This window comes from Artemia sp. Qi Xiang Cuo, chromosome 19 (genome assembly GCF_049724085.1).
Source record: "Artemia sp. Qi Xiang Cuo chromosome 19, ASM4972408v1, whole genome shotgun sequence".
NCBI classification, from domain to species: Eukaryota; Metazoa; Arthropoda; class Branchiopoda; order Anostraca; family Artemiidae; genus Artemia; species Artemia sp. Qi Xiang Cuo.
The window spans coordinates 44260135-44404313 of NC_142812.1; the positions used below are offsets into that span (position 1 = coordinate 44260135).

At 36.5% G+C, this 144179-nt stretch overlaps 1 protein-coding gene and 1 pseudogene across 2 annotated transcripts; both read right to left on the reverse strand.

Moving 5' to 3' along the window:
- Window positions 1-30028: 30028 nt before the first annotated feature.
- LOC148940894 (sodium-dependent phosphate transport protein 2B-like) lies at window positions 30029-98351 on the reverse strand. Of its 2 annotated transcripts, XM_089104802.1 has the most exons (10): window positions 98232-98351; window positions 63542-63666; window positions 59670-59808; window positions 56980-57120; window positions 53688-53819; window positions 48786-48977; window positions 45406-45542; window positions 42162-42261; window positions 33127-33264; window positions 30029-30864 (listed from the first exon to the last, which is right to left on the reverse strand). In XM_089104802.1, the coding sequence occupies exons 2-10, from the start codon at window positions 63644-63646 to the stop codon at window positions 30107-30109; spliced, it is 1842 nt and encodes a 613-aa protein (XP_088960928.1). In that variant the 5' UTR covers window positions 63647-63666; window positions 98232-98351; the 3' UTR covers window positions 30029-30106. The 2 variants fall into 2 exon arrangements, with proteins under 2 accessions (XP_088960928.1, XP_088960927.1); XM_089104801.1 differs by lacking the exon at window positions 98232-98351 and having other exon boundaries at window positions 63542-63690.
- Window positions 65905-66295, reverse strand: LOC148940895 (histone H2B-like; annotated as a pseudogene).
- Window positions 98352-144179: the final 45828 nt, after the last annotated feature.

Below are 144179 nucleotides of genomic sequence, written 5' to 3' on the forward strand. Positions count from 1 at the left end.
GTCGCAGTTACATTCTCTTGATTTTTCAAGGTTCATTTTGGATTTTTATATTCTCTTGAATTTTCAAAGTTCATTTTGAATTTCTTTCGTTGAAATGCAAGAGTTGGAATATTTCAGTAGTGTTTTGTCGTGGTTTACCATGTCACAGTTACATTCTCTTGATTTTTCAAAGTTTTTTTTGAATTTCTTTCGTTGAAATGCAAGAGTTGGAATATTTCAGTGATATTTTGTCGTGGTTTACCTTGTCACAGTTACATTCTCTTGATTTTTCAAAGTTCATCTTGAATTTATTTCGTTGAAATCCAAGAGTTGGAATATTTCAGTAGTGTTTTGTTGTGGTTTACCGTTTCACAGTGACATTCTCTTGATTTTTCAAAGTTCATTATGGATTTATTTCATTGAATTGTGTTTTGTTGTGCTTTACCTTGTCACAGTTACATTCTCTTGATTTTTCAAAGTTCATTTTGGATTTTTTTCGTTGAAATACAAGAGTTGTAATATTTCAGTAGTGTTTTGTTGTGCTTTACCTTGTCAAAGTTACATTTTCTTGATTTTTCAAAGTTCATTTTGGATTTCTTTCGTAAAATGCAAGAGTTGGAATATTTCTTTAGTCTTTTGTCGTGGTTTACCATTTCACAGTTACATTCTCTTGATTTTTCAAATTTCATTCTGAATTTCTTTCGTGAAATGCAAGAGTTGGAATATTTTAGTAGTGTTTTGTCGTGGTTTTGTTTTCAGTAGTGTTTTGATTAAGTTAGGTTAAGTTAGGTTAGGTTAGCCTACCTACGCGATCGTTCGTAGGCTAACCTAACCTAACTTAACCTAACCTAATGAATCCAATGAAGGAAATCCACAATGAACTTTGAAAAATCAAGAAAATGTAACTGTGAGACGGTAAACCACGACAAAATACTACTGAAATATTCCAACTCTTGAATTTCAACGAAAGAAATTCAAGATGAACTTTTAAAACTCAAGAGAATGTCACTGTAACAAGGTAAACCACGACAAAACACTACTAAAATATTCCAACTCTTGCATTTCACGAAAGTCATTCAAAATGAACTTTGAAAAATCAAGAGAATGTAACTGTGACTAGATAAACCACGACAAAAACACTACTGAAATATTCCAACTCTTGCATTTCCACGAAAGAAATCCAAAATGAACTTTGAAAAATCAAGAGAATGTAACTGTGACAAGGTAAATCAAGACAAGACACTACTCAAATATTCCAACTCTTGCATTTCAATGAAAGAAATTCAAAATGAACTTTGAAAAATCAAGAGAATGTAACTGTGACAAGGTAAAGCATAACAAAACACTACTGAAATATTTTAACTCTTGCATTTCAACGACAGAAATTCAAAGTGAACTTTGAAAAATTAAGAGAATATAACTGTGACAAGGTAAACCACGACAAGACACTACTGAAATATTCCAACTCTTGCATTTCAACGAAAGAAATTCAAAATGAACTTTGAAAAATCAAGAGAATTTAACTGTGGCAAGGTAAAGCACAACAAAACACTACTGAAATATTACAACTCTTTCATTTCAACTAAAAAAATCCAAAATGAACTTTTAAAAATTAAGAGAATGTAACTGTGACAAGGTAAAACATTACAAAACACTACTGAAATATTCCAACTCTTGCATTTCAACGAAAGAAATGCAAAATGAACTTTGAAAAATCAAGAGAATTGAAGTGTGACAAGGTGAACCACAATAAAACACTACTTAAATAATCCAACTCTTGCATTTCAATGAAAGAAATTCAAAATGAACTTTGAAAAATCATGAGAATGTAACTGCTACAAGGTAAAACACGACAAAACACTACTGAAATATTCCAACTCTTGCGTTTCAACGAAAGAAATTCAAACTGAGCCTTGAAAAATTAAGAGAATGTAACTGTGACAAGGTAAACCACGACAAAACACTACTGAGATTATCCAACTCTTGCATTTCAATGAAAGAAATCTAAAATGAACTTTGAAATATCAAAAGAATGTAACTGTGACAAAGTAAACCATGACAAAAAAGCGCTAAAATAGTACAACTCTTTCCTTTTTACACAAAATATCCAAAATGAATTTTTAAAAATCAAGAGAATGTCACAGTAACAATATGATCCACGACGCAAGACTTCTTAAATTATCCAATTTTTGCGATTGAATGACAGACCTCCAAAAATAAATTTAAAAAATAAAGAAAAGGTAACTGTGGTACAGGTAAACATTGACAAAATACTACTGAAATATTCCAACTATTGCATATCAACGAAAGAAATTCAAAATGAACTTTGAAAAATCAAGAGAATGTAACTCTGACAAGGTAAACCATAATAAAACACTACTGAAATATTCCAACTCTTGCATTTCAACGATAGAAATCCAAAAATGAACTTTGAAAAATCAGGAGAATGTAACTGTGACAAGGTAAACCACGACAAAACGCTACTGAAATATTCCAACTCTTGCATTTCAAGGAAAGAAATCCAAAATGAACTTTGGAAAATCAAGAGAATGTAACTGTGACAAGGTAAACCACGACAAAACACTACTGAAATATTCCAACTCTTGCATTTCAAGGAAAGAAATCCAAAATGAACTCTGAAAGATCAAGAGAATGTAACTGTGAAAAGGTAAACCACAATAAAACACTACTGAAATATTCCAACTCTTGGATTTCACGAAAGAAATTCAAAATGAACTTTGAAAAATCAAGAGCTTGTAACAGTGATATGGTAAACCACGACAAAACACTACTGAAATATTCCAACTCTTGCATTTCACGAAAGAAATTCAAAATTAACTTTGAAAAATCCAGAGAATGCAACTGTGACAAGGTAAAGCACAACAAAACACTACTGAAATATTCCAACTCTTCCATTTCAACGAAAGAAATCCAAAATGAACTTTGAAAAATCAAGAGAATCTAACTGTGACAAGGTAAAGCACAACAAGACACTACTGAAATATCCAAACTCTTGCATTTCAACGAAAGAAAGTCAAAATGAACTTTGAAAAATCAAAAGAATGTAAAAATCCAAAATAAACATTGAAAAATCAAGAGAATGTTACTGTGACAAGGTAAACCAAGACAAAACACTACTGAGATATTCCAACTCTTGCATATCGATGAAATAAATTCAAAATGAACTTCGAAAAATCAAGAGAATGTAACTGTGACAAGGTAAACCATAACAAAACACTACTGAAATATTCCAACTCTTGCATTTCAACGAAAGAGATCCAAAAATGAACTTTGAAAAATCAAGAGAATGTAACTGTGACAAGGTAAACTATGACAGAACACTACTGAAATATTCCAACTCTTGCATTTCAAGGAAAGAAATCCAAAATGAACTTTGAAAAATAAAGAGAATGTAACTGTGACAAGGTAAACCACGACAAAACACTACTGAAATAATCCAACTCTTGCATTTCAATGAAAGAAATTCACAATGAACTTTGAAAAATCAAGAAAATATAACTGTGACATGGTAAACCATGACAAAACACTACTGAAATATTCCAACTCTTGCATTTCACGAAAGAAATTCAAAATGAACTTTGAAAAATCAAGAGAATGTAACTGTGACATGGAAAACCACGACAACACACTACTGAAATGTTCCAACTCTTGCATTTCACGAAAGAAATCCAAAATTAACTTTGAAAAATCAAGAGAATGTAAAAATCAAAAATGAACTTTGAAAAATCAAGAAAATGTAATTGTGACAAAGTAAACCACGACAAAACACCACTGAAATATTCAAACTCTTGCATTTCAATGAAAGAAATCCAAAATGAACTTTGAAAAATCAAGAGAATGTAACTATGACAGGGTAAACCATAACAAAACACTACTGAAATATTCAAACTCTTGCATTTCAACGAAAGAAATCCAGAGTATGGGTATGCACAAGAATATATATTAAAATTTAAATCAAAAGGGTAATTCTATTTTTCTGATGATTTGGAGATGTAAAAAAAAAATTGAAAAAATATATCATGTTAAAAAAAAATAATAAAAAAAAGTTATAAGAAAAAACTAAAAAAAAAATTCAAAAAAATGGGGGGGGGGGAGGGGGCAAAAAGTTGGAGGGGAGGGGGGCACCCTTCGAGTTTGGGGATAGGGGAACTTTGGGGGTTGATGTCTCTGCTGGTTAGGGTCGTTGGTGCTTATGATTCTTGATGGTTCGTAATCACATACACTTTACTACTTGATTTGCAAGGATTTCTAAGGTTTGTTCTGAATTTCATTATTAAAATTCTTTTTTTGCCATCTACATCTCTCTTAGTATCAAATTTTAGTATACTATATCGTTAGACTCTATTTTAAACTGACAACACTGTTCAAACATCACTTGTGTATTATACAGAACACATCGGAGAGGTAGAGCTAGGTCAACTCGCAATGCCATTCTTTCATCATTAACCATTTTCATAGATTTATGTTGTCTCGAATTTATAATAAATAAGGTATGAATTAACATGCTCTTCAGGGTTACCTTAACTGCTAATCACTTTAACCCTTTTTCTCCACCTTTATACAATTCAATTCGGAATTACTATCTAGCTCTGTTTTTTTGTCTCTATTATTCAATTAATATCGTTTGTATAGTCCAATTCGCGAATCCCTTATCTCTTTTTGCAAATGTCAATCAAACAGTTCTAGACATGTTACATTCTTAATCAAACTACTCTCGAGTTAAGGCAATTGTCCAAAAAAAAATATATCACTTTTTGCAAGGGGAATCCCCGCTCGCTACTCACTCTCTTTTTTTTTGCAATGTGTAGGAACCAGTGGGGGAATCCCCGCTCGTTTGGAAAGGTACCAAGGGGACATAAGCAAATAACATGTGGGTTCAAAACGTGTTTAATCACGTGTAGAGGTCCCATAGAATAACATTGGAAGGAACATAACGCTATAGAATAGCATAGGAAGGAACATAAACCCTTAGAATAGCAGAGGAAGGAACATAATCCACCCAAATCCATAAGTACATGCTCTGGAAAGACGCCAAGGAACATAAGGCAAGCAAATCCATAAGTACATTTGTAGAAATGGGGGTACCAGCCCCACGAGAACACCCTGCTGCCACCTACAACTTTTTTTAACACCATATATTGGCGTAGAACCACGTGGTTTATGGTTTTTGTCAATGAGAATGAAAAAACAGGAATTTTGTCACATTTATGAATGTTTTCTTGTATGGTTATGTGTTTTGGTCGATTTATTTGATGTTTTTCATGGATGTTTAATGGTTTTTGTCAGTGAGAATTTTAAAAACAGGAACTTTGTCACATTTATGGATGTCAACAGCAATTCATGTCTGTTTTATGGTCTTTGTCAGTGAGAATGAAAAAACAGGAATTTTGTCACATTTATGTATGTTTTCTTGGATGGTTATGTGTGTTGGTCGATTTATTTGATGTTTCTATGTGTAATAACTCCGGAACGAAGGTTGCACATGCGCATTGAATTCTAACGGGAACAATGTTATTGATCTAGGACTCGAGGGGGAAGTGAATTTCCGAGAACTTGATTGCGTAATCGATCGTGAATGTCATGGTGTCCAGAAATAGTATTTGTTGTTGTTGCTCTAGGCAATGTTATGAGTTTCCCGGAAACAGTTAGATCACGTGTTTCCTTCTCAGCCAATCAGCGAGTCGGTTACATCCTCCTTCCCAGCCAATCAGAGGGCTGGTTACATATGATTTTCCCCGTTACATAACAATTCGTCCTTGAGATTTCGTATATAACGGACATGCAATGTGATTAAATTATCAGAAAGTATTGACACAATGGATAGAACACATGAAATTATTGATGAACTTGAAGCCTTGCCAACTTCAATTTACCATGTAAGTTCTGTTTTCATTATTTTTATTTTCAAAATAAAATTGTTTTCCGTGGTCACCCTTTACTATATTCGAGTAAACCCCCCCCCCACATACAATACAAACATCACTTTACAAACTTTATACTCACTAGGAAAACATAAAAAATATTCTTTTAACGTCAAAACCTAACCCCATCCCCCATTCTTTTACAACCAAAATTCTAGCAAAAAGAAATAATTTTCTTTCGAAAAATTATAGCCTTTCTCTATTGTGATTTAAAGTGTCTACTGACTTCCGTCAATGTTGTTATTAACCCGCTCTGGTTTGACACAAGGCTCTCCGGTGCGAGGCATATAATTAGCTCTGACCCTTTTTCCTATGTGTTTACGAGCGCGGCAGCCAAATTAAAAAGTAAATGTTTCTCCTAAAAAATTAAATACACAAAATATTTTATTTTACCCTAAAAACCTAAAACCCCCCCCCACCATTTTTTTATATTCAAAATCTCACAAAAAGATATACCATTTCGTTAAATTCCTTCCTTCTATATTTCCAGCTAAATCCCCCCCCCACCAATTTTTTACAATCAAATTATAACAAAAATAAATACCATATCGATAAATTCCTTCCTTCTATATTTCCAGCTAAAGCGATCACTGACTTCTGTCAATTTTTAATGAAAATACCGCTCTGGTTTTGACACAAGACTCTCCGGCGCGAGGCCTATAATTAGCTGTCACCCTTTCCCTCTGTGTTTACGAACGCAGCAGCCAAAGTCAAAAGGAACTGTTTCTCCTGTCAAATTAAAACACTTTGAGGCAATTGTAATAATTAGGCGCAGACGCAATGCGCTATTTGGAGAAGAGAAACAGATTATTTTCAAGCTTTCTTTCGATAAAGTTTCTTTTATATTCCCGGGAGGGGGGCGTGAATCCAGGATTTTTTTCTGGGGAGGGGGTTAGCACTTTTAATAGAAATAGAAAAGATTATTGCTTCTTCATCATTTAGTGATTTTAGCTATAACATTTGAATAAAAGGTAGTAAGATATGCCTTTCGCTTGAATAAAACGCATGATTAACTCAATGAGAGGGTAGACTTAGGGTGGGTTAATTTTCCTAAATTTAGGGGAGAGAATATGGATTTTTTGCTTTACTAAAATGCAATACTTTTCTAAACAAAATTGTAGTTAATAACTTTCTTTCTGTAAAAAAGGGGCAAATTATTTCAATGCTAACTCTTTTCCTTCTTTTAAAGGCAAATTGTGAAGAATACCCATCGCCTCCACCAAATAAGAAAGCGAGGGTTAATAATGCGGGCCATGCGAAGGCTACTGTCCGGCACTATGGTAGCTGGCTGAAGCCTCCAAAACAAGAGCAATCATCTGTACAAGAATGTAACGCCGCCGGCCCGTCCACCTTCAATCATACGTTGCCTGGGCATTCAAGAGCTGCCCCACTTATGCAAGGTCAGGAAGTGACCCTCCAGCATGCACTACCTGGTCCTTCGGATGCCCACGTGCAGCCGGGATATCCAAATGTAAGCATTTTTACCATACCTTTCATATAGAAATATTCATCAATTTCTTCCAGCTTTTATAGGCCATTTCTAAATGCAACATTTTCAAACACTGCGTAAAAGTATATCTCAGCGGGAATATTGAAAGATTTTTTCTCCTCAAAGGAAATATAATGTTCTCCCTTTTGAATCACGTCAAGTGCATGCATTCACCCTTTTGCAAAATTAGATTAGTGAAGCCAAAAAAGGCACTATATTCTTGTCATAGTAAGGTTAGGTAAATTCTCTTGCGATATAAACGAATGGTTCGCCTTGCCTCTACAAATATTATAAAAAAAAACTTTATATCTGAATGAGTTGTGTATCATGACAGGAGATGTCTATCCATTTCAAATCATGTTTTTTTTTCCAAAGCAGATAAAGAGTATTAATATGAAATTTTATTTGGAGGAATTGTTTGAACCAAACAAAAAACTACTTTTTATGTTTTTTTTTTTTAATTTTCGTTTATTTATGGGGGGATAGCGCGGGGGCAAGGAAGGGTCCTTGAAGACCGTGGTGAAGCGCCACGGGGACGTACCGCGTGGCCCAGCTCTGGGGGGGGGTTTACTAGTTGAACGTGGGAAGGGGTGGAGTTGTTTTAAAAAAAACAAATTGTAAATTATATTTAAAGCGGCGTTTTAGATTGTAAATATCATATATTAATTTTGAAATTGGAAATTTCAGAATATCGATAGTTGAGGGGAACATTGAATTAAACAAATGCTACTATGTTCATACTGCTACTACTACTACTACTACTAAGTACGTTTTAAAAAATATGTCAATAATAATCGAAATTTTAAACAGTAGGGGTTGATTGGAACACTGAAAATAAGCTATTTTTTCATTTATAGATTGTCCTGGTCCCATGCTCGCCATCTCCCCCCTGCTCGTCAATTGGAGACGGAGAGGACGCGCCTCTGGGGATTTACAACAATGAAGCATCTACTATCAGTGAATGGCATGGTAATTCCCTAGAAATACCCTTTAACATTGATGACCTTTTAAGTGATTTTTTTTGAAATGTTGATAATAGCACAGCTGAGCAGGGTAATGTAGATAATTCAGATTCAGACTTAGCATTGCTAGGTCCGAATACTATGCAGCTTTTGGACGATTTTGTCGGTGAATTGAGGGGAAACCCTTCCCCCTCAGATTACATGAACATTTCCCCAATTCAATCGACTGACGCGGCTTCCCATAACCCTATTATTGAACAACTTGGGGGAGGGGGTAATATACCCGAGGGGGGGGGGGATACAACTCTCCCAGACTTTCAGCTGTCCAACAGAATTTTAAATAATATAGTTGTTTTCACTGCAACGTTAGGGGATCCCTTTAATACACTTATGGGGGGAAAATTTGTTTATGACCCTGTAGAGATTGTGCATGCATATGTAGACAAAATTCGTGCACTTCTGGAGAATCAAATTCAGTTGTGGGGAGGTAGGGATTCAATTAAGGTGTCTATTGTTTTAAAAGTGTTTTATTTAAATGAGGGAAAAAGTGAGGTTTATTATCATTATGTACATTCCGAGATGCGTTTGGTTTATCCAAATTTAGAAAATCTTGAGGGGACTTTCATAGATTGGGTCGATCAAATTATAACGCATCTCGAGAACTTTAATGAAAATGGAAGTGGCTCTCTAGTTCTTTTTGATGAAAATTTAAGTGTTACTATATTAAAAATTAATAACGATATTATCGACCGAGGCAGCCCCGGGTCGGCGGGGTCAATAGTTTTAAATTAAAATCCAGATCTAGTAGGCTGTCGCGTTGTCCAGAAGATCTATTTTGAAACAGGTCAAAAATATTTCAGATATGCTGTCCTCATATCCGTATTTCATACTCTAGCAAATGACGCTACTAAGAAGAATTTGCATCACTGGGATGTACACGGGAAGGAGGGGTCCGCTTTTCCAGTTGTAGATTTTTCTTGCTTAGAGGGAAAATATCCAGTAAGGCTTCGAGCTATTGATATTTTTGAAAGGGCTAATGCCCACTTAAATATCGGCGTTACTGTGGTACAATATGAAACAGAATTTGAAGATGGAACTCGCTCTAAAAAGAATGGGGTGGTTTTCACCGTAAGGGGTCCCTCAGTTGATTTGGTTAAACACTGGGTTTGGTTGCTTTACACACCACCTAGTCAACCGAACACAATCTGTCATTTTAACCGTATCACTGACTTTAGTAGATTTCTGGGGGGTGGTAGAGATCTAGGAGTCGGTTTCTAATGTCCAACATGCCTCTCACAAGTCTGTGGTGATACGAAACTACGGAGTCATATGAAGCATTGTAGACGGCATGGCTACCAGACAGTGGAAACGGTTTCAGGGGATAGGGCCATTCTACGTTTCAAAAATTTCCAAAATACCCTTCTCCAGTGCAACAAAATATCTTTGGATTGTGAAGCTAAGTTGGTGGAGGTGAACGATCCCCAATTTCCAAACCGAGTCAAAGAACATCAGGCTATTGCAGTGTCCTACGCCCAAGCGCAAAGAGACAATTCTAACACCATGCGTTTGTTAGAAATAGTTGAAACATTGAATGAGGGACCCGAGTGCATGGTCAAGGCACTGACTAAACTGATTGGCACGGCTAATGGTGCTATTTCTCGTTTGAGAAATACCCATTATCAAATGGTGCTGTCTGCAGAGGATCGTCTCGCGATTAAAAAAAAAAAAAGCTGTGTGTAATTTACGGGGGTGGTTGCAGAGGTGGATAAGGTAGCTAAAGGGACACTAGGGGGGAGGGGGAAAGTCAGATACCATGACCATTTGTGGCAGGAAATATCCTCGGGAGGTAATAGTTTTAGAGGGGTTGCGCATCAATCGTGTAATTTAAATGTTAGCCAACAGTTTTTTATCCCTGTTTTTATTCATAATTCCAATTATGACTTAAAATTTATTTTAACTGCACTGGCACGTCTGCATAGGGAGGGAGGGGGAGTAGAGTGTCCTTGTGTAAATAATTCGTTGATCTATAAGATTAGTCCCAAAATCGGCCGATATGTTGGGTCGACTTTCGCTTAAAGGTTAGGCTGGTGCTAAGGGGCATACCGGCTTGAATAAATTTTTTTTGGTATAGTACTTACGTTTTTTTCCCACGATATGTTATCACGTAAGACACGTGCAAAAAAAGCGACACGGTTCATAGCTTTCACTTGCTTTAACATCACTATCCGGACGGTGAAATGTATGACCTGTTGACCTGCACAGGTCTATACACATACGACTATTACTGTTCTGGCGCACGCTTAAGTGAGGAGAAACTACCTCCAATTGAAGCTTTTTACAATTCACTGACCAACAGTGAATGCACAGCCGCGGAGTATGAGTTTGCCAAGAAGGTGTGGTCCAAGGGGGGTTGTAAAAATGGGTGGGATTATTGTAGACTGTACTTGGCCAGTGACGTTCTAACTCTGTTGGATATAATCTGTAAGAACACAGACCAGATCTATTCAGAGTTCGGGTTAGATATAGGCTATTATTTTTCTACACCCCATTCAGTGATGGATTTAATTTTAAAAATTAGCAGGGAGGAAATAGGCCTAATCACCGATGTAGATCAGCACCTTTTTATAGAGCGTTCAATGAGGGGAGGGTATGTTTTTCATGGGGACCGCGTCTTATCAACCGATCCGAGCGGACCAAGCACCGGTGCAAAGTCAAATGCAGTGTTCTTGGACATGAACTCATTGTATCCCTCGGCAATGTCACACTACTCTTTGCCGTGTGGGAACTATCAATGGCTTGAGAATCCTTGTGAGTTCCCCGACATTACCAGCGTCGAGGACAATGGGCCACAAGGATGTTTCTTTGAAGTTGATGGTCACATTCCGCTGGCGCTTTACGACTCAGTCAAAGATTTTGTCTTTCCCTGTATCAATCGGCCGGTGAGCAGGGACTCGCTAAGCTCCTACAATCGTTCATTGGTTGAGGATATGGGGATGCATTCGACCCCCTCTAAACAAAAACTGATTGCTGATCTGGGCCCTAAAGAGACTATCGTTGTTCACCATGTGCTTTTGCACTGGATGGTGAGCAACGGTTTCAAGATCACCAAAATACACAGGGTCCTACAGTTCAATCAGCGACCCTACTTGAAAACGTTTATCGACACCTTTGTCAATAAACGCTCTAAAGCAAATTCAAAGGTGGAGAAGGAAATTTAAAAGCTCATTCTAAATTCAGCGTTTGGCAAAATGTGTGAAAGCGTTCGTAATGGATCTCACTGTGACGTCGTGACTGACCCTCTAGAGTGTGCACAAATTATTGCCGACCCCAATTTTACATCGTTCACGAGCATAGAGGCCGGCATGGTTCTTCTATACAGGTGAAAGCGAAATGTGGTACTGAACAAGAATATCGCAGGCGGCAGTTCAGTACTGGAAATTTCCAAAAAGCTCATGTTGTCGTTTTTTTAAAATTTGTGCAAGGTGCAATGGCAACAGGAGGGGGGGGTACAAGCATATTATGGGGACACAAATTCTCTGTTGTTAAAGGTAAATGGGGGTGAATTGGATTTATTGGGGGATTTGCAAAATGGGGTGCACATCAGCTCGTGGATGGAATTCACCAACTGGAATCCATCACTCTACCCCGAGCTGGTAAAACGTCAAGCCCCCAACCAACTATTAATGTTAAAATCAGAGACGGGGAGTGATTTGATATCCAGGGGGGTGTTCCCGGGTCCTAAAGTTTAGTGCGTTGAAACTCATAGTGGGGACAAAAAGCAGGCGTGTAAAGTGGTGCCTACACATTTTGTAAAGTGCAATTTTAACATGAGTGTGTACAGAGACTGTGTAGAAAGTAGCCTAGTGCCAAGAGCACAAGTGCTTGCAATTAACTCTCTACAGTATAGAAATTATACTGTTAGAGTGGAAAAGAATGCAATGTCGTGTATATCCGACAAGGTCTATGTGCTCGGGAATGGTGTGACTGTCCTACCCCACGGCCACTACCGTATTTCAGATCGAGTTGAATGAATTGACTATCACAATCAACTTGGTCTGGATAAATTAACCTAATCTGAACTAACCATCATCACCACTCACCCTTTCATAAATTAATCTAACTCAACCTCATCTAACCCAAGCACTAACCATCACCACTAACCCATCAACTAACCTGTAGCAGCCGTCGCAGTGACAACAACTATTGTTTTTCGCCCCGCGGCCACCCCGGGGGGGGGGGGGGGTCCCGTCCCGCGGCCGCCCAGGGGGGGGGTCCCGCCCGCGGCCGGCCAGCCTTCGGCCCCCGCGGTCCCCGGGGGGGGGGGGAACCCACACCTTTAAATTCACCGTAATCAAGTTCAACTGTGCTACTAGCAATTTCCAAGTGTGTGTATTTTCTGTTGTACAAAAAGTGTTGTATATAAAAGTGTTGTTTTTTGTTTTTTTTTGTACAGAAATGTGTTTAATTTGACAATAAGTGCTTTAAAAGATGTTGTACAGAAAAGTGTTGTACAGAAAAGTGTTTTTTTAAATACAATAAGTGCTGCTGATGGACAAAAAGTTTTTTATATTGTAAATAAAGTGTTATCGTTGTTCATGTTGAACAAATAGAGTTTTCATGTTGACCACCGGAGAAATTTTGTCAATTGTTCTTGTTGAACAAGTGTTATTATTTTTATCGTTGTGCAGTTCATGTTGACTGCGAATATTTGTTTTCATACAGTGTCGAAATAAATGCTGCCATGAAATATTGTTTTTTTGTTGTTCTTGAATAGATAGATCCACGGGGAAAATTACTACTTATTGATTGAGCACATATGATTTACAGTTAGTTGTAGTCCGACTGTTGTCCCCAACAGCATGTATCAATTTAAAACACCCTTCAGATCGTTTCTGTATGGACCCTCAATGTCGGGGAAAACAACACTTTTAGCAGGAATAATTCAAAATTGCGATAAAATGTTTTTGAAGAAGCCGAAAAAAATCTACTATTGCTATAGTATTTGGCAGGAGTCCTATGATAAAATAAAAGCTATTGCCACAACCATACCAATACAATTCATACGGGGACTTGATGTTTTCAATAGTATTGAATCGAACTCGTGGCTGATTATTGATGATTTGGCTGACTACATTTAACAGGACTCGTTTGTAATGTTACAATGAGTCACTGGTCGCCTCCACCGTTATCATATTTTCACTCCCATAGTTCTACACAATCAGTTTCATAAAAGCACCTGTTTGCGACCCCAGGATGAGACTATTACTAGTTCTTGTATCTGTCGAGTCGTTCGCGGTTTGAGCTCGCTAGTAACTCTCAATAAGCAGATATACACCAGCGCTTCAAAATTTCTGGTGTCAGCGTACACTCAGGCGACTAGCAAGCCCTACGGTTACATTTTGCTGCATCTTAATCAGAGCACGCCCGAGGATCTACGTGTAGTCACCGACATTTTCAAAAATTAAATTACAGTATATCTTCCGTTGAACAGTAGAAAAGACTATTAGTCACCATTATGACACTGAAGAAACTACACGAACAACGACATCTGTTTTCCGTTTTAAGCACTTCAAAACCATTGCTTAGGAAGGCTATACTCAAACATGGTGTTGACAATGATTTCATTAATCTAATATCTGAACTTTTTTTAAATTTAACTGAGGGAAATGTTCAACTGCCATAAGGTTTTACACAACAGACAACCAACCAACGTTCCACTGTACGCGCCTTGGCTTTTAAAAAAAAGGGGAAAAAATTTAAAAGAAAACGGCTCCTTCAAGCGGGCGGTAGCTTTTTCACACTTTTACTACCGATAATTGCAGGACTTGTAAACAGTTTTCTCTAGAGAGAGAATGGCAAAACCATATAAATTGACACCATTTGAACTTGTCCTCTCGCCCGTCGAACATTTTGAAGACAATCTAAGCAAATTCATTAAAGACGAGAATATTGCCGATGACAAAAAACTGCTTTTACTTCAAGATGCATTGCGACGTGTGGACAAACATAAACCATATCATGAGAGACCCACTGTGATCACTGATCCCCCTAAACAGGAAACATCTCCTCATGATTCTGCAGCACTGCAATCAAAGGAGAAGGAATTGAATTCGATTGTATTGAAAATTGGAAACCTATTGCCACTCACCTATCGAGAACAGAGTAAAAGAGTATTATCCTATCTCATGTTGGAAACTGGCAATCAATTTCAAGTCAATAGCACAGGGAAACGAGTTGTAATTCAGGGAAAAAGCTATAATCTAGTCGATTTAATTTGTGACATGGTGACCAATCGTAAAAGACTTTTATCCTATGACAATAGTCTATACACCTTTCTGTTTGTATCAAACTTTCACAAAAGTCTCATTGGCAATAGGCAAATTCTAAAGAAACTAAGAGAATATAGTCCTCCTCCTCCAACACCATTTAAAAAAGAAGAAGATTCAATATTTGAAGATACTAGCAACGTCACTGATTTTACAACACCTGTGGCTGCTAGTCAAAAGCGAAGACGAATTGATTCACCCTCCAGTGTGCAAAAGGGGAGTGGACATTACACTACGTGTTTACGCTCAAAATGGATGAAGTTTTGAAAGGTGTCTATGAAAATATTGGCGAGGTGGGAAGTTTAAGTTCTCCCAAAACGCTTTCCAAAGCTGTCTCCGGCACCACATTGGAAAAAGCAAAAGAGTATCTAGAGAATGAACCGAGTTACACACTACATCTAAATCACAGGCTTCGCAGTAAACAATATCGACAAACTAAAGCCTTTTTCCCTCTGCATATAATGCTAATGGATCTTTTAACTTTAGACACAATTCAACAGCGTGACAATGTGCCATACAAATATATTCTGGTGGCAATCGGCATCTTTAGACGCTATGCCTATGCCATTCCACTGCAGTCAAAGAGAGGTGTTGAATTTGCTAAGGCCATTGAAAGTATTCTAGAACAGGATTCATATAGAAAAATTCAATCAGATCGTGGCAGTTAATTCGTTAATCCCCATGTGCAAAAGGTTCTTTTGAAATATAATACAACACTTTATCATAGTCACAGCCCGATAAAGGCTGCATTGGCTGAACGATTAATAAGAACGATTCGTCTATTAATTTCAAGATATTGCACATTGAAAAATACATCGGCTTTTATTCATGATTTAGATAAAATCATGCAGATGTACAACCATCGACCCCATCGATCTCTGTCCAACTCTACACCAACGGATGTTCACTACAATGAAAATAAATTTGATGCTTTTCTAAGGCAATACTCCAATGGTGAAAAAGAGAAAAAAAATGTGAAGAAGAAATTCAATGTTGGTTATACTGTTCGAATTAATAGAACCAGCAATATTTTTGAAAAAGGGAATTATTTATGGAGCACTGAACTTTTTAAAGTGTCCGAAATCCTGGACACCGAGCCCACGACATATCGACTGCGAGACACCAAAGATGATGAGATTCTTGCCGGTTTTTATGAATATGAACTGCAAAAAGTTAGAAACACTAGTAAAATTTATCAAATTGAAAAGATATTAAAGAGTCGTACACGCCATGGCAAGAGACAGTTGCTTGTTCGCCGGCTAGGATACAACTCAGATTTTGATTCTTGGGTCAGTGCTGAAGATATTAACAATGCCCAATGATTTCTATATGACTTTCATGTCCAATGTTTCTGATCCTCTCTACAATGATCTGAATATAACAAGTGATTTTTGGACGAAACTCTCCCCCACCATCAAATTCGACGACGGAAAGTATGAAGTGGCTCTTGTCAACTGTATTCTCAAAAATACCTAAGACATCCTGAGAAAGGATCGTAAATATGAAATAAAAATTAGACCCTATTATTGGCCGCCACCACCATGTGATCAAGAACAAATTCAAAAAATCAATTGGTTGGATTATCCATATATTGAATTACCCTATGAGGAACTCACCTGTATGAATGATTTATGTCGTACTATCAATAAAAGAATTTCCGCTCGTAAAAAGGAGCTTTTCATTTCAACTATTCAAAGGAGGAGGGCAAGATCTACATTAGTTCACCTATTGCCAGTGAAAAGGTTATTCTCAATGATAACCTAAAGGATATTCTTGGCTTTAAGCTCAATATAATCAACGGTAAAAGTGCCGGAAACACTAATTTCATTTTCGCTGACTATCCACCTGTCTTCTCGACGGACACTTGTATATTTCTCTACGCTTCATTTGTGGAAACATCTTGGGTTTGTAATTCAAATATTCCCCTCCTACGAGTTCTTTAACGAAAAACCAATCAAGAACATAATCATCATTACAATATAAAGCATCTTCAGTATATTCCCGTAAACACTTCCTATTTGGAACTCTGTCAGTTAACACTAAGAACCAAATTGGGTGATCCAATAGCAATTTCAAAAGGTTTGGCTGTGATTACATGCCATTTTCGACCCATCGTTCAACAGCAAGATGTCTAATAGAAAAGTGGTATTCACTTGTCCTGATATTGACTGCTATGTTAATACTCTTGGCCCAAGACAACAGGGAAATTGAATGGACTATTAAACGGGTCGCTCGTCAGTGTCTTGATATGGTCTTGGCAGCTGGTTTGCTAAGCTGTTTCGCTCTTCGCTACCCTTGTCTAGACAATATCGTGTACCGGCTATAACATACTATGCATTTTCAAGGCTATACGATTGGGTCTCTGGCAAGGATTTTAAATAAAGTGCTTCGGAAAATCTTAGGTCCAGTGCGCGAACCCTTGGCGAGAAATTAAAACTGAATGGTAAAGGCTTAAAAAGGTCAAGAAACAACGCATCACTCATCAGTCTCTACTCAGGACGGAAACGTAAGACATCCCTTTTGTCAAAGAAAAGAAGGAAAAAGCCGACACGTGCTGTAAACAGAAGCCCCAGGAAGAAAAGAATTGTCAGATCAAAGCTAGATTTCTTCTCCTAAAATGTCCTACCTACCGCATAAGGATTCTCAACCTTCAATCACCGCCTCATTGAATCTATTCAATGCTGAAAATGTTGATGTGAGTGTCAAGCATGGATACTAAGAGCCATTTTACAAGCAAAACCACCTCTCCAATAAGCCGTACTGTCAAATTTAGTCTAATGAAGAAGACTTTATGGAAATGTGGTAAGCAGTTCTCGATTTGAAAATGAACGTTTGAAAAACCGCTAATACACTGCCGTTTTGGGGCAATGAGCCGTCCTACGAAAATTGTATATTACATAATTTATTTCGTCAAATTAGTGTGTACATCAATGGCACGCTGGTGAGCACAAACAACAAACTCTCAAATTATACAAGCTATATGCAATTCATGCTGATGACACCCAAGTCATACAAGTAATTGAGAGGCACCTCCAATGGTTATGAATATATTACTAATACTGATAGTACAGATGCACTTAAAAATGCTACAACTACTGAATTACATCTAGCCGGAAAAATATATCTTAAAATATATAAAAGACCCCACGGGATGCCGCCCAATATTAAAGTGGATATAAGATTGACTCTTTCAACATCCAATTCCGTATTGAAAAAAGAACTTGCTGGTACTCCCGATGTAAGTCTCTCCCTCACCTCGGCACTACTACATGAACGTACACAGCAGTTTACGAGTTCTGTTGCATTGGCTGTGGAAAAACTGAGAGTAAATGGTAACAATATTAAACTACTTGTTCCTCATACAATCACCAATCAGTGTCATATTGCAATGGGCTCACGCACCTTCACCGATTCATCCTTTATCAATGGCGAAATCCCCTCGAAATTGGCTTTGGCATTTGTAAAAAGTGGCAGTGCAATTGGATCATGAACTGAATGTCCACATAAATTCGAGATGTTTGGACTTTCATCTCTTGTGTGCAAAGTAAACGGCATCCCACTCTACAATCTATCTTTTGATAAATCCTATAGAATATTGTATGAGTTGACCATGCAAACCCTAGATCACGACTCTCAACTATTTGAAAATTGTATAACCGAAGAAATGGTTGCTAAAACACATGGTATCATTGATCTGGATTTTTCTGGTACGCAGGATATGAGTATAGTACGGACGGGGAGTGTGCGTTTAGAGTGTACATTTACCGACCCATTGGGTGAGAGTATTGCACTAATCTCACTAAATCAATATGAAACCTATTGGGAAATCACTCCCGAAGACAGTGTTCTACTAGACTTGGCGCCATGAACACCAGTCAAATAATTAATGTATTTAATATGGACCCCTAAATGTCCCAGTACACATCCTATTGTCTGCCCTCGGACTATCTTGGAAAAATTCAATGTGTCAATAATACCTTGATTATTGTTAATAGCAGTCCGTCGACTGTGCTGACGGGTCATTGGCTGTGCATCTTTCAAACAATGAAGAAATTTACTCTTGACCTACCCTATACATTTTACATGCCTCAAATCGGCAACTATATTGAGAGAAGTGGGAAAAATACTATTCAAAATTGAAAGAGGGCTCAGGATATAACGACTAAAAGCATTGGCTTCCCCCAGCTACTGTATTTTGTGTTCCTATGTCGCGGTTATACTTACAAGCAGTTTCTCCACATTTATGTTGACAATCCACGTCTGAATGACTTTCTAGTGGAAAATATCCTCTCAGACCTATATAGTATTTATTTCAGTGCCCTAAGAGTAAAGTGCTTTAAAAATATTTGTGAATTTGTTTATTAATAAAATGCATATATATATATATACAACAATGTCTTTAAATCTTCACTTTAGATTTCTTCATCTTCGATGTATAGGCAACTGTCGTGAACCACTAATGCCGATAAATCATTTGGATTCACTGTATATTGATCTTGATTCACTGCAAAGTCAGGGTCACATTTTATACAGTACAATGTAACTTCACTCTTGTCATATATCTTTGTTTAGTCAATGATACTATTTGCATTCAAATTATGAAATTGACGAGTTTCAATATGTATGTTTGAATCAATATCACATACAATGTTTTCAAATGGTGAATCACATTCGGTAACTGCCATATAAAAATCACTTGGTTTATAGTCATAGTAGGTGGTGTCATCACAACGATGACGTAGAAACCAAATTGTCTTGTTACCCCAACAGTTGAATCGTAGGCCAAATTCCTCTTCCCAGACTAATTTAAATCCACGACGATACCAATCTCGTAGCAATAAACTAAAATCACGTTTGAGATTCTTTCCAATCATTGCGGGGTAAGTATTCTCCCACTGATCACATTTATCATAGTGACAATTGGAGCACAGGTGCCCTCTAGGTTGAGAGTCACACACCTCCTCAAGACATGAATTACATCCTTTAATTTGTACTGCATAGCCTCTATGTAATTTACAAGGATTACATAATTTACACTTTTCACTATAGTCATCAATAATTGTACAATTCTCACATTGATTCCAACTGCCAAGAGTGTAGATGCACAATGGACATATATAGAACATTTTTCGGTTTCCGATGTCAACTCACTCACTGCTAAAATGAAACTGATCGTCCTCGCTAGATACATTCAATGAGAGGGACACGATGGGAGAGGGGAGTAGCTCTATGACATTACTTTTACTGATTGATAGGGGGGGCCATCTAAATTGAATCCAATGGCAATGTTTTCAAAAGTATATCCACACTGTGATTCTGCTTTGTTTCAATTATTATATCAATAAATTGAGTATAAGCATTTGAATCACATTTTAAAAGTTTCATACAATAGTCCAATGGGGGGGGAATCACTCCTCATTATATTGTCAATTGTTCCCCGACAAGAGAATATCCTGCGTTTAAGAGATAACTCGAGAGAATCATCATCCAAAATCAAATGTTTTTCCATAAACACTAGATTTGATCTAATTCTCTCTTTATCAAATTTAGTCTTTTTTCAATTCTATTACATCAACTTCTGACTCTATACTGACCATGGTTCGTTAGCTCTAACTAGGAAAGAAACAAAACATTTTAGATTTCTATACAATTTTATTGAATAATTATAACAACAACAACAACATCAATAATACAGAGCATGTACAATCAGCGATACTCTTTATTGTCATCAATATGTTTCACTAATGCACTTAAAGCACATTGAAGTCTATTCACATGTGCTATATCAACTTTAGCTGTGAAACATAATTGATCCTCCATTATAAATTTGATCAAGGATATCACATATCTTGCATATACTGAATCCCATTCCAGACAAAGCCGTGATCATTTCGTGATTTCCACCGCAATGTTTGGTGCTCTTGTACTATTATCATCAATTCCACTATCAACTTCTAATAGGGTAAACATTCCACTCATCGCCATCAACACAAATATATATCCAAATGAGTAAAGTCAAACTGTTCTTCTTCTTCTCACTCCTTGAATTCTATTCACAGACTAATAAAACTCTAGCAAAAATCCTTTCTTTATATTCCCTCTACTGCTAATATGTAAACAAGCCCTCTGATTGGCTGAGAAGGAAACATGTGATCTAACTGTTTCCGGGAAACTCATAACATTTGGCTTGAACAACAATATCAAATACTATTTCTGAATCATCCATAAAACAGACATGAAAAACATCAAATAAATTGAACAACACACATAACCACCCATGAAAACAGACATAAATGTGAGAAAGTTCCTATTTTTAAAATTCTCACTGACAAAAACCATAAAACATCCATAATTTGATGTTGACATCCGAGAAAAACATCAAATAAATCGAACAAAACACATAACCATCCATGAAAACAACCATAAATGTGAGAAAATTCATGTTTTTCCATGTGAGAAAATTCCTGTTTTTTCATTCTCACTGAGAAAACCATAAAACAGAAATGAATTGCTGTTGACATCCATAAATGTGACAAAGTTCCTGTTTTTCAAATTCTCACTGACAAAAACCATTAAACATCCATGAAAAACATCAAATAAATCGACCAACACACATAACCATCCAAGAAAACATCCATAAATGTGACAAAATTCCTGTTTTTCAAATTCTCATTGACAAAAACCATAAGCCATGTGGTTCTACGCCCATATATGGTGTTAAAAAAAAGTTGTAGGTGGCAGCAGGGTGTTCTCGTGGGGCTGGTACCCCCATTTCTACTTACATGCTCTGGAAATGTTTTTCCTATATGTGTAAGCAAATAGCATGGTAATTGTTATATGTGTAAGCAAAGTATAAGTTAGCATTCTACTGCCCTATGTTGTATAACTTAAAAACCGTCTTCCGGAACTTTTTTTGAAATTCCGGGATTTTTTTTTTGAAGAAAAATTGGAATTTATTTTTGACCGGGTGGCAACGCTGCATGTGTAATAGGAAAAAGTGACACCATCAGTGCCATCGTAGGGTTACCTAGTTTTTGCATGGATATCAACAACTTGCAGTCCTCCGTTCTTCTTTTTTAGGTACATATCAGTTGTTTCCAGTCTTGGGGTTTCTTTTCCTTGCCAAATAAACCCGTAAATGATTTTTTCCAAATTTTAAAAGATCGCTTTTGAAGGTGCTGAAATATTCGACAGATAGCGAATAACAGGCAAGCTGTATATATTTACATATTTCGCCCTTTGGAATATGCCTCCGGCGTGCCTCTGGAGGCATGCCTCCGTGCCTCATGCATCCAGGTGTCCCTCAAAATGCCCAGTTGTTAACCCCTCGGTTCTTCCCCACATTCTCTACACTGCACCCTTCTGGAAACTCCTAACTAAAACAGACAACAGTAAAATCAGATCCATGTTATTTCGTTTTGCCAAGATTCTGCTTCATCTGCCTCTGTGGTATAGAAATTCGCTAATTATTGTCAAATTCAAGGTTGCTGACCCGGAGGTTGCCGTCGCTAGATGGATAGCGAAACATAATCGAAAAACTGATGGGAATTTAAATTATTGATCCCACATTCTTAAGCAGTGATGTATTGTCTTTTTTTTCCTATGCTCCGTCATGTTGCCGTTTTAATTGTGATTGATTTTTCAATAGTTTTTAATAATAAAAATAATTTAATTCTTGTATGATAGTTTGACGTTACTGTTCTGCAGCATATATAGTAGGTCGCACCATTTTGATTTTTTTTTTTTCGCACACATATTATGTAAATTAGATGGTGAGATTATCGTTTCTTAAATAATCGCCTTCGGCTCCCACCTTGGACCCGAAAATCGTTATGTACTGCCGTTGTAACAAGTATTGTGAATTTTAACGATTATTTGTCACACGACTGGAGCCATTTCTTGCAGTGGTAAGATAAAGGGCACATTAAATAGTAAATGTTTTGTGTTTACACTCATTTGCTTGGAAGTCTTTTTTTATGCTGTTTTTTTGTTGTTGGTATATTTGCTTGTCTTGTATTTTGCGAAGTGCCTAATTGTTGTTTTTATTGTTTTGTTATTTTGTTTTCTCTTACTGCTCCGTCTTCTTGCTTTTGTGTGATGGGTTTTTAAATAAATAAGGGGGAGGTGCCCATTATTATAGTCAAAAGGACCCATTTTCTATTCCCCACATTCAATCCTTGCTAAAAATTCAATCAATTCAGCCTTCGTCCCTTAATTTTAGCGACAATAAATATCCTTTTTCCCCCTTTTAATGTTCGCCCCTTTTATCGTAATTGGAATTTAGCAGGCAATAAGCACCCTTTTTTCATGATTAACTAGGGAGTAATAACTTATGTTGACTACTTAAAATGGAATCAGGAAAATGTTTCTAAACTAATACGAGAGCATTCAAATTTAGCAGACAAAGGGATGCTCCCCCTATGTAATTAACGCAAGACCGCCTGTTTCGTAGAAACCAAACAACACGATGGAAGGTGTCATTAAGGGTTTAACCCAGCGTACCTACTTATGTCTTTTTTTACCAACCTGCTAGGATATGCTTGAAAGCAGTTTAATAGGGTGACGTGAATTTCGTGACAAAAAAAGAGATAAATTTAACGGCGATAAAACTTTTTAAGGGGGGATGGGGTTTTAGCTGGTAACTCATTATACAGTTAAATTAGCTCAAATATGACTATAATGTCCCCTTTTTTCGGGGGGGGGGGAATGAGTATATAGATATAGGCTTACCTGTTGGTATCTTTGAGACATATCTGTTTTAGAAAATCAAGTAATATCTACAAAATCTAATACAAGACTAATGGGAATTCCATTCTAATACCTGCTTTTACATCCCCCCCCCCTGGGACAAAGGAAATTACCCGGTTCCCGTTAGAAGAATACCGGATCATGTGACCTTTTTGTCTCCAGGAAATAGCGGGATATCTTATGTTTACTAACAAGCCTTTGTTCCCAGGAAAATCAATAAATGTCTAGACTCTATAACGGTTTTGGTCATAGAAAATGGCGGAGAATTTCACTGTTTGCTGACACAAAATGGCCGTGTGTGGTGAAGCATGGAAATATTGGATGAGGAACAATTGGGACTATGTCCTTACTCGAGGGGTCCCTCAAGTTTTTTTCCTGGCCCTCATAGGTTTTTTAAACATAACAAATACATGCTTCTCTTAGACAGCTTTCCCTTTGGCGTAGGTGTACTATACCGTTACAGGGGCACTATTACGTAAGACCCAGGTAAACGTAATAACGGCTTGATGGTATAGTAGCTCCACCCCGCCCCCTCTGGGTGTAGTGGAATCCAAAAAATGGGATACTACTGAGAGTCAAGGTTGGGTTTCACTTGCGATCTAACAAATGTAACTTTATTAGATTCATTCGTAGAGGCGTAACTCCAGCATTTTTACTGGGGAGGACAAGAGGGGTCCATGTCCGGATAGTCAAGGGGCATGCGCTATATGATAATTTTGGTCTCCAAATTATTGGCGGGGGCAACTGCCACCTTGCCACCACTTCAGGCATCTTGCTTTCTATATATGCAAAACATGATCTGTTCTTATGTAGATCCTGTGTAAACTGATTCATTAGACCCAGCTTTATATGGAGTGGAGGGAGAATGATTTTCTCCCGTGCAACTATAAGCTCATTAATTTTTTTTTTCTAGGTACCATATTTTTTTTTTCTGATGCCACTACTTTTGCTGGCCCAGAGACTAAAGACGCAACGAAATGTCATGAGCACAAATTACCCATTAGTCCTCAGAATATGTTTTTTCATCTTTGTGGAGTAAGCAACTGGTGCAGATCCAAATTTGTTACCCTTATGTAAAAGAACACAGTTCGGACTTTGCTTGGAACTATCAATATAAAAAGTGCCAGTCATTCACAGAATATTTTAGAATGTTTAACTTCTAGAAGGCCTTTAATACAGTCAAAAATACAAGATTTTATCTTGATTGAAAAGGGCTAAGAAATCTTTTTCTGTTTTACGGAGAAGTGTCAATTTGGTTCTTTGCTCCAGTAGATTTTTTTCGTATAATCTGGAGGCAGGTAATTCTAAACTATTATTTTTTTACAGACTGAGGTCTCTAACGACGTCGAGAAAGTAAAGAGATTCCCTCAAAATCATTCACAATCATAGCTGTTGTCAGAAGGATTATCGAAGGAGTGGTATTCATCCGCTCTAAGCTTTGGTAGCTGATAAAATGTTGGTATTGGTACCTCGTCATGTTGAGCAGCTTGGTCGTCTTGCAGAGGATGAAGTTAAGAGATTATCACTTACTGCAGCTGTATCCATCATTATTTCAGACACAGAAATTGCAGTCATCAATATAGTTTGTCGATCCTTTCCTAACTATCGGCACACCAAACTTAAGACTTCTGTTTTTCCAGGAGTAGGAAAGCCTAACAAGGCCGTAGGCAAAGTTTTAAGAGAAGAGCAGTGCGGTTTTAGAAAAGGTAGAGGATGTGTCGACCAAATTTTCACTCTTAGGCTAATAATTGAGAAGTGCCTGAGTTGTCAAAACCCTTTGGGCCTCTGTTTTATAGATTTTATCCTTGTATGGTATACCAGACAAATACATTAAAGTTCTTAGTGCTATGTACGAGAATAACACTGCTGCGGTTAAGGTAGGAAATGAAGTTAGCAGCTGGTTTTGTATTAAATCAGGAGTTAAGCAGGGCTGTGGTCTATCCCCCTTTATATGGATTATTTTGATGGACTTTGTTTTAAGGAGCACAGAAAAGGCAATGGGAGACCACGGAATCAAAGGGGGAGGAAAAACTCTCCTGGACTTAGATCATGCTTATGATTTTAGCATCCCAAATAAAAGTGTTACCAAAATAAATGTAGTTTTAGAAGTTCTGTTAGTTCAAGATCTTTGAACTAGGCAGAAATTAGATGTTAAAACGACTAATTCACTAAGGCTAGGAGATAGTAAAATTTAGAAGGTGAGATTGGGTAACGAAAAGATTGATCAAGTGGGCAACTTCACTTAACTTGGTAGTATTATCAGTAAAGACGGTGGGAGCAGTGCAGATGTTAAAAATAGAATAGCCAAGGCTCAGGGTGTTTTTTCACAGTTAAAAAAAATCTGGAAGAATAGGAAGATAAGTCTGGAAACCAAGATTAGGATTTTAGAAGCTACGGTGATGACAGTGGTCAAATATGGCTCTGAAGCATGGACGCTCCGAAAAGCGGATGAAAATTTGCTAGATCTTTTCCAGAGAAATTGCTTAAGGATTGTTCTGGGTACCCGGCTGACTGACCGTATTTCAAACAATAGGCTATACGAAAAATGTGGTTCAATACCGCTCTCTAGGTCTATAATGAAAGAAAGCTTGAGGTGGTTAGGACACGTTGTGCGGATGAAGGATGACGGATTGCCGAAGATTGTTCTTTTCGGCCAACCATCTAGGGCTAAACGGAAAGCAGGTCGTCCCCGTCTGGGGTGGGAGGATGTCACAAAGAAAGATTTAAAGGAAATGGGAACTTCGTGGGCCGGTTTAAAAAGGGAGGCTTTGAATAGATTGGGGTGGAGGAGGATCGTGCGTAGCTGTGTTGGCCTCAGGCAGGTTGGTGCTGTGGTGAGTTGTTAGTAGTAGTAGTAGTATAACAATGATAAACCAGTTAGACTTAAAAATTTCCAAAAAGCACTCCGGTGAATAACGATTCAAACATTGATAAACAAAAATAGGTACTTGATATTCTCTTAACTTATAAACATTTAGAGTTTTCATTTTATTGAAGTAACTCAAAGCACAATTTTCAAATCTAACATAAGCTCCTAAGACACGATCAACTTTATTCTGTAAAATTTGAACTTTTTTAAGACTTGACACATAGGTAATAATAGACAAATGTCTATCATTATGCCGACAACATAATCCTAATTTCTGAGCCCCTCCGCGGTCTTCAATCCTAGACCAACGTCGTTCACATAACCACCAACCTCTTTGGGATGACCATCACCACCTCAAAAACAAAAGCCATGCGCTTCTCGCGTAAACCTGATTCTCAAGTAAACTCCAGCCTCCAGCTTGAAGATGATAGTATAGAGTGGGTACCTACCTTGGCAGCATCCTTAGTTCTGACAATAACCATTCCAAGGATATCGAGAGACGCCTGGCACTTGCGAATTCCAACTTTAAAGTCTGATGCCCATCTGGAGGAACAAAAACGTATCAACAACGCTTAAAGTGAGGCTATTCAACTCGCTTATCACCCCTATCGTCATTTATGACGGTAAATGACTATTATGACCATAAATGATTTATGTGAATCTTGGACTTTAAGAAAAGATGATCAATATCGTCTTGCTACCTTTGAAACAGAATTAATACGAGATATTGCCGGTATCACTTATCATTATAGAATTTCCAACATCAAGCCCTCACCGTAATCTCAAGCTCAAACTAACCATCCTCGACAGAATTAAACTGCAGCAGGATAGATGGCTAGGGCACATAGAACGCATGGAAAGCACTCGTGTCTCAATGCCAGCATTTGATGGCAGGGTACATGGTTCTCAACCTAGAGGCCCCCCCCAAAGACATGGAAGGACAGCTTCTCATCGCTCACCTTACCGCACCTTCTCCACCTGGCAGAAGATAGTAGTACATACGGGAGCTACATCAACAGACTGGTGAAAGAAGAGTTCGCAAGCCGACTTTCAAGTGCGGATGGGACTTAATTCAAGGATATCAGCACTAGTTAGGAACAGGTATTGTTATTAGGTTTATGCGGTAACTGCACTGTTGAGATACGGAAATTTCATATTATATTTATAGCATCTGCAGCGCTATTGGGCGGTTTGTGCTGTTATTTTTAAGTATACTTGTTTTATTGGAATTAGTTTATAATTTGTTGTAAAACACATTACAAATATATAAATTACAAGAACTATTATTATTACATCATTTTATATCACTGATATATAGACTAACTTAACAGTAATCTTTATTGCGGACAATTGTGCTATATTTCAAAAAGCATAGTTTATTCAGAAAAACTTATTTCACATTTGGGTTCAGCAAACCACAAATAACATGAATCAGCTTAAAAAGAACCTTTGCACCGAAAATAAAATTATTCACTTAATGATATAGGCTCTTTAAGTTTAATCTAGTTCTTACAGATTTTTTACAAGGATATTGAAATCACAATTTTTATCTTTGGTTAGGTTATCATAGTTCAAACACCAATTGAAATACCCCCAAAAAGAAAAAAAAAAATCAAAATACGCCATAAAATCCTTTTCAAACACATAGAATTGAGTTTTGAATACTAGACGTCCAAGAGAAGCCGACTCAAACAAAACGAAGGAGATTCTTTACCCTAAGTTAAAATAGAGCTGTCGGCTATAGAATGTTCACCTGAATAAAATTTGGGTCGAACAGTAATACCATATAAAAATCTCTTAAATAGACATTATTAATACACTAAATGAGTGTAATAAACTAAAAATTTTGTCATTATAGTATTGCAATCTCGGTTTGGCCTAACTTTAGCCTATTTTGTGATCATAAAATTAAATTCATTAATCGACCCTATTCTTGCTTAAAACAAATACAGCCTTCATTACCGACTTCTTAGGAGAATGAATGGCATATAGCACTATGTTTGAAACGGAATTATACAAAGATTTTTAATTCATATAGTTCCAGAATCAAAAATGGGCAAGAGGCCTTTTATTGCCATCACAGCCCTCCACTGCCAACCTTTTGCACAAAGGTGGGTATGTTGAACCCTGTTCAAACGGAGTCATAGATGATTTCAGTCTGCCAGAATGGAGGACCGAAGTCCCCCCCCCCCAAAAAAAAGACCCAAGCTACCTAAACTAAAATGTGATTTCCTTCAATTTTCAATACGGACTGCTGAACGCCTCCATTTAACGTCTTGTGTAATTAATAAAGCGGTATACTTTTTGTTTCGAAAGACCATAGTTTTGAGGTTAACTAACTTCTTATTTGGAATTTTTATAATTTTTTTTTTCATTTATTTTATGTTTAAGCTTAGCATGCATAATGGCTACTATTTCTGATTATTGTCAAACGGCAACTCTTTTACATTCAAAAATCTACTTGAAAATTTAATCTTTCGATTACTAGGTGCTGTAATTTGCTCTTTACAATGTGCCAGCAGTACTGCCACTATGAAGCACTATTTCGGTTATCACCAAAGCTTCTGACGCTTTACTGCATAAGTTAAACCAAAGAAAAAAAAAGAGGACTTACTTGCCTATATTTTCATGGTAAGACGTGTCCACTAAATCCATGGTTTTAACCAACGACGTATTTTCGAAAGCCAATCACAGTATTCCTTATTTCTTGAGAGACGAGTAGCCCCACCTTTAAAAGTTGATTGATTTTAAAGGCTCCTGTGTGAAATTTTGAGCCAATGGAAAGACTAAAAGTTAAATCCTACTTGGTTGGTTGTTCTTGTGTAAAAAGTCGAAGCGAGTAAACAAGCCGAAAACAATCAGCGTTGCATTATTTCCTTTCGAAGAAGTTACTCTGTTTCTCTGCGGTTACGCCCTTATCAAAAGCTAGAACTAACATGAGACGCAAGGCCGTATTCAGAGAAGGGATTAGGAGTTTGAATCCCCCCTTCCCGAAATGTGTGTCTGACTCTTAAAAACGTAATAAAAATACCTATAATCAAATTTTGATAGTTTTTTAAAAGTTTTATTGTACCCCCCCCCCCTCCCCGAACAAATATCATGGATATGGCCCTGCCTAAAGTATATATCGAAATATTGACGTTAATATATGAAATTGAAAGCATTCGACATGGTTCTTCTTTTTTTCCGATCTTACGTGCTCATTTGAAACTTACGTGCTCATTTGAAACTTTTACTCATTTGAAACTTACGTGCTCATTTGAAACTTTTACTCATTTGAAACTTACGCCCTCATTTGAAACTTTTACTCATTTGAAACCTTTTGAAACAATTGAAACTTTTTACGTGCTCATTTGAAACTTTTTTGAAACTTACGTGCTCATTCGTTCATATGGCAAGTCGCTTATTAAGAGCAGGATTAAATCATAGAAAATGAAATTAAGTAAGCATTGAAAGGGACATTTTCATATCTTCTATTTCAAATAAAGTATGGTATATTTAAAAGTTAACCTAGCCATGTAATGTATTTGAAAATATACTTACGTAACGGAAAGGTTTCATTTTGCCAGAGAACAATATATCCAAAACAATATAAAAAATTTAACTCGTCAGTTATTGGCCCGGCTGTTTTAATTGAAATTTCACTTAATAGCTACTTTACCAATAGATTATGTAACCCTTAGCAAATAGAAGATATAAACACAAAATAAAGAAATAACTATTGTAATGAGCCATAGGAATTACAAAAGTCAAACGTTAATAAATATAAAACTTCTATAACGAAGCATAACTTATTCAATATTTACAAAGGCGTCGTTCTCTTGTCCCTTGACAACTGTCCGCACTTCACTCACACTTTCTAGTTCATCATCATCATCATCATTAGCCGACATGCACTTATTGCAGCATGCACACTTTCTAAAGAGGTCATCATAAAATTGAAGGGTCATAAATGCCGGCCATTTTCTTAAAAACTTAGGCAAATATTTTGGACATTTGGATTGCATTATTGAAATAATAACTAAACATATAACAATGACCAAGATAGGAATTCCAACACCTAAGAACACCTCTATACCAGCAAGGGATAGGGATAGTACAATTCCTGGGATCACAAAGAACATAAATGCTAAATATAAAATGGCAAACCAACGGTAGTCTGCAGTAGTGTTTCCCAAATATTTTGCCATTGGTATTGGCCAGCGCATAAACCAAAGTGTGTAAAAGAGAAATGTGCCGGTAAAATTAAAAAATAAGTGACATAAAGATATCTGTAGGCTTTCTGCCAAGGTGGAAGAATCTGCAGCAAGGGCGGCAAGAAGACTAGTCGTCGTAGTCCCAATATTTGAACCAATAGTTAAAGGGTATACACGTTCAATTGTGATTAACCCAACCCCAACAAGGGGTGTTAAAGCTGATGTGAAGACCGATGATGACTGAACCAAGAATGTCATTACCGCTCCAATGAAGATGGCAACGTACCCAGTGAGCCAGGGAACATATGGTATATCAGCGTTGATAAATCGTTTCACCATGTTGGCCACTGTGCCTATAAAATAATAAAGAATAATTAATAGATAATTATTAGTAAACAAATAAATAAAATAGTTATTAAAATTAATTATATTAATTATATATTCTATTAATTGATTTTATATTAATTATATTATTATATTACATTAAATGTATAATTATATTAATTTTATTAAAAATTAAATATTGAAATGAAGTAAATAATCAATTGATTAAAATTATTAATTAATGAACATAATAAAGAATAATAAAGAAATATTTAGAATAAAAAAAGCTTAAATATCAGTATGATAGCATCAAAATAATTGACCTCCCCGGTACTTATCAAGTTCATCTAATTTTATCTAATTATCATTATTAAGTATTAGATAATTTTATCTAATTATCTAATTATCATATTAAGTTCATCTAATTATCACTCATCTTTAAAATGTTATTTATGTGGACATGCCTTTGCAATATATACTTTAAGGAGAACAATTAAGGGTGATAGGCGTAAATCTTCGTTTTTCAAAAAGTATTACATGAGGCTCTATGCATTAAAACAACTATATTTTGGTCAATAAGTGGTTTGGACCATTTTCCTCTAATTTTGCATACGTTAATTCAATTAAATTTCGAGGTAAAATAACAGCGTCATTCACTTGCGCCAAAACTAATGGCAGTGACAAATTCGATTTCATATCTTGACAAAAAAAAACACAAGCTCGCATACATAAAGTTCTTCCTGAACCAAAACAAATTTAGCAAAAAATAAAGTTCTACGAAATAACATTTTTTTTTAATTGGACTTTAATTTAATTTGACATAACTTTTAATTAAAATTTTGATTTTTATTTCAATTAAAGTTTGAAAGACCGCAATTACTCCAAATTTCAACTTTACACTAAATTTGTTTTAATTCAGAAAGGACGTTACGAGTGTGTGTTTAGTTTTAGTTGGATTTAACTTAATTTAATTTGAAGAAATTGGATTTTCTCCAAACTATTAAGATACATATTTATCGTTCTTATTATCATGCATTATATATCTTAATTGTAGTAATCTTATGAAAAATGCATTTGCATAAACTCTACCCATCTACATCACTTCCCTCCCTCAACACTTCCTCCGACAAACAGTAACGATTATTTGTCTATGTAACGAGATACCTCTACAACGGGTTATCCCTATGGTGAGCTTTCTCTGTAATAAGCAACCCATAGCTAAGTGTATCGGTAACCTTCTTCCTAATCAAGGCAGTATCCAAGGGGGGGGTTTGAACCCCCTCAAAATGTTGGTCCAATTCATAAAAAACGTAACAAAAATTAATATAAACCAATTCTTGATGCCTTTTTTTGAAGTTAGTTTGTACCCCCCCCCACCCCGGTATTTATGTTGGCTAAATGTATCTTTACATTATAGCTGTCCTAGCCGAGTGGTTAGCACACTAGACTTGAAATTCCTTGTCCGTGAGGTTTGAAAAAAAAAATCCTTTTTGCCTAGCTGTTAGAACTGACAGGGGTAGTTGAGGTGAAAGAGAGAAACAAGCATAGATCTGATAGTCCTTTTTGTCCAATGAAAACTTGACTTTTTCCTCCGAGTGGCACATTGAGGACAGGGTTTCGAGTCCTGGTGTCGCTGGTTATTTGGTTTGGAACCGGGTTTCAGTGGCATGACTCTGTAAGCATAGTCAGAGTAGACCCAGCCCTGAATAGGTACCTGGAGAAATCTGAGGAAGTTAAACAGGACGGGTGAGCAAAATTACGGGATGGCTGACCCCCAACACCCCATTGCAATTCCTGGCAGAAGGACCATGAAACGGAGATCAGCACCACCAGTAGGGACTTTAAAGTCCAGTGCCCTATTATTTACCTTTATTATGTGTATCTTTAAGTTTTGGAAAATCAAAAATAGCTAAGCTATTAAACTTTTGGTCAAAATTATTCTATTCATAGTTTCAATAAATGTAAATTCAAGGACAAAATCCTTTAAACTACTATATTTTTGAACTTTGACGGCAATAGCCCATTCTAATACTGGGTTGTTCTAAGGCATAGGAGCCAATGTGAAAATCACATACAAATTTTTACAAATGTTTTTTTTTTATTTAATGGTTGAAGGATTTTCGACTACTTCAGCCAATATGCCTCGAACAAAACTGCTTACAATACTAAAAAGGTTTAGCTGACTTTTTTCACTTTCCGAGAAAAGCGCAAGATTTCAATGAGCTACGCATTAAAGCTTTAATGAAGTTAGCCATCCAGTCATAGAAAAACTTCAAAATTTGGGTACATACCTTTAAGAATGGAATTCAGAATTTTAACGAGTACAACCAAGCATGTGCAAAGAATGACCAAAGAAATGACCAGTAAGATGGAGCCAACTGCTGCATCACTCATCCCAGTATCAGCAAATAGGTAATCCGCAATTGTGCCTTAAAATAAAATTTAGAATTAAAATATGTAAAATTGATAATTATTATAAAACTCATACAATAGCATAAGAAAGTGACAAGATAGGAATCTTTGGAACATGAAATATATTAAAAAGGCAGTAAAGGGCTCGGCACACGTAGCTGATTTCGGGAACCGATTTCAGCATCAGTGGACAAACGATAGCGGTAAGAAAAATTTGTTGAAAGAAAAATTTATTGCGCGAGATTTATCTCAGCTTGGTTCTCAGTGTAGTTCTCAGCTCAATAGCAGGGTCTTTCACCACAGACATCTCTGGCTGACTATTTATTTGTATATTTTTTTTTTGTGATGATGAAATCAGCGCTGATTTTGTAAATCGGCGCCGAAAACTAGAAAATTTTTCAAGCTCAAATCGACGCCGATTTCTTTTAAAATCGGCGCTGATTTGGAAATCAGTTCCCGAAATCAGCTACCTGTGCCCAGCCTTTAAAGGCTACTAGCCTCACTGACGCTGCATATCAGTCAGAAGAATTGGAAAATTCAAAAGAAGCTTAATTGTGTTTAAATCAATATTTAAGTCTCGACTTTAGGTCAGACTTCGCTTCGATTGAACTTGGAATTTTCTGAAACAAAGCAAATTGTTTTGCTTAAAACTGGGATTATAAAATTTTAAAGGCTGGATTAGTATGTTGAACAGGGGCCAGTAGAAAAAATTTACATTTTTGTTCCTATTGTAGTATTTTGACAAGAGCGGTTCTTTATCTTTGGCCTAATGTGAAGCAAAATGAGAATATATGTTGTGCATATATATACCAATATGTATATATATATATATATATATATATATATATATATATATATATATATATATATATATATATATATATATATATATATATATATATATATATATATATATATATATATATATATATATATATATATATATATATATATATATATATATTATTTATTTATTTATTACCCGTCAAAAAAAGGTACAAAAGACGGAGTATTACTAAAAAAGAAAAAACACACACAAAAAACAAATTACAACACATAATCGAACAAATTACAAAGACGAGAAACAAAATCTCAATTATACACTGCACTGTAGGTACGTAAGAAATTTTACTTTTTAAACTCCCAAGTACTGAAGAAACATAAGCAATATGATTGATAACTTCAATTCAACTAACCTAACCTACAGCAAAATACTTGATAACTTCAAGTCAAAATCAACAGACTCAATCAACTAGTCTAAATATGACAAGAGATGGTAAAAACACTAAATATGACAAGATATTTGCAAATAAAATTAAATGGACAGCGATTTACTGCCTTAGCAAACGGTATCAAGGGTGGGAAGAAACTTTCTCGTTGTACCGTTTAGTTTGTTCAATTATAGCTGCCGTTGGGTCCGTAATTTTAAAATTTTTAACAAGGTGCAAATTTCTTGTCCACGGCGGGAGCCGCAACAAGAACTTCGCATACTTAAAAAACGCGGATCTGAGCTTTCTTTTCTCTGGCTCGGGAAACATTCTCCGAAAAGGGATTAAATGCAGGAAATGGGGAAGGGATACTGCGTCATAAAGTTGAGCCAAACTTAAACGGTTGAAACAGATTTTAGATGTGACCACTCTACTGTAAGCAAAAGCCAGGCGTTTACACAGATGATCAATAAGAAGGGAGCGAGTAGTTTTTAGATTCTTTCCAATTGGTAAACCAAGGTAAATAATTTTCGAGACAGGGGCTACAGAAAGTTCTCCCAGCCTTAGAGACGAGACCTCTTCTTGGCGCCAGTTGAACAGAAGAATATCCGACTTCTGCGGGTTAAATTCAAGGCCAATGTGACTGTAATTTGATTGTAGTGTGGAGAAGGTGGTCTCTGTACCTGCGACTGTGCGGCTGGGGTTCAGAATGTCATCGGCGTAGGCTATCATTGTAACGTCTATGCCACAAGCTATGCATTTTGTCTCAATAGTAGACTGTGGTTCAATAATACAATTATTAAAGGCACAAGGGGATGTGACTGATCCTTGTCGAGCACTCTTTTTTGCTGGGACTACAGGATTCCCTCGGTAGGACCGTCTCACGTCAGGTGAATATTCAGTGACGGCTTGACCATGGCCATGAAGTAGGAATTCAGCCTGTAGGTGGTCGTACATGTCGTGAATGGGTAGTAGGATGTCCTTCTGTACACCTCTCTTTCCCATATCCAGAATGAGTTGGCCACGGACAAGTGAGTCGTAGGCACGGTGGACGTCATGTAGACCTATAACAACGGACTGCTTTGATTCATCAGCGTCAATAAAGACTGAAGCCGAAGCAGAAATGGCGTGGCCGCAACCAAGACCCTTCTGGAGCCCAAACTGGGAAGGGGGAGTCCAGAATTTTTCCTGGTTTTCATCAATGACCGAAAGTTCGAAGATTTTGCAAAGCGTTTGTGCTACTGTGATCGGTCTGAACGAAGTACATTCCGAAGTACTTTTTCCTTTCTTCGGGACTGGCCTAAGCAACCCAGTACTGAATGCCGATGGTACAATTCCAGTGGTGAAGATCTTCTGAAAAAGAAGATTTAGGTGTTCAAAGAAAGTCGGGTTCCAATGGCTAAGGTGAAAAGCGGCTACACGGTCAATACCAGCCGACTTCTTCTTTTTCAACCATCAGATTGCGGACGTAACCTATAATTGGGGTAATTATGAAATCCGTATCTAGAATTGATGAGAGGAGGGATAAAAGCTTTTCTTGAACAGAAATGTTAAGATCCTGTTTTGGGGCTGAAAACTCATCAGGGTAATAGTTTATCCATGTTAAAGATGGGATATCTGACTCGGGACCCCCTGACTCCTTCTTATCAATCATTTTCCATGACTGATTTGGATTCTTAATTACTTTTTCAGAAAGCTCTGATTTCAACTGCACACGGTGACGAGCAACTTCCTTCCAAAACTTACGCTTAGATGCAACTCTAATCTCTTTAACTACTCCTGAGTGTGGTCTTCCACATTTTCTCCATATCCCGCACCAGATAGTAGCTTAGTCGCATGCTAATTGTAACAAAGGGTTAGAAGATCATCCCTTTTCTTGAGTTTTTTGTCTGGCACGAGACTTGGGTACTCCCTGAGATTCGGTAAACAGAAGAGCATGGGTCAGTTCGGCGTAATAAATATTAAGACGTAGCCGCGCATCTCTTTCATCACGATGAGAGAATTTCATAAGTAGGTCAAACGGTACGCGAATATTTGACAGAACAAGGTCAAAGAATCTTGCAACTTTTCTTTATGAATTTTACGCCAAACCGGAACCTTATGCCACCTCTAATTGAATATCGACGAATTATTCGCAGCGGAAAACGGGGAAGGCCTACTGATAATACACTGAACTGGGAAATGATCCGAAGTGAAACTATTCGGAAGGACAAGAACCTCAGGTACTGGCAACGAACTAGAGCTAACAATATGGTCTAGATTGGACGTAGAACCAGATTGGTGGATATACGAAAGGTTCTGGTTCTTTTGGTGAATAGTAAAACGGTTCTCAAGTATCCCTATTAGGATACAACAACGACTGTTTTCGGCACTAATATCAACATCTAAATTACAGTTAAAAGTCACCTACTATTATGCACTCAAGGGATTCGCGCTCGGCTTTTTTAAGGCAACGGGCTAGTTTGGCAGCACTTATAGCAAAAGCACTATCAGATTTGTCGTCACGGTAATCAGTTGGAAGGTACACATTTATAACTAGCAGGTTATCTAGTCTAGTTGCAAGAAAATTGTCACTGTTCTCGTATACTTCGCACGCGACGGCCCCGCGACGGACGGCCCCGCGGAGATGAACGTTTTGCAGGCACGGAGAACACAGAGTAGGACGGCCAGAGATTTAGTAGGCTTAGATCAGCTTCTGTGATGAAATGTTCTTGCAGGCATATCACATTGTGATTATTCACAAACTGGTCAACCACATGAGACCGCTTAAAAAAATTTCTGTTTATATTCCAAGAAATTTGTGAAATTTTAGAGATTTTGTTATTCCTCATATTAGTGAGTTGCTTTTTGCTTGTTTTATGGACACTTTACGCTATAGGAGGTAGGACCCGTTTTCTTGTAGGAAACGCAAGACATAGCGCGAGTATAGTATTCTGCATCGTTCTTTTTGAAGACGTGGTCAGACGCGCCACATCCGGAGCGGACAGGGCTATTAGAGCACTCGGCAGCTAGGTGAACTTGGTTTTGGCATGAGTAGCAACGATGGAGTAAGAAACGGAATTCTTCAGTGGGAAGTTTTCGTAATAGATCTTCACAGAGTCCTTGAGAAATTTATCCAAATCTGATCGACCGCTGAAAAATACTTTGAACGTACGGGAACTGCCAATCTGTTCAGACTTCGTAGCTCTGGGGATCAGTACAGTTAGCTCATCCGCCGATTCATCAGAGGGGACTCTTTTCACTATACCAATATAGTTAGGGCTCTTTATGGCAGCAGCCATCTGTGGCTGGTTGGTCTTGATTGACTCAACAATGGTTTCAGCTGTGTTTTTCGAGCGAACCACTAGTTTCCAGTCCGATTTGACTCTTCGTAATTCAGATATGTCACTAGTATCCGCACATACCGAATCTATGAATCTCTTCCTTGCACTCGGGGTATCAAGCGACTTGGGCAGATTTTTCAGTACGATTGCGTAGGAGGGCTTATCAGGCTGGTTTGAAGCACTTGACCATTCGATGGGTTTGTTGGCATTAATAGCAAAATGGTTCTTAATAACTCGAGACAATTCATTCACCTTAATAGCAACGGTTGCTGCAGTAGCTTCACTAGTAGTTGGGACTGAGCAGGGAGAATCAATAACAGAGGTCGGCAATTTGGTCTTCTTGGTGTGAGCTTGGTGAATACATCTGCAAATTTCCGTAAAATTCTCTTCATCTTTTGCATGAATTTTACAGCGTGTTGTAAACTGCATTAGTTTATGGAGCGATTCTTTGGCTTTCAGAATTTCTTCTGGTGTGAAAAAGCCGACGCCAGTATCAACTATTCATTCCAGTTTTTCTCCTCTTTCCATAGGACGGCTCATGAAGTTCAACACAGCATTCAGGAATAATTTGTCCTCTATTTCCGTTAACATCCCGAAAACAGAATGATGCTGTCGACGCACCTTAATAAAAAGTTGAATATTGGTTATATGTCTTGAGGAGTAATATCTTCTATTGGCAACTTCTAATTGGCAAAATTGACCTAAAATAATTGTTCCCATGGGAAATCACAGCGGTCAAAATAAGCAAACCATAGATAAGCCGATTATAAAAAGTCTTCAAATAAGCGTCCACTGGGAAATTACTCACAATGTAAAACAGGGTTTTATCCAAAAAAGAGTTCTTTACACCACAAGCTCTAGATCAAGACTGATGATCTAGTCTTATATCATAGATTGATCTAGTCTTATATATATATATATATATATATATATATATATATATATATATATATATATATATATATATATATATATATATATATATATATATATATATATATATATATATATATATATATATATATATATATATATATATATATATATATATATATATATATATATATATATATATATATATATAATATAATATAAAAAAGACATAGCTAATTTTTTTATTTCACTTTTGGGGATTGACTGATTCTTTTTTCTTTTTTTTTCAGTAAGGAACTTCAGTTTCCTGTCTTCATTTGCCTCTTTAGGCTCATCATTAAACTGTACGAAGTTCAGAAAAGCTCCTTAATCGTTTAAGTAAAGTTAAGTCAAATGACAAAGAGAAATCACTTAGTTTCGGTTACTTTTAATTTCTTAGGCCTGAACCCAAAATTGAAACGCTTTTATTTCAGGCCGTTTTTGCTTCTTTTTTTTTAGCTGAATGGAAAATTTAATTTGCTACCAGACACGCAAGAATTTGTCAGGGACTGTGGTTGTTGGCAAACTTAAGGTTATTTTTTAACTTAACAGAAAATCCATCAGCTTTTACAAGAGAAAAAATGTATATGAGCCCTGAGACATGATATTTTCTGAAAAATGAAAAAAAAACAGAAAACAGAAATAATTACCAGCAAAATCGTTACTTATGTCAATAACATTTTTAAATATGGAACAAAAAGCCACTTCACAGTAAATATGGGATTGGAGGAACGACACAAATTAATATGGCCTTTCCCTTAGAATTGTGGCATTATATCATGAAACTGTAAAACATGAATACAGACGGGGTAGTTTATACTTTCTACCAAAACCTATCCCAAAAAATGATTGGTTAACATCAAGGACACTCTGAATACCTTAGGGACTATACATACCATAATAGCATATCTGTTGTGGCAAAAAAATCGAGCTAAATACAGGTTGCCGTAAGACAACAATTTTGGCCTGAGTAGGACCAAAACGCTATCATGCTAAAATCCCAAATGGACAATCATTCAAATAATTATGTCCAGCATCCATGTTTATAAGGCCATCCTACCCATTGTTGACGCATGGCTACCCCTTGATGACCCAAGCTTGAATGCAGTCTGTTGGAAATGAAAGGTGTAATTTCAAAACTCCACGTGATTATGTTGCTTCATTTGAGGCTTGTACAAAGTTTCTCATAACTGCGCATTAAATTTTAAGCGGAAGTCTGTAGATTTTGATGAAAAGTAAGGAAGCTTTAATTCTGAGAAAGGGGAAATGTGGGGAACTACCCTCCCAAAAAATTCTTCAGGAGCCATCTTATCAAACCAATAGCGGTAGAAAAGGACTAGAATCCTCATTCAAGCGAAATATTCTGTATTTCATGTGTAATTTTTAATAGCGATAGACATCACACCTCAATAAACTGTGTTTTTAACTTTAATCCCAAGTAAGACAAAATTGTGAGACAGACATTCAGAAACCTATCCTTCAAAGATCAACTTATGGATGTTTGGATATCTACTGGCTTATGAGGGCACTCTTCCAAACGATGGTGTGCTGCTTCATACTTAAGCACTTTGACGCTTTTAACAGGGACGTAATTTCGTCAAAATACTGGGGGGGGTTCAAAGTTGGAGTCAAATCAAGTGAAAATGACAGTAAAAACTAAAAAAATAAGCCTTTTGGTACCATAAAGGTACTATTTAGCACTTTGAAAGTACTATCAAGGTAAATATGTACTAAAATTCTAATCTGTTTCTGTTGATGCTTGAATTATGCAGGTTTATCTTAGTTTTAACAAAATTTTGGAAAAAACTAAATTTCAGAAGGGGGGCAAACTGTGGTCTGGCAGGGGCAGTTGCCCCCCTTCCCCATAGAAAATTGCGCCCCTGGTTTTTAACCGGCTTGTTACCAAAACAAACCACAAATAATTTAGGTTCTTTTTACAAACGAGTTTTTCTGATGGAAGCAACTAGCTTAGGATAAAATGGAGATGAAACATATTATACTAATAACAAGTACGCTGTATGTGCAACCTCCATACTCCTTAGCTAAATATTCAATTCTGATCTACTGAATGCTTGTCAGATCACTAAACATATGTTTTATACAAGTGTTTAAATGTTTTACAAGTGTTTTATTAACCCTATTGTTCAATACTTTGAACTAAGTATAGAACGATATTCTACTACTACTATTGCTAACAACTCACCGCAGCACCAAGTCTCCAGAGACTAACACAGCTACGCACACTCCTCCTCCATCCCAATTTATTCAAAGCCTCCCTCTTTAGACTTTCCCAGGAACTTCCCATTTCCCTTATTTTTTCTTTAAGACATCCTTCCACCCCAGCCGCGGAAGTCCTGCTTTTCGTTTAGACCTAGACACTTGGTCGAAAAAGACCATCTTTGGCAATCTGTCATACTTCATCCACTGAGCGTGCCCCAGCCATCTCAACCTTTCTCTCATTATAGCCCTAGAAAGCAGGATTGAACCACAGTTTTCGTGGAGCCTACTATTTGAAATAGGGTCAGTCAGTCGGGTACCGAAAACAATCCATAGGCAATTTCTCTAAAAACATCTAGCAAATCTTCCTCAGTTTTTTTGGAGCGCCCATGCTTCAGAACCATATTTAACCTCTGTCATCACTGTTGCTTCCAACATTTTAATCTTGATTCACAGATTTATTTTCCTATTCAGACAATATTCAGTCTCACTAAACCCTATCTGTATCACTAAAGAGTTCTATTTGATCTTATTCTTTCTCGAAGCAGTGTCTTAAAAGGTGCACCCTTATTCACGATTGTTTTGACGAAAGCGCAAGTTAAATTTTACGGTAACGGGCAGGAACCAGTGTTACCACAAGTCTGGTTTTAAATTGCACCGCCAAAACAGTGGAGATGCGCCGAAAGTACCATTTATCTTGTGAAAATGAGCCGAATGAACGATTTTCCCCCTAAGAGAATGCGCCAAATTGAAAAATTCAATGCAAGACCACCTAAAAAGAGCGCCCAAATGGCGCAAATGCATCCCCTGGCAGGAACTGAGGCAATGAGAGTTTCATTTAAACCTAGAGTGGTTTACGCTTGTTTCAAGTTCTAACATCAGCCTGTACTTTCATCTGAAGCAATTTTTGTTTTATATGGATTGCCAGGGCAGAGCCAAAGTGCACTAGTTTCATCATTTGATTTCGATTTTTGTCATTGCTTTGATTTGTCATTGATTGGGGTTGACATTGTTTTGATTTGTCATCGGTGGTCATTGACATTAATTGTTGTATTTTGATTTCTCATTAGTTTTGTCGTAGACTTCTAACCACAAATTTCCCTTATTCCGGCTTCAGATTATCAGTGATCTTGATATCAGATATCCTGCTGCTTATCAGTGATATTTTGGGTCTATATTTTGAGCTATTTGAAAGAACAAACGACAAAAGTATAAACATGAATAAATATTGTAAAGGTTTAGTAAACAACTTACACTTATAGGTATTATTCTCCAGACCACATGCAGTCTTCAACTGGCTATTTACATCTTGCCACTCGCCAAGGGCCCATTTATCAAGAACCGTTTTGTTTAGCTATATAAAAATAATATTGAAAAGAAATTCAAAATGAATATAATTTGTCACCTACACATGTAATTACCTCCTAATGTTCAACAAAGAATAAAAAAGCAAATTTTTAGCAGAAAAAGTGTATCTTCAGTTGGAAGAAGCAAATCTTATCCCTTGGAAGAAGAACAAAGGCGTAATTTTCTAAGGGACAGCGGGGGCAACTGACCCTCCCAGACCTCGATCCCCCCCCAAGGACTCAATTTACCCACCCATCTGAAATTTAGTTTCTTCAAAAATCTTGTCAAAAGTAAGATAAGCCTTTATAATTCAAGCATCAACAGAAACGGAACAGTTTTCTTTAGTATATATTTACCTTTAAGTTACTATGAAGTATGTTTGTAGTACGTTTTTAGTACTAAACAGTGCCTTAAACGCAAATGGCTTATTTTTCAGTTTTTCCTGTCATGTTCACTTGATTTAGGAAAATTGGCTCCAACTTTGATCCCCCCCCCCAGGATTTTCATGAAATTACACCACTGAAGAAGAGCCTAAATTTGAACGAAAATTTGACGAAATTACGACGAAATTTGACAAAATTACGCACTCAGATGAGCCTAAATTTGAAAAACCTAGTGTGTTTAGACACGCCTATTATTTCTCAAAAAAGACAGAAGATGACAGAACGAATTGTGAGGAACATTTGGTTCTCTTCCTAACAAAAAAAAAAAAAAAAATACAAAAAAAAACACTGAGATAAATTAAGGACACAAAAATATAGGCCACACAAAATCAGTAGAAATGACCTACTTTGCACGTTGAAGCTTTAATGCTGAAATAAAAAACTAATAATTTTCAAAACTTACATCTAATAGTTTGACTCTTACAAAAAAGAAAAAAATGTAAGGAAAGTAATAAAATATCAAAAAAAATATTCTTAATCAAACTAAGGCGGAGACAGGGCACAGAGGACAGTTTTCTTCGTGCCCCTTCCCTCTACCTGTTTTTTCGTGTTTATTTCTTTTTTCGCATTGCCAAAATATTTAAAAGGGCCCTCCCTCCTAGATTTTGAAAATATTCTTCCCAGATATTTTCCATCTAAAAAAAAACTGAAGATGCCATTCCCCTAGATGCTGAAAAATAAAAATAAATCGAAAAAATCCTTCCCCCCTTCCCCGACAATTTTGTGCATGGGTACCCCTTGAAATAAGGCTGATATCTCTCTCTTCCGCATATTTTTGTGAGTATTTCCATTCAATTGTTTTTGTTATAGTTGCTAAGCCGTTTAGTCCTTTACAGACTATTGCCACTTAGCACCATCATCAATTTGTTTTATGAGTATACCCCATATTAGAAAAAAATTCTAGCAGCAACAAATGACATATACAGAAGCAAATTGTCATAAAAAGGTCTGTAGTAATCACCTATGCAACCTAATCTACCCATATTTCAATTTTCATAAGCAACTTCTTCACTTTAAATCTTCATTGAAGTTTTTCTTACCTGGCATAGGATAGCCTAGATTCAACCAATATAGAAAAGTCGTACAGGGATGATTGGTGTTATAGCCATTATTCCATATTTTACCCTGATTTCGCGGATCAAGTATTTGAGTTCAAAATAAATATTACTGTTAAACAAAATGAAAACTGAATGGATTATTTTTCTTTTCGTAAGACTGCTCCCTTTTGCAAAAGCTTTGTTAAATATAAGCATTCTCTTTTCATTAAAGTGTCCACACGTTTCAGGTGTTTAAGTCAGTTGACACAAGAAAAAACAGTTTTTTAATCTAAATTACCTAAACTGATTGATTCTACCCTTCATATAAGATACACGGTCAGGATTGCCAGAGAGATCACGTTTTTACTATTTGTACAAAATTTTCCCTAAAAAGTAGATTTTGCCTTTTTTGCCTTGAATTGCTTTTCTCACTCAAGGATAGTGTGATTCACCAAATGAAAAGACAACCTTGTGCGCGGTGACTCTTTTCCTGGTCTGATATTTCACCACGTTTTCTATACTATCTAATCTATTTTGGTAATAAATCTATAGCTAATCTGTATTTTTTACCCAGTATTCAGAAGTGCAAGTTGATATTTTTAACCAATGTAGTAAGATTTTGAAAAATTAAACAGAATTTTGAAAAAAGCAGACTTTTACGGAAAATTTCCAATTTTGTATCTTTATTAGTCGGCATTCTAGCACCACACGTACGAACAATTTCTGAAGATGGTAATTTTCACGTCATGAAGTAATTTCTTCCTTGTAAGATGTTGAGTTTCATAAAATATAAAGGCAACCCTGTGCGTACGTCTATTTAATTGCTCACAAATTTGAAAGCCTTTTTTATATTATTTGGTATCTGTGCTGCACATCTTATGCTGCACATTAGCATTAACGTCAGTCTTTCATTAAGGCAGCGTTTGTAAAAAGTTAAATTTGCTTTTCTGTTTGTGGATAACGAAACCTAAACTGAATAGATCTATGGCCCATCTATACATTTTCACACATTATTTCAGATGTGCAATTTAAAATTGTTTACCCGTACATTAAGAATTTTGAATATACAGCAGAATTTTGAGAAAAGAGACTTTTACACGAATTTGTGCAAGAACAATTTCTGAAGAGATTACTTTTTTTTCTAAAAGTACTTTTTCCCAGGAAGATAGCGAGTCTCACATAATGACGTAGCAACCCTCTGCATGATGGCTCTGTACCTAATCATGTGCTTCACCACTTTTTTTTACATTATCCTCTCTCTATTTAGGTTATAAATCTATGGTCCTCTCTCTTAATATTTGTCACCCATTACTTCAGAATTGTAAGTTAATATTTTTTACCTCTACAATAAGATTTTGAAACAAACAATAGTATTTTGTAAGAAAAAGACTCACAGAAAATATTAATTTTTCTTTATTTAGTCATCAGTAGGCCTATAACAGCGCACACAGCAACTGTTTTTGAATATGTTACTTTTTTGTCTTAGTGTTCCTCCTGATAAGATGGTGGGTTCCACAAATGAAGTGGCAACCCTGCAAGTGTTGGTTGCTTCCCTGATCAAGTATATCAATATTTTTTTCTATTTTAGTTGGTATCTATTTAAGTAAGAAATCTCATGGTACGTTTACCTATTTCCTCCCAATATTTCGAAGTACCATATAGTATTTTTACCTGCACAATAAGATCAACAGCAGGGGCTGTTATCACTTTAAGGATCTCAATGTCACCGCCAGCTCCAGAACTGTCGCTTAGTCCAGACGTAATTTCTCCACTGATAAATTCTAAGTATCCAATGCCAAAAATTCCACCTATAAATATAATAATAGTTATTACTAAATTGGATAAGAACAGTGGCGTAATTTTTCAAATCCTGGGGGGGGGGAGATTGGATCCGATTTCTCAAATCAAGTGAAAATCAAAATGAAAACTGAAAAATGAGTTATATTGTACCATTAAGGTAAACATCTACTAAAGAAAACTGACCTGTTGCTGTGGACAGTGGCGTCGTTTGGGGGTGGCAAGGAGGGGGGGGGGCATTTGTCCACAAAAAAAAATGGAAAAAAGCTGTTATATAGGCCATGCCCCTTGACTCTCTTGATGTGGAACTTTGTTGCCCCCTCAATAAAAATGCTGGAGCTACGCCCCTGGCTGTGGATGCTTAAATTATGCAGGCTTACCTTAGTTTTGATATGATTTTTGAAGAAAATAAATTTAATCTGGCAGGGGGTAAACTGGAGTCGAGGGGAGGGGGAAGCAAACCTAGGCTTGGGAAGGAAAGTTCCCTTTGTCCTGTAGCAAATTACGCCCCTATATAAAAACAATAATTAATACTTAAAGGGTGTTTTCATATAAACACTAAAAGGTTATGGAAAATACAATGAGCTAAAGAAGGAATCCATAAAAACAAAATATAATAATGTCGGTTCCTTTATTTGGCTTGTTTATCGAACTATTCCGAACGCGAAACACAGCAGACTTTTCAGTCTGTCCACGAAACTCGTTGCAGCAGGACAAAATAGAAAAAGAGTGATAATGAACTTGGGAACTATATACGTCAAAAGTGTCGACTTAGACCCAGATCAGGAGGATTTCCAGTGGGCGGAGATAGATAGGCAAAATATTAGGGCACTAGCAGATAGGAATGTTGAAAAAAAGAGAGAAAAAACAGACCAGATCACGCAGAAACCCCCTTCTACTTCAGGGTACGCATCATTTCTTGCTCTGTTCCCCTCCGACACTTAAGTGGAGGGTTGCGTGGTCCGAGTTCGGAATACAGAGCAATCCAAAACGATTTAACCCTCATTTTACGTTAGTAGGATCAATAATTCGTTTTTTGACGATTGTCAACTTCTCACTAAATTTTGTAGTTGGTTTCGACGATATTTCAAAAACACACTTAAGTCGGTTAATTTTAGCAGCAATGATAAATCGCAAATGCAAACAAAAGAAAAACTTAATGGAAAACAAAATTGAAAAAGAGCATTGAGAAATTAATTGATGGTGTTACAAAATAGCCAGTAATTTATTCAAAGGCAAAAAAATAGCACATAAGTGGATATAAAATCATGAAAGATTGGAAGAAAGTAACTAAAAAGTGTAGAGACGGTAGGTAAGACATAAAATAGGTCAGCCTTCCATATCAACAAGAACTATCTCGTGTATAATAAAACGAATCTTTAATTAAAAAGTATTTCAAATATTATTTGAAAATCGTAGTCATGTGAGCTCTCTGCTGCTATTCTTTCTACTTCCTGTTAAGTTATCTCGAAAGAAATTTCATTGCTTTCTAACTTAAATTTCCTTGAAAAAGTCCAATTGGACAATGGCAGAAAAACGATGAGACATTACAAGAAGTTTGGCAACCCTACAATTCTTAATTGGCAACACTGAATGCAATTTGGCTTAAACTGTACTTAAGGAATTGAAATATGGACTTTCCGATTTGATACAGTTTTCCAACAAGCTCTATGTTTATTCATTAATTTAGTACAAAGCAGTGGTCCTGATAAACGTAGGTATCGTGAATTATGCATTTTTTGGGAATGTGGGTTACATTTTTAGGCAACAGTTTGTCAAATTTTTGTGGGGAACTTTTGGAACAATTTTGCAGTTTGAACCAATCTGAGGGGACGGGGGTACACTCCATTTAATTTTATAAACAGGTGTTTTAATAGGACCTAAGAACCAGGTGCATCTCTTCCAGCTTTTCAACTCTCCTGTAAAACTTATGCTGTGAATCGGGATGCCATATAAGAGAAAAAGAAGGGTTACTGTTCTATGTTTTTTGTGTTAAAATATGTTCTTTAATTCTACTGGTTTATTTTCGTGACGTATTTGGTAAAACAAAGTATTATTCCTTAAGTTTAAATAATAAAGCTTTGGAAACCCAAGTAGTTGTGATGCAAGTGTGTTCATCAGGTTCTAATATCTGATTGGTTTGTTTCAGAAAAATTTAGACAAGAAATAAGAACGAAAAGTGTTTTGGTCACAATACTTTTGTACAGGTAAACTCTCTGTTTCTCTAAGATAACACTTGTGGAGTTACCATTACCTACCTAAAGACCTGTAAATATAAACTTAAATTTAGAAGTTGTCATTTCCATTGTGAATAAGACGGTGTAAGGACCAGTAAACATAAACTTACGAGTTGTCATTTCCACGGCGAATAAGACCATGTAAAGACCTGTGAATATAAGTTTCAACTTACGAGTTGTTATTTCCACGCTGAATAAGACGATGTAAAGACCCGTAAATATAAACTTAAACTTACGAGTTGTCATTTCCACGGCGAATAAGACCATCTAAAGACCGGTAAATATAAGCTTCAACTTACGAGTTGTTATTTCCACGCTGAATAAGACGATGTAAAGACCCGTAATTATAAACTTAAACTTGCGAGTTGTCATTTCCACAGTGAATAAGACGATGTAAAGACCCGTAAATATAAACTTAAACTTACAAGTTGTTATTTCCACGGTGAATAAGACGATGTAAAGACCCGTAAATATAAACTTAAACTAACAAGTTATTATTTCCACGGTGAATAAAATGGTGTAAAGACCCGTAAATATAAACTTAAACTTACAAGCTGTTATTTCCACGATGAATAAAACGGTGTAAAGACCCGTAAATATAAACTTAAACTTACGAGTTGTCATTTTCACGGTGAATAAGACCATGTAAAGACCTGTAAATATAAGCTTAAACTTTTAAGTTGTTATTTCCACGGTGAACAAAACGGTGTAAAAACCCGTCCACGGTGAATAAAACGGTGTAAAGACCCGTAAACATAAACTTAAACTTACGAGTTGTCATTTCTACGGTGAATAAGACGATGTAAAGACCCGTAATTATAAACTTAAACTTACGAGTTGTCATTTCCACGGTGAATAAGACGATGTAAAGACCCGTAAATATAAACTTACAGGTTGTTATTTCCACGGTGAATTAGACGATGTAAAGACCCGTAAACATAAACTTAAACTTACAAGTTATTATTTCCACGGTGAAGAAAACGGTGTAAAGACCCGTAAATATAAACTTCAACTTACGAGCTGTCATTTCCACGGTAAATAAGACGATGACTGTCAACCAATTGAACATGTCATGTACAGTAGCGCCAGCAAAAGCCCGTCGGAATTCATTCTTGTTACTGATCTGGGTGAAGGATACTATAGTGTTAGTGACTGAAGTTCCAATATTTGCTCCCATTATAATTGGTATAGCCACTTGAACAGTAAGTACTAGAAAGAAGTAGAGGGGGTTGAATTATCTAACGAGAAAACTGGAAAAGATAGCAGAATACACTGTAAATTGAAAACTGAACACTGAAAAGAAGCAGATAGGTTTAATTAACAGAACAAGAAATCTTGGGAAGACAGCAGGTACAGTGAAAACTGAACACTGAAAAGAAGCAGAGAGGTTCAATTAATATAACAAGAAATCTGGGGAAGACTGCAGGTACAGTGAAACTGAAAAACTGAACACTGAAAAGAAGCAGAGAGGTTTAATTAATGTAAGAAGAAATCTGGGGAAGACAGCAGGTACAGTGAAAACTGAAAAACTGAACACTAAAAAGAAGCAGAGAGGTTTAATTAATGTAAGAAGAAATCTGTGGAAGACAACAGGTACAGTGAAAATTGAAAAACTGAACACTGAAAAAATAGGGAGGTTAAACTAGTTTAACATGGAGGTTGAGGTTCAATTAATATAACAAGAAATATGGGGAGGACAGCAGATACAGTGAAAGTTGAAGAACTGAACGCTTAAAATACATAGGGAAGTTGAATTAGTTTAACATGAAAACTGGAAAAGACAGCAGGATATGATGATTGTTTAACGAATGCTGAAAAAAGTAGAAAATTTTTACTAATTGAATGTAAAACTGGGAAGATTGTAGGAAATGTGGAAAATTCAATGCTGTAACCTTATTGAATCAGACGTGAAAACTGGAGAAGAAGGCAAGAAATACTGAAGACTAAATACTGAACAGTAAGAAAAAATCTTATTGAATCAGACGTGAAAACTGGAGAAGAAGGCAAGAAATACTGAAGACTAAATACTGAACAGTAAGAAAAAATGGAAAGGTTAACCAATTTAACGTGAAAACTGGTTAAGACAGAAGGGAAGAAGAATATACATATTTCAACATCCAAATGATAAAGGAAATCAAGAATAGAAATTGTGCAAATCAATTAGCAAAGTTCATTTATCTGTGGTTGGTCAACCAAGTTCACAAACTTGTTGACAAATCTGGACTTTCTTAGGTACCATATAGGATATGTCTGACAGTTAACTTCTTCTGCCCTTTTTCATGTTCATTGACCTTTACCGTTATGTTTTAAAAAAGAATATGAAACAACTCTTTCATTTTTTGTTCTCCTGTAGAATTTTGAATCTTGTATCTCTCCCCTAATTGAAGAGATAGGGCCACATGCTTTCAAAAATATTTTGGACGGTGAAGGCCAAAATCTTTTTCCATGAGGCAATTAGCCAGCTTTCAGAGGGCGAAATTTACTTAAAAAAGTTTCAATTTTAATATGGGTTTTAATTTTTAAAAAAAACATAACACACTTAACACAATTCCTTGTGCATTGATGCACGTTTGGGCCCGTAATAATCACCCACTTTAAATACAGCGTGGCCTTCTCTCCTCTCCAATTTCCACCCCGAACCACCATCAATAACCTAAAAATTTACCACAACTTCTCCTCCGCTCACACCCCTTGAAGTATCAAACTAAGATATAATAAGTAATAATAATATCAAAAAATTATAAACATAAAAATTAAATAAATAAATATAATAAATAGTTTTTTAATCTTTTAGATATTTTTTTTAATTCTATTTAAAGGAGTCGGGAGACCTATATGACTTCAGCTCTTGCGAAAGTGCATTCCACTCCCTAGCACACGCAATTCTAGGAGAAAACCTAGTTCTGACCAAAGTATAAACACATTCAACAAGTACTGACAAAACCTATCCTCTCCACACAAAAAAGTGACCCTTTGTCCGCGTCTCCGGAGACGATTCCATACCTATGCGAACCTGGGGGATAAATGCACAAGTTCCGAAGGTGATTATACTTGTTCCGTATATGCTGTATTAAATTCAATTTATTGGCTCGGAGTGATTAAGTAGTACAGCATTTTTCCTCTAGAGGCGCTGAGGTACGAGGGGTCACTTTTGGAGAGTTTTGTCAGTACTTGTTGTATGTGTTTATACTTTGGTTCTGACCTAGCTGTCGGTGTTGGGGGTATGTAAATATCTGATGAAGATCATGCATTTAAAATATGGATTTTTGATGTTAGTGTGAATAAATCTTTAAATGGTGATGGGAGTGTTCCTGAGAAATATTTGAAACAAAAAACGGTGCAAGATAGTCTGTAAAGTGATGCCATTGATAGTCTGTTCGGTGCTGGGCCTAAAATTTGAAGTGCTTTGTTGTGAAGTGAGTTTAGTCTCTGTAAATGTGTCTTGAAAGTGGATTACCAAACTTTAGAAACGATATTGATGTAAGGCTTGATAAGTACATTGTAAATCAGGGTCAGTAGTCTTTTAGGGAACTGGTGACTGAGTTTTCTCAAGATTCCAAGGTTCCATGAAAGCTTCGTCTCGGCACTACAAAAAGAGACCAAAGTGGCATATTAGCCAATGGAAATCAATTAATGGAAACTGGTCGAAGGGAAAGACGCAATCTTTGACCAGAAATTACTATTTTCGTTAATGGTGCTTTTCACATGGTGCTTTGGTGCTCTGGTTAATGGTGCTTTCACAGCCTTCCTGCAAATTTTTGAGCCGCCCCAGAAAAAGGACCTGTATTTTAGTAGCAAATAACTACAACGTTTATATGTCATATTAGAGATAAAGTAATTAACATGGTATTTTTCATGAGGTCAAGAGAATACAAAAAGTGTCTTAGACCATATGATTTGTACCCCCCCCTCACAGCATTAAAAAAGTCTATTTTTAAATTTGTTTATGATGAGTTTCAGTCATTTTATGTGGTAAGGCTGTTATTGCCAAAACCAGCGGTCTACCTTTAAGTAACAGATTCCTGATCAGAAACTTATTACTCAAGTTTTTTCCTAAAATCCTGCTACAAATAGATATCACTATGGGCATGGTATTCCATAAGACATCTGTAAAACGTCATTGTGAATGTAGAGCAAAGGGACTAGGGGCATTTGTAATACTGGTTATTTTTCTGATGGAGGATGTATTATGTTCAATTTAGAATCAGCAATCTTTTGTCGATCTGGCAATCAATATTTAGGGGGAGTGGAGGGCTGAGAAGCTTCTTCTATCTATTTTTAAATCAACCTCTCCTAGTTAGATATTAGCATTCGATTAATAAAACCGCCTATATTCATTATTTTCTTAATTTATGGTATAGTTTAATTAGGCATATTTCTCTACTACTATTGCTGACAGCTCACCGCAGCACGAAGCCGTTTGAGGCCAACACAGCTACGCACGCTCCTCCTCCATCCAAATCTATTCAAAGCCTCTCTCCTTACGTTCTTCCAGGAAGGTTTCCATTTCCCTTAAGTCTTTCTTTGCGTCATCATCCCCCCCTCCCAACTGCGGACGACCTGCTTTCCCCTAGACCGTTATCCGAAAAGAATAATCTTCAGAAATTTGTTATCTTTCATCCTCGGAACGTGACCTATCCATCTCAACCTTTCTTTCATTATAGCCCTAGAAAGCGGTATTGAACCACACTTTTCGTACAGCCTACTGTTTAAAATGCGGCCAGTCAGCCCGTAGGCCCGTTCTTCCAGGAAGTTCCCATTTCCCTTAAGTCTTTCTTTGCGACATCATCCTCCCCCCTCCCAACCGCGGACGACCTGATTTCCCCTAGACAGATATCCGAAAAGAATAATCTTCAGAAATTTGTTATCTTTCATCCTCAAAACGTGCCCTATCCATCTCAACCTTTCTTTCATTATAGCCCTAGAAAGCGGGATTGAGCCACACTTTTCGTACAGCCTACTGTTTGAAATGCGGCCAGTCAGCCCAGTATCAAGAGCAATCCGTAGGCAATTTTTCTGGAAAACATCTAGCACATCTTCATCCGCTTTTCAGAGCGCCCATAGTTCAGAACCATATTTGGCCACTGTCACCACTGTAGCTTCCAATATTCTAATCTTGGATTGCACACTTGTCTTCCTATTCTTTCAATCTTTTTTCGACTGTCAAAAAAACACCCTTGGCTACTCTACTTTTATCATCATTACTACTCTCACCGCCTTTACTGATAATAACCGTCTTTACTATCAAGGTAAGTGAAGCTGTCCACCTGATCAATCCTTTCGTTACCAAACGTCACTTTTTCATCTTCACTTATTCCTAGCCTTAGTGACTTAACCTTCTTAACATTCATTTTCAAATATATTCTAGCACCCTGAACTCGCAAAAGTTCTGAAACTTCATTCATTTTGTTCACACTTTCATCTAGGATACTTAAATCATCAGCATAATCTAAGTACATAAAAGTTTTTCCTCCCCCTTTCATTCGGTGTTCTCCCTTTGCCTTTGCTGTTCTCCGCAAGACAAAATCAATCAAAATGATCCATGTAAAGGGTATACAACAAAACCCTCCTTTATTCCTGATTTAATACGAAATCAGCTGCTAACCTCATTTCCTACCTGAACCGCATTAGTGTTATTCTCGTACATAGCACTAATCACTCTAATGTATTTGTCTGGTATACGATACAAGGATAAGACCTTCGCTAAAGCTCTTCTATCTTCTATCAAATTTTTCTAGTAAGCTCAAGTTAATGTACGTTTTTCTACGTATAAATATAAGTGCATAAAGGTATACACTTATGCATATACACATACGTAAAAATGCTAAGGGTAAACGTTATACACATAAATTTTTTCTATGTGGTTTAAGAAGCTTGGACATAAAATACCACCATCACTACGACATAAAATAGACTTACTTCCAGCTGCTACCATGCTAACGACAATCGAGGTCGATGTTGATGACGATTGCACTAAAACTGTTGTGAGGATTCCCAACATGACACCCACGACTGGATTTCCAAGAAGAGACTCGGATGAGAAAATGGAACCTTAAAAAGAGATTAATTTAGTCAACCGGATATGAATTATTCAATCTCTGTTTTTATTGAACGTCATTTAAATGTAGCAATCCTTTCAACAAAGCTACAAAATGGTTTATTCTGTATACCATTTTGCTTACCAATAGCACATGGCTCACACAATATTAAATCTTTCGACTGCTCTGTGGATACTGGCATGTTTTTTTCAAGGCTGTACCCAGGATTTTTTCGGAGGGGGTTTTACTCAATTATTTTTGGCGGGGGGGGGGGGGGTACACAAAACTCAAAAAACGCATACAAAATTTGTTCATTCCCATTTTTGTTACATTTTTACGAGTCAGACAAACATTTCGGGTGGGGGGGGGGTTCAAACCCCCTAACCCCCCTGGATACGGCTTTGGGGTTTTTGGCTTTTTTTTGCTAGGGTCAAACAATCAAGTATGGAATTACCCTCATTCAAGGTCATGTCTAGTGGCATCAATAAAGAATACAGTTCTTTCCGTTTTGGATTCTCCTATGTAAAAAAGGTCTATTTTACTATTTAGCATGTGATTCCATTCATTAGGCTACTTTACGAAGTTTTTCTTCTTGAAATTCATTTTCTAATATGAGTTAAGACTTCGGACTCAGTCGGGTAAATTGACTTTTTAAGCAGAAATTACTTGGCATGTTCATTCAAAAATGGATTTATCATTTGAATTTACTCGAAGTTTAAAAAGCAAATATTCTAGAAATTTTTATACATACTTATTGTCTGACTTATCACTAAATGGGAAATAGTAGAGATAAATGTCTCCAAAAATTATAAAATGAATAATAATTACTATATCTCGAAAAACATAGAAATTTTGACAAAAATAATAAACTTTTAATGAATAATTAACATATCTGGTTCTTTTAACACTTCCAGGGATGTTTCTAAAAAATCAAAAGCAAATCCACTTTCAGATTTGCCTTTGCTAAGGATAAAAGCATAGGATGGCGCACTGAGCCGCTTAGCGTACGTCAGAGTCACGATGGTAGGTTTCTAAGAAAACACAAAAAAAGTTCGAATTTGACACATGCTCCGCGAAAGGACGCTCATGACCCACACGCTCCTGAAATTTCAAAATTTTAAGATTTTTGTATATATTCTAAACATATTGCTTATTCTTGATGTTTTTTTAAGTTGAACTTCTCCAAAATATCCCCCTCCCCCTCCCCCAAAAAATTGCATCGTATGTGCCTGGCTTGGGACCACGAGGTGATATATACCGATGACAGGAAATGGGTAACTCATCAGATAAAGGGCAAAGACCCAACAAAAAAAATTGTCTCTGTCGCTATAATTACTGCAAAACCCTGAAGGAAAGCACTTATAAAAATTTAAAATTCATAAGGTTGAATAAAACAAATTGACGCAATATACAGGTATACTACATATTTGTATATAAGCCAAAATGTTCGCAAACCTATAAAACCGGATAATGGAATTTTTATTTTATTCTACAATACATATACAATGAAACTGAATTTCGTTATTGCATCACATCCTGTTTTCCTGGAATTTAAAATTTGAAATATTCACTAAACTTTATCAAGCACGTATTTGGGAAATATAATGACCAAACTTATTCACTTATCAAAATGGCAACACTTTTGAAACTGAGCATTCTATGCCAAAGGTCTGTTCTTTGAATAATAAAAAATCCCAAGTTAGGAATTGGCAACATGGGCCCCAATTCACAAAAATTAAGGGGGGTAAAAACAAATATTCTAGGAATAAATGTCTCCACAAATTATAAAACGAATAGTAATTACTATGTCTCGAAAAAACATAGAAATTTTGACAAAATCATTAAACTTTTCATGAAGAATTAACATATCTGATTCTTTAAACACTTCCACAGATGTGTCTAAAAATGAAAATCAAATCTACTTTCAGATTTTCTTTTGCTAAGGACAAAAGCAAAGGAAAAATTATGGCGCACTAAGCCGCTTAGCGTATGTCAGAGTCACGATGGTAGATTTCTAAGGTTTTTAAGAAGACACCAAAAATATGCTCGAATTTGACACTTGCTCCGCGAGTGGTCGCTCATGGCCCGCTCCCTCCTGAAATCTCAAAAATTTAAGATTTTTTCTAATTTTGTATATATTCTACACAAACTGCTTATTCTTGGTGATTTTTTAAGTTGAACTCATCCAAAATATTGCCCTTCCTCCAAAAAAAAAAAAATTGCATCGTATATGTCTGGCTCGGGATCACGAGGTGATATACACTCATTTCTTCAGGTAAAGGGCAGCGACCCAAGGGGAAAAAAATATCTCTTGCTCTATAAAAACTGAAGGAAGGCAATTACGAAAATTTTAAATTCATAGAGCTGACTTAAACAAATCGACGCAATACAAAAGTATAGTACCTAAGCCAAAATGCAAGCAAACCTATAACACCGGATAGTGGAATTTTGATTTATTCTACAATACATCTACAATGAAACTGAATTTCATTATTGCATCACATCCTGTTTTCCTGGAAAATTAAAATTTAAAATATTCACTAAACTTTATCAAGCACGTATTTGTGAAATATAATAACTAAAGCTAAGTTATTCACTTATCAAAATGGCGATCCCCAGATACAAATTGGCCAATAGGGGCACCAATTCAAAAAAACTAAGGGGGGCAAGGGTTTTGTTTTGACTAACTTCCAAATGTAGGTACAAAAAAGGGTATTTTTCGAAATCAAATGCTTAAATATAAAAAATAAATAGCCTACATTTTTACCTTTACAAAGTGAAATGGTATTTCCCAAATAACTAAATTTCTTGGGGGAAGGGCCATAATTTCGGAAAAACACCAAAAATGTTATTTTTCATAGTGAAAGTCGTAAATATCTCAAGGCCTTGGAGGGGAATCATGGGATCGAGAATTTGAGCGAATCTTCCTTTTGGAATGATTCACAAGGCGACCAAGTATGCAGGAATAATTGAAAGCAGCAGTTGGTCGTGTATCTTTTCTCAATTTAGTCCAGTGAACAAAACAAAAATATCCGAGCTCTTCTGTATTGAGTTTTGAAAACAAAGGTAAATCTTACGAAGCGTAATATTTATTATAAAGTTTCTCATGATTAACAGTAACAACAATGAACCTAAATTTTGTTCTGATAACTGGTATGTTAGTCTAAACTTACCTGCCGATTTTCCGCCAAGAAGTTTGAAAGCAGCTTGTAGCAAGTCCAAAGAGACGACGAATAAGTAGAGGCAGGCCAGAGCGCTGAGGAATTTCAGTAGGTTAATGGTGACGCGCATAAATTTGCCTTTGCAGTCAAGTTCTGAAAAATAAAAAAATATATAATTGTTTGATTTTTTTTTGGGGGGGGGGGGGGGTAAAAAAAAAATTAAAAAACTTATTATGACCTCTTGGGTTAGGATTTTAATAGTAAAGTTTAATTTGTTTTGTTTTAAGGTTTGTGGTGCCGATTAAGAGGATGATTTGTATTAGTTGTTTTATTATTTATATAGCACTGTATTGTTTTTAGTGTACTTTTGCCACCACCTCGGATAAGTCTTTTACTTTCCAGGGTGGCTGTTAATGCTGATTTTGTTTTTTGGTTTATTAAATATCTTTCTCTCTCTCTCTCTCCCTCCCTCTCTCTCTCTCTCTCTCTCTCTCTCTCTCTAGAAGGGTCATTAATTTAGCTAGAATAGAAAATCAATCACAACAAGGATTTGGTTAGAATTACATTTGAACACAAATTCCTTCAACACTTTAATATCACCAATTTTTGAAAGTCTGTCAAAGCTGTCCAACCCAAGGCCAGTCCTCCAACATTGTACTTCCTGGCTGAAGGGCCGTGAAACGGAGATCAGCACCGCCTATAGGAACTGTAAAGTCCAATACCATATTCCTACCCATTTTACCAGACATAGCTGCAGTTCTCCCCCTCCCCTGCATAAATAGAAGGGGCGGAGAGTGATGTTGGGGAAGTCTAACTTGAGTAAAAAAAATCTCTTGTATTGGGCGTTTCGAATACGAAATGTAGGCTCAACGGCCGACATATGTTTTTTCATAGCGCAAACGTCTGAGAGTCTTAACTGTAGTAATATACTGTTTTCTTTTTTAATTGATTTATGTTTTTTTTTCAAACTCGGGGTTGCAAAACAAAAGAAAATAAGTCACTGTCATCAGAAAAAATTAAATGGACATTTGTAAAGAACCGTTTGTTTATCGTTTAATATTGTAATTAATATACATAATAAGGTACTGGTGCACTATGTGGGCACTTCTAAAAAGTCAAGTTTGGTTAATACTAATGAAATAAAATAGGATGAATATATAATAGTTTTTAAACAAATTCGGGCTATATATTTGCAAAATAAGGGGCGTGGAGGGGGGGATTAGGTTGCGGATTTAACATAGCATATATTAAATACGCGACCTAACCTAGGTACCTCCCCCCATAAACCACAAAAACAACAGTTTGAGTATCGTAAACACAATGAAAACCACGCTTTGCGTTGCATTTTTCTATAGCGGTCTCTTGCAATTAAGCCGTCTGGTGGGTTTTTCGTGACTGGTTTCCTTGTACACTGTATAAAAGTGACACATAACGCACCAGTACCCATAATAATGAAAAAAAGAATAAAAAAGTTAATACTCGCATCTCAATCATTCATACATTAATTAATTAGAGGCTGGCGATGAAACGAAACATGTAATTCGGCCCTTACCTAATAAAAAGAGATCTTGTGGTTGAGTGTATTTTTTTATTGACTTTATTTTATTTTTAAATTTATTTTTATCTATGGTTGAGTTGTTTTTTTTTTAGATCACAATGCGTTTTTGGATGTAAAAAATATTTCGTTACTTCCAGAATACTAATTCCAATATTTGCCTCACTTTAAAGAACCTTATTTACACTCTTCACATTGTTACTTTCTGTGTATTTGGCTGTTTACTTTTTTTGTTTTGATTTGTGTTGTCCGAGTTTTGGTTTACTTTAGATGTGAAATACCAGGTTTTCAGCTCAGTCATTGACAAAGTAAACATCTGAAGGACAGACTATTTGTAATTTAAATATCAACCAAATCAGTCAAGTTCATCAGGCCACCTAAATTATGAATACCAACCAAGTCACATTAAGAGAATTAGAAATTAGAAATCAAAATGATGGACAAGTAAATTTCAACTACACAAAAAGTATTTTATGCATATAGTATTAAAGATAAAAATATCGAAATGATTTTTGCTAATAAAATGTACGTATCAAGTAAATATAATTATAAATGTGTATTACTTTAAGTTTGAAAACAATTCAAATCTCTATATTGGTTACGCACATAGAAGTTCAAGGGAATAGCTGGCAGTGGCACCAATTCATTAAAATGGGGAGAGGGGCAAAATGTATTTTTTCTCAGATCTAGGGGCCAATTTAGTTGTTTTTTCCATTTTTTTCAATGAAAATCCCAAAAAAATATTTTTCAATGAAAATAAAAAAAAAAACATTTTTCAAATTTTAGGAGGGCAAATGTCCCACCCTTCAATTGACGCCAGTGATGCCTGTCCCCGTAAGTCTCGTAAAACCATGTGTCGGAACGAGGAGTTTCTTCAAGAATGGTAAATAAAAGATTTCACACAGCCTTGACCAAGCTTAGAAGTTCTGCCCAGCCCCCCTAGCAAGGCCATATTCAAGACAAGGAGGGGTTATCAGGTTTGACCCCCCTCCCCCTGAAATTTTTTCAACTCGCAAGAACGAAACGAAAATGAATATAAACAAATTTTGAATACACCCTTGCCCCAAATGAAATCTAAACCTTCATGCAGACAGACAAAAAACTGTAAAAATGTGCTTCAAAACGTAAAATATATTTATCAACACACCTCTCCATTTAGGTGAATCATCTGTCAAATCCACGATTGCCCAAGGATCTATGGCTGCTTGTTGTTTCTTTTCATTCTCTTCTGCCTTTGAGGGCACGTCGACAACATCATAGCCCTTTTCACCGGTAAATTCCGCTACCTGGAAAAGTTTACCTAAAAATCAACTTTTAAGATGGTGCTTGTGAAGAGAGGGGGGATACGATAGTGCACCCATTTTGAAACAGGGGCGGATCCAGGATTTTCTTTTCTTTGGGGGGGGGGCAAAATATGTTGATCCGAAAAAATATTTTTTAGGGGGGGGCAAACTAGGTTGATGCAATAAACTTGCATTATGAGCAAGTTTAATTAACGCAAACCTGAGTTAATTGAGTAAATTACACTACTTTGGACTACGCTAGGGGAGCGCGTCCCCTCGCCCCCCACCCTGGATCTGCCACTGTCCTGAAATGGTTCTCAATATACTTCGCGTAATTAGTATATCTCGTGCTTTTAGTTTGCCCCATCAAGATAGATTTCTGCAACCAAGGTTAAATCTAAATACTCCCCCATTTCACTTTATTATCTAATGAGCAAATCCAGAAGGGGAACTGGCAACCTCCTCAGTCTGAGTGAAGTTTCACCTAATTCATTCAGATATGTCAAGGAAACAAAAGTTTTCAAAATTTCAAAAGCCTTTCAAAAAACCTTGGATTTGCCTCTGGCTCTGTTTCTGCAGCGTTTGCTTTGCGTTACTTTTACAATTTTGTTGTTGCTTAACAGATTTAGTAGGGGAGGGGGTTTAAAACCCTTCAGCTTCAAAATAAACACGTGTAATTACCATGAATCATTTCGCGCAGTATAAATCATATAGTCTCATAAACGTTAGGATGAGTTCAACAACTTTCGTTCTTTTCCTTTCCCGTACAAACTACACTTTGTAACATATGGGGTTTTGAATTCAAGAAAGAACTTTTGGTAAATATTTCGATGTTCATATTATTGACTTATGAATAAAGTGAACATACCAATCACTGTCTTTTTTCATGCTATTTAAGAATATAATACTCGCTTCACTCGCAAATTTAAATTTAAGATCTTTTTGAACCATTAAAAATGACCGAAAAATTTCTAGTTTTGGTTATAAAAAAAAGATTTAAAATGTTGGTTTCAAACTTACTATGAGATTATAAATCCATTCGTATAAAGATAAATAAGGCACAAGCATTGTTTTATCCCAATTAAGTTGGATAAAAATTCAAAAGAATTTCTCCTTTTGTCCATCCACCACGTTTCTTCTGTCGGCTTTGATATTTTTTGCCATATAGGCGAAGCGGCAGTTTTTAAGACGCCTAACAGAATAAGAAGAGAACACGGCGGATATTTTTTTTAATTTTTTTAATGAACTGTTTCTTGACGAATTAATGTTACAATTTACAATCAATGGATTTACAATGAAATAGTAAGTTTGAAACAAATGTTATAACCCATTTTATATTCAAAAACATAGAATGATATTATTATTTTCAAGGATCTTTAAAGGGCTTGAAATTGAATGTCCGAGAAAAGCGATTATTTTACTTAGAAAGAGCATAAAAATGACATCTAGTGGTATGTTCACTTTGTTCATAAGTCAATAATATGAACACCGAAATATTTACCGGATTTTTGAAGTCCTACCTTCATAGCTCACTCAGGCGAATTTGATGAAGGATTACATTCTCTGTACACATTTTGATATGTTATTTTGCAGCTTAAATGCTTCAAAGTAAGACAACAATTTTTCTATCTCCCAATAGCTGATATTCAGGTTTATCTATCTAGCAAATTGAATTTTGAAAAATATATTGTATTTATTTTTTAGATAAAAAAATATGCTGAGAAGGTTTGTACAAGGTACGAAAGTTACTTGTCTAATATATAAAACACACTCGAGAAGTGAAGTTTGATGACAAATAAAATATGATTAAGATAGAATACTTTATTAAGAAAATTTTGAAGGCCATTTGTGATTTATTAAATTGGGAGCTTCGGCATCGGCTGACCGTCTCAAAGACAAAGAAAAGTTCATTATTAACGCAATTCTTGACCTAGTTTATTTTAGTTCATTATTAACGCGATATTTGATGATACCGGTTAGTTTAAATTGACTAGTGATAGAATATAGTGTCTCACCATGGATATTCAAGAATCATTTCAGATTGTTGGAAGGGCTACAATATAACTGTGCTGGAACAAGCAGGTTTCAACCATTTGAAATGTGAACCACAAAAATAATTTTGTCGACCCAGAAACCAGCGCCTCTACCCAAAAAGTAGGGAGAATGTGGGGTTCCGTAAAGTGGAGGAAACCAAGGCACCGAGGTAGATCCCGTCATCATTTACATTCATACTTAGTGAGCCCATGTGGCGGGTAGCAGTAAAGGCAGAAGGCCGAGTTCATTTTAACACGAGTCTTGAGTACATTTCGCCATTTTAGTAGCACATTCCCTAGTAGCAGTTTTCAAAATTTTGCTAATAAAGTATTCTATTTTCATCATATTTTTTTCATTAGGTTAAATAGATTTGGTTAGGTTAAGACAGGTTTGTTTAGGCATTTAATAAATTTATTAAGTATTTAATAAATGCTATGCTTTACCCCCACCCCTAATGTGCAAAAATATAGCCCAAACTTCTTTCTAAACTATTATATTTTCATCATAATTTTGTCTTATTTCCTTAGCATTCACCAAACTTGACTTCTCGAGTGTGTTTTATCTAATAGACAAGTACCATACAAAATTTCCCTATTTTTCAAGGAAGCCGAGATGATACTCTAAAAAAAAATTCTAAAGGTCTATTCACAATGCCATTTTATTGATATCGAGATCTAGCTTGGGCTAATTTGAGCCAACCAGATTTTTCACAATATTTTCTGATTGGCTGAAAATTCTATGAGAATTCTGATGGGTTTAAATTGGCGCAAGATTAATCTCTATGTTAGTAAAATTTCATTGTAAATGGGGCATAAGCAGTCTCGTAGTTCTGGCAAGGTGAGCGGATAGATATGAAACTAATAAACCAAATTAATTAAATACAGGGCCGTATAAAATCTTCTTTTTTGAGGGGGAGGGAGGGGAGGTACTAAAGATTTTTTGGGGGGAGGGGGAGTTACAAAAGAACTTCAAAAACCGTATAAAAAACTTGTTTGTATCCATGTTCGTTACGTTTTTACGAGTCGAACAAATATTTCGGGGGGGGGGGGTTGGTAAAAACTCTTAACCTCCCCCCTGGATACGGCCTTCAATAAGTATCTTTCCTTTCGGAGCAATTTACAGCTACATGCTTGTGTAGGGGCCATAAGCGTTAGAGTAACAATGACCGCGAAAATGGCTAAATGGAAACTTACACAAACATATATACATCTTAAAAGTTAGAAAAATCAGAAGTTGAATTTTTAATAGAAGAGACCTCCACTGGGACGGATCCAGGATTTTTTAAGGGGGGGGGGCGCAAAGTAGGTTGATCCGAAAAAAATATTTTTAGGGGGGGGCGAAATAGGTTGATCCGATAAACTTGCGTTAGGAGCAAGTTTAATTAACAGAAACTTGAGTTAATTAAGATAATTACACTACTTTAGACTACGCTATGGGGGACACCCCATCTGGACCTCCATATACCCTTATACAGGTTTTTGTAGTAGCAAGCTCCAAATAAAAAAAAATGAACGAAAAATCAGCAAAAATTAAGATAAAACAAAAGGAACCATACAGATTAAAAAGGCATAGCTTTTCATTGAATGTGTATATTGTCAAATTTAACTAATTAGTTCTGCTTCATCATTTTCACAGTTCGAATATTTTAATGCTCTTAATACTTTAAGTCAAAACGATCTCGAAATATGTCAAGAAGGAATACCTTGCACTCCTCAGGGACCGTTTCTTGGTAGGTTGGAGGAGCCTCAGGTATATTCACCCTCTCATCCATAGCCTCCATCTGAAGAGCCTCGCTCTTTTTATCCATAGCCGATACTGAGCGAAATGCTAAAGATAAAACGGAAGTATTAAGTATTTATACTAGATGGTATGCTGTACTTAACAAAAATGTGCGATAGCGCAATAGATTAGGTCGGAGTGTCTTTTATTCGCATGTTACTAGCGTGAATGGGTAATGATAAGGTAAGATAAAGCTTAGCCTGTTATAGCTGGATTTTTGGTCCATTTCTAAGAATTTTTTTCAGCGTCTTGATCTTTCCGCAAAAATAGTCTCAATCTAATTATAGGTCCAGTCTATATATTTTAGCGATCCGAAAAAAAAGTAACAAAAATGCACAGAAAAATTTTTTTTAACGCGTTTTGATAAGTTATTTTTATAAGCCCCCCCCACTAAAAAATATCCCCCCGAACAAAAATACTGAATATGCCCTTGAAGCAGGGGCGTAGCTCTAGAATTTTTATTGGGGAGGGGGGGGGTAAGAAAGGTCTCCATCCGGAGAGTCATGGGGCATGGGCTATATAGTAATTTTTTCCAATTATTGGGGGGCAACTGCCCCCTTGCCTCTCTCAAACGACACCACTGCCTTGAAGATTAGTTAAGGTTTTTTTGTGAGTGTACTTATTTTTACCAATTTTTGAGTCATGACATCAAAAAGGTTGAGAAAAGAAGATCCAGTGTTTCGTGTAAGAATACATCCGTCCAGGATAAACTTTAACACGGTATCGTAGATACTAGGACTAAAAATATTTTTCCGACCTAACCGGGTCTGCAAGCGTAAATGTTCCCATGATTTCTCTTGTTCCCTCGTCAGTCATTTTAGTGGTTGGTTAAGAAAGGGTGTAAGAGAATGAGGAGGAATATGTTATGTTTTATTTAGTTGTTTTTTTGCGGAGATGCAATCAAAAAATAAGTTTTCCCGCGTTCAATATAGCTTATTGCAATCGATTGTAATAAGCTACAGCATATTGAATTGAGGGTTAGTGCATATTTCACCCAGGGGTTTCATTTCGCAATATATATAGCTTATAAGGCGGCCTTTACATGCACGACTAACTAAGTTTCCAGGCGTTGACAATTGGTTGATGTGATGTTTATCTGGTGAGCAGGGCCGGATTTAAAGCTTTATCGCTTCTAGGCCGCAGTGTTTTTGCAATACTTTCAGGAAAATCCCCGAAAACGTTTGGATAGTGGAAGCAGTGAACAGAATGTAATTGATGAAACTTTGAACTGTAATTTTTAAGAGACATCAGTTTATGATTGGCCACGGAATTCCTCTCTTGTGGTAAAATAACTTTTCTGGGAATAGACAGCGCGGCGGCGGATTGCAACTGGCAATTTGACGATAAATCACAGCAGTCCAGTTTTTTGTTAAGAAAAAAAATCACTCAGTGATAATTTATTGCGCCCCCTGGCATTGTGTGCCCCTAGGCTCAGGCCTATTAGTGTGCGCCCGGAATGTTGGTAAATCCTGGCCTGCTGGTAAAGCTCCTGTTCAGGTGTGGAATTTGATGCTTATATGGGACAAGTTCAACGGCCTATAACTAGGTGCCTAATAAGGAAAATTCAGCTAATCAGCGAGCTTTCATCGTCATAAAAACTTTAATCCTGCGATTGTATTAGTCAAAGTTAAGCTCAATTTGAGAATGGAGAACACTTGATCCAAAATGGAAAGGGGACGTACCCGTTGAAGAATATAATAAGAGTATTAGACTATCTATAAGATCTAAATGAACAATTTTTAGCTTCTTGAATGGATATATAGCCCACTTTTTGTTTTATAAAGTGGAATTTTAGCTTAGCTTGATAAAATGTGATGTAAAAAAACATTTAATATCAATTATTAACAAAAAACTTAACGTAAGCACATCCTCTTCAAATGCCATGGCATGATATGGAGAAGGGGTAATCAAACAAATCCACAAAAAGAAATATAATAACAATAATAATTAACATTAACCTAAGAAGGAGTTTAAAACAAACATATCTACAACATCGTGTACCCCTCTACCACTAACTTAACGCTCAACTCCATCCTTAACACACATCAATCAAAATAAAATACTAATTTTAATGATTTAATACCATTTTATTCTTTCAATTATATACCCTATTATATTAATCATTAATACTATATTTAGAAAACAATCCATTCTTCAATAGCGTTTAAGCTCCTCGAAAAACAAGAGAAAAATCCGACCTAGACGTAACCAAACTATTTACAGAAACTCCTGATGAGGCTATTAACATTAATCCGCCTGACGGGGCAGTAGTAAAAGGGAAACCCCTTATTTGAAGCTTGTTTATTTTGTTACAGCTTTAGTGCCTTCGCTAACAGCGTTCTTGGCAAGTTCCCCGGGAAGGAGTAGCCTTACAGTAGTTTGAACCTCTCTTCTAGTGATGGTGGACCTCTTGTTGTTGTAAGCTTGGCGAGAGGCCTCCGCAACGATTCTTCCAAAGATATCATTGACAAAGCTATTCATGATGCTCATTGCCATACTGGAAACGCCAGCGTTGGGGATGCACTTGCTTAAGAACTTTGTAGATATAAATGGCATAGATTTCCTTCCTCTTCTTATCCGTTTTACCGATGTTTTTCTGCGCCTTACCAGCTTTCTTTGTTGCTTTCCCGGAAGTCTATGGGGCCAGGATCAGTGGTTCATTAACGAAAGCCAATTTTCAACTGAGCATTGACACTATTTTACTTGGCAAAAAAAATCAGTTGAATTGTTGAAATTATATGCTATTTTACTCTACAATTTAATCTAGTTACTCAGAACTGCTCTTGATTTCGGTAGAAATATTATTGGATTGTTTGGGCTTGTATCTAGATTAGTCAACCCATTCGTAACTATAGCTGGAAAACTAGAGATCCGACTGACCGAGTACAATTTAATGTGCCAGGGATATAACGAATCCATCCTTGAGGGAGTTTCATCAAACTGCAGCAATTAGTAAGGGATAAGGGATCTTAGCATTCTAAGTGTGTCAGGATTAAGAACAACACCATTTATACAAGAAATATTAAATGTACTATTGAACTCGATAGTTATCGACAGTGCGATGCATCGAAAGAAGCTTTTTGACATCTGCTTTGTTTCTTTTTTTGCCAGGTCAGATGTTTGAACAAACGCAACAAAATATCTAGGAATCTTTCAGAAAGTTTAAGTTGAAATTTCAGTTGATAATGAGAGTGAATTTCATAGGTTTCATGAGAAAAAAAAGATGTATGTTTCCGATAATTCAATGGTAAAAAGTGCACTTTAGTTAGTTTACATCTTTTCATCGAATCACTTTATCCCTTATTTCTGAAATGACAAATAGAGTTTTTTTTTATTCTTTTTTTTTTAACCAGATTGGTTTTAAAAACCTCTTGTGGGAATATTTGATCCAACAAAAAGAAGTGAAAATTATATTCCATCTGACTGATCTCTGAGCGTTTGGTAATCCCGTTGGAATTTGAATTTTAAATAAAGCCAAAGGCAACATTCCTTTCCTGCCGTGGTAAAAAACTCTAAAGGTAGCTGTATTATACATGAAAATCAATTGATAGGATATCTAAGTCATCCTCAAAGACATAGTTATTGTATTTTTCGACCATGCTGAACAAAATGGCTATCTCTAAAATTTTGATCAGGTGACTTTGGGAAAAGTTGAGCGTGGAAGGGGGCCTAGTTGCCCTCCATTTTTCTGTCACTTAAAAACGACACTAGAACTTTTAATTTCCATTCCAATGAGCCCTCCTGCGATATTATAGGACAAAAAACAAATAAACACGCATCTGTGATTTTTCTTCTGGCAAAAAACACAAAATTGATAGGAATTTCAGAATACCTTAATTGACTTGAAATTGCTGATTTGACACCTCATGACTAAAAACCAAACAATAGCGCAATGATTATGCTATTGCGTAATTAGAGAGGCAACGTATTTAGTAGACAACCGAACGAGATCGTGTATGACATAAGGGACTTCTCTGTAAACTGAAAGCCTATGTAATTCACGGTCGACTATTTGACATGCTTGCTGAGTTTCTTTGTCCACGATTGTTGCAAGTTGCCTACAATAACTTCTTAAAAACGGAACGCCCAGTTTTATCAGGAGAACCACAAGAACGTATCACTGGGCAAACTCATTTTTTGGTCTTCATAAGCAACCTAGGAGACAACCCTGTGAAAAAAACCTCACCACTTTGCGGATGACAAAACAACAAAACATGAATCGCAAAAGACGAAGATCCCAGTAAACCCCACAAGGAGCTTCAGGCTGACCTGGTGAAAATTGAGGCGTGGGCAGATGCATGGCTTGTAAGTTTTGACACATCGAAAACGAATCTTCGGATCTCTCATGGACTGAGCATCTCAGTAAAATTAGATCCTCTTGCAACAAGAAATTAGGTGTTACCCTAAGATGCAAAAGTCTTCTCCCTGATGATTCTATTCTGCCACTTTTCAATTTGTGCATCAGACCTGTCATGGAATGTGCATGTCCTCTCTTCGCTGGTGCACCAAAAAGCCACATCGCTCCATTCCAACATAATAGAGCAGTGCGTGCAGCAACCTCTGGCAACACGAAAGCTTAAACCCTGCAGCTGATCCAGGAACGTTTCGATGTGGCGTCCATGTCGGTTTTCTATAAGTACTTGTGTAACCCTCCATCGGAGGAGCTATCGAATCTCGTTCCTGATAAAGCAAAGCCAATGCGATCAACTCACCGAAGCACAGCTCGCCAGGACTACCTTGAGCAGGGTACTCTTCGCCAAGAATATCCAAAAAGGAGTTTCGCCCGGCGATCGGTTGCCACATGGAATAGATTGCCGGCAGAGGTAATCCCGAAAAATCCTTTCCTTGACGCGTTCAAGAGAAGGTTTAACAAGTGCCTCAGTATTAGAAATTGAGGTAACTACCAGGACTAGCGGCAAATCATCATTTGTGATGGAGCCGTGAAGCCTGTAATAAAAAAAAGTAATTCGATACTATTGTTTTTTAATGAAGAAATTTTATTCTTAACTGGCTCGTAAACTCCAATTTCCAGCTATCTCTGCAATTGAGAAATGGAGTCATATTATGGAAAAAAACTCTAAATACCCTGGAACCAAACAAGATACTGAAAACATGTTGAACCAATCGATCCGGTGTAGTTGATCAACTACACCGTTATACGGAGTTACCTTAAAAGTAAGCTATTTTTTAGTGTAATCAAGGACCAGTTCCTTGCAAAAGTAACTGCTTACAAGGCATCTAAGATAGAGCAAAATGGCTATGATGAAGGAAATGTTGCTATGAAAGCACCATTTCCCGACTATTTATGTGAATGAGTAAAGAAAATAAAACACCTTATATATAGACAAAAACGAATTCACTAATTTAAGCCACGTCCTTCCTCTCGCTCAGCCTTCAACCCTTACAAATGGGTGTCTTAGATTGCCAAAGCTATTATGGCACCATATAATTTTCTTAGGAATTTGAGCAAAGGTACATTCTTAGTAAAATCTTAGTAATCAAGTTTCAGCTTGATCGGAGATAAAAAAAAACCACCTAAACACAAAATTTCTCCCCCTGAGGGCCTTCTCTCACAAGCAAATTGAAATCCCCATGACCCATGGACCGTTTTCCCAAAAGATTACAACCGATCAGCCCAGACATAGCTCATTTATGATGTTTTTTGCACATAAGGCGTTTTGATCATGGACGGTCAAAGAAACAAGACATCCGTGTTATTCACCTTGTTCTAGAATAAATATATTGCAAAAATTGCGATGAGTGGTTCATTAGTTTTTTGCATGCATCCCATGCTTATATAAAAAGTATGTATTAACATCTTCTATATTACTACTTACTATTTTAGAATTTTACTGACTTGACAAACATTGGGTAATATATTCTCGATTTTTATAATCATTTAATCGTTTGAGATGAAAAAACGAAAATTGTTTTAAAGATATTATTCTGGAAATTTTATAGTATGTATTTAAGGATTAAACGTCCATTATCGTTTATCTTTTTATAGCCAAATATTTATTTTTATTTTTTTACGGATAATATTAATTGGCCTGATTCACGGAAATACATTTTGACATCTTTTTCAAACGTTTACCAGTCACTTCAATCTATTTCTCTTCGTAATAGACGATTTTGCTTTTCGTAGCGCTTCATAATTCCACAAATATTACTTTTTTTATTCTGAAATTGAAAGTATATTTTCTATTTGAAAAATACTATCTGAGTCAACGCACTGAGCAAAGCGCCTCCTATATGTTTTTTTTCCTGGCTACTTCTGGCTTTCCTGGCTGAGCAAAGCGCCTCCTATACGTTTTTTTTTCCTGGCTATTTCCTTCGGAAGAAGTGGTCGAGAAACTCGAAAGGGGAATCATTCGAACGAAAATTGAAACTTTTCGAGCTTTTTTTAGGGATCGAACGGGATGGGTAGGCAACCAGGCCCCATCCCGTGCCCTTTATATCCCAGAGAGCCCCGATCACTCCCCTATGGTATTGAATCCAAATCTTTTTATAGACAGTTTCTCAAAATAGTCAAGAGGTCCAATAAATATGACTCCAATGATAACTTGACCGATGCATCCCCAGGGGTAACGGCCCTCAATTATGCAAATTATTCATTCGTCTTGTAGTGGAAGAAAGGCTAGCACGTTTGTTCCCTGTCCGTAACTCTTTTTAGCAGTCTGGTTAGCTTGAAACGGAATGGGAACGGTTTAGTGGTTCCAAAATGGGCTGAAAACTTTTGTCTCTTAACAGATTTAAACTTACAAGCCTAAGTTCCTTAACAAGGGGCCCTGATTTAAAAGAAAAATTTAGATCGGGGCACAAGCAGGCTAATAATAGGATCGAAAGATTTGTTTCCGTCGACTTCAAAGTTAAATCCTGAAGTCCTTGTTCAAGGCACCCCAATACACAAGAAATAAAACGGAAAAAAAGTATGGGTTTGCCCGAATAAGAGCAAAAAAAAAAATCCAAACGGCTTGAAATTTACACCCATAAGTTCTCGGGCCAAGGAGAACCTAAGGCTAGAAAAAAACCTTCGGGTCATGGGTCCGTAAAAAAAGGACTGGCAAGCTTTTTTTATTAAAATGAAACCTATATCCGAAGTTCCTGAGGAAAGGGAAAACAATGGAGAGAAAAAAAATTAAATACTATTTGTTTCACCAAAAATGGGGCCAGAAGAAGGGCCAAAAACTTTTGTCTCTGATCTATTCAAAACTTGCATCCGAAAAACCCTGGTCTGAGGGGAGCGCACAGGAAAAACTTAGTCTGGGAGCATGGTCTCCCGTAAAGCTGATTCGAAGAATTAATTTTTAATGATCAGGTCAAAAATTAGACCCATATTGGACCAGAGGGACCCCAATACACATAAAAATAGGGAAAATATGAGTTCCCCTGGAAAAAAAACACAATAAAGAGCCAGGGACGTACGCAGGAGGGGGGCCTCCGGGCCCGCCCCCCCTCCCCGAAATCTCAGGATTTTTTTCGTTTTCCCATAATTTTCTGATTTTTCTCACAGAATAATGGGTTTGAAGGATTTGCCCCCCCCCCGAAACAAATTCCTACGTACGTGCCTGTAAAGAGCCATATTTTTTGAATGGCTAGAAAAGCCCGTAAGTTCTAGATAACGAGCCCAAATGCACAAACAAAAGTTTAGGTTGGAGATATATGCCACCAGAAATTGGGCATGAAGCAGAGCGTTTTGGTTTTTGATTGTCTTAAATCCAACGGGGCCCGAAAAGGGTCCAAAATTGCTTGCCGACTTGAAACTTAAGCCTTAAAACTTAGATTCCAATGGTCAAGGGGACCTTAGCATGGCCAGCTTTTTTTTGTTGGGTGGGGAAATAGTTTGTCTGGAAATGAGGTCCAAAAAGTGCCAAGACCTATTTGGTCAAAGGGACCACAATGCAGAAGAGAAAATTAAAAATAAAAATCGATTCCAGCATCAATGGGGCCCAAAGGGGACATTTTTTCTGAAAGGAATAGAACTTACTTTGTGCACTCCTGGGCCAATGGAACCCTAATTCACACAAATAATTGAGATGGGGTACGGGATATAGAACAGGATGTGGCACATTATTTTTCAGCTTAAGACTTATGACCGTATGTCCTTGGGCCAAGGGGTCCCAGTGCACAATAAACATTAGTAGAGAGGGGTCAGGAGGTCGTGACAGTACCACGTGGTTTATGGTTTTCTCAGTGAGAATGAAAAAACAGGAATTTTCTCACTTGAAAAACCATGAATTTTGTCACATTTATGGTTGTTTTGATGGATGGTTATGTGTGTTGTTCGATTTATTTGATGTTTTTCTCGGATGTCAACATCAAATTATGGATGTTTTATGGTTTTTGTCAGTGAGAATTTGAAAAACAGGAACTTTGTCACATTTATGGATGTCAACAGCAATTCTTGTCTGTTATATGGTTTTTGTCAGTGAGAATGAAAAAACAGGGATTTGCCAAATGTTATGACTTTCCCGGAAACAGTTAGATCACATGTTTCCTTCTCAGCCAATCAGCGAGTCGGATACATCCTCCTTCTCAGCCAATCAGAAAGCTGGTTATATATGAGCAGTAGAGTGAATATAAGGATCTGGTTTTTTTGCTATAGTTTATTAGTGTGTAATTATACTTCTATGGAGTGAGAAGAACAGTTTTGACTTTAACTCATTTGGATATATATTTGTGTGTGTTGATTGTCGATGATTGGAATGTTTACTCTATTAGAAGTTGATAGTGGAGTTGCTGATAATAGTACAAGAGCACCAAACATTGCGGTGGAAATTACGAAAGGCTCGTGGCTTTGTCTGGAATGGGATGCAGTATATGCAAGATATGTGATATCCTTGAGCAAATTTAAAATGGAGGATCAATTATGTTTCGCCGCTAAAGTTGATATAGCACATGTGAATAGACTTCAATGTGCTTTAAGTGCCTTGGTGAAACATATTGAAGACAATAAACAGTATCGCTGATTGTACATGCTCTGTATTATTGATGTTGTTGTTGTAATTATTCAATAAAATTGTTTCGAAATTGAAAATGTTCTCTTGCTTTTCTGGTTAGGTCTAAAAAATCAGGGCCAGTCTAGGGTCAACAGTCGGAGTGAAAGGATTGAAAAATGAATAAATTTGGGAAAGAGAGACTTACGTCGAATCTAGTATTTTTGGAAAGAAATATGATATGGGATGACGATTTCCTTAAATTACATCTTCAACACAGGATATTCTCTTGTCGGGGAACTCTTGACAATATAATGAGGAGTGATTCTCCCCAATTGGACTATTGTATGAAACTTTTAAAATGTGATTCAAATGCTTATACTCAATTTATTGATACATTAATTGGAACAAGGCGGAATCATATTGTGGATATACTTTTGAAAACATTGCCAATGGATTCAATGTAGATGGCTCCCCCATCATTCGAAAGAGGTAACGTTACAGAGCTACTCCTCTCTCCCCATTTCCCTCTCGTTGAATTTACCGAACGAAGAGGATCAGTTTCGTTTTAGCTGTGAGTGAGTTGACATCGGAAACCGAAAAATGTTCTATATATGTCCATTGTGCATGTACACTCTTGGCAGTTGGAATCAATGTGAGACTTGTACAATTATTGATGACTATAGTGAAAAGTGTAAATTATGTAATCCTTGTAAATTACATAGAGGCTATGCAGTACAAATTAAAGGATGTAATTCATGTCTTGAGGAGGTGTGTGACTCACATCCTAGAGGGCACCTGTGCTCCAATTGTCACTATGATAAATGTGATCAGTGGGAGAATACTTACCCCGCTATGATTGGAAAGAACCCCAAACGTGATTTTAGTTTATTTCTACGAGATTGGTATCGTCGCGGATTTAAATTATTCTGTGAATAGGAATCTGGTATAAGATTAAACTCGTTTGGTAACAAGACTATTTGGTGTCACCGTCACCATTGCGACCGCATTGCCTATTATTATTATAAGACAAATGATTTCTATTTATGTATGAACAAAAGTTAGCAACCATATGAAATCACAGCCTTTGATATACTATAAAATTGGCAGATTGAAACTCGTGAATTTCATAATATGAACGCAAATAGTATAATTGACTATACAAAGAGATATGATAAGAGTGAAGTTACATTGTACTGCAGAAAATGTGACCCTGACTTTGCAGTCAATCAAGATCAATATACAGTGAATCCAAATGATTTACCAGCATTAGTGGTTCACGATAGTTGCCTATACATCGAAGATGAAGAAATCTAAAGTGAAGATTTAAAGACATTGTTGTATATATATACATTTTATTAATAAACAAATTCACAAACATTTTTTAAGCACTTTACTCTTAGGGCACTGAAATCAATACTATATAGGTCTGAGAGGATATTTTCCACTAGAAAGTCGTTCAGACGGGGATTGTCAACATAATTGTGGAGAAACTACTTGTAAGTATAGCCACGACATCGGAACACAAAATATAGTAGTGCATGGAAGCCACAGCTTTTAGTCGTTAGATCCTGCACCCTCTTTCGATTTTGAATAATAGTTTTCCCACTGCTCTCAATATAGTTGCTGATGTGAGGTGTGTAGAATGTATAGGGTAGACCAAGAGGATCAAAAAATTCAATCGTCTTCATTGTTTGAAAGATGCACAGCCAATGACCCGTCAGCACAGTCGACGGACTGCTATTAACAATAATCAAGGTATTGTTGTCACTTTGAATTTTTCCAAGAAAGTCCGAGGGTAGACAATAGGATTTTTACTGGGACATGTAGGGGTACATATTAAATACACTCATTATTTGACTGGTGTTCATGGTGCCAAGTCTAGTAGAACACTGCCTTCGGAAGTGATTTCCCAATAGGTTTCATATTGATTTAGTGAGATTAGTGCAATACTCTCAGCAAATGGGTCGCTAAATGTACACTCTAAACGCACACTCCCCGTACGTACTATACTCAGATCCTGTGTGCCCGACAAATCCAGTACAATGATACCGTGTGTTTTAGCAAATATATCTTCAGTTATACCATTTTCAAATAGTTGCGAATCATGATCTAGGGTTTGCATGGTCAACTCGTACAATGTTCTATAGGATCTTTCAAAAGATAGACTGTAGAGTGGGATGCTGTTTACTTTGCACAAAAGAGATGAAAGTCCAAACATCTCGAATTTATTTGGGCATTTAGTCCATGATCCTATTGCACTGGCGCTTTTTACAAATGCCAAAGCCAATTTCGAGGGGATTTCGCCATTGATAAAGGATGAATCGGTGAAGGTGCGTGAGCCCATTGCAATATGACGCTGATTGGTGATATAGTTGCTGATGTGGGTCGTGTAGAATGTATAGGGTAGCCCAAGAGGATTAAAAAATTCTATTGTTTTCATTGTTAAAAATATGCACAGCCACGGACCCAGCAGCTAATTCGTCGGACTAATATTGACAATAATTAAGTTATCGTTGACACCTTGAATTTCTCAAAGGTAGTCTAATATTAGATCGATGGTGTTTTACTGGGAAATACATGGATCCATACTAAATATATTGATTATTTGACTGGTGTTCACGGCACTAAGTCTAGTAGAACACTGCCTTCGGGAGTGATTTCCCAATAGGTTTCATATTGATTTAGTTATTGCCATTGCCATTATTGCCATTGGCTCTCAGTTTTTCCGCTGCCAATGCAACAGAACTCATGACCTGTTGTTTGCGTAAATGAAGCATTGCCGAGGTGAGGGAGAGACTTGCATCAGGATTGGCAGCAAGTTGTTTTCTCAATATGAAATTGGGTGGTGCAAGCGTTAGTTTTATATCCACTTTAACATTGGGCGGCAGCCATTGGGGTATATTATATATTTCATTATATATTTTTCCAACTAGATGTAATTCACTAGTTATAGCATTTTTAAGTGCATCTGTACTATCAGTATTAGTAATATATTTATATCCATTGGAGGTGTCTCTCAATTCCTTGTATGACTTGGGTGTCATCAACATGAACTGCATATAGCTCGTATAATTTGAGAGATTGTTGCTTGTGCTCACCTGTGTGCAATTGATGTAGACACTAATTTGACGAAATAAATTATGTAGTATACAATTTTCATAGGATATCTCATCGACTTGAATCGGTATTGAATAATTGGATTTCCGGACTTTCATTTGCAAATCTATAAATGTTGAAGACAAGTCCATAAAGTAGTCTTCATTGGAATAAATTTGAAAGTGGATATTATCGGAGAGGGGTTGTTGTGGATAAAATTGTTCATAGTATCCATGCTTGACACTCACATCAACATTTTTGGCATTGAATAGATTCAATGAGGCGGTGATTGAAGGTTGAGAATTTTAGGAGAAGAAATCTAGTTTCGATCTGACAATTTTCTTCCTGGGGCTTCTGTTTACAGCACGTGTCGACTTTTTCCTTCTTTTCTTTGACAAAAGGGATGTCTTACGTTTCCGTCCTGAGTACAGACTGATGAGGGATGCATTGTTTCTTGACCTTTTTAAACCTTTACCATTCTGTTTTAATTTCTCGCCAAGGGTTCGCGCACTGGACCTAAGATTTTCCGAAGCACTTTTTTTAAAATCCTTGCCAGAGCCCCAATCGTATAGTGTAGAGGATCCAAAATCTGCCGCAGCCGGTACAAGATATTGTCTAGCCAGTGGTATCGAAGAGCAAAACAGCTTAGCAAACCAACTGCCAAGACCGTAGCCAGACATTGTAGTACGCTCCTTGTAATAGTCCCTTCTATTGCCCTGTTGTCTTGGACCAAGAGCATTAACATAGCAGTCAATATCAGGACAAGTGAATACAACTTTTTTATTAGACATCTTGCTTTTGAACGATGGGACGAAAATGGCATTTAATCACAGCCAAACCCTTTGAAATTGCTATGGGATCGCCCAATTCAGTTCTTAGTGTTAACTGAAAGATTTCCAAAAAGGAAGTGTTTACGGGAATATACTGAAGATGCTTTATATTGTATTGATGAATATGTTCTTGATTGGTTTTTCGTTCAAGAACTCGTAGGAGGGGAACATTTGAATTACCAACTCGAGATGTTTCCACAAATGAAGCATAGAGAAATATACAAGTGTCTGTGGAGAAGGCAGGTGGGTAGTCAGCAAAAATGAAATTAGTGTTTCCGGCACTTCTACCGTTGATTATATTGAGCTTAAAGCCAAGAACATCCTTTAGATTATCATTGAGAATAACCTTTTCACTGGCAATAGGTGAACTAATGTAGATCTTGCCCTCCTCCTTTGAATAGTTGAAATTAAAAGCTCCTTTTTTACGTGCGGAAATTCTTTTATTGATAGTACGACATAAATCATTCATACAGGTGAGTTCCTCGTATGGTAATTCAATATATGGAAATTCCATCCAATTGATTTTTTGAATTTGTTCTTGATCACCTGATGGTGGCGGCCAATCATAAGGTATAATTTTTATTTCATATTTACGATCCTTTCTCAGGATGTCATAGGTATTTTTGAGAATACAGTCGACAAGAGCCACTTCATACTTTCCGTCGAATTTGATGGTGGGAGAGAGTTTCGTCCAAAAATTACTTTTTCTATTCAGATCATTGTAGAGAGGATCAGAAACATTGGACATGAAAGTCACATAGAAATCATTGGGCATTGTTAATATCTTCAGCACCGACCCAAGAATCAAAATCTGAGTTGTATCCTAGCCAGCGAACAAGCAACTGTTTCTTACCATGGTGTGTACGACTCTTTAATATCTTTTCAATTTGATAAATTTCAATAGTGTTTCTAACTTTTTGCAGTTCATATTCATAAAAAACGCCGAGCATCTCATCATCTTAGGTGTCTCGCAGTCAATAAGTTATGGGTATGGTTTCTAGGATTTTGGACACTTTAAAAAGTTCGATGCTCCATAAATAATTCCACTTTTCAAAAATATTGGTGGTTATATTAATTCGAACAGTATCACCATCAATGAATTTCTTCTTCTTTTTCTCTTTTTCACCCTTGGAGTATTGCTTTAGAAAAGTATCAAATATATTTTCACTATAATGAACATCCGTTGGTGTAGAGTTGGACAGAGATCGATGGGGTCGATGGTTGTATATCTGCATGATTTTATCTAAATCATGAATAAAAGCCGGTGTATTTTTCAATGTGCAATATCTTGAAATTAATAGACGAATCGTTCTTATTAATCGTTCAGCCAATGCAGCCTTTATCGGGCTGTGACTATGATAAAGTAATGTATTATATTTCAAAAGAACCTTTTGCACATGAGGATTAACAAATTCACTGCCACGATCCGATTGAATTTTTCTATACGAATCCTGCTCTAGAATACTTTCAATGGTCCGAGCAACTTCAACACCTCTCTTTGACCGCAGTGGAAGGACATAGGCATAGCGACTAAAGACACTGATTGCCACTAGAATATATTTGTAGGGGGCATTGTGACGTTGTTGAAGTGTGTCTAAAGTTAAAAGATCCGTTTGCATTATATGCAGAGGGGAAAAGGCTTTACTTTGTCGATATTGATTGCTGCGAAGCCTATGATTTAGATTCAGTGTGTAACTTGACTCATTCTCTAGATACTGTTTTGCCTTTTTCAATGTGGTTGTGCCGGAGACAGCTTTGGAAAGCGTTTTGGGGGGGCTTAAGCTTCTCGCTTCACCATTATTTTCATAGACACCTTTCAAAACTTCATCCATTTTGATCGTAAACACGTAGTGTAATGTCCACTCCCCTCTTGAACACTGGTGGGCGAATCAATTCGTCCTCGCTTTTGACTAGCAGCCATAGGTGTTGTAAAATCAGTGACGCTGATAGTATCTTCAAATATTGAATCTTCTTCTTCTTTAAATGATGGTGATGGAGGTGGAGGACTATATTCTCATAGTTTCTTTAGAATTTGCTTATTGCCAATAAGACTTTTGGGAAAGTTTATTGCACACAGAAAGGTGTATAGATTATCGTCAATGGATAAGAGTCCTTTACGATTCGTCACCATATCACAAATTAAATCAACTAGATTATAACTTTTTCCCTGAATTATAATTCGTTTCCTTGTGCTATCGACTTGAACTTGATCGCCAGTTTCCCACAAGAGATAGGATAATGCTCTTTTACTCTGTTCTCGATAGGTCAAAGGCAATAGGTTTCCAATTTTCAATACACTTGAATTTAATTCCTTCTCCTTTGATTCTGCTGCAGAATCTTGAGATGTTTCATGTTTAGAGGGATCAGTGATGGGTCTCTCACGATATGGTTTATGTTTGTCCCCACGTCGCAATGCATCTTGAAGTAAAAGCAGTTTTTTGTCATCGGCAATATTCTCATCGTTAATGAATTTGCTTAGATTGTCTTCAAAATGTTCGATGGGCGAGAGGACAAGTTCAAATGGTGTCAATTTATAGGGTTTTGCCATTCTCTCACTAGAGAAAACTGTTTACAAGTCCTGCGATTATTGGCAGTAAAAGTGTGAAAAAGCTACCGCCCGCTTGAAGGAGCCGTTTTATTTTAAATTTTTTTCCCTTGTTTTTAAAATCTAAGGCACGGACCCTGGCCCGCGGTTTCGTTGTCTGTTTTCTAAAACTTCCTGGCAGTTGAACAATGACCTCGGATAAATTTAAACAAAGTTCAAATATTAGATTAATGAAATCATTGTCAACCCCAAGTTTGAGTATAGCCTTCCTAAGCAAAGGTTTTGAAGTGCTTAAAACGGAAAACAGATGCCGTTGTTCGTGTAGTTTCTTCAGTGTCATAATGGCGACTAATAGTCTTTTCTACTGTTCACTGGAAGATATACTGTAATTTCGTTGTTGAAAATGTCGGTGACTACACATAGATCCTCGGGCGTGCTCTGATTAAGATCCAGCAAAATGTAACCGTAGGGATTGCTAGTCGCCTGAGTGTACGCTGACAACAGAAATTTCGGAGCGCCGGCTTATATCTGATTATTGATTGTTATGAGCAAGCTAGAATCCCGCACGACTCGATAGATAATATAGACGGTGCAATTCAAAGCAAGGGTTAGCATACATTTGCTCTGATGAAACAGATTGTGTAGAACCAGAGTAACTGAAATGTGTTCATTATGGGAGCGAACAGTGAACAGTTGTAGCATTTCCTGTGATAACTGTTCAATGGATTCAGCCAAATCATCAATAATCAGCCACGAGTTCGATTCAATACTATTGAAAACATCAAGTCCTCGTATGAATTGTATTGGTATGGTTGTGTCAATAGCTTTTATTTTATCATAGGAATCCTGCCAAATACTATAGCAATAGTAGATTTTTTTCGGCTTTTCCAAAAAATATTGATTGAAATGGTGAATTAGTTTTGTTACCAGCTTTGTTGTCCCCGACATAGAGGAACCACCTATAAACTATCTGAGTGTTGTTTTAATTTGAGGTATGCTGCTGTGCGTAGTATTCGGAATATAACTGTCGCTCAATCGTATGTGCACAATGACTAAGTAGCACTAATTTTCCCATTGATCTATCTATTCAAGAACAACAAAAACAATATTTCATGGCAGCATTTATTTCGACACTGCATGAAAAAAAATAATTGCAGTCAATATGAACAACGATAAAAATAATAACACTTGTTCAACAAGAACAATTGACAAAATTTCATGGTCAACATGAAAACTCTATTTGTTCAACATGAACACAGGGCAATGATAACACTTTATAAATAAGCACTTATTGTCTTTAAACACTTTTCTGTACAACACTTTATGTACAATAAAAAACACTTTTTGTCCATCATCAACACTTTTCTATACAACACTTTTCTGTACAATAACACTTTCTATACAACAACAAAAAATACACTTGGAACATGAACTAGCACAGTTGAACTTGATTACATTGAATTTAAAGGTGGGACCCCCCCCCCTGGCCGGCCGTGGGAAGGGCCCCCCCCTCCCCCGGGAGCGGCGGTGGAAAAACAATAGTTGTCGTCACTGCTATGGGTTAGTGGTTGAGTTAGTGGTGGTGGGGGTTAGTGCTTGGGTTAGATGAACAGTTGAGTTAGGTTAATTTATGAAAGGTTGAGTGATGGTTAGTTCAGGTTAGGTTAATTTATCCAGACCAAGTTGATTGCGATAGTCAATGCATTCAACTATGTCTGAAATACGGTAGTGGCCGTGGGGTAGGACAGTCACACCATTCTCGAGCACATAGACCTTGTCGGATATACATGACATTGCATTCTTTTCCACTCTCACAGTATAATTTCTATACTGTAGAGAGCAAATTGTAAGCACTTGTGCTCTCGGCACTAGGCTACTTTCTACACAGTCTCTGTACACGCTCATGTTAAAATTGCTCTTTACAAAGTGTGTAGGCACCCCTTTACACGCCTTCTTTTCTTCCACACTATGAGTTTCCACGCAATAAACTTTGGGACCCGGGAACACACCCCGGGATATCAAATCACTCCCCGTCTCTGATTTTAATTTTAATAGTTGGTTGGGGGCTTGACGTTTCACCAACTCGGGGTAGAGTGATGGATTCCAGTTGGTGAAATCCATTCACGAGCTGATGTGTTCCCCCTTTTGCAAATCACCCAATAAATCCAATTCAGTCCCATTTATCTTTAACAGCAGAGAATCTGTATCCCCATAGTAAACTTGAACCTCCCCCTCCCGTGGCCACTGCACCTTGCAAACATTTTAAAAGAACGACAACATGACCTTTTTTGAAATGTCCAGTACTGACCTGCTACCTGCGATAGTCTTTTTCAGGACTACATGTTAACTTCTCCTGCTTAAAAGAAACGTGTAGGCCTTTATGTTCGTGGCTGAGGGCAAATTAGGATTGGCCATCCTCCGTACCCCATCTAGAGGCTCAGTTACAACGTCGCAGCGAGATCTATTACGTACGCTTTCACACATTTTGCCAAACGCTGAATTTAGGATGAGCTTATACATTTCCTTCTCCACCTTTGAATTTGCCATAGAGCGTTTATCGACAAAGGTGTCGATAAACGTTTTCAAGTAGGGTCGCTGATTGAACTGCAGGACCCTGTGTATTTTAGTGATCTTGAAACCATTGCTCACCATCCAGTGCAAAAGCACATGGTGAACAACGATATTCTCTTTAGGGTTCAAATCAGCAATCAGTTTCTGTTTGGAGGGAGTCCAGTGCATCCCCATATCCTCAACCAATGACCCATTGTAGGGGCTCAGAGAGTCTCTGCTCACCGGCCGATTGATACAGGGAAAGACAAAATCTTTGACTGAGTCGTGAAGCGCCAGCGGAATGTGACCATCAACTTCAAAGAACCATCCTTGTGGCCCATTGTCCTCGACGGTGGTAATGTCGGGGAACTCATAAGGATTCTCAAGCCATCGAGAGTTCCCACATGGCGAAGAGGATTGTGACATTGCCGATGGGGTACAACGAGTTCATGTCCAAGAACACTGCATTTGACTTTACACCGGATCTTTGTCCGCTCAGATCGGTTGATAAGACGCGGTCCCCATGAAAAACATACCCACCCCTCAATAAAAGCACAACAAAAAGGTACTGATCTACATCGGTGATTAGGCCTATTTCCTCCCTGCTAATTTTAAAAATTAAATCCATCACTAAATGGGGTGTAGAAAAATAGTAGCCTATATCTAACCCGAACTCTGAATAGATCTGGTCTGTGTTCTTACAGATTATATCCAACAGATTTAGAACGTCACTGGCCAAGTACAGTCTACACTAATCCCACCCATGTTTACAATCCCCCTTGGACCACACCTTCTTGGCAAACTCATACTCCTCGGCTGTGCATTCACTGTTGGTCAGTGAATTGTAAAAAGCTTCAATTGGAGGTAGTTTCTCCTCACTTAAGCGTGCGCCAGAACAGTAATAATCGTATGCATGTATACCTTTGCAGGTCAACAGGTCATACATTTCACTGTCTGGAAAGTGCTGTTTAAGCAAGGGAAAGCTATCAAAATTGTCGCTTTTTTGCAATTGAATAAATTGACTTAATGCCTTGGGAAAAAAACTAAAGGAATCTAAAAAACTTATTTTATTACAACACTTATGCCCATTATCCACTGCCTGCCATTTCAGTTCGAGAAGCAATAACTTCTCGGCTGATTTGGGAATAATGCTGTAGGTAAATGAACTATTTACCCATGGACAATCTACTCCCCCTCCCTCCCTATGCATACGTGCCAGTGCCGGTAAAATAAATTTTAAGTCATAATTGGAATTATGAATAAAAACAGGGATAAAAATCTGCTGGCTAACATTTAAATTACACGATTGATGCGCAACCCCCTTAAAATTACTACCTCCCAAGGCTATTTCCTGCCACAACTGGTCATGATCTCTAACTTTGCCCCTCCCCCCACGCGTCCCGTTAGTCCCCTTATCCACCTCTGCAAACTCCCCCGTACAAACCCCCCATAGGTTTTGATTTTTAATCGCGAGACGATCCTCTGCAGACAACACCATTGGATAATGCGTATTTCTCAAACGAGAAATAGCACCATTATCCGTGCCAATCAGTTTAGTCAATGCCTTGTCCATGCATTCCCGCTCATCCAATGTTTCAACTATTTCTAAAAAGTGCCTGGTGTTAGATCTGTCTCTTTGCGCGTGGGCGGAGGACACTGCAATAGCCTGATGTTCTTTGACTCGGTTTGGAAATTGGGGATCATTCACCTCCACCTCCTGAGCTTCACAATCCAAAGATATTTTGGTGTACTGGAGAAGGGTATTCTGAAAAATTTTAAAGCGTAGAATGGCCCTATCTCCTGAAACCGTTTCCAAAGTCTGGTAGCCGTGCTGTCTACCATGCTTCATATCATTTCGTAACTTTAGTTCACTCCAAAATCTAGATAGGCATGTTGGACAGTAGAAACGGGTCCCCTTATTCCTACCCTCCCCAAGAACTCTGTTAATGTCAGTGACAGGGTTAAAATGACCGATTGTGTTCGGTTGACTAGGTGGCGTGTAAAGCAACCAAACCCAGTGTTTAACCAAATCAACTGAGGGACCCCTTACGGGGAAAACGACCCCCTTCTTTTTAGAGCGAGTCCCATCTTCAAATTCTGTTTCATATTGTACCACAGTAACGCCAATATTTAAGTGAGCATTAGCCATTTCAAAAATGTCAATAGATCTTAGCGTTACTGGATGTTTCCCTTCTAAGCATGAAAAATCTATAACGGGAAAATGGACCCCTCCTTCCCATGCATAGCCCAAGTGACTAAATTCTTCTTACTAGCGTCCCGAGCTAGAGGCTTGAATGGTGATATGATGAAAGCATATCGGAAACACTTTTGACCTGTTTCAAAACAGATCTGCTGGACACCTTTACAACCTTCTAGATCTGGATTATAATTTAGTACTACTGCCCTTGGTCCACTCCCACCACTTAAAATAAAATCTTTCTTAATTTTGCAAATATTTACGATTAAATTTTCAACAAAAAGAACTAGAGAGCTACTACCGTTTTCATTAAACTTCTTGAGATGCGTAATAATTTGATCGACCCAATCTGTGAAAGCACCCCGAAAATTTTCTAAATTCAAATAAACCAAATGCATCTCAGAATGTACATAATGATAATAAACCTCGCTTTTTCCCTCATTTAAATAAAAAACCTTTAGAACAATGGAAACCTTAATTGAATCCCTACCTCCCCACAACTGAATTTGATTCTCCAGAAGTGCAGTAATTTTTTCTACATAGTTGTGTAAAATTTCTATAGGATCAAAAACAAATTTTCCCCCCATAGGTGTCTTAAAAGGGTCACCAAACGTTGCCGTGAACACAACTATATTATTTAAAATTCTGTTGGACAGCTGAAAGTCTGGGAGAGTTGTATTCTCCTCTCCCTCTTGTGTATTACCCCCTCCCCCAATTTGTTCAATAATAGGGCCATGGGAAGCCGCTTCATTCGATTGAAGTGGGGAAATGTTCATGTACTCTGAGGGGGAAGGGTTTTCCCTCAATCGATCGACAAAATCATCCAAAAGCTGCATAGTATTTGGACTTAGCAATGTTAAGTCTGAATCTGAATTATCTACACTACCCAGCTTAACTGCGTTATTATCAACATTTAAAAAATCACCTAAAAAGTCGTCAATATTATCTGGAGTTTGATGTACATCATCCCATTGTTACTTGTTGGTGGACTCCAAGTGTGCATCATCTCCTTCCCCTTCTTCACTGGACGGAGAGTAGGGAACCAGGACAACCTACAAATGAAAAATAGCTTATTTTCAGAGTGTTCAAATCATCCCCTACTGCTTTAAAAATTTGGATTATTATTGCTTAATAACATTTGGTTAATACAACTGAAGATAATCTAAGATATGTCAAGGAAGGCAACAATTTGTTCATTTTTTTTCAAAGTGTTAAAAAAAAAATTTTTTTTCGGCGCTCCCCCCCCCCAGCGCCCCCCTAACCTTGCCCCACAGCGCTTCCCGGACCATCCGTGGCGCTTTTCGGAGCCACAGCGCATCCCTGTGGCACTTCCCTGACCCGTGGCGCATCCCCCCGGCGCTTCCCTAACCTTGCCCCCACAGCACTCCCTGGACCCATCGGCGCATTCCGGGCTCCGGTTATTTACATAATGTCCCAAAAAACCGTATTGTTAGGCGGCATAAGTCGTTTCGCCTACTCCCCGTACAGGATGTCTATGACTCCAAATGAACCTAGATTATTTTTAATCACGTGTCTGTTCTGTTTCCAAGCGTATTCTCTGGGAAACAGTACAATTAAATTCGAGAACCGTTAATTCTTATTCAGGAATGTCTCTCCATGCAAAATCATGGCAAGTTGATCTAGACAATCGTTACGCAAATTAGAATTAGGCATATGTGTAAGAGATTGCAATGCTATAATCTCTGTCAAACACAAATTGAGTGGGGGAAAAACATCTTTTAAAATCTATGAAATTTTAATTTTACAGTGTTGAAAAAAAGCTAAAAGCGAAAAGATGGAGGAAATGGGTAGAAACTAATAAGCTTTTTAAAAACCGTGGTCTTTACTTGATAACCTCATCATAGAAAATTGTGTTTAAATAAAACGGCAGTTCATAACGCAAAGTCAGTTTTCTATGAGGAAATTATGTCCGGGATATAGTATCCCTTTTCGGCTTCACTACGAGCCGATTCAGCAGACTGCTGAATGTATGCAATAACAGTGACCTGATTTAAACGGGGGGGGGCAATGTCCTTTAATATCTCGGACATAATTTTACTGTGATGAAATAAAAAGTTTACTTCTATGCCACTTAAAACTATAATATTATAGCTAAAATAGCATTTTGTGATAAAAAGGTTCTCAAACAGTAAACTAGAAAATTAGCTAAAAATATCATTATGAGAGAGTGGCGAAGAGATAGCAAAGATTAGAAAAGAGCGGTTTCTTTGCAAAAAATTATATTTAGATATGTAATATGGGGTTAATATCTCACAGAGATAAGTTTATATTGGGATTGAAAAGGACTAAAAAGTGGAAGAAATACAAAGTTAGGAAAAAATGCATACATTTTTATATCCCGACTGCACTTGGGCATCCGAAGGACCAGGTAGTGCATGCTGGAGGGCCACTTCCTGACCTTGCATAAGTGGGGCAGCTCTTGAAGGCCCAGGCAACGTATGATGGAAGGTGGACGGGCCGGCGGCGTTACATTCTTGTACAGATGATTGCACTTGTTTTGGAGGCTTCGGCCAGCTACCATATTGCCGGACAGTAGCCTTCGCAGGGTCCGCATTATTAACCCTCGCTTTCTTAGCGAGTGGAGGCGATTGGCATTCTTCACAATTTGCCTTAAAAAGAAGAGAAAAAAGTTAGTATCTAAATAATTTGCCCCTTTTTTTACAGAAAGAAAGTTAGTATCATCATCCATATAATTTTGTCTAGAAAAGGCATTTATCACTAAGAAAGCACAACGTAAAAAATTTCGTGAAATATACTAATTGCATCCTTTTTTGAATCTGAGAATTACGGCTCACTGAGCCCTTCAAAAGCCGGCCCAGTTTGTATATTTATCACACCCCCAGAAAAACAGCCCACGGAAAATAACCCCCCCGGAAAATAATCCCTGAGCAAAGACATGGACAAATATCCCCTCCCCCCCACCGAACGATCTGGTACAAATGCTATTAAATTTACGCCTAATAATGCAAGGTATCTTTTTCTTAAACTCACCCCCCTTACTTTTCACGCGAAGAAACAGTGTGTTTTCACCTTACAATGATGGCGATAGACTTGAGGCATGGCCCCCTCCCCCTTTCGCCAATGTCCTAAATATATTGTTAGATCTTAATTTGAAAATAACGAGATTTCACCGGTTCTCCAAAAAGAGATTGTATATGCCTGCGCTTAATAAATTGCAATTGTCTGCATGAAACCGCTTTAATTTGACAGGAGAAAAACACCCCATTTTGATCTGAGAAACCTTTTACAGGAAGTGCTTTAAAAATGGTGACAGCTAATTTTAGGCCTCGCACTGGAGTCTTGTGTCAAAACAGAACGGCATTTTCACTAAAAATTGACAGAAGTCAGCGGTCACTTTAGCTGTAAATATAGAAGGAAGGATAATTATTTCTTTTTGCGAGAATTTGATTGTAAAACAATGGTGGGAGGGGGGGGATTTAGCTGGAAATATAGAAGGAAGGAATTGATCAAAAAAGTATTTCTTTTTGCGAGCATTGGGGGGGGCAAGCCAATGGGGGAGGGAGGGGGATATTGTTAGACCCTAATTCGAAAATAACTTGTTTCTCTACTTCTATACAGGTTGCATAGGCCTAGCTTAATTGTCTGAATGAAACCGTTTTAATTTGATAGGAGAAAAACATCCTATTTTGATCTGAGAAACCTTTTACCGGAAGTGCTTTAAAGAGGGTGATAGATAATTTTAGGCATCGCGCTGGAGAATTATGTCAAAACCAGAGCGATATTTTCATTAAAAATTGACAGAAGTCAGCGGTCACTTTAGCTGGAAATATAGAAGGAAGGATAATTATTTCTTTTTGCGAGAATTTGATTGTAAAACAATGGGGGATGGGGTTAGGTTTTGAGGGTAAAAGAATATATTTTATGTTTTCCATTGATTGTAATGATGTTTGTATGGTTTGGGGGGGGGGGGGGTTTACCCGAATATATTAGAGGGTAACCACGGAAAACAATTTTATTTTGAAAATAAAAAATGAAAACAGTACTCACATTGCTAATTGTGGCTGCCAAGGCTTCAAGTTCATCAATAATTTCATATGTTCTATCCATTGTGTCACAATAATTTCTGATAATTTAATCACAGTGCATGCCCGTTATGTACGAAATCTCAAGGGCGAATTGTTATGTAACGGGGAAATCATATGTAACCAGCCCTCTGATTGGCTGAGAAGGAGGATGTATCCGACTCGCTGATTGGCTGAGAAGGAAACACGTGATCTAACTGTTTTCGGGAATGTCATAACATTTGGCAAATTCCTGTTTTTTCATTCTCACTGAGAAAAACATATAACAGACATGAATTGCTGTTGACATCCATAAATGTGACATAATTCCTGTTTTTCAAATTCTCACTGACAAAAACCATAAAACATCCATAAATTGATGTTGACATCCGAGAAAAACATCAAATAAATCGAACAACACACATAACCATCCATGAAAACAACCATAAATGTGACAAAATTCATGGTTTTTCAAGTGAGAAAATTCCTGTTTTTTCATTCTCACTGAGAAAACCATAAACCACGTGGTACTGTCACGACCTCCTGACCCCTCTCTACTAACATTAAAAGAAACAGTTTGACTGGGAATGGGGATAGAATTGGCCAATAACTTTTCTCCCCAAGGGGTTTGAAAACTGAATCCACAACTTTCTGGGCCAATGGTACCATATGTACAAATACATTTTTAGGTTTACTACCTGGTATCCAAAAATGAGGCCAACACTAGGGCAGGAATCAATATTTTCCTATCAGCTTGAAAATTTCAAGGATTGTTTCCCCGGCAAAAGAATCCCATATTTTGTTGGGAGGGGAGTGGGTGCTAGGGGATTTACAACAGGCCAAAAACACTTTGGCAATAAACGGTTTGAAATTTACACCGTGGCAAAGAGAATTCTATTGTGTATAATAAAAAAATGAAGGTTAGGGACACCGGCTCCAAAAAATGGAATTTTCACGAAGTTTTCATTTTCATGGAATTTTCACGTAAAAAAAAAGATTTTTTCATGAATCTCGAAATCTTTCTTTGTTTTTCGTTTCGTTGTTTTTTTGTGTTGTTTTCATTTTTTTACAATTTTGTTTTCGTCATTAGATAGTTGTTTAGTAGCCGTTCGACCCCAGTGCGTTTACCGTGTCTTCTCTAAAGTGGCTACTGCTGTTGTTCTCCCGAAAATGGGGTCTCAAACACAAACTTTGTTTGTTCCAAACGGCTTGAACGAGTAAGTTCTTAGGCAAAGGGAACTCTCAAGCGAAAGCAAATTTTTAGGTAGGCCTATCCCCCTGACTGATACTGATGGTGCTAATTGTTATTTCAGTGTGCTTGAAAATTCCACCTCTTTAAGTCCATGGGATAAGGGAACACTAATATGCAGCAAAAATTAAGTTGGGGGCACGAGGCCTCAAAAGCAGGACCAGAATGAAGTTCGAAAAATAATTTTTAATCCACTTGAGGGCCTTATTGTAAAGTCCTTGGGGAACCGATGCTACAAATAAATTAAAACAATAACGTGGCCCGAAAAGAGCCAAAAAACTTTTTTATCGAACGGCTTGAAACCTAAAATCTTAAGCTCCTGTGCTTGGGGGACCCTAATGTTAAAAAAAAATAGAATATGGAGAGACCAGTCTCCTGAAAATGAACTAAAATACTTTTTTCTATTTGCTTGAAACTTTTATACTCTTTTTATAAATTGCCGAGACGTACATTCATTTAAATGCAGTTTCAACAAATCAAAAATTGGAAACTTTCATCTTTTATAAGAATTACGGATTAAGACAACGTTTTGACTGAATATTCAAGTTTTTTCTCAAATTTCTGTTAAAATCCAACATTTTAGTTTTTTTGGCAGAAAAGCTGAAAAAAATTCAATAAAAATGTATATTTTCAAGAACAAGATTCATAATACGATTGTATCATTTATGCATCTACCGGGAAATAAGAGTAGCGCGCAAAAGTGAAGCTAACACAACACACGAATGACGCATGAAGCTACTAGTTTAAGAGCGGGGGGGGGGTAAAATTTTTAGAGGAAAGGAATGAAGAAAATCTTTTAATCTTCTACACATATTTTTGGAGTTTGAAAAATCTTTATTGTTGCAGTGGAGGTTGCAACAACCTCTTCTAATTCTTAGCCACACCCATAAAAACCATTGCTTCGCTCTAGACTCTGCTAAGATATGATGGTGGAGGTTGCAACAAATTCTTTTAATCCTTAGCCACACCCATAAAAGGCATGGCTTCGCTCTAGACTCTGCTAAAATAATGATGGTGGAGGTTGCAACAAATTCTTTTAAGCCTTAGCCACATGCATAAAAGCCACGGCTTCGCTTAGACTATGCTAAGATGTGACGTCGTAATCTTTTAAAGTGATTGAATATAAGTAAGTGAATGATTAGGAGAGTTTTTAGCATTTATTGGCTCCTCGTTTTGAGACACAGTAAATTACAAAGGGTAAAATACATGTTTCAGAAATTTCTAATTTTGCCCAAAATGGTAAAAAGAGACTTTAGTTCTAGATGAGTAATTTCTTGCTATCTTTGAAAGTAATTGAGTTAGGTGAACGTAACTTTTAAGAATGAGTCCAGAATTAAATCTATACCCTGGGAAGTTCCTTTAAATCATCTAAATCTACAAATCTTTCCCCCTTCCGGTAAAAAATACTGACTTTCGATATTTTGTACGAAATCTGTAGTGTTGAATTGAAACTTTCAGAAATAGATCAACAACACAAATGAGCCCCAAAGAAAATGTAGTAAGCCTCATAGGTTTGCTTAATCCTTATTTACGAGATTTTACAAAAATTGTGAAAATGTGTTTTAAATTTTAAAAAGAAAATCCCAACATGGCGTAAAATCCAGTTCAAATAATTGGAATTGAGTTTTCAAAGCCTAGAGTCTGCGAACCAAGATTCGAATATTGGAAGCTACAGTAATGAAAAAGTTTGGCTGAATCCCGCTTTCTACGGCAATAATGTGAGAGAAGATGAAATGGCAAGGACACTTTCTACGGATGAAGGATGACAGATTGCCAAAGTTTGTCCTTGTTGGCCTGCCGTCTAGGGCCAAACGAAAAGCAAGTCGTCCCCGAATGGGGTGGGAGGATGTCTTTAGGAAAGATTTAAGGGAAATGCAAACTTCCTGGGAGCGTGTAAGGAGGGAGGCTTTGAATAGATTGGGATGGAGGACGAGCATCAGCAGCTGTGTCGACCTCAAGCGGTTTGGTGCTACAGCGAGTAAGCAGTAGTAGTAATAGTAGTTGAGCCAGAGGAAATTGTAGGACTTAAATCAAAATTAAGGCACAGTGGTGCCTGTCTATTATATAAAACACACTTGAGTAGTGAAGTTTGGGGACAATAAAATATGATGAAAATAGAATACTTTATTAGCAAAATTGTGGCGGTCATTTGTGAATTATTAAATTGAGAGCTTTGGCGTCGGCTGACCGTCTTAAAGACAAAGAAAAGTTCATTATTAACGCGATTCTTGACCTGGTTCATTTTAGGCCATTATTAACGTGATTCTTGAGGAAATCGGGTAGTTGGTTTTGACTAGTGATAGAATATAGTGTCTCTCCATGGATGTTCAAGAATCAATTCAGATTGTTGGAAGGGCTACAACACAACTGAGCTGGAACAAGCAGGTTTCGCTCATTTGAAAGTGATCCACAAAAATAATTTTTTCGACCCTAAAAACAGGCGCTCTACCCAAAAAGTAGAGAGAATGTGGGGTTCCACAAAGTGGAGGAACAAATAGCACCGAGGTACATCCCACCATCATTTACATTCGTACTTAGAGAGTACACGTACTTAGAGAGAGTACTTAGTAGAGTACATGTGGCGGATGACAGTAAAGACAGAAGGCTGAGTTCATTTTAACGCGATTCTTGAGGACATTTCTGCGTTCTGGGGGCATGTTTCCAAGTTCTAGTTTTCACAATTATGCTAATAAAGTATTCTATTTTCATATTTTTTTTCATTAGGTTAAGTAGGTTTGGTTAGGTTAAAATAGGTTTATTTAGGTTACGTATTTAATATATGCTATGCTTTATCCCCCCCCCCTCTAATGTGCAAATATATAGCCCAAATTTGTTTATAAACTATTATATTTTCATCATAATTTTGTTTTATTTCATTAGCATTAACCAAACTTCACTTCTCGTGTGTGGTTTATATAATAGACGAGTACCGGCAAAACTTTTCAAAGTTAGTACCGGTGTGGATTTGTCTCTTACACGATTTTACATGTCTTAGAACTGGAGAAGGAGTAAAGGTGGAAGCTCGAGAACACCTTTTTAGGCCAACAAATAAGGTTCTGTATTCGTTTCTAAAGGTTTCATTGGAGAACCACAGAAAGTAAAAACCCCGCACCTACAATTTTACGAAAAGCATTAAAATTAAATGAATTGATTCAACCTTCCCCCTTTTGACGAATTATTCAATACAATCCATGCAGAAATAGCATCCTAAAGTCTCTCGATTTTTCTATAATGCCCCAGAATAAGCCCGTATACAGGGATTTTCTTTGCAGGGGGGGGGGTATAAAAAAGTTTGTTTGACAATTTAAGTAAATAGTTCGTTTTTAGCTTCGTTTCGGTGCCATATTTTTTTTAGCTTCGTAATAACATATACGTAATAAAAAAAACAATAAAAAAAAAAATAAGCGATACGGCTCAATAGTAATCGAAACTTTTAAAAACAGAATTTTGATACCAATAGATACATCAAAAGAATGAGATTTTAATTCTGATTTCAAATATATAAGTTTCATCAAGTTTAATTATACCCATCAAAAGTTAAGCGCCTGAGAAAATTTGGCTGATTTTCGAAAAAAGGTGGAAAGACCCGCTAAAAGTTATAGAGCCTTAATGAAAATCACACCATCAGATTCAACGTATCAGAGAACCCTACTGTAGAGGTTTCAAGCTCCTATCTACAAAAATGTGGAATTTTCCCTTTTTTGCCAGAAGAAAGATCACGGATGCGTGTTTATTTGTTTTTTTTTTTCTTTTCCCGGCGGTTAATTGTATTGACCCAGTCGTCCTAGAATATCGTAGGAGAGCTCATTGGAACGGAAATTAAAAGTTCTAGTACCCTTTTTAAGTGACCAAAAAATGGAGGGCAACTAGGCCCCCTCCCACGCTCAGTTTTTCTCAAAGTCACCCAATTAAAATTTTGAGATAGCCATTTTGTTCAGCATAGTCGAAAACCTAATAAATATGTCTTTTAGGATGACTTAATCCCCCACAGTTCCCAGGGGAAGGGCTGCAAGCTATGAACTTTGCCCATTGCTTACATATTGTATTGGTTATTGGGAAGTGCACAGACATTTTCAGGAAGGATTTTTTTCTGGTGGGGGGGGGGCAGGAGGAGAGGATTACTCGGGAGAATCGTTCCGTGGAGGATGTTTCTTTGGGGTAAGGGACATTTCTATGAAGGGGGCGCCGGATTTCCAAGCATTATTTAAAAAACGATCAGAAATTATATTTTAAAAAAACAACTTTTTTCAACTGAAAGTAAGAAGCAACATTAGAACTTAAAACAAACAGAAATTATTATGTATATGAGCGGGTTCTCCTCCAAGTCAATACCTCGCTTTTTACGCTACAGTTTTTTTTAGTGCTTTCAAAAGAGCTATCTATTCTAATTAAACGGCCTTTGTAATTCAGGGGTTTGTGAATTAAATTTTTTTTAACTTTTAACGTTAAGAGCGTGGTATTGCCTAAGGGGAGAACCCCCTCATATACGTAATAACATATACATAATAAAAAAAAACAATAACAAAAAAAAGCGATACGGCTCAATAGTAATCGAAAATTTAAAAACGGAATTTTGATGTCAATAAATGTATCAAAAGAATGAGCTTATAATGCTGATTCTAAATATATAAATTTTATTAAGTTTAGTATTACTCAACAAAGGCTACGGGCCTGAGAAAATTTACCTGATTTTTTAAAGAGGGGGAAAACATTCCCTACAAGTGAAAGAATTTTAATGAAAATCACAGCGTCCGATGCAGCGTATCAAAAAACCCTATTAAATAGATTTCACGCTCATATATGCTAAAATCTGCAACTTTGTATTTTTTGCCAGAAGAAAAAAATACCAATATAGAAGTTCAATACGTAAGTTAATTTGTAAATTACGTCAGAACCAAAGTTAGAGACAGCCATTTAGCAAAAGAAAATTAAAATTTTTATGCAAATTTTGTTTACTTATTCAATGACGGTGAGCCAAAATAAAAGCTGTATTAACTAAAAAACGATCAGAAATTAAATAAAAAACAAGTTTTTTAAACTGAAAGTAAGGAGCGACATTATAACTTAAAACGAACAGAAATTATTCCGTATATGAAAGGGGTTGTTCCCTCCTCAATGCTTGGCTCTTTAAGTTAAAGTTTGACGGTCTCAGAACTTTTTTTTTAAACAATAAAAAAATTTAGCGGAAAGAGTTCGGCGTTGAGGACGGGACAGCCCCTTTCATATACGGAATAATTTCTGTTCGTTTTAAGTTTTAATGTCGCGCCTTACTTCCAGTTTAAAAAACTTGTTTTTTTATTTAATCACTGAACAGAACGCAACTGATGAGCCAAAAGTAATGAAAGAAAGAGGTGGCACCGAACTCTCAGCTGCATTCTTGGGAAGCATCTGACAGTTTATAAGTGGCCACAGAATTCCTTTCTTGTTTTAAAATCACTTTTCTGTTAATAGGCACCGCGGCAGAACAATGCACCTGTCACTTTGACGAATCAGTCCAGTTTCTGTTAAGAAAGAAAACCACTCAGTGATAATTTATTGCGCTCCCTGACATTGTGCGTACTTAGGCCCGGACCTATTAGTAAATCTGGGACTGCGGGGGGAGGGATCACTTAAAAGGGGACTTAAACTTTTAATTTTGTACGAGTGAATCCTCTTCCGATCTTCTAGGACCCTTGGCTCGATACGATCATTCCAGGGAGAAAAAACAAAAACACACATCCATGATCTTTAAATAACGATGAAGACCACGCTGCCTTTCCATAATAAAAACAAAAAAACTTGAGACGGTTTTAATTTTTCAATTTTCCTTTTAAAGATCCCATTTTATTGTAAGTTTTATTTCATTAATAAAAGACAATTGCAAGTTTTATTGTAAGTTTTATTTGGAGTTTCCTGAGGACGGAACATGGATATAGATCCGAAATATTCTTAAGGTTTAAACAAATTTTACTGTCTTAGGTAAATTCCATAATGTTTTACTGTTCGTTATTTTTATCCACGATAATTCTTTGTCCTTTTCAATAACTTTTTCCTCTTGTTCTACTTTCCGTTGCTTAATAAAGTTAGTTCTGAGCCAAAGAGAGTAAGTAGGAAGCTCTACCCTTTATTGAATTTATTAGCCTGTTAGAACCAATTAAAATAGATGCAAACTATATTTTTAATAAAGTTATAAAACACATCAAAGTTGAGAGCTGGACAAAGCTGTTTTTTACGGAACTGGATAAGGAACCCTAAGTTTGGCCATCTTACATCGCTGAACCTAAGGACGCGCTTATTCTGAATTAATAATTTACAGAGTACTTAGCAGCCCAGCTGTCCCTATCCTGGAACCACATGAGAACTCTTCCACGTAATGAAGGTGGGGATGTTCCAAGCGGTTAAAAAGTAAGCTGGCCCTTTCCTTCCCTAAGTCTTTAGTAGGACATTTTCCTTCAAGCGATAACGAAGAAAAGTTACTATTTGGCAAAGACGATACTCGCACTATTCCAGCAACCCACTGCATCGCGTCATTCAGTTGCATGTGATTTGAAAATGGAGTCTTAGCAAATCAAAAAGTACACCCTTGAAATTACCCTTATAGCCTACAGGAAAATTGCACGATATACAATACTCATTGAACAACAAGAAAATATCACTTTATTTTACATGGACAGCAGTGATATGCATAGATGTATTATTAAAATTATAAATCTATGGTTATTTGTCCTCTTATTTTTCTTCGTCGCTTTTGACGTGCCGGAACATCATAGAGAGCTGTTTAAGGACTCATAAAGGATAAATCTTACTTCTTATCGTCTTATATATAGCTAAACTCGATAAGGCCGTCATAAAGTGCCACAGCGCACTAAAACCGCAATTTGGGTGACATTTTTGGAACGGAAAAGATGGGCCAGACGTATGGACATAATAGAGAGCTAATTAAGGGCTAATTTATGAAATAATTTTTATATTTAATTGACCTTTATAAATTTGACTTTATAAGACAAACATATAGTGACACACGGCACCCAAAGAGTCCTTTGGTTTTTTTTTCCTTTTTTTTAAATAAAAATAACAAAAATATATGACAGGAAATTATTGTGTAGTGATAAGATATAGAGTCATGGTTACAGCGGTAGAAGTAACCTAGTAAAGAGCAAACCACGGGCCGAAGTTGTCGAACTACAAAAAAATGGGTTTTAAGGAAACTTTTCGGTGACAATATTTTCCTCGTAACACTGTTTTGAAAATTTTTATTCTAAATCAACAAAACAGTAATTTAAGAGAAGAAATTTTGAAAATGTGGAAAAACTGAAATCCTGAAATCCCTCAGAAATGATTTACAATGAGATTGCCGGAAAAAAAATCTTGGGTTAGGGGCACCCCCACCCCCTAGATACGTCAGTGACCGGATCATATAAATTTAGGCCAAAATAGTGTCAAAATGTTTGAAAATGTAAATTCTAAGAAAGCTTATCAATTTGTCACAGTCTAAAAGCCGTAATTGGAGGTTGCCATTTCTCCATCTTCAAATCTATGAAAATCATATTTGAACAATTACATTATTACTGTTTCATCCCTACCCTGAGGTCCCCCTTCTTCGTATATCATGTATAATCGCCAAGAGGCTCGTTTGACCGGAAAACAAAAGTTCTTGTGCCTTTTCAAAGTCAAGAAAGAGATCGCATCATAGCAATGTGCCATTTTCTGCCACAAGACAGCAACTGGCCAAATAGGTCCGAAGTTTCAGCGAGTGAAGATTCTGAGATAGGGAGCCTGTCAAAAATTGTTTAAAAGCTGCATATAATATCCACTCCACTCCAAAGAAATCATTCCACCTTTCCCTCTCAAAGTGACACTGAAGCTTGACAAAGCCGGGTAAACTTTGTATTTTTCAAATATTTTTGAGTTTCTTGTTTTCTAGTGTCAATATATGTCTTGGGGGAAATAAAAATCTTGCTAATCTTTTGGGATAGTAAACGTCCATATAACGATAACCCAGAAATAAGTATACAATTCAAGGTACTGGTGCATAATGAGGATACATTTATATTTTATACAAGGAAACCAATCACGAAAAACCCGTCAAACAGACTATTCTCAAGAGACCGCTATACATAAATGCAATACAAAGCGTGGTTTTCATTGCGTTTATGATATTTAAACTGTTGTTTTTTGGGGTTTAGGGGGGAAAAGGTACCTAGGTTAGGTTACGTATTTAATATATGCTATGGTTTACTCCTCACCTCCGCTAATGTGCAAATATATTGCTTAAATTTGTTTATAAATTATTATATATTCATCCTATTTTATTTTATTTCGTTAGCATTAACCAAACTTGACTTCATAGAAGTGTCCTCATTATGCACCAGTACCCAATTCAATTCGTCGTTGCATACATCGTGTAATGGTGTAACATGCACCGAGTAACAAATTCCTTCACAAATGGTGACGGTTAAGTCTTAAAAAAAGAGTAATATATATATATATATATATATATATATATATATATATATATATATATATATATATAAAACCGTTCGGAATCAATCTATTGATAGGTGCCCAGGATAAAAAAATCGCTTCCCGGATAAACCGTCTTTGATGACAGTTGATTTGACTGTCTTTTAACAAACTTGTCGAAAAATGATGGTTGAGCTAGGCGAATGAGGCTAAAAATAATTCACCAATCAGAACAAAGTTTCAATTCCTCAAGCAAACCAGAATGACACACCTATTTACTACTACTACTACTAACAACTCACCGCAGCACCAAGCCGCCTGAGGCCAACACAGCTAAGCACACTTCCATCCCAATCTATTCAAAGCCTCCCTTTTTACGCCCACCCCTGAAGTTCCCATTTCCTTTAAATCTTTCTTTATGACGTCTTCCCACCCCAGACGAGGATGACCTGCTTTCCGTTTAGCCCTAGACGGTTGGCCGAAAAGAACAATCTTCGGCAATCTAGACAATGTGATATATGCATTAGGCCATAGAACAAAAACTTGTTAGGGGTATTTTTTTTCTCTTGGAGGGAGAAATGCACCATCCCTTTTTATTTTCGATGATACAATTAATCAACAGATAGTAAAGTTTGCATGTTATGTTCTCCAGTAAAATTTATATTTTGTAACTTAACACGTTTTGAATTCCTACACTCTTTATAACAATTTAATGATCTTACCTATAAAGAAATGCGTGATATCCTTTTGATATTACTAACGAATTGAAAAACCTTCTTAGACTACCTGTTGTTACACAGCTGCCAAAAAGTGATCAGCTTGCACTATGCGTTGACTTATGTCCGTCCTCTGCCAAAATTTAGGCTGTAAATGCTATAGAAATCTGAGTTTTTTTTCTTAGCTTTTTTCAGCAGGTCTAACCAAAGGCTTATCTAGGATTTTTATTTGGGGCGGGGGGGTTATTTTTTCGTCTTTTTTTTATAAAAATCATTTTTCAAAAACACATCAAAGATTTGTTTATATAATTTTTGTTCCGTTTTTACGAGTCGGACAAAATATCGGAGGGGGGGGGGGGGAGAGGACAGGACGAGATTTAAAGCTTCGACGCTTCTAGGCCGAAGTGTTTTTTCTACTCTGTTTTTGATAGAATTTCGGGGAAATCCCCGAAAATTCGAGGATAGTGGAATCAAACAGTTCGTGGTAACGAACTGCAAGTAAGAAGCAACCCGGCTCAATGGTAACCAAAACTCTAAAAAACGGACTTTTGATACCAATAGATACATCAAAAGAATGAGATTTTAATTCTGATTTCAAATATATAAGTTTCATCAAGTTTAATTTTACCCATCAAAAGTTAAGCGCCTGAGAAAATTGAGCTGATTTTCAAAAAAAGGTGGTAAGACCCCCCTAAAAGTTAAAGAACCTTAATGAAAATCACACCATCATATTCAGGGTATCAGACAACCCTGCTGTAGAGGTTTCAAGCTCCTATCTACAAAAATGTGGAATTTTCCATTTTTTGCCAGAAGACAGATCACGGATGCGTGTTTATTTGTTTTTTTTCTTTTCCCCAGGGGTAATCGTATTGACCCAGTGGTCCTAGAATATCATAGGAGGGCTCATTGGAACGGAAATTAAAACTTCTAGTGTCCTTTTTAAGTTAAAAAAAATGGAGTGCAACTAGGCCCCCTCCCACGCTCAGTTTTTTCTCAAAGTCGCCCAATTAAAATTTTGATATAGCCATTTTGTTAGCATAGTCGAAAATCTAATAAATATGTCTTTTAGGATGACTTAATCCCCCACAGTTCCCAGGGTAAGGGCTGCAAGTTATGAACTTTGCCCATTGCTTACATATTGTATTGGTTATTTGGAAGTGCACAGACATTTTCAGGAAGGATTTTTTTCTGGTGGGGGGGGGCTGGAGGCGGGGGGTACTCGGGAGAATCTTTCCGTGGAGGATGTTTCTTTGGGGTAAGGGACATTTCTATGAAGGGGCGCCGGATTTCCAAGCATTATTTAAAAAACGATCAGAAATTAATTTTAAAAAAACAAGTTTTTTCAACTGGAAGTAAGAAACAACATTAGTAGAGATGCCTTATTGAGTCCCACGATGACCACGTGGTTTATGGTTTTCTCAGTGAGAATGAAAAAACAGGAATTTTCTCACTTGAAAAACCATGAATTTTGTCACATTTATGGTTGTTTTCATGGATGGATATGTGTGTTGTTTGATTTATTTGATGTTTTTCTCGGATGTCAACATCAAATTATGGATGTTTTATGGTTTTTGTCAGTGAGAATTTGAAAAACAGAGTGACAGGACCACGTGGTTTATGGTTTTCTCACGTAAAATTAAAAAAAATTATTTTTCTACCTTTGAAAAACTTTAAATTACTCCACGCCAAACCAAAAACCCAGGTGGTCCTGTCACGAGTAGCACATGTGAACTTGATTTACATAATCGCTAGGTGAAATTATTGATTCACGAAGGGGAGAATTAAGAAACATTAAGGCTTCTTTAATCTTAGGTCTGAGGGATAAACGTTCTTTAGGTCAGAGAGAAAAATTAATATTCTATTTTTAAATAGGGCTTCATTGATCTTTAGTGTCAGGAATTATAATTGACATCACTTGTTATCTTGGAATTGTGCGGGAGTCTAAAGAGATAGAAATTCTATTTTTAAATACGGCTTCACGGAGCTTTAAGTCGGAGAGATAAATTGATATTCTAACGAAACCCTAATAGTTTAGCTAGGAAAATTTATGAGATGAAGAGATTAATGTAGGAAAGGGTTTCCTAGAAATTTGAAATGCGTTAGCGCAGAGATGCCAAACAAAAGGAACACACAGAAATTACTTTTATATTTTTTCAGAAACCTATCGTGAATAAATAATTCCCCTTAGAAACATCAAATTAATTTCTCCTTTCTTGACATATCAATCAATCAATGACATCATCTGTCAGACTTTAAAAATTTTCACCTAGAAACAGTTCTCATTGAATAGATCCAAATCATTAATGTCTTTGCCTCAGGAACACTTCTACTGGTCGAACTCCAAAGGATATTAATAACCAAAGGCAAAGGAAACAATTAGGCGAGAAGTCTCTTAGCGATGAATTGTTTTAGCACGCGAAAAGGTTTCTTATTAATTTGAAATGTATTAGCGCAGAGATGCCAATAACAAAGGAACACGCTGAATTTACGTCTAGGGATTATTTGGGTGAAACTATTTTAGACAGGTTATGGAACTATTTTGGCTAAACATATAGAGACATTTTAAAAGAAGAGTTTAGAGGAGATTTTAGAAGAGAATTTAATGGTGAAACTCTGTGGTCATTATAATACACAAGTTTCATATGAAAAGTGTTGTGAGGTCCTCTAACCCAACCCCAAAGGGTTCCAATCCTCCTACCCCAACCCCGAAGGAAGCCCCCGGTCCGCAAAGGGCCCCCCAGCGCCCCACGGGGCACCGGCGCCCCCCCCGGCCCCCCCAGACCCCCAAAGGCCCTCCCCGGGCCCCCCAAAGGCCCATCGAGCTCCCAAAGGACCAACGGGGTCCCAAAGGCCCTCCACCAGCCCCCAACTGCCCCTCCGGACCCCCAAAGGCCCTCCCTGTGCCCCAAAGGCCCACCCTATGCCCCAAAGGCCCTCCCCCGGCCCCCAAAGGTCCCCCGGACCAGAGAAGCGCTGCCGGGATGCGCCGTGGGTCAGGAAAGCGCCGCAGGATGTGCCGCAGGGAGGCACCGCAGGAAAGCGCCGCAGGATGCGCCGCAGGGATGTGCCGCAAAAAAAAAGTAAACTAAAAAGTAAAAATTTCGATCACAGAAGGGCACCCTCCCCCAAGGGTCCCCCAAACACCCTCCTCAGACCCCCTAAGGTCCTCCCCTGGTCCTCAAAGGCCCCCCGGGTACCCAAAGGACCACCCGGCCCTCAAGGGCCCCCGGATCCCCAAACACCCTCCCCGGGCCCCCCAAAGAGTCCCCGCTCCATTTTTTAATACTTTTTTATGGCGTTATTATATCTTTTCAGAACAAGTTCCAGAACCTATTTTCCAGATCCACTTTTTAGAGCAAGTTACTTTCTTAATGTCCCTCCTAAACCCATTTTCTAACTTGAAGTACTTATCTTTTTCACCCACAACTATACTTTACAGATTTGGATACCTCAACACCAAGAAATATTTTTCAAAAGTCATTTCAGAGCAAGTTACTTTCATAATGTCCCTCCTAAACCCATTTTGCAACTTGAAGTACTTATCTTTTTCGTCCACAACAATACTTTAAAGGTTTTTGGATACCTCAAAACAAACAAATACATTTCAAAGACCATTTCAGAGCAAGTTACTTTCTTAATGACCATCCTAATCCCATTTTCCAACTTGACGTCCATATCTGATTCACACTCAACTATACTCTACAGCTGTTTGGATACCTCAACATCAAGAAATTCTTTTCAAAGACCCTTTCAGAGCAAGTTACTTTCTTAATGACCATCCTAAACCCATTTTCCAACTTGAAGCACTTATCATTTTCACTCACAACTATACTTTACAGCTTTTGGGATACCTCAACACCAAGAAATACTTTTCAAAGACCATTTCAGAGCCAGTTACTTTCTTAATGTCCCTTCTAAACCCATTTTCCAACTTTAAGTACTTATCAGTTTCACCCGAAACTATACTTTACAGCTTTTTGGATACCTCAACACCAAGAAATACTTTTCAAGGATCATTTCAGAGCAAGTTTCTTTCATAATGTCCCTTCTAAACCCATTTTCCAACTTGAAGTACTTATCTTTTTCACTCGCAACTATACTTTACAGCTTTTTGGATACCTCAACACCAAGAAATACTTTTCAATGACCATTTCAGAGCAAGTTACTTTCTTAATTTCACTCCTAAACCCATTTTCCAACTTGAAGCACTTATCTTTTTCACACCCAACTATACTTTACAGCTTTTGGGATACCTCAAAACCAAGAAATACTTTTCAAAGAACATTTCAGAGCAAGTTGCTTTCTTAATGTCCGACCTAAACCCATTGTGCAACTTGAAGTTATAATCAATTTCACTCCCAATTATACTGTACATCTTTTTGAATACCTCAGTACCAAGAAATAATTTTCAATGAACATTTCAGAGAAAGCTACTTTCTTAATCTCACTCCGAACACAAGATTGCAAATGGAAGTACTTATCTTTTTCACCCACAACTATACTTTACAGCTTTTTGGATACCTCAACACCAAGAAATACTTTTCAAAGACCATTTCAGAGCAAGTTACTCTCTTATTTTCCCTCCTAAACCCATTTTATAACTTGAAGTACTTATCTTTTTCACCCTAAACTATACTTAACAACTTTTTGGTTACCTCAACACCAAGAAATACTTTTCAAAGACCATTTCAGAGCAAGTTACTTTCTTAATGTCCCTCCTAAACCCATTTTGCAACTTGAAGTACTTATCTTTTTCACCCACAACTATACTTTACAGCTTTTTGTTTAACTCAACACCAAGAAATACATTTCAAAGACCATTTCAGAGCAAGTTACTTTCTTAATGTCCCTCCTAAACCCATTTTGCAACTTGAAGTACTTATCTTTTCCACCACTTTCTCTATGAAAAAGAAATTAGTTTTTAATCATTTCTATTTTTCCAAATTATATAGAAATTTTCCACTTCGGTTCAGATTTTTCTCAAGGGGATGAAAAAATTTAAAATAATGTTCCAAATTTTCTCAACAAAGTGAAGAAAAGTTTTTGATCTCTTCTGAATTTTACCAAAGAACACGCTCCAATTCTAATTCCTCCAGAAAAAACAAAAATCTTCCAATTCAGTTCTTTATTTAACAAATACATAAAGAAATTTAAAGTTCAAATATAATTTTTCGGTGGTAGATAGAAAAAGTAATACAAAACTAGTGAATATTTTCATTGAAGATGAAAAGTTCTTGTCCAATTTAAAATTTTCTCAACGAAGTGAAGAAAAGTTCAAGTTCTCTTCTGAACTTTACCAAATAACACACTTTAATGCTAATTTTCTCCAGAGAAAACAAAAACCTTCCACTTAAGTTCTTAATTTCACAAAGACATAAAGAAATTTAAAGTTCAATTCTAAATTTTTTGGTGGAAGATGGAAAAAGTAATACTATACTTGTGAATATTTTCCCGGAAGATAAAAAGTTCTAGTTCAATTTACAATTTCCTCAACGAAGTGAAGAAAAGTTCAAGTTCTCTACTTAATTTTACTAAAGAACACAATACAATTCTAATTTCACCAGAGAAAATAAAAATCTTCCAATTAAGTTCTTTATTTCACAATAACGTAAAGAAATTTCGAGTTCAATTCTAAATTTTTCGGCGTAAGATTGAAAAAGTAATACCATACTTGTGAATATTTTCATGGAAGATAAAAAGTTCTAGTTCAATTTACAATTTCCTCAACGAAGTGAAGAAAAGTTCAAGTTCTCTTCTGAATTTTACTAAAGAACACAATTCAATTCTAATTTCACCAAAGAAAATAACAATCTTCCACTTAAGTTCTTTATTTCACAATGACATAAAGAAATTTAAAGTTCATTTCTAAATTTTTCGGTGGAAGATACAAAAAGTAATACCATACTTGTGAATATTTTCATGGAAGATGAAAAGTTCTAGTTCAATTTAAAATTTTCTCAATGAATTGAAGAAAAGTTCAAGTTCTCTTCTGAAATTTAACAAAGAACACAATTCAATTCTAATTTCTCCAGAGAAAATAAAAATCTTCCACTTCAGTTCTTTATTTCACAAAGACATAAAGAAATTTAAAGTTCAATTCTAATTTTTGGTGGAAGATATAAAAACTAATACCATACTTGTGAATATTTTCCCGGAAGATAAAAAGTTCCAGTTCAATTTACAATTTAATCAACGAAGTGAAGAAAATTTCAAGTTCTCTACTGAATTTTACTAAATAACACAATACAATTCTAATGTCACCAGAGAAAATAAAAATCTTCCAATTAAGTTCTTTATTTCACAATGATATAAAGAAATTTAAAGTTCATTTCTAAATTTTTCGGTGGAAGATAGAAAAAGTAATACCAAACTTGTGAATATTTTCAAGGAAGATGAATAGTTCTAGTTCAATTTAAAATTTTCTCAAAGAAGTGAAGAAAAGTTCAAGTTCTCTTCTGAACTTTACCAAAGAACACAATTCAATTCTAATTTCTCCTGACAAAATAAAAATCTTCCACTTCAGTTCTTTATTTCACAAAGAAATAAAGAAATTTAAAGTTTAATTATAATTTTTGGTGGAAGATGGAAAAAGTAATACCATACTTGTGAATATTTTCCCGGAAGATAAAAAGATCTAGTTCAATTTACAATTTCCTCAACAAAGTGAAGAAAAGGTCAAGTTGCCTTCTGAATTTTACAAAAGAACACAATTCAATTCTAATTTCTCCAGAGAAAACAAAAATCTTCCACTTAAGTTCTTTATTTCACAAAGACATAAAAAAATTTGAAGTTCAATTCTAAGTTTTTCGGTGGAAGATAGAAAAAGTAATACTATACTTGTGAATATTTTACTCGGAGATAAAAAGTTCTAGTTCAACTTAAAATTTACTCAACGAAGTGAAGAGAAGTTCAAGTTCTCATCTGAATTTTACTAAGGAACACACTTAAATTCTAATTTCACCAGCGAAAATAAAAATCTTCCACTTCACCTCTTTATTTCACAAGGACATAAAGAAATTTAAAGTTCAATTCTAAATTTATCCGGGGAAGATAGAAAAAGTAATACCGTACTTGTGAATATTTTCACGGAAGATAAAAAGTTCTAGTTCAATTAAAATTTTCTCGACATAGTGAAGAATAGTTCAAGTTCTCTTCTGAACTTTACCAAAGATCACACTTCAATTCTAATTTCTCCAGAGAAAATAAAAATATTCCACTTCAGTTTTAAGTTCCCCAAAGAAATAAAGAAATTTAAAGTTCTATTCTAAATTTTTAGATGAAAGATAGAAAAAGTAATACTATGATTGTGATTATTTTCCATGAAGATCAAAAGTTTCACTTTATTTATAATTTTTCTTAAATTTGGTTCTGATTTTTCTCAAAGAAATAAAAAATTTAAAGTTCTGTTCAAAATTTTTCATAGAAGATAGAAAAAGTTATACATTGATTGTGAATACTCAACATGAAGATAAAGAACTCTACTTTAATTCAGGGTTTTCTCTAAGAAGTGCAATATGTTCAAGTTCTCCTATCTATGGCTAAGTTTGCTAAAGACAAGTTATTTTAATGCGAAAACACACAAAATCAGAAAAAATTTTCAATGTTCCCTTAGTACCTACGCAATTAGACAAAAAATTAAGATATTTATGCAGAGTTTCAACTAGCTATGGCTAAGTTTGCTAAAGACAAGCTATTTTCTTGCGAAAACACGCAAAATCAGAAAAAATGTTCAATGTTCCTTTAGTACCTACACAATTAGACTAAAAATGAAGACATTTATGCAGAGTTTGAACTAGCTATAGCTAAGTTTGCTAAAGACAAGCTATTTTCTTGCGAAAACACACAAAATCAGAAAAAATGTTCAATTTTACTGTAGTACCTACTCAATTAGACTAAAAATGAAGATATTTATGCAGAGTTTCAACTAGCTATGGCTAAGTTTGTTAAAGACAAGCTATTTTTGTGCGAAAACACACAAAATCAAAAAAATGTTCAATATTGCCTTAGTACCTACGCAATTAGGTTTAAATGAAGATATTTATTCAGAGTTTCAACTAGCTATGGCTAAGTTTGCTAAAGAAAAGCTATTTTCTCGCGAAAACACACAAAATCAGAAAAAAATGTTCAATGTTCCTCTAGTACCTACGCAATTAGGCTGAAATGAAGATATTTATGCAGAGTTTCAACTATCTATGGCTAAGTTTACTAAAGACAAGCAATTTTCTTGCGAAAACACACAAAATCAGAAAAAATGTTCAATGTTCCTTTAGTACCTACGCAATTAGGCTTAAATGAAGATATTTATGCAGAGTTTCAACTAGCTATGGCTAAGTTTGCTAAATACAAGCTATTTTCTTGCGAAAACAGACAAAATCAGAAAAAATGATCAATGTTCCTTTAGTACCTACTCAATTAGACTAAAAATGAAGATATTTATGCAGAGTTTCAACTATCTATGGCTAAGTTTGCTAAAGACAAGCTATTTTCTGGCGAAAACACACAAAATCAGAAAAAATGTTCAATGTTCCCTTAGTACCTACACAATTAGAATAAAAATGAAGATATTTATTCAGAGTTTCAACTAGCTATGGCTAAGTTTACTAAAGACAAGCTATTTTCTTGCGAAAACACACAAAATCAGAAAAAATGTTCAATGTTCCCTTAGTACCTACGCAAGTAGACTAAAAATGAAGATATTTATGCACTGTTTCAACTAGCTATGGCTAAGTTTGTTAAGGATAATCTATTTTCTAGTGAAAACACACAAAAACAGAAAAAATGTTCAATGTTCCTGTAGTACCTACGCAATTAGGTTGAAATTAAGATATTTATGCAGATTTTCAACTATCTATGGCTAATTTTGCTAAAGACAAGCTATTTTCTTGCGAAAACACACAAAATCAGAAAAAATTTTCAATGTTCCTTTAGTACCTACGCAATTAGGCTTAAATGAAGATATTTATGCAGAGTTTCTGCTAGCTATGGCTAAGTTTGCTAAAGACAAGCTATTTTCTTGCGAAAACACACAAAACCAGAAAAAAAAATGTTCAATGTTCATATAGTACCTACGCAATTATGCTGAAATGAAGATATTTATGCAGAGTTTCAACTAGCTATGGCTAAGTTTGCTAAAGACAAGCTATTTTCTTGCGAAAACACACAAAATCAGAAAAAATATTGTTAGGTTAGATTAAGTTAGATTAGGTTAGGTTAGCCTACGTCCGCGCGCATATAGGTTAGCTAAGGTTGGATTAAGTTAGGTTAGGTTAAGTTAGGTTAGGTTAGATTAAGTTAGGTTAGGTTAAGTTAGGTTAGGATAGGTTAGATTAAGTTAGGTTATGTTAAGTTAGGTTAGGATACCATAACCTAACCTAACTTAGCATAACCTAACTTAATCTAACCTATCCTATCCTAACCTAACTTAACCTAACTTAATCTAACCTAACCTAACTTAATCTAACCTAACCTAACTTAATCCAACCTAACCTAACCTAACCTATATGCGCGCGTACGTAGGCTAACCTAACCTAATCTAACTTAACCTAACCTAACAATATTTTTTCTGATTTTGTGTGTTTTCGTAAGAAAATAGCTTGTCTTTAGCAAACTTAGCCATAGCTAGTTGAAATTCTGTATCTATATCTTCATTTCAGCCTAATTGAGTAGTTTCTAGAGGAACATTGAACATTTTTTTTTTGATTTTGTGTGTTTTCGCAAGAAAATAGCTTGTCTTTATCAAACTTAGCCATAGCTAGCAGAAACTCTGCATAAATATCTTCATTTAAGCCTAAGTGCGTAGGTACTAAATGAACTATGAACATTTTGTCTGAGTTTGTGTGTTTTCGCAAGAAAATAGCTTGTCTTTAGCAAACTTAGCCATAGATAGTTGAAACTCTGCATAAATATCTTCAATTCAGCCTAATTGCGTATGTACTAAAGGAACATTGAAGATTTTTTCTGATTTTGTGTTTTCGCAAGAAAATAGCTTGTCTTTAGCAAACTTAGCCATAGCTAGTTGAAACTGAGCATAAATATCTTCATTTTTAGACTAATTGTGTAGGTACTAAAGTAACATTGAACATTTTTTCTGATTTTGTGTGTTTTCGCAAGAAAATAGCTTGTCTTTAGCAAACTTAGCCATAGGTAGTTGAAACTCTGCATAAATATCTTCATTTTTAGTCTAATTGTGTAGGTACTAAAGGAACATTGAAAATTTTTTCTGATTTTGTGTGTTTTCGCAAGAAAATAGTTTTTCTTTAGCAAACTTAGCCATATATAGTTGAAACTCTGCATAAATATCTTCATTTATAGTATAATTGCGTAGGTACTAAAGTAACATTGAACATTTTTTCTGATTTTGTGTGTTTTCGCACGAAAATAGCCTGTCTTTAGCAAACTTAGCCAGCGCTTGTTTAAACTGTGCATAAATATCTTCATTTTAGCCTACGTGTGTAGGTACCAAATGAACTTTGAACATTTTACTTCTGAGTTCTTTTGTTTTAGATATATAAATGATAGTTTTTTTAAAACTTATCTGTGGATAGTTGAAACTCTGCGTAAATATCTTCATTTCATCCTAAGAGTATAGGTCATAGAGGAACTTTTAAAATTTTTTTTCTGATTTTGTGTGTTTTGCGAGAAAATAGCTTGTCTTTAGCAAACTTAGCCATAGCTAGTTGAAACTCTGCATAAATATCTTCATTTAAACATAAGTGCGTAGGTACTAAATCAATATTTAAAATTTTTTTGATTTTGTGTGTTTTCGCACGAAAATAGCTCGTCTTTAACAAACTTATCCATAGCTAGTTGAAACTCTGCATAAATATCTTCATTTTTAGTCTAATTGAGTAGGTACTAAATGAACATTGAACATTTTTTGTGATTTTGTGTGTTTTCGATAGAAAATAGCTTGTTTTTAGCAAACTTAGCCATAGCTAGTTGAAACTCCGCATAAATATCTTCATTTTTAGTCTAATTGCGTAGGTACTAGAGGAACATTGATCATTTTTTCTGATTTTGTGTGTTTTCACAAGAAAATAGATTGTCTTTAGCAAACTTAGCCATAGATAGGAGAACTTGAACATTTTGCACTTCATTTATAAAACTCTGAATTAAAGTGGAGTTCCTTATCTTAATGTTTAATATTCACAATCAATGTATAAATTTTTCTATCTTCTATGAAAAATTTGGAACAGAACTTTAAATTTTTTATTTCTTTGAGAAAAATCAGAACCAAATTTAAGAAAAATTATAAATAAAGTGAAACTTTTGATCTTCATGGAAAATAATCACAATCATAGTATAATTTTTCTATCTTTCATCTAAAAATTTAGAATAGAACTTTAAATTTCTTTATTTCTTTGGGGAACTTAAAACTGAAGTGGAATATTTTTATTTTCTCTGGAGAAATTAGAATTGAAGTGTGATCTTTGGTAAAGTTCAGAAGAGAACTTGAACTTTTCTTCACTATGTCGAGAAAATTTTAATTGAAATAGAACTTTTTATCTTCCGTGAAAATATTCACAAGTATGGTATTACTTTTTCTATCTTCCACGGATAAATTTAGAATTGAACTTTAAATTTCTTTATGTCCTTGTGAAATAAAGAGGTGAAGTGGAAGATTTTTATTTTCTCTGGTGAAATTAGAATTGAATTGTGTTCTTTAGTAAAATTCAGATGAGAACTTGAACTTTTCTTCACTTCGTTGAGTAAATTTTAAGTTGAACTAGAACTTTTTATCTCCGTGTAAAATATTCACAAGTATAGTATTACTTTTTCTATCTTCCACCGAAAAACTTAGAAATTAACTTTAAATTTCTTTATGTCTTTGTGAAATAAAGAACTTAAGTGGAAGATTTTTGTTTTCTCTGGAGAAATTAGAATTGAATTGTGTTCTTTAGTAAAATTCAGAAGAGAACTTGACCTTTTCTTCGCTTCGTTGAGGAAATTGTAAATTGAACTAGAACTTTTTATCTTCCGGGAAAATATTCACAAGTATGGTATTACTTTTTCTATCTTCCATCAAAAATTAGAATTGAACTTTAAATTTCTGTATTTCTTTGTGAAATTAAGAACTTAAGTAGAAGATTTTTATTTTCTCTGGAGAAATTAGAATTGAATTTTGTTCTTTGGTAAAGTTCAGAAGAGAACTTGAACTTTTCTTCACTTCGTAGAGAAAATTTCAAATTGAACTAGAACTTTTCATCTTCCATGAAAATATTAACAAGAACGGTATAACTTTTTCTATGTTCCACCGAAAATTATAGAAATGAACTTTAAATTTCTTTATGTCATTGTGAAATAAAGAACTTAAGTGGAAGTTTTTTATTTTATTTGGTGAAATTAGAGTTGTATTGTGTTCTGTAGTAAAATTCAGAAGAGAACTTGAACTTTTATTCACTTCGTTGAGGAAATTGTAAATTGAACTAGAACTTTTCATCTTCCTGGAAAATATTCACAAGTATGTTATTACTTTTTCTATCTTCCACCAAAAATTAGAATTGAACTTTAAATTTCTTTATGTCTTTGTGAAATAAAGAACTGAAGTGGAAGATTTTTATTTTCTCTGGAGAAATTAGAATTGAAATGTGTTCTTTGGTAAAGTTCAGAAGAGAACTTGAACCTTTTCTTCACTTCGTTGAGAAAATTTTAAATTGAACTAGAACTTTTCATCTTCCATGAAAATATTCACAAGAATGGTATTACTTTTTCTATCTTCTATCGAAAAATTTAGAAATGAACTTTAAATTTCTTTATGTCATTGTGAAATAAAGAACTTAAGTGGAAGATTGTTATTTTCTTTGGTGAAATTAGAATTGAATTGTGTTCTTTAGTAAAATTCAGAAGAGAACTTGAACTTTTCGTCACTTCGTTGAGGAAATTGTAAATTGAACTAGAACTTTTTATCTTCCATGAAAATATTCACAAGTATGGTATTACTTTTTCTATCTTCCGCCGAAAAATTTATAATTGAACTCTAAATTTCTTTGTCATTGTGAAATAAATAACTTAAGTGGAAGATTTTTATTTTCTCTGGTGAAATTATAATTGTATTGTGTTCTTTAGTAAAATTCAGTAGAAAACTTGAACTTTTCTTCACTTCGTTGAGGAAATTGTAAATTGAACTAGAACTTTTTATCTTCCGGGAAAATATTCACATGTATGGTATTACTTTTTCCATCTTCCACCGAAAAATTTAGAATTGAACTTTAAATTTCTTTATGTGTTTGTGAAATTAAGAACTTAAGTGGAAGATTTTTGTTTTTTCTGGAGAAAATTAGCATTGAAGTGTGTTCTTTGGTAAAGTTCAGAAGAGAACTTGAACTTTTCTTCACTTCGTTGAGAAAATTTTAAATTGGACAAGAACTTTTCATCCTCCATGAAAATATTCACAAGTTTGGTATTACTTTTTCTATCTACCACCGAAAAATTAGAATTGAACTTTAAATTTCTTAAAGTCTTTGTGAAATAAAGAACTGAATTGGAAGATTTTTGTTTTCTCTGGAGAAATTAGAATTGGAGCATGTTCTTTGGTAAAATTCAGAAGAGATCAAAAACTTTTCTTCACTTTGTTGAGAAAATTTGGAACATTATTTTAAATTTTTTCATCCCCTTGAGAAAAATCTGAACCGAAGGGGAAAATTTTTATATTATTTGGAAAAATAGAATTGATTAAAAACTAATTTCTTTTTCATAGAGAAAGTGGTGGAAAAGATAAGTACTTCAAGTTGCAAAATGGGTTTAGGAGGGATATTAAGAAAGTAACTTGCTCTGAGATGGTATTTGAAAAGTATTTCTTGGTGTTGATGTAACCAAAAAGCTGTAAAGTATAGTTGTGGGTGAAAAAGATAAGTACTTCAAGTTGCAAAATGGGTTTAGGAGGGACATTAAGAAAGTAACTTGCTCTGAAATGGTTTTTGAAAAGTATTCCTTGGTGTTTAGGTAACCAAAAAGGCGTAAAGTATAGATTCGGGTGAAAAAGATAAGTACTTCAAGATAGAAAATGGGTTTAGGAGGGAAATTAAGAAAGTAAATTGCTCTGAAATGGTCTTTGAAAAGTATTTCTTGGTGTTGAGGTATCCAAAAAGCTGTAAAGTATAGTTGATGGTGAAAAAGATAAGTACTTCAAGTTGGAAAATGGGTTTAGGAGTGAGATTAAGAAAGTAACTTGCTCTGAAATGGTCTTTGAAAAGTATTTCTTGGTGTTGAGGTATTCAAAAAGCTGTAAAGTATAGTTGTGGGTGAAAAAGATAAGTACTTCAAGTTGCAAAATGGGTTTAGGAGCGAAATTAAGAAAGTAACTTGCTCTGAAATGTTCTTTGAAAAGTATTTCTTTGTTTTGAGGTATCTAAAAAGGTGTAAAGTGTAGTTGCGGGTGAACAATATAAGTACCTCAAGTTGGAAAATGGGTTTAGTAGTGAAATTATGAAAGAAACTTGCTCTGAAATGATCATTGAAAAGTATTTCTTGGTGTTGAGGTATCCAAAAAGCTGTAAAGTATAGTTTTTGGTGAAAAAGATAAGTACTTCAAGTTGGAAAATGAGTTTAGGAGGGACATTAAGAAAGTAACTTGCTCTGAAATGGTCTTTGAAAAGTATTTCTTGGTGTTGAGGTATTCCAAAAGCTGTAAAGTATAGTTGTGAGTGAAAATGATAAGTGCTTCAAGTTTGAAAATGGATTTAGGAGTGACATTAAGAAAGTAACTTGCTTTGAAATGGTCTTTGAAAAGAATTTCTTGATGTTGAGGTATCCAAAAAGCTGTAGAGTATAGTTGAGGGTAAAAAAGATAAGTACTTCAAGTTGGAAAATGGGTTTAGGATGGTCATTAAGAAAGTAACTTGCTCTGAAATGGTCTTTGAAATGTATTTCTTTGTGTTGAGGTATCCAAAAAGCTGTAAAGTATTGTTGTGATAGAAAAAGATAAGTACTTCAAGTTGGAAAATGGGTTTAGAAGGGACATTAAGAAAGCAACTTGCTCTGAATTGACTCTTGAAGAATATTTCTTGGTGTTGAGGTATCCAAATCTGTAAAGTATAGTTGTGGGTGAAAAAGATAAGTACTTCAAGTTAGAAAATGGGTTTAGGAGGGACATTAAGAAAGTAACTTGCTCTAAAAAGTGGATCTGGAAAATAGGTTCTGGAACTTGTTCTGAAAAGATATAATAAAGCAATAAAAACGTATTAAAAAATGGCGCGGTGCCTCTTTGGGGGGCCCGGGGAGTGTGTTTGGGGATTCAGGGGCCCGTGAGGGTCGGGTGGTCCTGTGGGTGCCCGGGGGCCTTTGAGGACCAGGGGAAGACCTTTGGGGGTCTGAGGATGGTGTTTGGGGTACCCTTGTGGGAGGGTGCCCTTCTGTGATCGAAATTTTTACTTTTTAGTTTACTTTTTTTTGCGGCGCATCCCTGCGGCGCATCCTGAGGCTCTTTCCTGCGGTGCCTCCCTGCGGCACATCCTGCGGTGCTTTCCTGACCCACGGCGCATCCCTGCGGCACATCCTGCGGCGCTTTCCTGGCCCACGGCGCATCCCGGCTGCGCTTCTCGGGGCCGGGGGCCCTGTGGGGGCCAGGGGAGGGCCTTGCGGGTACAGGGTGGGCTTGGGGGGTACCGAGAGGGTCTTGGGGGGTCTGGTGGGGCCGTTGGGGGCTGGTGGAGGGCCTTTGGGACCCCGTTGGTCCTTTGGGAGCTCGTTTGGCCTTTGGGGGGCCCGGGGATGGTCTGTGGGGGTCTGGGTGGGCCTTTGGGGGCGCCGGTGGCCCTTTGGGAGCTTGGGGGGCCTTTGAGGACCGGGGGCTTCCTTCGGGGTTCGGGTAGGAGGATTGGAACCCTTTGGGGTTGGGTTAGAGGACCTCACAACACTGTTCATATGAAACTTGTGTATTATAACGACCACAGAGTTTCACCATTAAATTCTCTTCTAAAATCTCTTCAAAAATCTTCTTTTAAAATGTCTCTATCTGTTTCGCCGAAATAGTTCCATAACCTGTCTAAAACGGTTTCGCCCAAATAATCCCTAGACGTAAATTCAGCGTGTTCCTTTGTTATTGGCATCTCTGCGCTAATACATTTCAAATTAATAAGAAACCTTTTCGCGCGCTAAAACAATTCATCGCTAAGATGCTTCTTGCCTAATTGTTTCCATGGCCTTTGGTTATTAATATCCTTTGGAGTTCGACCAGTAGAACTGTTCCCGAGGCAAAGACATTAATGATTTGGATCTATTCCTGGAGAAATGTTTCTAGGCGAAAATTTTTAAAGTCTGACAGATGATGTCATTGATTGATTGATCTGTCAAGAAAGGGAAATTAATTTGATGTTTCTAAGGGGAATTATTGATTCACGATAGGTTTCTGCAAAAATATAACAGTAATTTCTGTGTGTTCCTTTTGTTTGGCATCTCTGCGCTAACGCATTTCAAATTTCTAGGAAACCCTTTCCTACATTAATCTCTTCATCTCATAAATTTTCCTAGCTAAACTATTAGGGTTTCGTTAGAATATCAATTTATCTCTCCGACTTAAAGCTCCGTGAAGCCGTATTTAAAAATAGAATTTCTATCTCTTTAGACTCCCGCATAATTCCAAGATAACAAGTGATGTCAATTATAATTCCTGACACTAAAGATCAATGAAGCCCTATTTAAAAATAGAATATTAATTTTTCTCTCTGACCTAAAGAACGTTTATCCCTCAGACCTAAGATTAAAGAAGCCTTAATGTTTCTTAATTCTCCCCTTCGTGAATCAATAATTTCCCCTAGCGATTATGTAAATCAAGTTCACATGTGCTACTCGTGACAGGACCACGGGGTGTATGTTTTGCCATGTGATAAATTTACTTTTTTCACAAGAGATAAATTTCCTTTTTTTTAATTATCCGTTATAAAACCATTCACCACGTGGTCCTGTCACCCTGTTTTTCAAATTCTCACTGACAAAAACCATAAAACATCCATAATTTGATGTTGACATCCGAGAAAAACATCAAATAAATCGAACAACACACATAACCATCCATGAAAACAACCATAAATGTGAGAAAATTCATGGTTTTTCAAGTGAGAAAATTCCTGTTTTTTCATTCTCACTGAGAAAACCATAAACCACGTGGTCCTCGTGGGACTCAATAAGGCATCTCTACTAATATTAGAACTTAAAACGAAAAAAGATGATAATGTTTATGAGGGGATTCTCCCCCAAGTCAGTAACACACTCTTTAAGCTACAGTTTTTTTTAGTGGTTTCAACATATATATATATTATAATTAAAAAGACGTTGTGTGTATGGGGTGTATGTATTAATTTTATTTTTTACTTTTAACGTAAAGAGCGTGGTTTTGACTAAGGGGAGAACCCCCTCATAGCTTCATTTAGAAAAAAACTAATTTATCCCAGTGTATCTCATACTACTCAATTGTTTTTTTTTTATGAAGAATTATTAAATTTGTAATTTGCCATTTCTTTGGAATCAGTTTTAGTCAGAATCAGTATATTATTCCTCAGGAAAAAACGCTAGTCTTTAGGTGTAGATTTCGCAAATTATAAATTTCGAATTTAAAAACATTTAAAGAAATAGGTTTTGGATCCCTGAGGGATCATAAACTAAGTTTTGACAACGTTATTCAGGAAGTAAATCGAATAAATGAGCGTATTAATTAAATGAATTGTTTCAATCCTTCCCCCTTTTGACGAATTATTCAATACAATCCATGCAGAAATAGCATCCTAAAGTCTCTCAAATTAAATGAATTGTTTCAATCCTTCCCCCTTTTGACGAATTATTCAGTACAATCCATGCAGAAATAACATCCTAAAGTCTCTCGATTTTTCTATAATGCCCCAGAATAAGCCCGTATACAGGGATTTTCTTTGCAGGGGGGGGGGGTATAAAAAACAAAGTTTGTTTGGCAATTTAAATAAATAGTTCCATTAAATTCGAAAAAAAAAATTAGAATTTCAGGGTAGGTGGCCTCCGACCCTCCTCTCTCTACGTGTATGTCATTATAAGAGAGCATAAAACTGATAACCTTATAAAAACATACGTAAATAAATTCCACAGAGTATAAGAGCACAGTACCGTACATATACTACTGCAAAAAAAAAATCTAAAATATCTTCTTACTTTTAAGTAGGCTATCAAATAAAATCACCAAGCAGACTGTCAGTGTCAGTAAAGTTTTCACCTTGAAACTAATTACAGCTAATCTAAAAGCAGAAATTTGACCTTAAAATCAGCGTTTTTAATAGCGAATAATTTATTTAAATTCGGTAATGTCTTTTCCATTTTGAATAATAAAAATGTTCCTTAATTTGCAAAAAAATTAATTGAACTCTGTTGGAGAACAAATCGAAAATTGCATTAATATACATAGTTTAAATCATTAATCCACGATCCAAACTTGTTTGAACACTAATTTAAAACGTGCCAATTAAAAACTATGAACATTAATGCCAACATTTTTTTAAACCTCTAACTTTCTTCTGAAAATTTGTATTTCAAAACCCATCCCCCAGATACTAAGGTGAATTTCCGATATGGAGGAGGGGGGGGGGGGGCTTTAGACACGTTAAGCAAAGGATTCCGATTTCTAAATGTAATAACCAGTTGAATGTCTAAGTTTTGTAATCTGTAAGTACGGAAGTACTTACATTAGGTTATAACCAACATGATGAGGTGCAACCAGCATGAATTCAAAAAAGTTTTAACTACCAAGGCCGTATCCAGGATCTTTGTTCTGGGGGGGGGAGGGGTACATAAAAATTTACACAACGCATCAACAATCTGATTATATCCATTTTTGTTACTTTTTACAAGTCAAACAAAAATTTCAAGGAGGAGTGAGGAGGTTCAAATACCCCCCCCCCGTGGATAAGGCCTTACCACGGACATTTAATTATTTTATTTTTTTGTCCCTGAGCCATCTTAGATCTATTCGTACCTATAAACCACAATTTCCTACGATTTTTGTTTTGGTTATTAAAAATTATAAAGTTTAGAGGGCAAACCTCTGAGGACGAATTTGATAAGTTTAAATTCGAAATTTTTTTTGTCCGTGAAAAATTCAAACATTACAATCTGTGATTTTATAAGCTAGTTGGTGCCATATTTTTTTTAGCTTCGTTTTTGCTGATTTTTCGCCCACGTTTCTAATTTAGTGCTCGCTACTGAGAACGTTCTAAATTCTCACTTAAGTAATTCAGCTAATCAGATTTCATTTTCACTGCCCTTGGTCAAGGCCGTATCCAGGGGGGGGGACCGGTTTGAACCCCCCCCCCCGAAATTTTTGACGGAGTCGAAAATTAGTAAAACCTAGGTAAAAATCAGTATAATTAGTCGAAAACTGAGTCAAAAATTAGTAACCCCCCCCGAAAAAGTCAAAAATTAGTAACCCCCCCCCCCAGAAAAAAAACTCTGGATCCGCCCTTGCCCTTGGTACATTAAAAGGAACTGAACAAGTATTACTTTACTCAAGGCCGTATCAAGGGGGGTTGAGCCAACCCCCCCCAAAGAAAAAAAATCTGTTCGACTCGTAAAAAAGTAGCAAAAATGCATATAAACAAATTTTTGATATGTTTTTTAAAGTTTTTATAAATGCCCCCCGAACAAAAATCCTGGACACGGCCCTGGCTTTTCTGCTTCTTCTAGCGATGTGTATCGGGATCCACAACTTTTTACTGAAGGCAGTTTTGTAGCTTTTTTTTATCCTTACCAATTTTGGAGTTAATAAATAAATTTTGTTTCCTAGCGTACAAAATATATGTTCTGGATTGTTTATACAAAAGTAAATTGACATAATATAAAAGTTAGCTTTTATTATTACTATTGCTATTATTATTTATTTTCCCATTATATTATTATATTATATGTGTTACTACTATTGTTTAATTATTTATTAGAAAAAAAAATACAAATAAATCACTGAATAAGCAGATGAGATCAGTCAAGGAAGTAAACTTTTCTATTGCACTTCGCTATCCATCTAGCGAATGCGACAGGAAGATCAGCGACTTTTAATCTGGCGTTGGCTTACGTTTTCCTGTACCACAGAGGTAGAGAAAGCAAATATTTAGCAAAACGAAAATACATTGATCCAATTTGGTTCTGGTCGGTTTTAGTAAGAAGTTTTCAGAAGGGGGTAGCCCAGAGTATGTGAGGAAGAGCCATAGCTTTGTATTGGCTTGCTAGAAGCGGCCGCTTGAATCGAAGTTTGCACGATAGGACTGAAGTATAAGACGCTGAAATTTGTCGTGTAAGTTGGTCGAGATTAACAAACCTATGGGTAGACCTATATAAAAGAGGCGACCAACAGACTGTCCAGAACTGGAACCGACGGTTATGGTAGGAACATATACAGGGGCGTAATTTCAGCATTTTTATAGGGGGCGGCAAGAGGGGTCCACCTCTAGATAGTCAATGAGCATGGGTTATCCTTCAGCAGAAAGCATTGGTGGTTCTAGCCTCTCCAATTTGCTTATACTTGCAGTAAGTACTAAGCATTATTTTATAAGTATTACAGTAAGTAAGTAACTTACTACCAACTACGACCTCTACCTTATTTTAATAAATATAAAATTTTAGAATCTACAAAATGTTGCGCCCCTAAAATTTCTGCCCCTGGGGTGAGGGCCCCTTCAACCTCTTTTCTCTAAAACACCTGTGGGGAAAGGGGTGTTAGAAAACTTATGAAACAAAACACAAGCCTAAATTTGTTTTAAAGACGTTTGAAAATTCTGATGATTCTCTTCCGAATTTTCACCCGTTAGAGAAAATCAAGTCTCTTTGTTGAAAGAAGCCATCATAAATATGAGCCAAAGCTGTGGTTTGACCTTTAATTGGAGCATCTTTCTTAATCAATTGGGTTGAAGTTGAGCTGTTTGTTAAGATTGTCTTTACTCTCTGTTCTTATGTTACTATAAGAAGACCTAGATGGGAATCAAATTCCTTTTCACTACCTTTTTCTTCTTCTTTTCCTTTCCGTTGCTTTATAAAGTTAGCTCTGAGACAAAGAAAGTAAGTAAGAAGCTCTACCCATTATTGATTTCATTAGCCTGTTACAACCAATTAAAAGACATACAAACTAAATTTTTAATAACATTATAAAACACATTAAAGAAGATAGCCGGACAAAGTTGATTTTTGTGGAACTAGATAAGGAACCATAAGTTTGGCTATCTTACATCGCTGAACCTAAGAACGCACTTATTCTGAATTGATAATTTACAGAATACTCAGAAGCCCAGCTGCCCCTATCCTGGAACCACATGAGAACTCTTCCACGTAATGAAAGTGGGGTGTACCAAGCGGTTAAAAAGTAAGCTGGCCCGTTCCTTCCCTAAGTCTTTAGTAGGACATTTTCCTTCAAGCAATAACGAAGAAAAGTTACTATTTGGCAAAGACGATACTCGCACTATTCCAGCAACCCCATGCATCGCGTCATTCAGTTGCATGTGATTTGAAAATGGAGTCTTAGCAAATCAAAAAGTACACCCTTGAAATTACCCTTATAGCCTACAGGAAAATTGCACGATATTCATTGAACAACAAGGAAACATCATTTTTTTTACATAGGCAGCAGTGATATGCATAGATGTATTATTAAAATTATAAATCTATGGTTATTTGTCCTCTTATTTTTCTTCGTCGCTTTTGACGTGCCGGAACATCATAGAGAGCTGTTTAAGGACTCATAAAAGATAAATCTTACTTCTTATCGTCTTATATATAGCTAAACTCGATAAGGCCGTCATAAAGTGCCACAGTGCACTAAAACCGCAATTTGGGTGACATTTTTGGAGCGGAAAGGCTGGGCCGGACGTATGGACATAATAGAGAACTAGTTAAGGGCTAATTTATGAAATGATTTTTATATTTAATTGACCTTTATAAATTTGACTTTATAAGACAAACATATAGTGACACACGGCACCCAAAGAGTCCTTTGGTTTTTTTTTCCTTTTTTTTAAATAAAAATAACAAAAATATATGGCAGGAAATTATTGTGTAGTGATAAAATATGGAGCCATGGTTACAGCGGTAGAAGTAACCTAGAGCGAACCACGGGCCGAAGTTGTCGAACTACAAAAAAATGGGTTTTAAGGAAAATTTTCGGTGACAATATTTTCCTCGTAACACTGTTTTGAAAATTTTTATTCTAAATCAACAAAACAGTAATTTAAGAGAAGAAATTTTGAAAATGTGGAAAAACTGAAATCCTGAAATCCCTCAGAAATGATTTACAATGAGATTGCCAGAAAAAAATCTTGGGGTAGGGGCACCCCCACCCCCTAGATACGTCAGTGACCGGATCATATAAATTTAGGCCAAAATAGTGTCAAAATGTTTGAAAATGTAAATTCTAAGAAAGCTTATCAATTTGTCACAGTCTAAAAGCCGTAATTGGAGGTTGCCATTTCTCCATCTTCAAATCTATGAAAATCACATTTGAACAATTATATTATTACTGTTTCATCCCTACCCTGGGGTCCCCCTCCTTCGTATATCATGTATAATCGCCAAGAGGCTCGTTTGACCGGAAAACAAAAGTTCTTGTGCCTTTTCAAAGTCAAGAAAGAGATCGGATCATAGCAATGTGCCATTTTCTGCCACAAGACAACAACTGGTTAAATAGGTCCGAAGTTTCATTGAGTGAAGATTCTGAGATAGGGAGCCTGTCAAAAATTGTTTAAAAGCTGCATATAATATCCACTCCACTTTAAAGAAATAATTCCACATTTCCCTCTCAAAGTGACACTGAAGCTTGACAGTAGAGGTGACCCTAAAGCCCCCAAGAGAACACCCTGCTGCCACCTACAACTTTTTTGCACCCCAAATATGGGCATAGAGTCCCTAGAGAGAACACGTGGTTAATGGGGTCAATGACCTAAATTTCCAAGGTCGATGTTGTTGTTTCCGAGACAATTGTCAAGGTCAATGTTGTTGTTGTTGTTGTAAGTGCCCGCTCTCAGAGAATGTTAAGATTCAGAAATAGTATTTGTTGTTGTTTTGGACATGTACATGCTCGAGGCGAATGTCATGGTGTCCAGAAATAGTATTTGTTGTTGTTGTTCAAGCCAAATGCTATGAGTTTCCCGGAAACAGATAGATCACGTGTTTACTTCTCAGCCAATCAGTGGGCTTTGGTTACATATTATCAGCGGAGGGAAATATGAGGAAAGAATTTTTGCTATAGTTTTATTAGTATGTGATTAGAATTCAAAGGAGTGAGAAGAACAGTTTTGACTTTACTCATTTGGATATATATTTGTAAAAATGAGTGGAATGTTTACCCTATTAGAAGTTGATAGTGGAGTTGATGGTAATAATACAAGAGCACCAAAGATTGCAGTGGAAATTACGAAAGGATCGCGGCTTTGTCTGGAATGGGATGCAGTATATGCAAGATATGTGATATCCTTGAGCAAATTTAAAATGGAAGATCAATTATGTTTCGCCGCAAAAGTTGGTATAGCACTTGTGAATAGACTTCAATGTTCTTTAAGTGCATTGTTGTAACATATTGAAGACAATAAACACTATCATTAATTGTACATGCATAGTATTATTGATGTTGTTGTAACTATTCAATAAAATTGTTTCGAAATAGAAAATGTTCTATTTCTTTTCTGGCTAGAGCTAACGAATCAGGCTCAGTCTAGAGTCAGCAGTCGGAGTGAAAGGTCTGAAAAATGAATAAATTTGAGAAAGAGAGAATTAGATCAAATCTAGCGTTTATGGAAAAACATTTGACTTTGGATGATGATTTTCTCGAGTTATCTCTCCAACTCAGGATATTCTCTCAGGGAACACTTGACAATATAATGAAAACTGAATTCTCCCAATTGGATTCTAGTTTGAAACTTTTAAAATATGATTCAAATGCTTATACGCATTTTATTGATATATTAATTGGAACAAGGCAAAATCATATAGTGGGTATACTTTTGAAAACATTGCCAATAGATTCAATGTAGATGACTCCCCCCATCATTCGAAAGAGGTAACGTCACAGAGTTACTCCTCTCTCCCCATTTCCCTCTCGTTGAATTTATCGAGCAAGGACAATCAGTTTCGTGTTAGCTGTGAGTGAGTTGACATCGGAAACCGAAAAATGTTTTATATATGTCCATTGTGCATGTACACACTTGGTAGTTGGACTCAATGTGAGAATTATACAATTATTGATGACTATAGTGAAAAGTACAAATTATGTAATCCCTGTAAATTACATAGAGGCTATGCAGTACAAATTAAGGGATGTAATTCATGTCTTGAAGAGGTGTGTGACTCTCACCCTAGAAGGCACCTGTGCTCCAATTGTCACAATGATAAATGTGATCAGTGAGAGAATACTTACCCCGCTATGATCGGAAAGAATCCCAAACGTGATTTTAGTTTATTTCTACGAGAATGGTATCGGCACGGATTTAAATTAGTCTGGACTGAAGACACTGGTCTACGAGTAAACTGTTGAGGTAATACGAAAATTTTGCTTATATGTCACCGTTGCGGTCGCTTTGCCTACTTTGACCATAAACCAAGTGATTATTATTTTGCTGTTAACGAATGTGATTCGCCATTTGAAAACATTGTATGCGATAGTGCTTCAAATAGACAGATTGAAACTCTTGAATTTCATAATATGAATGCAAATAGTATCATTGACTATACAAAGAGATATGACAAGAGTGAAGTTACATTGTACTGTAGAAAATGTGACCCTGACATTGCACTCAATCATGATCAATATACAGTGAATCCAAATGATTTACCAGCATTAGCGGTTCGCGATAGTTGCATATACATCGAAGATGAAGAAATATAAAAGTGAAGGTTTAAAGATATTGTTGTATATATATACATTTTATTAATTAACAAATTCACATACATTTTTTAAGCACTTTACTCTTAGGGCACTGAAATCAATACTGTATAGGTCTGAGAGGATATTTTCCACTAGAAAGTCGTTCATACGGGGATTGTCACTATAAATGTGGAGAAACTGCTTGTAAGTATAGCCACGACATCGGAACACAAAATATAGTATTTCTTGGAAGCCACAGCTTTTAGTCATTAGATCCTGCACCCTCTTTCGATTTTGAATAATAGTTTTCCCACTGCTCTCAATATAGTTGCTGATGTGGGGTGTGTAGAATGTATAGGGTAGACCAAGAGGATCAAAAAATTCAATCGTCTTCATTGTTTGATAGATGCACAGCCAATGACCCGTCAGCACAGTCGATGGACTGCTATTAACAATAATCAAGGTATTGTTCGCGCTTTGAATTTTTCCAAGATAGTCTGAGGGTAGACAATAGGATTTGTACTGGGACATGTAGGGATCCATATTAAATACATTGATTATTTGACGGGACTTCATGGCACCAAGTCTAGTAGAACACTACCTTCGGGAATGATTTCTCAATAGGTTTCATATTGATTTAGTGAGATTAGTGCCATACTCTCAGTAAATGGGTCGGAAAATGTACACTCTAAACGCACGGTCCCCGTACGTACTATACTCATATCCTGTGTGCCAGACAAATCCAATAAAATGATACCATGTGTTTTAGCAAACATATCTTCGGTTATCCCATTTTCAAATAGTTGTAAATCATGATCTACGGTTTGCAGTGTCAGCTCATAAAATGTTCTAAAATATTTATCAAAGAATAGATTTTAGAGTTGGACACAATGTACATTGAACAATAAAGACGAAATTTCAATCATTTCGAATTCATGTGGACATTCAGCCCATGATCATTTTGCACAAACGCTTTTCACAAATACCAAGGCCAATTTCGAGGGAATTTTACCATTGATAAAGGATGAATCGGTGAAGGTGCGTGACCCCATGGCAATATGACGTTGATTGGTGATTGTATGAGGACCAAGTAGTTTAATATTGTTGCCAGTGGCTCTCAGTTTTTCCACGGCCAAAGCAACAGAACTCATAACCTGCTGTTTGCGTACATGTAGTATTGCTGAGGTGAGGGAGAGACTTACATCGGGATTTCCAGCAAGCTCTTTTCTCAATATGAAATTGGAGGGTGCAAACGTCAGTTTTATATCCACTTTAACCTTGGGCGGCAGCCATTGGGGTATATTAAATATTTCATGATATATTTTTCCAACTAGATGTAATTCACTAGTTGTAGCACTTTTAAGTGCATCTGTACTATCAGTATTGGTAATATATTCATATCCATTTGAGGCACCTCTCAATTCCTTGTATGACTTGGGTGTCATCAACATGAATTGAATATAGATCTTATAATTTGACCGACTGTTGCTAGTGCTAACCAGCATACCATTGATGTAGACGCTGAATTGACGAAATAAATTATGTAATATACAATTTTCAAAGGATATCCCATCGGCCCGAATTCGCATTGAATTATCGGATTTCAGGAATTTCATTTGCAAATCTATAAATGTTGAAGACATGTCCATAAAGTAGTCTTCATTGGAATAAATTTGAAAGTGGTTATTATCGGAGAGGGGCTATAGTTGATAAAATTTTTCTTAGTATCCATGCTTGACACTCACATCGACTTTTTCAGCACTTAATAGATTCAGTGAGGCAGTGATTGAAGGTTGAGAATCCTTATATGGCAGGTAGGACACTTTAAGCGAAGAGATATAGTTTCAATTGAACAATTTTCTTCATGGGAATTCTGGTTATACTGCGTGTCGGCTTTTTCCTTCTTTTCTTTGACAAAAGGGAGGATGTCTTTCGTTTCCAACCTGAGTAGAGACTGATGAGTCATGCGTTGTTTCTTGACCTTTTTAAACCTTTGCCATTCTGTTTTAATTTCTCGCCAAGGGTTCGCGCGCTGGACCTAAGATTTTCCGTAGCACTTTTTTTAAAATCCTTGCCAGAGCCCCAATCGTATAGTGTAGAGGATGCAAAATCTGTCGCAGCCGGTACAAGATATTTTCTAGCCAGTGGTAGCGAAGAGTGAAACAGGTTAGCAAACCAGCAGCCAAGACCATAACTAGACATTGGCGAGTGACCCTTGTAATAATCCATTCCATTGTCCCTGTTGTCTTGGACCAAGAGTATTAACATAGAAGTCTATATCAGGACAAGTGAATACCACTTTTTTATTAGACATCTTGCTGTTGAACGATGGGTCGAAAATGGCATGTAATCACAGCCAAACCTTTTGAAATTGCTATGGGATCACCCAATTCGGTTCTTAGTGTTAACTGACAGAGTTCCAAATAGGAAGTGTTTCCGGGAATATACTGAAGATGCTTTATATTTTAGTGATGAATATATTCTTGATTGGTTTTTCGTTCAAGAACTCGTAGGAGGGGAACATTTGAGTTACCAACCAGAGATGTTTCCACAAATGAGGCATAGAGAAATATACAAGTTTCTGTGGTGAAGACAGGTGGGTAGTCAGCGAAAATGAAATTAGTGTGTTCGGCACTTTTACCATTGATTATATTGAACTTAAGGCCAAGAACATCCTTTAGGTTATCATTGAGAATAACCTTTTAACTGGCAATAGGTGAAATAATGTAGATCTTGCCCTCCTTCCTTGAATAATTGAAATGAAAAGTTCCTTTTTTACGAGCGAAAATTCTTTTATTGATAGAACGAAATAAATCATTCATACAGGTGAGTTCCTCATAAGGTAATTCAATATAAGCATAATCCGACCAATTGATTTTTTGAATTTGTTCTTGATCACCGGTTGGTGGCGGCGGCCAATAATATGGTCTAATTTTTATTTCATATTTACGATCCTTTCTCAGGATTTCATAGGTATTTTTGAGAATGCAATCGACAAGAGCCACTTCATAGTTTTCGTCGAATTTAATGGTGGGGGAGAGTTTTGTCCAAAAATTACTTGTTTTATTAAGGTCGTTGTAGAGAGGATCAGAAACATTGGACATGAAAGTCACATAGAAATCATTGGGCATTGTTAATATCTTCAGCACTGATCCAAGAATCAAAATCTGAGTTGTATCCTAACCAGCGAACAAGCAACTTTCTCTTGCCCCTACGAGTATGTCTCTTTAATATCTTTTCAATTTGATAAATTACACTAGTGTTTCTAACTCATGGTGGTTCATATTTATAAAAGCTACCGAGACTCTCATCACATTTGGAGTTTCGTAGTCAATAGGTCGTTGGTTTGGTGTCCAGGATTTTATAAACTCTAAAAAGTTCGGTGCTCCATAAATAATTCCCTTTTTCAAAAATATTGGTGGTTCTATTAATTCGAACAGTATCACCAACATTGAATTTCTTCTTCTTTTTCTTCTTCTCATTGCCATTGGAGTATTGCTTTAGAAAAGCATCAAATGTATTTTCATTGTAGTGAACATCCCTTGGTGTAGAGTTGGACAGAGATCGATGTGGTCGTTGATTATAAATCAACATGATTTTATCTACATCATGAATAAAAGCCAGTGTATTTTTCAATGTGCAATGTCTTGAAATTAATAGACGAATCGTTCTTATTAATCGTTCAGCCAATGCAGCCTTTATCGGACTGTGACTATGATAAAGTGTTGTATTATATTTCAAAAGAACGTTTTGCACATGGGGATTAATAAATTCACTGCCACGATCCGATTGAATTTTTCTATACGAATCCTGTTCAAGAATACTTTCAATGGTTCGAGCAACTTCAACACCTCTCTTTGATCGTAGTGGAATGGCATAGGCATATCGACTAAAGATACTGATTGCCACTAGGATATATTTGTAGGGTGCATTGTGACATTGTTGAAGTGCATCTAAAGTTAAAAGATCCATTTGCATTATATGCAGAGGGAAAAAGGCTTTAGTTTGTCGATATTGTTTGCTGCGAAGCCTGTGATTTCGATGTAGTGTGTAGCTCGACTCATTCTCTAGATACTCTTTTGATTTTTTCATTGCGATGCCGGAGACTTTGGAAAGCGTTTTGGGAGAACTTAAACTTCCCGCTTCGCCAATATTTTCATAGACACATTTCAGAACTTCATCCATTTTGAACGTAAACACGTAGTGTAATGTCCACTCCCCTTGTGCACACTGGAGGGTGAATCAATTCGTCTTCGCTTTCGACTAGCAGCCACAGATGTTGTAAAATCAGCCGCGCTGATAGTATCTTCAAATATTGAATCTTCTTCTTTTTTTAATGGTGTTGTTGGAGGACTATATTCTCTTAGTCTCTTTAGAATTTGCTTATTGCCAATAAGACTTTTGGGAAATTTTGATACACACATAAAGGTGTATAGATTATCGTCAAAGGATAAGAGTCCTTTACGATTCGTCACAATATCACAAATTAAATCAACTAGAATATAACTTTATCCCTGAATTAAAATTCATATCTCAGTGCTCTCGACTTGAACTTGATCACCAGTTTCCAGCATGAGATATGATAATACTCTTTTACTATTTTCCCAATAGGTCAGTGGCAATAGGTTTCCAATTTTCGATACAATCGAATTCAATTCTTTCTCCTTTGGTTCTGCTACAGAATCTTGAGATGTTTCCTGTTTAGAGGGATCCGTGGCGACGGTGGCAGGTCTCTCACGATAAGGTTTATGTTTGTCCACACGTCGCAATGCATCTTGAAGTAAAAGCAGTTTTTTGTCATCGGCAATATTTTCATCGTTAATGAATTTGCTTAGATTGTCCTCAAAATGTTCGACGGGCGAGAGGACAAGTTCAAATGGTGTCAATTTATAGGGTTTTGCCATTCTCTAGAGAAAACTGTTTACAAGTCCTGCAATTATCGGTAGTAAAAGTGTGAAAAAGCTACCGCCTGCTAGAAGGAGCCGTTTTATTTTAAATTTTCCCCCCTTGTTTTTAAAAGCCAAGGCACGTACAGTGGAACGATGTTGCTTTGTCTGTTGTCTAACACCTTCTGGCAGTTGAAAATTGCCCTCAGTTAAATTTAAACAAAGTTCGGATATTAGATTAATGAAATCATTATCGACCCCATGTTTGAGTTTGGCCTTCCTAAGCAAGGGTTTTGAAGTGCTTAAAACGGACAATAAATGCCGTTGTTTTTGTAGTTTCTTCAGTGTCATAATAGCAACGAGTAATAACCTTTTCTACTGTTCACCGGAAGATATACTGTAATTTCTTCGACGAAAATGTCGGTGACTACACGTAGATCCTCGGGTGTGCTCTGATTAAGATCCAATAAAATGTAACCGTAGGTCTTGCTAGTCGCCTGAGTGTACGCTGACAACAGAAATTTAGGAGTGCCGGGGTATATCTGTTTATTGAGAGTTATTAGGGAGCTAGAATCACGAACGACTCGATAAATAATATAGATAGTGCAATTCAAAGCAAGAGTTCGCATACATTTGCTCTAATGAAAGATATTATTTAGACATACGGTAGCGGAAATTTTTTCATGATGAGATCGGACAATAAACAGTTGCAATATGTTGTGCGAGATATCGTTAATAGGTTGAGACAAAACATCAATAATCAGCCATGAAATCGATTCAATCCTATTGAAAACATCAATTCCTTGTCTTAATTGTAGTGATATGGTTATGGCTAACGCTTTTATTTGATCATAGGACTCCTGCCAAATACTATAGCATTAGTAGATTTTTTTCGGTTTTTCCAAAAACATTTTATCGCAATTTTGAATTATTTTAGCTAAAAGTGTTGTTTTCCCCGACATTGAGGGACCACACAGAAACGATCTGAAGGGTGTTTTAAATTGATCCATGCTGTTGACAACAGTCGGACTGTGACTAACTGTAAATTATATGTGCCCAATGAATAAGAAGAAATTTTCCCATATATCTATCTATTCAAGAACAACAAAAACAATATTCCGTGGCAGCATTTATTACAGCAATATGATAACACTAGTTCAACATGACGCTTGGTTAACCTGAAAAATGTTTTTGTTTATCGTGAACAATGATAACACTTTATAATAAAAACTTTTCTTTAAACACTTTTCTGTACAACAATTTTCTGTACAACACTTTTCTGTACAACATCTTTTTACAACACTTTTATATACAACACTTTTTTGTACAAAAAAAAATACTTTTCTATACAAAAACAACAAAAAAAACAAACAGAAAACACTTGAAAATACACATGAACTAGCACAGTTGAACATTACAGTGAATTTAAAGGTAGGGCCCCCCCACCCCCCCCGGGAGCTGGCCGCGGGAAGGGCCACCCCACCCCCCGGGAGCCACGATGGAAAAACAATAGTTGTCGTCACTGCTACTGCGGGTTAGTGGATGGGTTAGTGGTGGTGGTTAGTGCTTGGGTTAGTTAATTTGTGAACAGGTTGAGTGGTGGTGGTTACTTGGTTAGGTTAATTTATCCAGACCAAGTTGATTGCGATAGTCTATGCAATCAACCCGATCTGAAATACGATAGTGACCATGAGTTAGGACACTCACACCATTCTCGAGCACATAGACCTTGTCAGATATACACGACATTGCATTTTTTTCTACTCTCACAGTATAATTTCTATACTGTAGAGAGCGAATTGCAAGCACTTGTGCTCTTGGCACTAGGCTACTTTCTACACAGTCTCTGTACACGCTCATGTTAAAATTGCTCTTTACAAAATGTGTAGGCACCCCTTTACACGCCTTCTTTTCATCCCCACTATGTGTTTCCACACAATAAACTTTGGGACCCAGGAACACCCCCCTGGATATCAAATCACTCCCCGTCTCTGATTTTAACATTAATAGTTGGTTGGGGGCTTGACGTTTCACCAGCTCGGGGTAGAGAGATGGATTCCAGTTGGTGAAATCCATCCGCGAGCTGATGTGCACCCCATTTTGCAAATCACCCAATATATCTTCAGTCCCATTTACCTTTAACAGCAGAGAATCTGTATCCCCATAGTAAACTTGAACCTCCCCCTCCCGTGGCCATTGCACCTTGCACACATTGTAAAAGAACGACAACATGAGCTTCTTTGAAATTTCTAGAACTGAACTGCCGCCTGCTATATTCTTTTTCAGTACTACATTTCGCTTTTACCTGTGTAGAAGAACCATGCGGGCCTCTATGCTCGTGAATGATGTAAAATTGGGGTCGGCAATAATTCGTGCACACTCTAGAGAGTCAGTCACGACGTCGCAGCGAGATCTATTACGTACACTCTCACAAATTTTGCCAAACGCTGAATTTAGAATGAGCTTGTACAATTCCTTCTCTACCTTGGAATTTGCCCTAAAACGTTTATCGACAAAAGTATCGATAAACGTTTTCAAATAGGGTCGCTGATTGAACTGCAGGACCCTGTGTATTTTGGTGATTTTGAAGCCATTGCTCACCATCCAATGCAAAAGCACATGATGAACAACGATATTCTCCTTAGGGTCCTAATCAGCAATCAGTTTCTGTTTAGAGGGAGTCCAATGCATCCCCATATCCTCAACCAATGAACGATTGTAGGGGCTCTGCGAGTCCCTGGCCACGGGTCTATTGATCCAGGAAAAAAAAAATCTTTGACTGAGTCGTGAAGCGCCAGCGGAATGTGACCGTCAACTTCAAAGTACCATCCTTGTGGCCCGTTGTCCTCAACGGTGGTAATGTCGGGGAACTCACAAGGATTCTCAAGCCATTGATAGTTCCCACACGGCAAAGAGTAGTGAGACATTGCTGAGGGGTATAACGAGTTCATGTCCAAGAACACTGCATTTGACTTTGCACCGGTGCTTTGTCCGCTCGGATCGGTTGATAAGACGCGGTCCCCATGAAAAACATACCCTCCCCGCATTGAACGCTCTACAAAAAGGTGTTGATCTACATCGGTGATTAGGCCTATTTCCTCCCTTCTAATTTTTAAAATTAAATCCATTACTAAATGTGGTGTAGAAATATTATAGCCTATATCTAACCCGAACTCTGAATAGATCTGATCTGTATTCTTACAGACTATATCCAACAGAGTAAGAACGTCACTGGCCAAATACAGTCTACAATACTCCCACTCATTTTTACAACCTCCCTTAGACCACACATTCTTGGCAAACTCATAATCCATGGCTGTGAATTCACTGTTGGCCAGTAAATTGTGAAAAGCTTCAATTGGGGATAGTTTCTCCTCACTTAAGTGAGCGCCAGAGCAGTAATAATCGTATGTATATACACCTTTGCTGGTCAACAGGTCATACATTTCACTGTCTGAAAAGTGCTGTTTAAGCAAGGGAAAGCTATCAAAATTGTCGCTTTTCTGCACATGAATTAGTTGACTTAAGGATTTGGGGAAAAAACTAAAAGAATCTAAAAACCTGATTTTATTCCAGCACGTACGCCCATTATCTACTGCCTGACATTTCAGTTCGAGAAGCAACAACTTCTCGGCTGATTTGGGAATAATGTTGTAGGAAAATGAATTATTTAACCATGGACTATCTACTCCCCCTCCCTCCCTGTGCATACGTGCCAGTGCCGGTAAAATAAATTTTAAGTCATAATTAGAATTATGAATAAAAACTGGGATAAAAAACTGCTGGCTAACATTTAAATTACACGATTGATGAGCAACCCCTCTAAAATTACTACCTCCAGATGATATGTCCTGCCAAAAGTCGTTATGATATCTAACTGTCCCCCGACCCCCTCTTGTCCGGTGCTTGCTCGGCTCCTCTTAGAACAAGTCCTCCTGCAAACCCCCAACTATTTTTTGTTCTTGTATAACGATTCGATCCTATCCAGCACACATCCTAGGATAAATTGTATTTATCAACCTAGAAAACTCGCCAATAGCTATGCCAATCAGTTTGGTCAATGCCTTGACCATGCACTCGGGCCCCTCATCCAATGTTTCAACTATTTCTAACAAGCGCATGGTGTTAGAACTGTCTCTTTGCGCGTGAGCATAGGACACTGTAATAGCTTGGTATTCTTTGAATCGGTTTGGAAATTGAGGGTCATTCACCTGCACCAGCTTAGCTTCACAGTCTAAAGATATTTTGTTGCATTGGAGAAGGGTATTTTGGAAATTTTTAAATCGTAGAATGGCCCTATCCCCTGAAACCGTTTCTACTGTCTGATATCCATGCCGTCTACAGTGTCTCATGTGATTTCGCAACTCTAATTCAGTCTAAAATCTAGAGAGGCATGTCGGGCAGTAGAAACTATCCCCCTTTTCTTACCCTCCCTCAGAACGCTACTAATATCTGTGATAGGGTTAAAATGTCTGATTGCGTTCGGTTGACTAGGCGGTGTGTATAACAACCAAACCCGATGTTTAACCAAATGATCTGACGGGCCCCTTCTTGGGAATACCGCCCCCTTCTTTTTTGAGCGAGTCCCTTCTTTAAATTCTGTTTCGTATTATACCAGAGTAATTCCAATATTTAAATGGGCATTAGCCCCTTCAAAAATGTCAATAGATCTTAGTGTTACTGGGTATTTTCCTTCTAAGCAAGAAAAATCTACAACTGGGAAATCGGACCTGTCCTTCCCATGTACAGCCCAATGATCTAAGTTCTTCTTGGTAGCTTCATCTGCTAGAGTCTGAAATGCTGAAATGAGGAAAGCATACTTGAAAATCTTTTGACCTATTTCAAAACAAATCTTCTGGACCCCGCGACAACTTACTAGATTTGGATTATATTTTAAAACTACTGACCTCTCAGACCCTGCCCCCCCTCTTAAAATAAAATGTTTCTTAAATTTACAAATATTTACACTTAAATTTTCAATAAATAAAACTACTGAGCCACTCCCATTTTAGTTAAAGTTCTCGAGATGCGCTATAATTTGTCCTACCCACTCACTAAAAACTTCCTCAAAATTTTCTAAATTTGGATAAATTACGCGCATCTCGGAATGTATAAAATGATAGTAAACCTCACTTTTCCCCTCATTCAAATAAAAAACCTTTAGAATAATAGACACCTTAACAGATTTCCTACCCCCCCACAATTGACTTTGTTTCACCCGACGTGCATGGATTTTATCTACATATACCTGCACAATCTCTACAGGATCAAACACTAAATTTCCCCCCCTAAGTGTATTAGAAGGAGCTCCAAACGTTGCAGTGAAAACAACTATATTATTTAATATTGTGTTGGATAATTGAAAATCAGGGAAAGATGTACCCCCTCCCCCCAGTTGTTCAACAATATCTGGGGTATGGGAAGCCACTTCATTCGATTGAAGTGGACCCGTTATGGTATCGGAGGCTGGAGGAGGAGGGTTCCCTGTAAAATCATCTAAAAGCTGCAAAGTGTTCGGGCTCAAGTCTACCAGCTCAACTGTGCTAGCTTCTACTTTAAAATAATCATCTAAAAACACATCAATATCGAAAGGTACTTCAATAGAGTTAATGATTTCGTTGTCCTGAAACTCCACTGGTGGTGTTAAAATTGGTTCCTCCCCTTCTTCACTGGACGGAGAGTATGGGACCAATGCTCGTCCGACCTATAAATGAAAAATAGCTTATTTTCAAAGTGTTCAAATCATCCCCTACTGTTAAAATTTTGATTATTATTGCATAATAAAATTTGGTTAATTCAACTGAAAGTTCCAACTTAAGATAATCTAAGATATGACATAGAAGCGCATCCTGCGGCGCTTTTCGGAGCCACAGCGCATCCCTGTGGTGCTTCTCGGGCCAGCAGCATTTCCTGCGGCGCTTCCCTGACTCGTGGCGCATCCCTGTGGCGCTTCTCGGGCCCGCAGCGCTTCCCCCGACGCTTCCCTAACCGTACCCCACAGCGCTTCCCGGACCCATCGGTGCATTCCGGGCTCCCCGGCTCCTGATCATTTACATACTGTCCCAAACAAACATATTGTTAGGCGGCATAAGTCGTTTCGCCTACTTCCCGTACAGGTTGTCTAGGACTCCAAATGAGCCTAGATTATTTTTAATCTCATATCTGTTCTGTTTCCAAGCGTATTCCCTGGGGAAACAGTACAATTAACTTCGAGAACCATTAATCCTTATTTAGGAATGTCTCTACATGCAAAATCAAAGCAAGTTGATCTAGACAATTGTTACGCAAATTAGAATTACGCCTATGTGTAAGACATTGCAATGCTATAATCTCTGTCCAGCACAAATTGAGTGGAGGAAAAACATATTTTAAAATCTATGAAATTTTAATTTTACAGTTTTGAAAAAAAAGCGACACTCTAAATGCTTTAGTAAAGGGGTATAAACTAATCAACTTTTGAAAAAACCGTTGTATTCACTTGATATCTTCCTAATATAAAATTGTGTTTGAATAGCAAGGTAGTTTATAAATGACCTGTAGTTTTCAATGTAGAAATTATATCCGGGATATAGTATCCCTTTTCGGCTTCACTACGAGCCGATTCAGCAGACTGCTGAATGTATGCGATAACAGTGACCTGATTTAAAAGGGGGAACAATGTCCTTTAATATCTCTGACATAATTTTACTGTGATGAAATAAAAGGTTTACTTCTAGGCCACTCAAAACTATAATATTCTAGCAAAATTAGCATTTTGTGATAAAAAGGTTATCTAACAGTAAACTAGAAAATTAGCTAAAAGTTTTATTATGAGAAAGCGAAGATGTCTATAATGGAAAATTTGAAAGATTGGAAAAAGAGTGGTTTCTTTACAAAAAAAAATACATTTAGATATTGAATAGGGGTTAATATCTCACAGAGATAAGTTTATATTGGGATTAAAAAGGACTAAAAATTGGAAGAAATAGAAAGGTAGGAAAAATGCTTACATCTGAATAATCCGTCTTGGCTTGGGTGCCCGAAGGACCAGGTAGTGCGTGTTAGAGGGCAACCTCATGATCGTAAATAGGCGGGGCAGCTCCTAAGACACTCGACATTGTATGATAAGGGGGTGGCGGGCCGGCTATTTCACGATCTTGCGTAGCTTTGGCATTGTAGTTATCCGCCCACTCTCTCTTAAGTTTTCTGCCAGGCTGCAATGTGGCTGGCACTGATGGGGCTGCCTCACCCTCTCTGGCTTTCTTGGAAGGAGGGGGCACACATTCTTCTCAAGTGACCTGAAAAAGAAGAGAAAAAATTTGTATCAAAATAATTTGTATTTTTTTTACCGAAGGAAAAGTTAGTGTCATCGTCGATATAATTTTGTTTAGAATAGAATTTATCTCTGTTAAGTAAAACAAAAAGTAAAAATTTCGCGAGCCATATATTATGCTTAGACATCACACGTTTTTATTATACAAACAGTAGTCTATAGCCATAGGATAGGAATCATTGTTTCTATTTTTACCATTTAGAAAAATATTAAATTTTCCGGTCTATAGGCTTTAAATTAGATCGTTAACCCATCGACCTATATGCCTATATTTTGAAAACATAGGTTAAAATGCTATTCAATTTATACATAATATTAGCTTCATGCAACTCCCAAAGACTTTTCTAGCCCTGTACTGTTTGTTTTCATTTTACACTGATGGCGGTAGAATTGAAGGCATTGCCCTCCCCCTTTACATAATTTACTTACAACGAAGCTGTTAGAAGCACTGTCTTGCCCCCTCCACCCTGTCACAAAATGTTCTAAATATATTGTTAAACTTAATTTGAAAATAATCTCTTTCACCGGTTCTCCGACAAATACAAGGCCCTTACTTTTAATGCGAAGAATTAGTTTGTTTTCATTTTACACTGATGACGGTAGAATTGAAGGCATTGCCCTCCCCCTTTACATAATTTACTTACAACGAAGCTGTTAGAAGCAATGTATTGCCCCCTCCCCCCTTTCACATAATGTTCTAAATATATTGTTAAACTTAATTTGAAAATAATCTCTTTCACCGGTTCTCCGACAAATACAAGGCCCTTACTTTTAATGCGAAGAAATAGTTTGTTTTCATTTTACACTGATCACGGTAGAATTGAAGGCATTGCCCTCCCCCTTTACATAATTTACTTACAACGAAGCTGTTAGAAGCAATGTATTGCCCCCTCCCCCCTTTCACATAATGTTCTAAATATATTGTTAAACTTAATTTGAAAATAATCTCTTTCACCGGTTCTCCGACAAATACAATACCCTTACTATTCATTAGACTAATTTTTTTGTTTTCATAGTTCAATTGGTTCTGTAGTACCGTATGAATTGCTCTCAACCCTGACCAAACGTACATAAAACGAAGATGTTATTAGCACGGTATTGCCCCCTACTCACATTCACATAAATTTCGCAAAAAATATTTCAACTTAATTTGAAAATAATATCTTTAACCTCCTCTCCGACAAATACAAGGCCCTTACTTTTAAGTGTAATTAATTGTTTGTTTTAATTTTACACTTTGGGCTGTTTAATTGATTGCATTGCCCTCCCCCTTTACCTTATTTACTTACCCCGAAGCTTTTAGAAGCCATGTATTGACCCCGCCCCCCTTTCACATAATGTTCTAAATATATTGTTAAACTTAATTTGAAAATAATCTCTTTCACCGGTTCTCTGACAAATACATGGCTACGAAACTATAAGCTTAATATACAGCAATCTCTTTTTGCTTAAAACTGTTTTAATTTGACAGCCAAAACAAAACCCTTTGACTAGACCGATAGCGTGAACACACCGGAAAGGGTGATAGCTAATTATAGGCCTCGCGCCAGAGAGCCTTGTGTCAAATCAGAGCGGGCTAATAACAACAGAGCGATGGATGTCTCAGTTAGAGAAAAGATTACAATTGAGAAAAGCCAAAATTTAACCAAAGGAAAATTATTTATTTTTGCGATAATTTGGGATTTTAAAACAATGGTGGGGGGGGGGGGTTAGGGTAAAAAGAATATATTTTATGTTTTCCATTGATTATAATGATGTTTGTATGGTTTGGGGGGGGGAGGGGTTTGAGGTAAAGGAATATATTTACGTTTTAGCTGAATATACTGGAGGATGTCCAAGGAAAATTCGTTTGAAAATAAAAATGCACTTACATTGCTAATTGCGGCTGCCAAGGCCTCAAGCTCATCAATTATGTTAATTGTTCTATCCATTCTAGTTGTTTACACTGTGTCAAAATAATTTCTGATAATTTAATCACATTGCATGTCCGTTATATACGAAATCTCAAGGGCGAATTGTTATGTAACGGGGAAAACCATATGTAACAAGCCCTCTGATTGGTTGAGAAGGGGGATGTAACCGACTCTCTGATTGGCTGAGAAGGGAAACACGTGATCTAACTGTGTCCGGGAAACTCATAACATTTGGTTAGAGCGTGCTCAAAACAACAAGAACAACAACTGCTGTTTCCTATTTCTGGACACCATGACGTTCGCCTCGAGCATGTACATATCCAAAACAACAACAAATACTATTTCTGGATCATAACATTCGCTGAGAGCGTGCACTTACAACAACAACAACAACATTGACCTTGACAATTGCCTCGGAAACAACAACATCGACCTTGGAAATTTAGGTCATTGACCCCATTAACCACGTGTTCTCTCTAGGGACTCTATGCCCATATTTGGGGTGCAAAAAGTTATAGGTGGCAGCAGGGTGTTCTCGTGGGGGCTTTAGGGTCACCTCTACTCTTGACAAAGCCGGGCAAACTTTGTATTTTTCAAATATTTTTGAGTTTCTTGTTTTCTAGTGTCAATATATGTCTTGGGGGAAATAAAAATCTAGCTAATCTTTTGGGATAGTAAACGTCCATAAACGATAACCCAGAAATAAGTATACAATTCAAGGTACTGGTGCATAATGAGGATACATTTATATTTTATACAAGGAAACCAATCACGAAAAACCCGTCAAACAGACTATTCTCAAGAGACCGCTATACATAAATGCAATACAAAGCGTGGTTTTCATTGCGTTTATGATATTTAAACTGTTGTTTTTTGGGGTTTAGGGGTGAAAAGGTACCTAGGTTAGGTTACGTATTTAATATATGCTATGGTTTACTCCTCACCTCCGCTAATGTGCAAATATATTGCTTAAATTTGTTTATAAATTATTATATATTCATCCTATTTTATTTTATTTCATTAGCATTAACCAAACTTGACTTCATAGAAGTGTCCTCATTATGCACCAGTACCCAATTCAATTCGTCGTTACATGCATCGTGTAATGGTGTAACATGCACCGAGTAACAAATTCCTTCACAAATGGTGACGGTTAAGTCTTAAAAAAGAGTAAAAATATATATAGAATATATATATATATATATATATATATATATATATATATATATATATATATATATATATATATATATATATATATATATATATATATATATATATATATATATATATATATATATATATATAAAACCGTTCGGAATCAATCTATTGATAGGTGCCCAGGATAAAAAAATCGCTTCCCGGATAAACCGTCTTTGATGACAGTTGATTTGACTGTCTTTTAACAAACTTGTCGAAAAATGATGGTTGAGCTAGGCGAATGAGGCTAAAAATAATTCACCAATCAGAACAAAGTTTCAATTCCTCAAGCAAACCAGCATGACACACCTATTTACTACTATTACTACTAACAATTCACCGCAGCGCCAAGCCGCCTGAGACCAACACTGCTACGCCCGCTCCTCCTCCATCCCAATCTATTCAAAGTCTCCCTCTTTACACCCACCCCTGAAGTTCCCATTTCCTTTAAATCTTTCTTTATGACGTCTTCCCACCCCAGACGAGGACGTCCTGCTTTTCGTTCAGCCCTAGACGGTTGGCCGAAAAGAACAATCTTCGGCAATCTAGACAATGTGATATAATTGATTTGTTTATATAGTTTTGTTTTTATAATTTTTGTTCCGTTTTTACGAGTCAGACAAACTATCGGAGGGGGGGGGGAGAGGACAGGACAAGATTTAAAGCTTCGACGCTTCTAGGCCGAAGTGTTTTTTCTACTCTGTTTTTGATAGAATTTCGGGGAAATCTTCGAAAATTCGAGGATAGTGGAATCAAACAGTTCGTGGTAACGAACTGCAAGTAAGAAGCGACCCGGCTCAATGGTAACCAAAACTCTAAAAACAGAATTTTGATACCATTAGATACATCAAAAGAATGAGATTTTAATTCTGACTTCAAATATATAAGTTTCATCAAATTTAATCTTACCCATCAAAAGTTAATCGCCTGAGAAAATTTGGATGATTTTCGAAAAAAGGTGGTAAGACCCCCCTAAAAGTTAAAGAACCTTAATGAAAATCACACCATCATATTCAGCGTATCAGACAACCCTGCTGTAGAGGTTTCAAGCTCCTATCTACAAAAATGTGGAATTTCTCATTTTTTGCCTGAAGACAGATCACGGATGCGTGTTTAATTGTTTTTTTTCTTTTCCCCAGGGGTAATCTTATTGACCCAGTGGTCCTTGAATATCGTAGAACGGCTCATTGGAACGGAAATTAAAACTTCTAGTGTCCTTTTTAAGTTAAAAAAAATGGAGGGCAACTAGGCCCCCTCCCACGCTCAGTTTTTTCTCAAAGTCACCCAATTAAAATTTTGATATAGCCATTTGGTTAGCATAGTCGAAAATCTAATAAATATGTCTTTTAGGATGACTTAATCCCCCACAGTTCCCAGGGGAAGGGCTGCAAGTTATGAACTTTGCCCATTGCTTACATATTGTATTGGTTATTTGGAAGTGCACAGACATTTTCAGGAAGCATTTTTTTCTGGTGGGGGGGGGCTGGAGGAGGGGGTTACTCGGGAGAATCTTTCCGTGGAGGATGTTTCTTTGGGGTAAGGGACATTTCTATGAAGGGGCGCCGGATTTCCAAGCATTATTTAAAAAACGATCAGAAATTAAATTTAAAAACACAAGTTTTTTCAACTGAAAGTAAGAAACAACATTAGAACTTAAAACGAACAGAAATTATTATGTATACGAGGGGGTTCTCCCCCAAGTGAATACCTTACTCTGTACAATACAGTTTTTTTTTGTGCTGTAAAAGGAGCTATCTATTCCAACTAAACGGCCTGTGTGATTCAGGCGTTTGTTAATTCATTTTTTTTTAACTTCTAACGGTATTGACTAAAGAGCTGGGTATTGACTAAGGGGAGAACCCCCTCATAGCTTCATTTAGAAAAAAACTAATTTATCTCAGTGTATCTCATACTACTCAATTGTTTTTTTTTTATGAAGAATTAGTAAATTTGTAATTTGCCATTTATTTGGAATCAGTTTTAGTCAGAATCAGTATATCATTCCTCAGGAAAAAACACTAGTCTTTAGGTGTAGATTTCGCAAATTATAAATTTCGAATTTAAAAACATTTAAAGAAATAGGTTTCGGATCCCTGAGGGATCATAAACTAAGTTTTGACAACGTTATTCAGGAAGTAAATCGAATAAATGAGCGTATTAATTAAATGAATTGTTTCAATCCTTCCCCCTTTTGACGAATTATTCAATACAATCCATGCAGAAATAGCATCCTAAAGTCTCTCAAATTAAATGAATTGTTTCAATCCTTCCCCCTTTTGACGAATTATTCAGTACAATCCATGCAGAAATAGCATTCTAAAGTCTCTCGATTTTTCTATAATGCCCCAAAATAAGCCCGTATACAGGGATTTTTTTGCAGGGGGGGGGGGGTATAAAAAAAAAAGTTTTTTTTGACAATTTAAGTAAATAGTTCCATTAAATTCGAAAAAAAATTAGAATTTCAGGGTAGGTGGCCTCCGACCCTCCTCTCTCTACGTGTATGTCATTATAAGAGAGCATAAGACTGATAACATTATAAAAACATAAGTAAATAAATTCCACAGAGTATAAGAGCACAGTACCGTACATATACTACTGCAAAAAAAAAAGTCTAAAATATCTTCTTACTTTTAAGTAGGCTATCAAATAAAATTACCAAGCAGACTGTCAGTGTCAGTAAAGTTTTCACCTTGAAACTAATTACAGCTAATCTAAAAGCAGAAATTTGACCTTAAAATCAGCGTTTTTAATAGCGAATAATTTATTTAAATTCGGTAATGTCTTTTCCATTTTGAATAATAAAAATGTTCCTTAATTTGCAAAAAAATTAATTGAACTCTGTTGGAGAACAAATCGAAAATTGCATTAATATACACAGTTTAAATCATTAAGCCACGATCCAAACTTGTTTGAACACTAATTTAAAACGTGCCAATTAAAAACTATGAACATTAATGCCAACATTTTTTTAAACCTCTAACTTTCTTCTGAAAATTTTTATTTCAAAAACCATCCCCCAGATACTAAGGTGAAGTTCCGATATGGGGGAGGGGGGCTTTAAACACGTTAAGCAAAGGATTCCGATTTCTAAATGTAATAACCAGTTGAATGTCTAAGTTTTGTAATCTCTAAGTACGGAAGTACTTACATTAGGTCATAACCAACATGACGAGGTGCATCCAGCATGAATTCAAAAAAGTTTTAACTACCAAGGCCGTATCCAGGATCTTTTTTCTGGGGGGGGGGAGGGGTACATAAAAATTTATACAACGCATCAACAATCTGATTATATACATTTTTGTTACTTTTTACAAGCCAAACAAAAATTTCAAGGAGGAGTGAGGAGGTTCAAATACCCCCCCCCCGTGGATAAGGCCTTACCACGGACATTTATATATTTTTTTGTTTGTCCCTGAGCCATCTTAGATCTATTCGTACCTATAAACCACAATTTCCTACGATTTTTGTTTTGGTTATTAAAAATTACAAAGTTCAGAGGGCAAACCTCTGAGGACGAATTTGATAAGTTTCAATTCGAAAAATTTTTTGTCCGTGAAAAATTCAAACATTACAATCTGTACTTTTATAAGCTAGTTGGTGCCATATTTTTTTTAGCTTCGTTTTTGCTGATTTTTCGCCCACGTTTCTGATTTAGTGCTCGCTACTGACAAAAACTATATAAAGTTCTTTTTGAAAAATGGGAATTCCCATTTTTCCTAATTTATTAAGGTATATATGGTCGTTCTAAATTCTCACTTAAGTAATTCAGCTAATCAGATTTCATTTTCACTGCCCTTGGTAAATTAAAAGGAAATGAACCAGTATTACTTTACTCAAGACCATATCAAGGGGGGTTGAGCCACCCCCCCCCTCCAAACAAAAAAAAAATGTTAGACTCGGAAAAAAAGTAACAAAAATGCATATAAAAAAATTTTTGATATGTTTTTTGAATTTTTGTAAATGCCCCCTGAAAAATCCTGGACACGGCCCTGGCTTTACTACTTCTTCTAGCGATGTGTATCGGGATCCATAACTTTTTACTGATGTGTGAATTTGAGTAGAAGGCAGCTTTGTAGCTTTTTTTATCCTTACCAATTTTGGAGTTAATAAACAAATTTTGTTTCCTAGCGTACAAAATATATGTTCTGGATTGTTTATACAAAAGTAAATTGACATAATATAAAAGTTAGCTTTTATTATTACTATTGCTATTATTATTTATTTCCCCATTATATTATTATATTATACGTGTTACTACTATTGTTTATTTATTTATTAGAAAAAAATACAAATAAATCACTGAATAAGCAGATGAGATCAGTGAAGGAAGTAAACTTTTCTATTGCACTTCTCTATCCATCTAGCGAATGCGACAGGAAGATCAGAGACTTTTAATCTGGCGTTGGCTTACGTTTTCCTGTACCACAGAGGTAGAGAAAGCAAATATTTAGCAAAACGAAAATACATTGATCCAATTTGGTTCTGGTCGGTTTTAGTAAGAAGTTTTCAGAAGGGGGTAGCCCAGAGTATGTGAGGAAGAGCCATAGCTTTGTATTGGCTTGCTAGAAGCGGCCGCTTGAATCGAAGTTTGCACGATAGGACTGAAGTATAAGACGCTGAAATTTGTCGTGTAAGTTGGTCGAGATTAACAAACCTATGGGTAGACCTATATAAAAGAGGCGACCAACAGACTGTCCAGAAATGGAACCGACTGTTATGGTAGGAACATATACAGGGGCGTAGTTTCAGCATTTTTATAGGGGGCGGCAAGAGGGGTCCACTTCTAGATAGTCAATGAGCATGGGTTATCCTTCAGCAGAAAGCATTGGTGGTTCTAGCCTCTCCAATTTGCTTATACTTGCAGTAAGTACTAAGCATTATTTTATAAGTATTACAGTAAGTCACCATTGACTAAGCTTGTCAATCTGTCTTTCGAGAAAGGAATTTTCCCTGAATCACTCAAGCGAGCGCAGGTTATAGTGCTGTATAAAGGTGGGTCCCGGAGTGATCCTGCTAAGTATAGGCCAATTTCTCTTCTATCTGTTTTCAGCAAAATATTTGACAAGGCTATGCTATCCAGGCTTCTTAGTTTTCTGGATGTCAAACATTTTTTCCATGCTTTTCAGTTCGGATTCCGAGCGAATCACTCTACAGAGCATGCTTGCGCATCTCTCTTGAATTTCATTCATTCGGCAATAGATTTTGGTCTTATCCCGGCAGCTTTATTTTTGGATGTTCGTAAAGCTTTTGATTATTTGACTCGTCAGATTCTTCTTTGGAAATTATCGCATATTGGTATAAGATCAAATGTTTTCTCTTGGTTTGAATCATATCTTTCTGGTAGACTTATTTCAATTGATCCGCTTTTCCGGAGCCCTTCTGAAGTAGAATATGGCATCCCCCAGGGATCTGTTCTTGGTCCCGTTTTATTTCTGATTTATGTCAATGATCTGATTTCAGCAGTCAAGAATACCAGTCCTCTAGTATGCTGCAATCTGTGTCATCCGGATGTTCCTTCGTGTCCCAATGCTACTTCTAATGAAGATTGCCTCGTTGCTTTTGCTGACGACAACACTTTTGGGAATCTAGGGAGGACGGAATGTGATATCAGGTCTAATCTGGTGGCAATATTCGAGAGAGTAGCTTCATGGTTTGAGGCGAATAACTTGGCCTTGAATGTTACCAAGTCACATTTTCTTGTTTTTTCTCGAATTGGTATAGCTTTCCCTCAACTGACACAGCTTCAGGTGTTACAAGGCTCCTTGTGTAGACCAAAGAATCGGTTGGTCCGGTTTCTTGGTATCCTGCTTGATGAGAACCTTTCGTTTAGACACCATATAGCCATGATTA

Coding starts and splice junctions, on each gene's coding strand:
- LOC148940894 (XM_089104802.1), bottom strand. CDS start 63,646: ATGGATAAAAAGAGCGAGGCTCTTCAGATGGAGGCTATGGATGAGAGG. Junction 59,809..63,541: donor CGGTCCCTGAGGAGTGCAAG/GTATTCCTTCTT, acceptor AAACTTTTCCAG/GTAGCGGAATTTACCGGTGA. Junction 30,865..33,126: donor TCTGAATTCCATTCTTAAAG/GTATGTACCCAA, acceptor ATTATTTTATAG/GCACAGTGGCCAACATGGTG.